This window comes from Mesoplodon mirus (assembly GCF_964341445.2).
Source record: "Mesoplodon mirus genome assembly, chromosome: 17".
NCBI classification, from domain to species: Eukaryota; Metazoa; Chordata; class Mammalia; order Artiodactyla; family Ziphiidae; genus Mesoplodon; species Mesoplodon mirus.
This window is the reverse complement of record NC_138993.1, coordinates 37,641,459-37,785,637: the sequence shown is the minus strand read 5'-3', so window position 1 is coordinate 37,785,637 and position 144,179 is coordinate 37,641,459.

The window sequence follows — 144,179 nt, the reverse complement described above, 5'->3', positions numbered from 1 at the left end:
CCAGTTGGCTGACTTGTCCTGCCTCACATGGAGCCTGTCAAGCAGCTTGTGGGCTGGTGTGGGTCCTTGCATTGCTAGCCAAGTAGCCCAGGGTTTCTGGGGGTTTATGTTGCCTTGGTGGTGAGCAGGGCCGTGTCCTGGGTCCACTAGTGGGTGGGGTCAGATTACTGGGCAGATGACTGTGGGTCTCTGGGAGACCCACATCTGGTGCTTCACAACTGGTGGATGGGACTGTCTCTCCATGTGGCTGGCTGGCTTGTTTTTTGGGTCTTGGGACTGGTGCCAACATGTTGGTGGTTCAATAAGCCTGCAGTGCTAATGGGGTAAAGGTGGGACTCAAAATGGCCTTTTTCAGCACCATAGACCTCGTGGCATAACAACTTTCAAAAATGGCTGCCACCAGCATCCCTATCTCTAAGGTAATCCTAGTTACCTCTTTTCCAGGAGGCATTGACAAGTGAATCTGACCCAGCCTCAAATTGCTGCCTTGAGCTGGGTCTTGGCAAATGTAACATTTTGTGCATGCCCTTTAAGAGGCACATGCACACACACACACACACACACACACACACAAAAGGGACACTTCTTTTTCTATCACAATCTGACACTTTGTATGCAAGTCCTGCTGACCTTCAAAACTAGATATTCTGGGTGCTCCTTTTCCTTCCTTATACTGTGAAGTCTGATGTGGGGTTCGGGTCCCTTACCCCTTAGGAAGAACCTCTGCAATTGTGATTATTCTCCCTTTTATGGGTCATCTACTCAAGAGTGTGGGTCTTGAATATAACATGTCTCCATCCCTTCTACCTATCCCACTGTGGTTCTTTATTTATATCTTTAGTTGTGGAACTTTTCACTAGTTTTCACGTTGCTTATACTGACAGTTGCTCTGTAAATAGTTTTATTTTGGTGTGCCCATGGCAGAGGTGAGCTCAGGGTCTTCCTACTCCACCATCATCAAAAAATTTAAACCTGTTCCATTATTTTTGAGTTGACTGTTTTTAGTCATAGTATGTCTTAATAAGTTCTACTACTATTAAAATTATAGTAACAATAGCAATTAGAATAAAGTTGAATCTCCCCAAAATATTTCACACACACAGAAAACAAATCTTATGAACTACTCAGGAAAGCTATAAGAAGTTTAAGGATAGCTATTCTTTACAGTTTGTGGTCCTTTTTATCTAAGACTGAGCTCTGAGTAAGAATTTCACTCCATGAACAGAATTTAAAGCAAGATAAATTCAGGATTAGAGGTATAGGATCAGAGGATATATCTCCCTATTTTCTTTGTGTTGTTTAATAAAGTACTAATGTAGAGATATTAAATAAAATTTAACATTTTTTGCAGACACAGAGAGTTATTGCCAACATCTTACTTAGACATCATGCATTTCTGTGGGGTTGTCTTGTTTTTGCCAAGAGAAATGAGGAAATGGCATGAAATTAGAATCCTTCTATTATCTAAGGTAGGCAAAAAGCACTTCATAAGCCAGAAGTATTCTTGTTAATTTCATGAGTATTTAATTCTAACACTGAGTCAGAGTCTTTCATATAATTTTTATCCAAATCAAGAATAGCCAGTTTTATTTAGTCAGAGTCCTCTGATCTCTAAACCATAGAAAACTGTTTCAATCTTTTAAACTGCATACATTTCACTATGTTATGGTAGATACGTTCCAGTTAGATAAATCTATAGTCCACACAGTTGAAAGATTCATCTCCAAAATTTTGAAATGGAGCCAATCATAGACACAAAAGGGCTACAGTTAGAAACAAAGTGCTGTAAAACTCAGTTATCTTCTTTTTATTAGGAAAAGTTGCACATACACTCACCACAAAGAAATATAGATAATAAGTAGCCTTAGTTTTTCAACTTTAGCCACTGGTCAAATATAAATACAAAGGACAATTTGCTATATTTCACACAAAATTCAGTAATCAGCTGAATCACTTTCAGGTTGGGATGTTTAGGTAGACCTGAATAATCTCTTTGAGATGTTCCTTGATGCAAAAATTGATTTTATCTCATTGATTTTTTAATTTAAGCTTTTATTGTGATTCAAATACACACAATGTGCAAACAACACAAACTTTAAGGGTTTTATCCAATAATCAGGTTAAATATAATTAATGATTTAACATGTAGTATGAGCACTCTGTTATTCTTTCATTAGATAACAATCACCTACCTTTTAAAATTATATTATTATGTCCATTGGCAGAGAGAATGGCTTCTAAAAATGAAGAGATAGCAGAATCCTAAATACACTTAAACAAAAGGGCTAAAAAGAAAGATATGACTTTCTTTCTAAAAATCTTTAGAAAGATTTCTTTCTAAAAAGAAAGTGTTGTCTGTCATTTGGAGAAGACCATATGTTCAGATAATATAATCAAAACTAGCTTCCAAATGTTGCTGTGAAGAAGGAAACAAAATAATACTCATTTAGAAAATGAAATCAGACTTGGCTGAGGAAGAAAACAAAGTCACAAATAGTCAAGGAGAATAAATGATCTTCCCTGTCCAGTTAGATTTATTATTAAAGCCAAGAAAAGAGAATTAAGGGAAAACTCAGAAGGGAAAATTATTTTAATTTGCAAGTTTTACAGGGGAGTTTAATCTTCTGAAGAAACTTAGATCTATGAAAGAATAAAAAGCAATGGAATGAGTAAACATGTTGTACATATTCTTTCAGTATTAATAACTATTTAAAGGATATTTGATACATGAAAAATAATGAAATGTAGAATTTATAAATTTATAGGTAAAATTTATTACAGCAATTACACAAAGACTGGGTAGGTGTAAAAAGAGTTATACTGTGGTAAAATTCTTACTTAATATGTGAACTGGTACTCTGTTATATGAAGGATACCCTTGAGAAGTTAAGAATCTTTACTGTAGTGTCTTTTTTATAGAGATATTTAAATTAATCCTAAGGTAAATAAGAAACAAAGAACTCCCTCAAAAAATAAAATGAGAAAATGAATGGCATCATGGTAAAGAAATATTTTTTTTAAAAATTATATCTGAAGGTAAAGCATTTTTTCTGTCAAAATGTGCAATGCCCTTAACATTAGTGATTGCAGAAAGTTCCAATTTTGTTTTCTCAATGAGAGGAATATGTGAATTATTGAGTGTCTGCAAAATTCTCATGTCAGATTTATATTTGAATTAAATATAAAATTTGGGGCCCAAAATGATTTTCTTTTGGAAATTTAAAAGGCTTAGTTATATTCTATTTTACAATCATACAAATATTTTCTAATAGACATCTAATATTTGTTATTTTACAACCAAACCACTTTTTCTTTCTGAAGATTTTACAACCTTTTTTTTACATTTAGAAGTCTGATATTTAAGGTACTTTGCTTTTAACTAACTTGGCAGTTCATTAGCCCTTTCAAGCAGAAGACTGATAACTATCATCTGATTAGGAACAGTTACTCCTATCACATTTAATAATGTATATTCTTCTTTTTCTGTTCTATAACTCTACACATTTTATTATGAAAATTTGGAAAAAGTGAACATATTTTCTATGGCTCTTTTCCCTGATATTATTATTTTTTTTGTACATTGTGCTCTACATTATAGAACATTTCCTAAACCTCCAATGTTACATTGCTAAGTAGTTTTAGCTGTGAAAGTTGATTATAATTAGAAAGACCAAGTGGACATTTGTGGAATTACACTTCACTATATAAGCAATAAACCAAAGACCTGTAGGAATAGCAGTATTTATTAACACCTTACCTATTTTTAAGAAAATAAGGTAAAATTTTTCTTTACTTTCTCAATTATTATCATTTGATATTGTTGATAACAGATGTACCTTGAAGGTTTATGGTGGATTATTTTAAACTAAATTAAACAATTCAAATTGCAATTTATGTTTCAAATATAAACCCTTTAATGGGAAAAATCAACACAAACCTGGTATACATTGAATAACCAATAATTTTGTACATAATTTATCTCTATGAATATAACCTGAGAAAAGTAGAAGCCGTTTGCATTCCCATGACAAGGACAATAGAGTGCCTTAATTTAAAGTTCTAGAAACTTTGCTTAGGAGTGTATCAACAATCCAGCTCTACCTCATAATTAATATGCAAAGTTCTTTATTACATTGACCCATATCACTAATGAAAATTTGGCAGCATCCCCATGCTACCTGAGATGTCTGTGTTACAGTGTTAGGGACATTTTAGGACAGCCCCTTAAAATTAATGACAAATTGATTTGCCTTGCAACCTGAACTAATAAGAAAATGATAGAAGATGAGTCTCTTTGGACTTTGGAGATGAGATGCATCACATTTGAGTGTGTTGCTCTTCTCCATTTATATAATGACCAGTAATACTCTCAGCATAAAGAGGTATTCTAACCAAGAAAATATTTTCCACCTATTTTAGAATTCAGTGCAAATGGATTTTTCATTTGGCTTAGATTCAACTGTGCCTGAAGTGCATATTACAGGTAATTATGCTCTATGTATCCTGTGGATGACACTACAGGAGAAACATGAAGTAGACCCTGATAGTTTTGGAGCAAAGCAATATCATCTTAGAGCATAGATATTTTCTTTCAGTCAGGTGGTGATTTCTGGTAATTCAGAAATGCTCTTAGAAGTTAAGCCTAGGAACTTCCAGCTATTCCAATCTTATTTCAATTTGTAAGTCACTTAATACTTACACAAATCTCTGTCTACTGAAATTATCAATTTCTACTAAATGCCATGAAATATAAGCTGATAAACCATATGTTTATGAGGCAGCTCGGATTCCAACTTCTGCAAGGCACACTTGATGTGTCTTAGCTGGAAATAATATCTCCTTTGTCAGCTCTCTTATAGCACCTGAATTTCAACTTTTAAAAAATATTGATCACATTGTCCTTTTATGTGTTATCATTTTTATTATGATGTTGAATACTATTCCTAATGGGATATTGTCAATAGTTATAGTAATATTTTAGGTTAAAATTATAATTAATATCAAAATACTTCTATTTTCATTTATTTGACTTTCAATTTGAGTCAGAAATGCTAGCACCACGAATTAGATACTAAAATTTGTTATGAAGTAAACACATTTTTAAAGAAAGGTTGAAAAAGAACTTGCAATGTTCTTCCCCAAAATATCTATCTCATCAATAAAATTGGATATGGTGAGCCAATTATGCATGCTCAGAATTATACATAATAATTTTTTAAATTAGTAAGGATAAAGGAATGTGGCAAATATTAGATCATATATAGTTTTCTTTTAAAAAAGTCAGTTTATTGATGGTGAAATATATTATCAAAGTATGATATATTTTGAATAAATTACATGGTTTGCTAAAGATTTTATTTTATTTTATTTTATTTATTTATTTATTTTTTTGTGGTACGTGGGCCTCTCACTGTTGTGGTCGCTCCCGTTGCGGAGCACAGGCTCCGGATGCGCAGGCTCAGTGGCCATGGCTCACAGGCCCAGCCGCTCTGCGGCATGTGGGATCTTCCCGGACCAGGGCATGAACCCATGTCCCCTGCATCGGCATGTGGACTCTCAACCACTGCACCACCAGGGAAGCCCACTAAACATTTTATTTTTGTCTGTGAGATTTTTTTGCAAGTAAATATTATAAATAATGGAAGAATCTTTTATGAAATAATCCTAAATCTTGACATAGAGTGATCTGTCTGCACATTTTGCACGTTAAGTCTAACTCTATTTCTCTAGTTCACACATAAAAAGCATTCATTGAAGTGATGAAAGAGTGGATCTGAGGACTACAGCACCAGTGTCCTGAGTAAGGATGATAAAATGGAACAGGAAAGACAAAAAGCTTAGACATTTCACAATGTGTTCCTTCATTTGCAACTCATTCTGCAAAGGAATCCTAGAATATCTTTTAAAACCAAGTGAATCTGAAGTTATTTAAGAGAAAATGTGTAGATCAAAGTCGACCCCACCTGGATTTTTTTGTCCTGTTCTTCTTCCCTCGTCTACCACCTCCTAGATTCTCTAAGCATTGAACAAATCCATTATTTTCTTTATGATCGGATAGTTGTGAGACTGCAGGGGTATTTTTTATTTTACTGTTCTTGTAAATAACAAACAAAATCAGAAACTCTAGAATCAAATAAGTCATTTATTCATATTAACATTGATGAATAATTTTCAAAGGTCCTTAGGACACTGATGACATCCTTTTTTTAAAAGGCTTTTGTGTTTCAAAGGTTGGAGGTTTACTGTTGTCCACTTTGAGGTCCTAATTTCAAAGACACCAGCCCCACTCATTTACCTCAAGTTAAATGGAAAATATTAATTCAAAATTCAAAACAAAATTTTTATACTAACTCTGGAGTATACATACTGAACTAATAAATGGTATAATTTTATATACCATTATCTAAAGAACATTATAAGAAACTTCTTATAAATTGCTACTTTGATTGTTAAGATGTTGTTAAAGATGGGGTAAACTAAAATAAACATTGAAAACTTTATGAGAATTGATGAGAGAAACATAATCCTGGATTTATTTAAAAAATAATAGTGTTTACCAAATAATCTTGCAATCATCATAGTGGTTTCTAGGAAGCTTAAAATCTACTTCTGAGAAGTACATAAAAATTGATTGCATTCATTCTGTGTACTAAACCCTCTTTGCTCAATTTAATATTTACATTTATATTGCAACTTTGAGATTATTTTTTACTTATTCATTATGGATTACTGGATTTAATACTCACTGGATGCTTCTTCAAAATTTTGAGTATCATTGACTGACATATTTACATAATCAAAGAATATAATTAGTGACCACTAAATGGTATAAAGTTTGAAAATATGAAATTGAAGAAAAAGGATGTATAAAATATTACATATGTAAACTGATAGCAACTTTATTTAGATGCATCATGTAGATTTCATCTCATGCCGTTTGTCTGTTGCCCCCATATTAAATGCCTGCAGGAATTAAAATTTAATACGTCTGTAAATTTGAAGTTGGAGAATGTTAATGTTTCATGTGATCACATTTTAATCCTTCATCACCTTAAATTTCCTGCACAAATAATAATTTATTTTAAAGGTGTATGGAGACATCAGGAATGCAAGTTAAAACACTGAGAAAATCTAGGCATTAAATATGTCTATATTATATCATTGTAAAAATTAGAATAGAAGATTTTAAAATGGGTGCTAAGTGGAGTGTGATATTCTGAAACAGGAATTGGACTATATTCAAGAGTAAGAGAATATGATTCAAACACAATATATGAAATATTTAGAGTAAAAATAAGCAAAGAAGAATCTGAGCAACAAAGAACCTTGCATATTTGATGTGAGAGTGTCAGGAAGCAAGTTTGAGTAATATAACAATCCAAGAACACTATGTCAGGCAAAAAAAGTTTTGTGAATATGATATAATCTTTGTTAATAAAGGCACACATCCTTAAAAAAGTCAATTATGGAGTTTGGAAGTAGTGAAAGGTGGCATAATTATTAGTTCCCCCCAGTTTCCTATCACATGCAAATTCTACTCTACTCTCTTAGTTCCAATCTTTAATTACCTTTAAGAGGAAGTATCAAGAACATTTAATCAATTGGAATTCATGTGATAGTTCTCCAGAAGTTAAAAAAAATCTTTGTGACAACATCAAGCATACTAACATTCACATAATGGGGGCCTGATGGGAAATAGAGAGAGAAAGGGACAGAGAACATATTTGAAGACATGATAACTATAAACTTCCTTAACCTGGGAAAGGAAACAGACATCCACATCCAGGAAGCACAGAGTCCCAAACAAGATCAGCCCAAAGAGGTCCATAACAGGAAATATTGTAATTCAAATGGCAAAAATTAAAGATAAAGAAATAATTTTAAAAGAAAAGCAACTAGTTACATAAACAGGAATTCACATAAGGGTATCAGTGGACTTTTCAGCAGAAATTCTGTAGGAGTAGCACAATGTATTTAAAATGATAAAAGGAAAAAAAATATTACAAACAAGAGTAACCTATCCAAGAAGGCTATGAATCAGATTTGAAGAATAAATAAAGAGTTTCACAGACAAGTAAAAGCTAAAAGAGTTCAGCACCACTAAACCAGTTGTACACAGTACTAAAGGGACCTACCTAAGTGGAAAAGAAAAGACCACATCTAGAAATATAAAAAATACACAAGGACAAAATTTCATTGGTAAAGGCAAATGTAAAGTAAAGATATAGATAAATCATTTATAAAACCAGAAGGAAGATTAAAAGACAAAAGTAGCAAAATCATCACAATAAGTAGTTAAGGTAGACATACACACACAAAAAAATGTAAAATATGATGTAAAAAAAGTTAAGCATTGTGGGGAGAAGTAAAAATTCAGAGTCTTTAAAATGCTTTCAAATGTAAGAGAACATAAACTTAAAATAATCATGTTTAAACACAGGTTGCTATATGTAAACCTCATGGTAACCACAAACCAAAACTCTATAGTAGATGCACACACACAAAAGAAAAAGGAATCCAAACATAACTCTAAAGATAGTCATTAAATCACAAGGGAGAGAGTAAAAGAAAGGAACAAAAATAATAACAAAAACAAAAAGAAAATAATTAAAATGGAAATAAGTCTATACCTACTACAATTATTTTAAATGTAAATGGACTAAATGCTCCAATAAAAAGACATAGAATGCCTGAATAGATACAAACGCCAAATCCAAATATATGCTGCCTCACAGAGACTCACATCAGATCTAAAGACACACAGTGATTGAAAGTGAGGAGATGGAAATATGTATTCCATGAAAATGGAAAGTAAAAAAAAAAGCTGTAATAACAATACTTATATCAGATAAAATAGACTTTAAAGCAAAGGCTGTAAGAGGAAACACTGAAGGACATTACATAAGGAATAAATCCAAGAAGAAGATATAAGAATTATAAATATATATAGAACCAACATAGGAGCACCTAAATACATAAAACAAATATTAACAAACATAAAGAAAGAAATTGACAGTAACACAATAATAGTAGAGGACTTTAAAACCCACTTACATCAATGGACAGATTATCAAGACAAAAAAATTAGTAAGAAACAATTAACTTTAAATGACACATTAGATTGATGGACATACTAGATAGAGAATGTTCCATCCAAAAGCAGAATGCACATTCTTTTCAATTCACATGGAACATTCTCAGTATATATCACATGCTAGGGCACAAAAGAAGTCTCAATAAATTTAAGAAGATTAAAATAATGTCAAACATTTTTTCCAACCACAATGCTATGAGACTAGAAATCAACCATAAGGGAAAAAAAAGAACTGTAAAAACACACAAACACGTGGAGGCTAAACAATATACTACTAAACAATCAATGGCTTAGTGAAGAAATTAAAAAGAAAATTAAAAAAAAATAATTGGAGACAAATGAAATTAAAACACTATGATCCAAAATATGGGATGCATCAGAAGTAGTTTTAGAGGGAGTTTATAGCAGTAGAAGCCTACCTCAAGAAACAAAGTAAAGCTCAAATAAACAACATAATGTTAGAACCAAAGGAACTAGAAAAAGAACAACCAAAATAACAACAAAGTTAGTGGAAGGAGAGAAACAGTGCAGATCAGAGCAGAAATAAATTAAACAGAGACAAAGAAACAATTGAAAAGATCAATGGAGCTAAGACATGCTTCTTTGAAAAGATAAACAAAATTGATAAGTCTTTAGCCAGACTATCATGAAAAAATGAAAGAACAACCAAGTAAGTAAATTCAAAAAGAAATGATGAGAAGTTAAAAATGACACCACAGATATACAAAGGATCATAGGAGAATACCATGAACAATTATAAGCCAATAAAAAGGACAACCTAGAAAAAATAGGTAAGTTCTTAGAAAGGTACAATCCCCTAATTCTGAATCAGGAAGAGATAGAAAATATGAACAGAACAATTAGCAGGAATGAAATTGAATCAGTAATAATAATTTTTAAAAACTCCCTCAAAATTAAACTCTAAAAGTAGAATGCTTCACTTGTGATTTCTACCAAACATTTAAAAGAGTTAACATCTATCCTTACCAATCTATTCTAAAAAATTTCAGAGGAAAGGATGCTTCCTCATTGTATGAGGCCAGCATCACTGTGATACTACAACCAGATAAAGACACCACAAAAAAAGAAAATTACTGGTCAATACCACTGATGAATATAGATTCAAAAATCTTTGACAAAAAATTATCAAACCAAATTCAACAATACACTAAAAGGATCAAACAAAATGATATGTGGGATTTATCCCAGTGATGTAAAGATGGTTCAATATCCACAAATCAATCAAAGTGTTACACTAAATTAAAGGGTAAATATCATATGATCATTTCAGTAGATAAAGAAAAGCTTTTGACAAAATTCAACATTCATGATAAGGAAAAAATCTCTCAACAAATTAGGTATAGATGGAATGTACCTCAACATAAAAAGGCCATATATGACAAGCCCACAGTTAACATCACAGCAAACAGTGAAAGCTGAAAGTTCTTTTCTCTAAGAGCAGGAATAAGAAAGGATGTTCCCTCTCACCATATTTAATAAACAGTATAGGAAGTCCTAGCTGCAGCATTAAGACAAGGAAAAGAAATAAAATAAATTCAAACTAAAAACAAATAAGTAAAACTCTCACTGCACATGACATGATACTATATATATAAAATCCTAAATATGTTACCTAAAAGCTGTTAGAACTAATAAATGAATTCAGCAAAGTAGGATACAAAATTAATATAGAGAAATTGATAGCTTTTCTATACACTAACAATGAAGTATCAGAAATAGAAAATAAGAAAACAATCCCATATACAATTGCATCAAAAAGAATAAAACACCTAGGAATAAATCTAAGTAAGCAGGTAAATGGTCTCTACTTACAAATCTATGATGCCCATGAAAGAAATTGAAGATGAAACAAACAAATGTAAAGAGATACTGTGCTCTTAGATTAGAAGAGTTAATATTAAAATAACCATACTACCCTGGAAATCTAGATCCAATGAAATCCCTATCAAAATAACAATGACATTTTTCACAGAACTAGAACAAATAATTCTAAAATTTGTATAGAAACACAAAAGACTCCAACTAGCCAAAACAATCTTGAGAAAGAAGAACAAAGCTGGAGGCTTTATGCTCCCTGATTTCAAGCTATACCATAATGCTACAGCAATCAAAACAGTAAGGTACTGACACAAAACAGATACATATATCAATGGGACATAATAGAGAGCCCAAAAATGAACTCACAATGATATAGTCAATCAATTATGACAAAAGAAATAAGAATATACAGTGCAAATATAGAGCCTCTTCAATAGATGGTGTTGGGGAAACTGGACACATATATGCAAATGGATCAAACTGGACTAATTTCTCATACCATATACAAAAATAAACTCAAGATGGATTAAAGACTTAAATGTAAGACCTGAAACCATAAAACTTTTGGAATAAAACAGACAGTACAGTCTTTGATATCAGTCCCAGCAATATATTTTTGGATATGTCTTCTCAGGAAAGGAAAGCAAAAGCAAAAATAAACAAATGGCACATCAAACTAAAAAGCTTTTGCACAGCCAAGGAAACTATCAACAAAACAAAAAGATTGCCTACTGAATAGCAGAAGATATTAGAAAACAATATATCTGATAAGGGGTTAATATTCAAATATAGAAATAACTCATAAAACTCAACATTGACATACACACACACACACACACACACACACACACATAAACAATGAAAAATTGAGCAGACAACCTAAATAGACATTTTTCCAAAGAAGACATACAGACAGCCAACACACACATGAAATTATATTCAATATCACTAATCATGAAAATGTAAATCAAAGCCACAAAATATCACCTCATACCTGTCAGAATGGCTGTTATCAAAAAGTCAACAAAGACCAAGTGTTAGCAAAGATGTGGAGAAAAGGAAACCCTAGTGCACTGTTGGTAGGAAAGTAAATTGGTGCAGTTACTATGGAATGCATTATGTAGCTTCCTCAAAAAATTAAAAAAAATTATGACTACCATGCAATCTAGCAATTCCACTCCTGGGTATTTATCTGAAGAAATTGAAAACACTAAATCAGAAAGATATATGCCCCCATTTTTCATTTCAGCATTATATTATGTATATATGTTATGTAATATATATATAGTAATACATAATGTTATATATATAATGGAATATTACTCAGCCATAAAAAAGTATGGACATTTTCCATTTGCTACCACAGAGTTGGACCTAGAAAATATGTTAAGTGAAGTAAGTCAGACAGAGAAAGCCAAATATCATATGATTTCTCTTATAGGTGGAATTAAAAGACAAAAGAAACAAACAAAACATAAACAAATTCACAAATACAGTGAACAAACTTGTTGTTGCCAGATAGGATGATGGTGTGGGGATGAGTAAAATAGGTGAAGCATATTAAGAGGTACAAACATCCAGTTATAAAATATATGTCAAAGGATGAAGTACAACATGAGGAATGTAGTTTAGTACTATAATAACTTTTTATGGTGACAGATGGTATCTAGATTTTTTGTGGTGCTTATTTAGAACTGTATAAAAATTTAAAATAACTATATTGTGCACCATGAACTAACATAGTTTTACAGGTCAATCATACTTCAAAAATGAACAAGAAAACAGATAGATTCATAAAAAGAGATCAGATTTGTGGTTACCAGAGGCTTGTGGTGTTGGGAAGGAGAATTGAATGAAGGTAGCCAAAGGTTTAGAAAATGAATAACTACTGGGGATGTAAGGTACAACATGATAAGTATAATTAACACTGCTTTATGTTATATAAGTTAATAAAAGAGTAAATACTCAGTTCTCATCACAGGGAATTTTTTTTCTTTTATTTTGTATCTACATATGTTGGATATTAAATAATTTACTGTGGTAATTATTTCATGATGTATTTAGGTCAAATCATTATACTGTACCCAAACTTATACAATGCTGTATGTGAATTATGTCTCAATAAAACTGGAAAAAAAAAACACACCAATTGTTAAGGTAGAATAAAAATAAATTAGCAATTAAAAAGTAATATAATAAATGCTATGCTAAAGTACTATGAGATCACTTGCCTCAGTTGGAAGCTCTTCTAGGAAAGTTGAAGACCTTTTCATCTGAATTTGATATTCTTCATGATAGAGTCTATCCATATTTAAAATCTGCATGATTGAGTTTTCCAGGAAGCACCAGAGCTACCTCTGAAAAAATTAATTCTTCCAAAATTAACTGAAGTTATTGGTATATTTTCTGCAAAAAAAATAAGATCAGTATGTCTTATTATTGAATTAAGTGATAAGAATTGGTGATTTAACCATATCAAGGGTAGAGACAGAATGAAATGTGAAGAATTATTCTGAGGATAAAATGAGACATTCTGTCTGAAAGTAATTTGGAATGTAATAAAATAAATTTTACATTCTCACTAAATTTCTATAATTAATATTTTAAGGGAGTGGAGATAAATGCTAGTAAATAATTTAATATTTCTGATATTAATTACTCTAAATCAGGTATTCTGCCTAATATATTTTCCTGTGTTCTACTTCTTATTACCTAGAGAAAATAAAATGTAATAAATTGTTCACGTATACTCCCAGCACATGCAAAAATTCTGCCCCCCCAACTAAATTCTTTTTTAAAAAAACCAAAAATAAATATATTTTAAGGAAACGTGGAGAGACATAAAAATATCTTATTACCCATATCACCTTGATAATCTCAGCTATGAATATTTGAGTTAAATAATTTAACAATGCTGGGATCCAGCACTCTAATACTGGTAAATGGCTAACTTGCACTGTTTTTACCAAATGTATTCACAAATAGACCGTGTCACATTACCACACATATTCTGATTTTGCTTCACATTCATTTGGGGATTCTTTTGTTGGCCTGTTTTATAAGAAGATCAAAAACAATAAGATAACCCTGACTGTAAATGTGTTAGTGACCTTGATGGTTATAAAATATCTCTGTGCTTTTGTGTCAAGTGGAAGTCCAAGTTTTTTCCAGTTTCATATACTTCAACAAAAAATAGTGCTAGAGTAATACTGCAGAAGAAAGGTGTAAGTTGTTACACTCCTGCCAGATATTAATGATGTATTAGCAAGAAATAGCACTTTTACTCATGGCAGATGAAAGTACTGGTCTAAGATTACCAGTGAGAAGAAAACAGTTATTAAAAGTTCTATTTCAAAATAAAGTATCTGGACTAGATATCATTTCATTGATAAGTAAGGCTGGTAATATATTAGTAAAATCATGAGTTTTGCTTCTTTCTTTTTTTTTCTTAGAAGTTGGGAGATTTAGTAACTGAATTCACCTTGATAAGATTGGAAATTGGGTAACTGGGAAGATGGCGGAAGAGTAAGATGTGGAGATCACCTTCCTCCCCACAGATACATCAGAAATTCATCTACACGTGGAACAACTCCTACAGAGCACCTACTGAACGCTGACAGAAGACCTCAGACCCCCCAAAAAGGCAAGAAACTCCCCACATACCTGGATAGGGCAAAAGAAAAAAGAATAAACTGAGACAAAAGGATAGGGACGGGACCTGCACCAGTGGGAGGGAGCCGTGAAGGAGGAAAGGTTTCCACACACTACAAGCCCCTTCACGGGCGGAGACTGCAGGTGGCGGAGGGGGAAAGCTTCGGAGTAGCGGAGAGCACAGCAACAGGGGTGCAGAGGGCAAAGTGGAGAGATTCCGGCACAGAGGATCAGTGACCACAGGCACACACCAGGCTGAGAGGCTTGTCTGCTCGGCCGCCGGGGCGGGTGGGGCTGGGAGCTGAGGCTCGGGTATCGGCTTTCAGTCGGAGCTCAGGGAGAGGACTGGGGCTGGCGGCAGGAAGAGAGCGTGAGGGGGTTAGTGCACCACAGCTAGCCCGGAGGGAGTCCGGGGAAAGGGTCTGGAGCTGCCGAAGAGGCAAGCGGCTTTTTCTTCCCTTTTGTTTCCTGGTGCGCGAGGAGAGGGCATTAAGAGGGCTGCTTTGGGAAGCGCTGGAGACAGGCGTGAGCTGAAGCTAAAGGCGCGGACCCCGGAGACAGGCGTGGGACGCTGGGGCTGCTGCTACTGCTGCCACCGCGGGGCCTGTGTGAGAGCGTGGGTCACTGTCCGCCCCACCTTCCGGGGAGCCTGTGCACCCCGCCACTGCCGGGGTCCCGGAACCCGGGGACGGCTTTCCCGGGAAAGCACACGGAGTGCCTTGGTCTGGTGCAACGTCACGGCGGCCTCTGCCACCGCAGGCCCGCCCCACTCTGAGGGCCCCTCCCTCCATTGTGCCTGAGTGAGCCAGATCCCCCGCATCAGCGGCTCCTTTAAACCCGTCCTGTCTGAGCGAAGAACGGACGCCCTCCTGCGACCTACACGCAGAGGAGGGGCCGGTCCAAGGCTGAGACCCGGGAGCTGTGAGAGCAGAGAAGAGAGAGGGAAATCTCTCTGTACAGCCTTGGAGGCAGCGGATTAAAGCTCCACGGTCCACTTGATGTGCCCTGCATCTGTGGAGTGCATGAATGGACAGCGAATCATCCCAAATTGAGGAAGTGGACTTTGAGGACAAGATTTAAGACTTTCCCCCCTTTTCCTCTTTTTACAACGAATTATCCCAAATTAGGGAGGTGGACATAGCAAGATTTCAGACTTCTCGCCCTTTTCCTCTTTTTACAACGAAGTAACCCAAATTGAGGAGGTGGACTTGGAGAGCAAGATTTTTGATTTTTCCCCCTGCTCTCTTTTTGTGAAAGTGTATGTGTATTCTTCTGTGTAAGATTCTTTCTGTATAGCTTTGCTTCCACCATATGTCCCAGGGTTCTATCGGTCCGTTTTTTTTCAATAATTACATTTAAATTTTAATAACGCTACTATATTTCATACTTTATTCTATTTTACTTTACCTGCTATTTCTTTTTTTCCTACTTTCCCTTCCTCCCTTCCTCCCTCCGCCCCTCCTTTCCTTCTTTCTCTCTTTCTTTCCTTCCTCCCTCCCTCCCTTCTTCCATTCACTCTTCCTTTTTCTTTCATTCCTCCCTCTCTCCCTCCTTTCTTTCTTTCTTTCCATCCTTCCTCCCTCCCTCCTTTCTTCCTTCCTTCCTTTCTTTCCTTCTTCCTTTCTTTCTCTCTCTCTTTCTTTCTTCTACTAATTTTTTCTTTCTACTTTTTCTCCCTTTTATTCTGAGCCGAGTAGATGAAAGGCTCTTGGTGCTGCAGCCAGGAGTCAGTGCTGTGCCTCTGAAGTGGGAGAGCCAACTTCAGGACACGGGTCCACAAGAGACCTCCCAGCTCCACATATCAAGCAGAGAAAATATCCCAGAGATCTCCATCTCAACACCAGCACCCAGCTTCAGTCAACGACCAGCAAACTACAGTGCTGGTCACCCTATACCAAGCAACTAGCAAGGCAGGAACACAACACCACCCATTAACAGAGAGGCTGCCTAAAAACATAATAAGGACACAGGCACCCCAAAACACACCACCAGACGTGGACCTGTCCACCAGAAAGACAAGATCGAGCCTCAACCACCAGAACACAGGCTCTAGTCCCCCCCACCAGGAAGCCTACACAACCTACTGAAACAACTTTAGCCACTGGGGACAGACACCATAAACAACAGGAACTACGAATCTGCAGCCTGCAAAAAGGAGACCCCAAACACAGTAACATAAGCAAAATGAGAAGACAGAAAAACACACAGCAGATGAAGGAGCAAGATAAAAACCCACCAGACCTAACAAATGAAGAGGTAACAGACAGTCTACCTGAAAAAGAATTCAGAATAATGATAGTAAAGATGATCCAAGATTCTATTTCCAAGATACAAAATCTTGGAAATAGAATAGACAAAATGCAAGAAACAGTTAACAAAGACCTAGAAGAACTAAAGATGAATCAAGCATCGATTAAAAACACAATAAATGAAATGAAAAATACTCTAGATGGAATCAATAGCAGAATAACTGAGGCAGAAGAACGGATAAGTGAGGTGGAAGATAAAATAGTGGAAATAACTGCTGCAGAGCAAAATAAAGAAAAAAGAATGAAAAGAACAGAGGACAGTCTCAGAGACCTCTGGGACAACATTAAAGGCACCAACATTCGAATTATAGGGGTTCCAGAAGAAGAAGAGAAAAAGAAAGGGACTGAGAAAATATTTGAAGAGATTATAGTTGAAAATTTCCCTAATATAGGAAAGGAAATAGTTAATCAAGTCCAGGAGACACAGAGAGTCCCATACAGAATAAATCCAAGGAGAAATACGCCAAGACACATATTAATCAAACTGTTAAAAATTAAACACAAAGAAATCATATTAAAAGCAGCAAGGGAAAAAAAAAACAAATAACACACAAGGGAATCCCCATCAGGATAACAGCTGATCTCTCAGCAGAAACTCTACAAGCCAGAAGGGAGTGGCAGGACATAATTAGAGTGATGAAGCAGAAAAACCTGCAACCAAGATTACTCTACCCAGCAAGGATCTCATTCAGATTTGATGGAGAAATTAAAACGTTTACAGACAAGCAAAAGCTGAGAGAGTTCAGCACCACCAAACCAGCTTTACAACAAATGCTAAAGGAACTTCTCTAGGCAAGAAACACAACAGAAGGAATATACCTACAATAACGAACCCAAAACAATAAAGGAAATGGGAATAGGAACATACATATCAATAATTACCTTAAATGTAAATGGACTAAATGCTCCCACCAAAAGGCACAGAGTGGCTGAATGGATACAAAAACAAGACCCATATATATGCTGTCTACAAGAGACCCACTTCAGACCTAGAGACACATACAGATTGAAAGTAAGGGGATGGAAAAACATATTCCATGCAACTGGAAATAAAAAGAAAGCTGGAGTAGCAATTCTTATATCAGACAAAATAGACTTTAAAATAAAGACTGTTAGAAGAGACAAAGAAGGACACTACATAATGATCAAGGGATCGATCCAAGAAGAAGATATAACAATTGTAAATATTTATGCACCCAACATAGGAGCACCTCAATACATAAGGCAAATACTAACAGCCATAAAAGGGGAAATCGACAGTAACACACTCATAGTAGGAGACTTTAACACCCCACTTTCACCAATGGACAGATCATCTAAAATGAAAATAAATAAGGAATCACAAGCTTTAAATGATACATTAAACGAGATGGACTTACTTGATATTTATAGGACATTCCATCCAAAAACAACAGAATACAAATTTTTCTCAAGTGCTCATGGAACATTCTCCAGGATACAGCATATTCTGGGGCACAAATCAAGCCTTGGTAAATTTAAGAAAATTGAAATTGTATCAAGTATCTTTTCCGACCACAATTCTATGAGACTAGACATCAATTACAGGAAAAGATCTGTAAAAAATACAAACACATGGAGTCGAAACAATACACTACTCAATAACGAAGTGATCACTGAAGAAATCAAAGAGGAAATTATAAAATACCTAGAAACAAATGACAATGGAGACACGACGACCCAAAACCTATGGGACACAGCAAAAGCAGTTCTAAGAGGGAAGTTTATAGCAGTACAATCCCACCTCAAGAAACAGGAAACATCTCGAGCAAACAACCTGACCCGGCACCTAAAGCAATTAGAGAAAGAAGAACAAAAAAACCCCAAAGCTAACAGAAGGAAAGAAATCATAAAGATCAGATCAGAAATAAATGAAAAAGAAATGAAGGAAAGGAGAGCAAAGATCAATAAAACTAAAAGCTGGTTCTTTGATAAGATAAACAAAATAGACAAACCATTAGACAGACTCCTCAAGAAAAAAAGGGAGAAGACTCAAATCAATAGAATTAGAAATGAAAAAGGGGAAGTAACAGCTGACACTGCAGAAATACAAAAGATCATGAGAGATTACTACAAGAAACTCTATGCCAATAAAATGGACAACCTGGAAGAAATGGACAAATTCTTAGAAATGCACAACCTGCCAAGACTGACTCAGGAAGAAATAGAAAATATGAATAGACCAATCACAAGCACTGAAATTGAAACTGTGATTAAAAATCTTCCAACAAACAAAAGCCCAGAACCAGATGGCTTCACAGGCGAATTCTATCAAACATTTAGAGAAGAGCTAACACGCATCCTTCTCAAACTCTTCCAAAATATAGCAGAGGGAGGAACACTCCCAAACTCATTCTACGAGGCCACCATCACCTTGATACCAAAACCAGACAAGGATGTCACAAAGAAAGAAAACTACAGGCCAATATCACTGATAAACATAGATGCAAAAATCCTCAACAAAATACTAGCAAACAGAATCCAATAGCACATTAAAAGGATCATACACCATGATCAAGTGCGGTTGATTCCAAGAATGCAAGGATTCTTCAATATACGCAAATCAATCAATGTGATACACCATATTAACAAGTTGAAGGAGAAAAACCATATGGTCATCTCAATAGATGCAGAGAAAGCTTTTGACAAAATTCAACACCCATTTATGATAAAAACCCTCCAGAAAGTAGGCATAGAGGGAAGTTTCCTCAACATAATAAAGGCCATATATGACAAACCCACAGCCAGCATCGTCCTCAATGGTGAAAAACTGAAACCATTTCCACTAAGATCAGGAACAAGACAAGGTTGCCCACTCTCACCACTCTTATTCAACCTAGTTTTGGAAGTTTTAGCCACAGCAATCAGAGAAGAAAAGGAAATGAAAGGAATCCAAATTGGAAAAGAAGAAGTAAAGCTGTCACTGTTTGCAGATGACATGATACTATACATAGAGAATCCTAAAGATGCTACCAGGAAACTTCTAGAGCTAATCAATGAATTTGGTAAAGTAGCAGGACACAAAATTAATGCACAGAAATATCTGGCATTCCTGTACACTAATGATGAAAAATCTGAAAATGAAATCAAGAAAACACTCCCATTTACCATTGCAACAAAAAGAATAAAATATCTAGGAATAAACCTACCTAAGGAGACAAAAGACCTGTATGCAGAAAATTATAAGACACTGATGAAAGAAATTAAAGATGATACAAATAGATGGAGAGATATACCATGTTCCTGGATTGGAAGAATCAATATTGTGAAAATGACTCTACTACCCAAAGCAATCTACAGATTCAATGCAATCCCCATCAAGCTACCACTGGCATTTTTCACAGAACTAGAACAAAAAATTTCAAAATTTGTTTGGAGAAGCAAAAGACCCCGAATAGCCAAAGCAATCTTGAGAACGAAAAATGGAGCTTGAGGAATCAGGCTCCCTGACTTCAGACTATACTACAAAGCTACAGTAATCAAGACAGTGTGGTACTGACACAAAAACAGAAAGATAGATCAATGCAACAGGATAGAAAGCCCAGAGATAAACCCACGCACATATGGTCAACTTATCTTTCATAATGGAGGCAGGAATGTACAGTGGAGAAAGGACAGCCTCTTCAATAAGTGGTGCTGGGAAAGCTGGACAGGGACATGTAAAAGTATGAGATTAGATCACTCCCTAACACCGTACACAAAAATAAGCTCAAAATGGATTAAAGACCTAAATGTAAGGCCAGACACTATCAAACTCTTAGAGGAAAACATAGGCAGAACACTCTATGACATAAATTACAGCAAGATCCTTTTGGACCCACCTCCTAGAGAAATGGAAATAAAAACAAAGATAAACAAATGGGACCTAATGAAACTTCAAAGCTTTTGCACAGCAAAGGAAACCATAAACAAGACCAAAAGACAACCCTCAGAATGGGAGAAAATATTTGCAAATGAAGCAACTGACAAAGGATTAATCTCCAAAATTTATAAACAGCTCATGCAGCTCAATAGCAAAAAAAAACAAACAACCCAATCCAAAAATAGGCAGAAGACTTAAATAGGCATTTCTCCAAAGAAGATATACAGACTGCCAACAAACACATGAAAGGATGCTCAAAATCATTAATCATTAGAGAAATGCAAATCAAAACTACAATGAGATATCATCTCACACCAGTCAGAATGGCCATCATCAAGAAATCTAGAAACAATAAATGCTGGAGAGGGTGTGGAGAAAAGGGAACACTCTTGCACTGAAGGTGGGAATGTGAATTGGTAGAACCACTATGGAGAACAGTATGGAGGTTCCTTAAAAAATCTAAAAATAGAACTACCATATGACCCAGCAATCCCACTACTAGGCATATACCCTGAGAAAACCATAATTCAAAAAGAGACATGCACCAAAATGTTCATTGCAGCTCTATTCACAATAGCCCGGAGCTGGAAACAACCTAAGTGTCCATCATCAGATGAATGGATAAAGAAGATTTGGCACATATATACAATGGAATATTACTCAGCCATAAAAAGAAAGGAAACTGAGCTATTTGTAATGAGGTGGATAGACCTAGAGTCTGTCATACAGAGTGAAGTAAGTCAGAAAGAGAAAGACAAATACTGTATGCTAACACATATATATGGAATTAAAAAAAATATATTATGAAGAACCTAGGGGTAAAACGGGAATAAAGACACAGACCTACTTGAGAATGGACTTGAGGATATGGGGAGGGGGAAGGGTAAGCTGTGACAAAGTGAAAGAGCGGCATGGACATATATACACTACCAAATGTAAGGTAGATAGATAGTGGGAAGCAGCCGCAGAGCACAGGGAGATCAGCTCGGTGCTTTGTGACCGCCTGGAGGGGTGGGATGGGGAGGGTGAGAGGGAGGGAGATGCATGAGGGAAGGGATGTGGGAACAGATGTATATGTATGACTGTTTCACTTTGTTATAAAGCAGAAACTAATAAAAAATAAATAAATAAATAAATAAATAAATAAATAAAATAAGTCTTTAAATACAAAAAAAATAGATTGGAAATTGTAGAGAACTGTTGACTTCTCAGAGAATCACAGTCTATCATATAAATGTAATGCACGAAAATTTATAAAGATAAGAGGCAGGTACTTTTATAGTCTTAGTGAAAGAGATACTTCCTAGATAATTGCTAGACGAAATGAGAGTATCTGGAAACTTGATTCTATTTATTGACTCACAGTGGTTATGAAGAATACAAATAAACTTCACTTGGAAATGAAGTAAATAAACCAAAACTAAAGATTTTTCAATAGTGTAGGAAGGGAAAATATTTTCAGATATAAGGGAAAGTGTTCTACAAAAAACAAATGAAATAAAAAGAATAAAATTTTAGATGTTATATGATTTTAAGTTTTTTTCTGTCAGAATAAAATGTAATAAATCAGTCATGCAGAACTGAAACTGTCACTCATCTTTGCATGTTGCCCCTGCCAAGTATTTCTAAATCTATTTTCTAAAATTAGCATCCTCTAATTCTGCAAAATGTATCTCCATTTGAACAATTGAAGCCATGAGATACAATCTAGACATTGTTATCAATCTGAACTGTTCTACTAATATAATATAGAACTACGTACTTCTCTGAACATATTCCTTGGATATCTTTGCATATCTCTGTTTCACTATTATGAGGTATTCCAAATGGTTAGTATTCTTCTTTGACTACCAAACTTACCTGTAAAAATTTATTCTGTGGCTATTGCATTGAAAAAATAGAGATTGTCCCTCATGAAACTAATCAATTATATTTAGCTCAATTATTAAATGGCTTTACATATTTATTTCACCATTATCTGACTTGTTCCTCGGGCAGACAGACTATCTTCATTATTTTTCAAGAACAATTTTCCAGAGATATCTGCAGAACTGTAGGCTTATATATCAAACTGTCTTTTCGATATCTCTACCTGGATGTTAAGACACTTCCAAACTTTCCATGCTCAACAATGAACTTCCAATTTTCTCCACATATAAAACCTGTTCCACCCATAGGTTTCTCATTCTCATCAATGATAACTCTATATTTCCAACTGTTTAGAGCAAAAACATTGGAGTCATTCTTGAATCTTCCTTTTTTATTTATAAACTGCCTTAATTTGGCAAGAAATCTTGTTGGTTCTATCATGAAAATATATGCATATATAAATATAGTACTGTGTCAAATATAATTTCATGATTTCGATTATTGAATTCTGGTTAAAGAAAACATTCTTGTTTTAGGAAAAAAATAAGAAACTAAAATTCGAAAAATAACATATATTATTCTAAAGGAAAATAAAATAGTCCATAATCAACATTTTTCTCGTTCTATTCATTGCTAATTCCCTAGTCTCAGCCACCATCACCTTCACTTCTATCATCTGAATAGCTTTCTCACTAGTCTCCTTGGATCTACCTAATGAGCCTACATAGTTCCCAGACTTTATTATGAAAGCTACCATAAGGATCTTTCAATTTTATAATTCAAAGTATGTTAATCCTCTGCAATAAACTGCAATGGTTCCCCATTTCACTCAGGATAAAAGTCAAAGTCTAAACATGACTTAAAATATCTTGCATATTCTCATTCTTCATTACGTTTCTGATCTCCTATCCTTCTATTCCTTGCCTCTCTCAGTCTATGCTAAGCTCAGAGGCAGTGTGAAGGCAGTGGACAACTGGGGTGGTAAATACCTATGTACCATCAAAAAAAAAAAAAGAATCATCTACATATCTTAACTCTAGAAACATCACATTTTGGTAAAAACTACCTAAAACTATTAGGTAGATGGATACTCAAGACTGATATGGCAAAAAAGAACTCCTTGAATGCCTGTATTTCCATATCAGAATATTTACAACACTTTTGTGTATTTAGAAAAGTGTATTTTATCTGCTCTTAAGTCTTAAACTTTGATCTCAGGGACCTAGGCAAGTATTGTACACTACAGGATTCATAATGTTAGTTTAATTAATATTTACTGCTTTAACAATATTTGAAACAATATTTCAACAAATATTCTCTCTCCTAAACTTCTTTAATTAATGAATGCTTTGAAGGTTTTTGGATTTGGACTGTTCATATATGTATGCCTATACACAAGCACCTACTTACTATAGCCTAAGGGCAAAAAACCTCTCCTTTACCAGAAATAGTACTCTGGATGCCACAGTAAACTAAATTTACATCTTCAGCCTAAGTGATTTAGAAATAAAGATGATATTTATTTGTTTGGATTCCATGCACAAATATCCAACTGTATCTACACATTACACCCAAATTATAAAACAAAAAAAAAATATTCGGATAGGATGATGCTGATGAGATAAAGATCCTTAAAATTTGTTAAGAATTTTAGATATTATTTATTTGCTTATTTATTGACTTTATTTATTTACTTACTTGTATTTGACAATGTACTTCTCTTTTATCATAATTAAAGAGTCTCTTCCCTTTAAGGTCTTGATCAAATATCTCCTCTTATATCAAATATAATTCTCCCTTTATTTCTTACATTACCAATAATATTTCCCAGACATTTCCAAAAGATTTTGCACATATTTTTCATATAAGGCTTACCCTACTAAATTTTACTTAAAACATGAGTGTATCTATCAAATCACTTCAATGCCTGCTACTTGAACAAATGTGATCATTTGACTATTTTATTTTCCAGTAATTATTTTATTTCCTTTTATTTTATGAAATACCTAATACAATTATTTTCATTATTTTTTATTTATTTTTAAATTAAGAAGCACTGTAAGCTCAACCTTACTCTATCCATAGCAAAGAAAGATGCTTTTAAATTGGTAATGGTTTTCTTTTCCAGAAAATTGGTGCCAGCATACTGTTTGTGAAATCGTTTTCCTGCCTATGTTTCTTTCCCAAAATGTTTAGATAGTTAAACAGCCCAGGGTATATCTACACAGGTGGAATAATTACTTCTAAAACCCCATCCAGAAATATATTTGCAGACCCTGAGAAACATGTAGAAAAATGTCAATGTCAACTGTGGAAACTGGAAATTCTTTTTTGTTTTTTTTTGTTTTTTGAAAAAGTCTTTATTTTGCCTTCATTTATAAGAGATGTTTACTAGCAAGGAATTCTAGAATGACAGGTTTTTTTTTTTCATTCAGTACTTTTCAGATGTTGCTACATTGTGTCCTGGCTTATGTGATTTTTTTTAACATTTTTATTGGAGTATAATTGCTTTACAATGGTGTGTTAGTTTCTGCTTTATAACAAAGTGAATCAGTTATACATATACATATGTTCTCATATCTCTTCCCTCTTGTGTCTCCCTCCCTCCCACTCTCCCTATTCTACCCCTCTAGGGGGTCACAAAGCACTGAGCTGATATCCCTGTGCTATGCGGCTGCTTCCCACTAGCTATCTATGTTACGTTTTGTAGTGTATATATGTCCATGCCACTCTCTCACTTTGTCACAGCTTATGCTTCCCATTCCCCATATCCTCAAGTCCATTCTCTAGTAGGTCTGTGTCTTTATGCCCGTCTTACCCCTAGGTTCTTCATGACATTTTTTTTCTTAGATTCCATATATATGTGTTAGTATATGGTATTTGTCTTTCTCTTTCTGACTTACTTCACTCTGTATGACAGACTCTAGGTCCATCCACCTCACTACAAATAATTCAATTTCATTTCTTTTTATGACTGAGTAATATTCCATTGTATATATTTGCCACAGCTTCTTTATCCATTCATTCAATGATGGACACTTAGGTTGCTTCCATGTCCTGGCTATTGTAAATAGAGCTGCAATGAACATTGTGGTACATGATTCTTTTTGAATTATGGTTTTCTCAGGGTATATGCCCAGTAGTGGGATTTCTGGGTCATATGCTAGTTCTATTTGTAGTTTTTCAAGGAATCTCCATACTGGAAATTCTTTAAATGGAAATAAATTTCCTGAGTACAGGAAAAAAATAATATTTCCCATTTGATCTCCATAGAGTTAGGTTTCATAGGGAAAATATTAGTTGAGACATGACCAAAAGGATTTAAAAATCACTAATGGGGCTTCCCTGGTGGCACAGTGGTTAAGAATTTACCTGCCAATGCAGGGGACACGGGTTTGAGCCCTGGTCTGGGAAGATCCCACATGCTGCGGATTGACTGGGCCCATGTGCCACAACTACTGAGCCTGCACTCTAGAGCCTGTGGGCCACAAGTGCTGAAGCCCATGCACCTAGAGCCCATGCTCCACAGGCAGAGAGGCCACCACAATGAGAGGCTCACACACGACAATGAGGAGCAGTCTCCACTCTCAGCAACTAGAGAAAACCCGTGTGTAGCTGTGAAGACCCAATGCAGCCAAAAATTAAATAACTGAAGTTAAAAAAAGGAAAATAAAGAGCCATTAAAAAATACTAATAATTAAAATAATTAAAAAGCATTAATGATAAATGGATTATTCAGATAAATAGAAATTATAAATAATGTGTAATATTTATTGTTAACAAATGTTTCAGAACTTTTAGAAAATAACAATGTCTTGTTTAGCGTGTATTACAAATAATTTATTAAAATTGTGTTTGTATTGATGAATTCACAGGCCATTTTCCACCATGCATCTGTTATTTAACAATACTTATAAATAATCTTATCAGTATTAGAAATAAGTAAACAGAAGTTAAATTAATAATCATTACTTACCCAATTTACCTTGCTTCAATAAAGCCTTTTATTTGACATACAGTAGGTAATTGATAAGTCCATATATATATATATATATATATATATATATATATATATATATATGTCATAGTAAGTTAAACAAATAAGAATCATTGTGTACAACCTTTTCTATGCTTACCCTTATGAAACTGTTCATACTTGGCACTTTGATAAAATCTAGGACAAATCTAACAATTCTTCAATTCCTCTGAGTAATAAAAAGTCCTCTTTTCATTTTAAGGCCCAAAAGTATTGCCATGTAATCAATACAGTTCAGTGTAATGAGCAATCTCTAAACTTCAAGTTATGCCTTCTCACTTTGTCTAGCTCAAGGCTGGGTAAGTCCCTTCTCTCTTTACTTATCTAGTTCTAGTATTTCTCTTTCCTCAATACTTCTTGTGACTCCAGAGTTGAAAAGAGATAGCAAAGCAGGAGAGGTAAAGTGTTTTTTTAGGTCCTCCTTTCCTGGTATCAATGTAATTAGGCTTTGTTACCTCTGGCCTGGGCAGTCACTAAGCTGACATACTCTTGGCTTGGCAAATAATAAAAGCTAGCAGCTTTTTTGGAGTTTATTTGTGAGTTATTTAGAGACATCCAGTGAGGATATTTTACTAGATTTTCTTTGACATGTGTAATTTATTTTCTTTCTGTTGATCACTTACATTTCTTCTCTCAGCACTTAAAACTTTGGCATTTTTGGCTACCTTATTTTTTAAGGGGTGACAGGGAATCCTTTCCTTAAACAAGCTCATGGAAGTGATTTAAAATGCTTATAATTTTTATTCTCTACCGTGTGTTTTATATATATATATATATATATATATATATATAAAACCAAATCAAACCAAACCAAACAAGCAAGCAAGCAAATACCCAGCAATAATAGCAAAAAGAAAATGAAAATAAACTGAATAAAAATCATACTTTCTTTCCTCTGCAGTCAGTGAAGATATAAGCTAGTAAAGGTTGCCTCTAGTGCATAATTTAAATATAAAATCTTTGCTCCAAAGGAAGGAAAAAAGTACTGTTAAAGATACTAATTATAAAAAATATATTTTTTCTTCCATAATTTTTCTGTCTCCTTGTCATGATATTATTTATTTGCTATTAAATGTCAATTTCTTTCAAACACTGGAATACCCAGTGGTTGCATTTAGACCATCACAAGCACCTGGGGATCTGACCCCCAACTCAATGGACAGCCAACTGGTTTCTGGGTTCCCACTCCTATAAGCTGCTAGACTAGACCTGGGTCCATCACACCTACCCATGGCAAACAAGCAGCCACCAAGGGATTGTGATCTCAACACCAAGCTATGCTGAGTTCTTGTATCATGGGTGTATGAGAAGCTCACTCTTTCAAGTCACTAGCTGAATATGCTGTGGCGTTGACAGCCCAGAGCTTGATGACTACAACATGCCCCATCCCAAGATGCCACAGTATGTGTGCTCCAAAACTAGACAATCTTCATGACTAAGTCCACATCCCTATCTCAGGCAGACACCCAAGATAGAACATTGGGTTCCCAAAGGCAATATGATTTGGATGTCACACTGGCCACTGGCAGTGGAAGCTGAACAGGGGCAGTAAGTAGGAGGCTGGGAGGGGCCATGAACACTAGGAGTAAGAAGCTAACTTCCAAGATCCCATCTCAGGGAAGTTTCAAGAGGCAGGGCCACAAGTGAGGATCAAAATCCCTGGGGCAGAGTTAAAAACAATGAACTAGATTGGCATATTGTACTTTTCATAGTTTTTTGACATAGTTAAATGAAAAAATAAAGAACAGAATGAGATTTATAATACAATACAATATATAAAAATTAAACATTAATGGTGAGAAAAACTCTTTCTTATGGATAACTTATAGATAAATGAACGCTGAAGGTGAAAAATAAATCCCTAGGGTATGCTCCATTGTCCTATGGATTACACTTTTAAACACAGATTCAGGATTAACATTATGAGTTTCAGCATGTTGACCACAGAGAATTAAGCCCTATGTGTAAGTCCCTCCTAAATGTGGGGCCCTGTGAAACTCCACTGGTCATTGACCTTGAATCAGTCCCTGACAACAGTTTGGTGAAATTCTCTCACTCTCCCTCTCTTTCTCATGAGCTCACTCAGTTGAGCTTTCTTTTTCTCTCTCTTAGTTTCTTTCACTCATTTTCTCTCTCTCAATTTCTTCTGATACCTCAGGGTGAAGCCTCTTGTCTTTAGATTCTCTAAGAATTGTAAGATTCTAATTCAGTACACATACAGAGTTTTAAAATTTCACTCTGTAAGGCAGAGGTCCCCAACCCTTGGGGCGTGGACCAGTACCAGTCCATGCCCTGTTAAGAACTGGGCCATACAGAAGGAGGTGAGTGGTGAGCGAGCAAGCAACGCTTCATCTGTCACTCTCCATCGCTCCTCATTGCTCACATTACTGCCTGAACAATCCCCCTGTCCCCTGTCCGTGGAAAAATTGTCTTCCATGAAACCGGTCCCTGGTGCCAAAAATGTTTGGGGCCGCTGCTATAAGGGATTCACTTAAGCCTCTCTTAATAGGCTTGGGAAAGGAAGGAAGGAGAGGCAAGACTCACACCACTTCCCTCCTGAGAATGGAGTGAAAGGTAGATAGAGATTTGGACTCACAACACACTGACAAATCTCTCCAAATAAAATTCTCACTTTTAATTTCCAAATTATTCTTTCAATTATAGATCACAAGTGTGTAGTCAAATGAGAATGACCATATCTGCTAAAATTCACCTTCTCTGTAAATGTTTGTTTAGTACTTAATATTGCAATAAGTTAGAGCATTTAGCCTCTATACTCATGGGGTTGCCTCATTCAAAACCAAGATATCCTTTAAATCTGTACATATGTGTATTAACATAAAAGTAAGTGTAGAGAGGTGGAATCAAGATGCTTGAGTAAAAATACCCTGAGCTCATCTTCCCCCCAAAACACAACATAACTACAATTATATATATAGCAACTCTCTCTGAGAATGACCTGAAGACTAACAGAATGGTACTTCTACAACCAAGATGATAAAGAACCACAGAGAGTATAGTAGATATGGTAAAAAGGAAGGAGAAGTGATCAATCAGGACCCACACCCCTGGCAGGTGACCCATAAGAGGAGGTGAATATCGCAGGCTAGGGGATCCTCTCTAAGGAGTGAAAAGTTTGAGCTCTACTTTGAACACTCCAGCCTTGGGGTCTAGCACTGGGAAAATGAGTGGCTAATTTGAAAACCATTGGGACTTACCAGTGGACTGTATGAAACTAAGACTCCACTCTTGAAGAGCACACACAGACTTGCTTGCTCCCAGTGTTAGTGAAGAAGCAGCAGATTGAAAACTGCCTGGTGCTCTGGCTGGTCTGCGAGGATCTCCCCAGGATCCCTCTCACATTGCATGGAGCTCCTTCTCCAGCCCCTCCTACTACAGCACTGCTCCCAATGAATGCAGACACTGAAATTTTTGGGGCTAGCTCAGATTTGTGGCTCCAGACCCTGGGGACCCAGCTTCAACCACAACCAAGTCAGAGGACACCATTTTGTCAGGAAGAAAGAGAGCTGACTTAGATTTGTGACTCCAGCCCATTGGGTTCCATCCCTACTCCTGACCAAAGTGGGAACTGCCATCACACCAGGGAGAAGCAGAGCTAGCTCAGATTTTCAACTCCAGATTCTTGTGTCCTGACTTCATTCTTGACCAAAACAAAGAATCATATCATGCTGAGGAGAAGCAAAGCTACCTCAGATTTGTGGCTCCAGACCATTGAGACCTGTCATGGCCCTGACAAAGGTGGAGACTACCATCTGTGTAGGGGAGAAACAGAGCTAGCTCAAAATTGTGGCTCCAGCCACTTAGACTCCAGCCTCATCCTCAATCATGGTGGTCACAAACACTGCACTGAGGAGAAGCCCACATCTCTCAGGGCTCCTGCTCAAATCCCTTGATACAAAGCTATGCTCCCCACCAGGGAAGTGACTGCCATTGAACCTGAGAGAAGCCCTGGCTCACATCTGATTCCAGCTCTAGCCCTTCTGACACCAGCACTACACCCTACCAAGGTGGTGACTATCAACACACATCAGAAAAAGTTGTGGCCAGTACACAGTTCAGACTCATCTCTCCCACCAAACCCACTCAGCGCACATAGACTATATAGGGATGCTCCTACACAAGAGCATGCTTTCAAGACCAAGATAGAATTGTTTTGCATAATTTCAAGAGCCAAACATAGAAAGGTAAACAAAATGAAAGAACAGAGGAATATGTTCCAAATAAAAGTACAAGATAAAAACTTGGGTGGTTGGGGGGAACTAATTAAATGGAGATAAGCAATTTACCTAACAATTAATTCAAAGCAATAGTAATAAGAGTGCTGATTGAATTTGGGGAAAGAATAGAGAAACACAGTGAGAACTTCAACAAAGTATTACAAAATATAATAAAAGAAACAATCAGTGCTGAAGAATATGATAAATAAAATGAAAAATATATCAGAGGAAATAACAGTAGATTAAGTAATAACAGAAGAATGCATAAGTGAAACAATATATTAACATGTGCATTGTGGGACCCAAGAACATACTAACATACTAACATGTGCATTGTGGGGACCAAGAAGAAAAGGAGAAAAAAATATATTTGATTATATTATGCATTAAAGTTGAAGAAGAAACCAAAGATCCAGGTCCATGAAGCGCAGAGTCCCAAACAAGAAGAACCCAAAGAGACCCACACCAAGATATATCATAATTAAAATGACAAAATTTACAGATAAAGAGAATTTTAAGGCAGCAGGAACAAACAAAGAATCACATACAAGGGAACCCCCATAAGGTTATCAGTTGAATTTGCAACAGAAACCTTGCAAGCCAGAAAAGAGTGGCATGATATATTCAAAGTGCTGAAAAGAAAAAAAAAAAAAAAAAGAAAAAGAAAAAAACAAACTACAGTCAAGGATATTCTACCCAGCAAGTTTATCACTTGAATTGGAGAAGAGATAAAGAGTTTCCCAGACAAGCAAAACTAAAAGAGTTCATCACTACTAAATTGGTCTTACAAGAAATGTTAAAGAGTCTTGTTTAAGTGAAAAAGAAAAGACCATAAAAAGAAATATGAAAATATTAGAAGGAAAATATCTCACTGGTAAAGGTAAATATAAAGTAAAAGCCGCTAATGAACAACCATAATAAGCTAGTACAAATATTAAAAGACGAAAATTGCAAAATCAACTCTAACTACAATAAACAGTTGAGGGATATGCATAAAGATGTAAATATGACACCAAAACATAAAACAGAAGGAGGGAGCAAAAATGTAAAGCTTTATAATGTGTGAACTTAAATGACTACAAGTCAAAGACAAGTAAATATATGTATAGATTGATATAAATGAACCTCATGGTAACCAGTTCCTGGTGGCGCAGTGGTTGAGAGTTCACCTTCCGATTCAGGGGACATGGGTTTGTGCCCCGGTCCGGGAAGATCCCACATGCCACAGAGCAGCTAGGCCCGTGAGCCATAGCCACTAAGCCTGCACGTCTGGAGCCTGTGTTCTGCAATGGGAGAGGCCACAACATTGAGAGACCCACGTACCACAAAAATAATAATAATAATAATAAATTAAATATATATATACATAACCACAAATCAAAAACCTACAATTGATGCACAAAATCAAACATATAGGAACCCAAACATAATATTAAGGAAGATCATCAAACAACAAAGAAAGAGAATTAAAGAAAAATAAAAGAACAGAGAACTACAAAAACAACCAGTAAACAAGTAACAAGATGACAATAAGTATATACCTAACAATGATCAGTTTAATGTAAATAAGTGCTCCAATCAAAAGGCAAATTGTGGCTGATTAGAAAAAAAAAGAAGAAAAAGGAAAAAGACCCATCAATATTATGCATACAAGAGATTCACTTTAGAGCTAAAGACACACACAGCTTGAAAGTAGAAGGATGGAAAAAGATATTTCATGAAAATAAAAATAAACAAAAATAACCAGAGTAGCAATATTCATATAAGACAAAATAGACTTTAAAACAAAATCTTTAACAATAGACAAAGAGGGGCATTTTATAATGATAAAGGGTCAACCCAAGAAAAAGAGATAATAGTTGTAAACATATATGCCCCTAACATAAGAGCACCTAAATTTATAAAACCAATGTGAACAGACATAAGAGGATACATTGTCAGTAATACAATAAGAGTAAGGGACTTTAATATCCCACTAACAGCAATGTCTAGATCATCCAGATGGAAAATCGGTAAGAAAACTGTTGTCTTAAAAGACACTCTACACCAGGTGAACTTAATAAATAGTTACAGAATATTCTAACCATAAAAGCATAATACACATTTTTTTCAATTGCGCAACATGTTCCATGATAGATCACAGACTAGGTCACAAAATAAGTCCCAATATATTTAAGAAAGTTGAAATCATATCAAACATCTTTTCTGACAGCAGTGGTATGAAACTAAAAATCAATATAGGAAGAAAACTGGATAAAAACACAAATGTGGATACTAATCATCATGCTATTAAAAAATAAATGATCAATAAAAAATCAAAGAGGAAATTGAAAAAATACCTTGAGATGAATACAAGCACAATTTTTCAAAATCTATGGGATGCAGGAAAAGCAGTTCTAAGAGGGAAGTTTAGAAAAATACAAGCCTACCTCAAGAAACAAGTAATATCTCAATACAACTTTCCATCTAAAGGAATTAGAAAAAGAACAAAGTTCAAATTCAGCAGAAAGAAGGAAATAATAAAGATGAAAGCAGAAATAAATAACTGAAAGAGATCAAAAAAAAATAGGAAAGATTGATGAAACTAAGAGCAGGTTTTTTGAAAAGCAAAACAAAATTGATAAAACTTTAAACAGACTCATTAAGGAAAATGAGAGCTCCAAAAAATTAAAAATGAAAAAGAAGTTACAACCAACAACACAGAAATACAAAAAATCATAAGAGAATGTTATGAACAGTTTTATGATTGGAACAAATCCAACAAATTGGACAACCTAGAAGAAACTGATACATTTCTAGAAACATATAATCTTCCAAGACTGAATAAGAAAGAAGCAGCATATATGAACAGACCAATTACTAGTATCAAACTTGAGTCAGTATACAAAACAAACAAACAAAACAAACAAGAAACAAAAGTCATAGAGAATTTCTACCAAATATTTAAAGAGATAATACCTATGCTTCTCAAACTATTCAAAAAAAAATGGACATAGACATTACAGAAAATAAAATTACAGGCCAATATCCTTGATGAACATAGAAATTAAAAATCTTCAAAAAATATTAGCAATTCAAATTCAGCAATACATAAAAGGTATCATATATCACAGTTAGGTGGGATACATTCCAGGGACACAAGAATGGTTCAATATCTGCAAATCAATCCATGTGATACATCACATTTACAAAACAAAGGATAAAAAAAACAGGATCATCTAAATAGATGCAAAAAGGAAGCATTTGAAAAAAATCAGTATCTATTCTTTATAAAAACTTTCAATAAAGTACAGAGGGAATACACCTCAACACAATTAAGGCCATTTATCATAAACACACAGTTCACATCGCATTCAATGGTGAAAAGCTAAAAGCTTTTCCTTGAAAGTCAGAAAAAAGACAAGGATTCCCACTGTCACCCTTGAATTCAACATAGTATTGGAAGTCCTAGCCACAGCAAAATAAAGTTAAAAGGCATACACATTGAAAAGGAAGAAGTGAACTGTCACTACTTATAGAGGACATGATACTATATAGAGAAAATCCCAAAGACTCCACCAAAAAACTACTCAGTCTAATAAACAAGTTTATTAAAGTTGAAGAATACAAGATTAACATACAAAAACCTTTTGCATTTCTAAACACTAACAATGGACTATCAGAAAGAAAAAAATCAAGAAAGCAATCACATTTATAATCACATCAAAAAGAATAAAATACATAGGTCTAAATTTAACTAAGAAGGTGAAAGAACTACTCTGAAAATATGACATTGATGAGGGAAATTGAAAATGACACAAATAAATAAAAAGATATCCCATGTTCATGGATTAGAAGAATTAATAGTGTAAATATTTCCATACTACCTAAACAATCAACAGATTTAATACAACCTCTATTAAAATACCCATGGCATTTTTCACAGAACTAGAGAAAATAATTCTAAAATGTGTATAGAACCACAGAAGATCCCAAATAGCCAAAGTAATCTTGAGGAGAAAAAAATATATATATATGGATGTATCACACTCCCTGAATTCAGACTAAACTTCAAAGCCTCAGCAATAAAAACATTATGGTACTGGCACGAGAACAGTTGCATAGATCAATAGAATAGAATAGAGAGTCCAGAAATAAAACCACAAACATATGGTTAATTAATCCATGACAAAGGAGGCAAAAACATACATTGGGGAAATTAGAGTCTCTTCAATAAGTGGTGTTTAGAAAAGTGGATAGGTATATGTAAAAGACTGGAGTTTGAACACTTTCTTATACTATATAAAAAAATAAGCTCAAAGTGGATTACAGACCTAAATGTAAGACCTGAAACCATAAAACTCCTAGAATAAAGCATAGGCAGTAAGTTCTCCACTTCGTAATAATTTTTTTTGGACACATCTCCTCAGGCAAGCAAAACAAAAGCAAAATTTTTAAAAAAGGGGGGGATTACTTCAAAAACGTTTTGCACATTCAAAAAAAGTATCAAGAAAATGAAAAGACTACCTACTGAAGGGGAAAAATATTTGTAAACAATATACCTGATAAGGGATTAATATCCAAAATATACAAAAACTCATGCAACACAACATAAAAAAAAAAATGGGCAGAGAACCTGAACAGACATTTCTCCAAAAAAACTATACAGATGGCCAACAGGTACATGAAAAATGCTCAAAATCATTAATCATCAGGGAAATGGAAATAAAAACCACAGTGAGATATCACCTCACACCTGTCAGAATGGCTATCATAAAACACACAAGCAATAACAAATGCTGGAGAAGATGTGGAGAAAAGGGAACCTTTATGCACTGCTGGTAGGAATATAAATTGGTACAGCCACTATGGAAAAAAATATGGAGATTCATCTAATAAATTAAAATAGAACTACTTATAATTCAGAAATTTCACTCCTGGATATTTATCCAAAGAACACTAAAATGCTAATTCAAAAAACATTTGCAGCTTAATGTTCATAACAGCACAATGAACAATTGCTAAGATATGAAAACAACCTAAGTGTCCATCAACAGATAAATGGATAAAAATTTTAATATTACTCAGCCATGAAAAATAATGAAATTTTGCCATTTGTGACAACATGGATGTACCTAGACAGTATTATGCTTAATGAAATAAGTCAAAGATAAATACTGTAATGTTATTCCTTATATGTGAAATCTAAAAAAAAAAATAAAACACATGAATAAATGTAACAAAACAGAAGCACACTCACAGATACAGATAACAAGCTAGTGGTTACCAGAGGGGAGAGGGATAGTGGGAATGGCAAAATAGGTAAAGGAGATTAAGTGGTACAAACTTAGGTTTAAAATAAATGTTTAGGTAGTAGGTATAAAATAAATGTTACAAGGATACAATGTCCAGAACAATGAGTATGGTCAATATTTTACAACTAATTTGTATGGAGTATATTCTATAAAAAAAATTATTAAATTACTATGTTATACACCTGAAACTAATATAATACTGTAAGTCAACTATAATTTCTACTGTATAAATACTAAACAAAAATAAGTATATAGTGTATGCTATATAACCATAGGCTAAATTTTGCCATAAATAATAATCTCTTAATTATAAAGCACTCAGTTTTGCACACACGTTTTTGAAGATTCAAATAGATTTTAGGGTATAGTCAGAAAACCCAACATATAACTTTGTCCAATTCACCTCAAAATAATCAAATCAATTGACAGTAAGCTAATCTGTGCATTGTCAATGCAGGTCTCTACCTTGGTTAGGGGCAGGTTTAGGGCCCAAGCATTTAGAGCCACACTTCTGAGCTGGCTCTGATTCTCCCCAGCGTATGTGCCTGATGTCTAAGGCAGTCTGTCCTGGTTAGAAGCAGAGTTGGGTCTGAGGGGTTGGAGCTGGACTTCTGAGCTGACTCCAGTTTTTTGCTGGTGCCTGTGCAATGGCAATGTCAGTGTCTGCCTCAGGGATCAGGAACAATGCAGGAGCAAGAAGTTCTGGAACAGGAGCCTGGTGTGGACTGGGGAGACTGCTGAGGTGGTCCTGGCAGTCCTGCAGGAGCCCCATGTGGTTTTCAATCTTTTGCCTCTGCACTGTGGCTGGGATCAAGCAAGTCTTCTTGTGCTCTTCAATAACAGAGTCTTGGTTTCCCTATAACCTCCGGTAAACCCCACTGGTTTTCAACTGGCTAAGGGTGCTCATCTACCTGAAACAGAGAGTAAATATGGGGCTTGAACCCTTTGCTTCTTAGGGAGGATCCCTTAGCCTGTAATATCCTCTCTTCTTCTAAGTCACCAGCTAAGGGTGTGGGTCCCAATTAGATTGCTTCTCCTACCCTGCTAACAGATTCTGTGTGGCTCTTTGTGTACAAGCTTGCTTGTAGAAGAGCCCTTGGGCTAGTCCTCAGGTCATTCTCAGTGAGAACTGCTTTATATGTAGTTGTAGTTTTGATGTATTTGTTGGGGGAGGTGAGCTCAGGGTCTTCCTACTACATTATCTTGATCCTAACTAAAGAAATACTTTAGTATGCATATTTATCCCATTTATTTTGATAATTTTAGAAGGTATTAAATATTTATTTAGTCTGTTTTGAGTTGTTTCAATTTATCTTGATTGGATAGGTTCAACATTTCAATACCTCTATATATGTTATGCAGCTATTTTTCTACTTTACATTTTCCAGATCTACCTCCCTATACTTTATAACTTACTAAAATGTGTTTACGTTCAATAATAAGCTTATATCTCTTATTTTTTCCTAAAATACTTAGTTTACTCTTACTGTTCATTCTGCAGTAATTTCTTCCATAAATACTCCTCAAGACCCCAATATCCAAACTATTCTTAAATAATTATTTAAGAAGTGTATTATGAGTTATCTTGAATTATTTTATTACTTTAATTTGATTTTTTAAAAAATTAGATGCTATAAAATATTTTTTCATTATAGATCATAATGTTATGTTGGTAAGTGCTATATGCAACTATTCTGTGGAGGAAGAAGGGAAATGAGATTAAGAAATGTAAATAAAGGAAAATAAATGATAAATGAACTAAGTGATTAAGTAAATAATTTGAGGGGGTTTACATGGGGCATGATGATAATGTGGCATAAACTGAAAATAAAGATTCACTCAAACTTCTGACCTTAGTTTCAAAAGGCAAAGCAAAGCTTATGAAAAAGTAATAAAAGTTAAATATAAATGGATGTATTTGCTTTCCAAAAAACAGGAGAAGGAATACTGAAAACATAGTTACTTTTTAAGTGTTCTCTTATTCATAAGAATTTTTAAAGCCTAAATATTCAAGCAATGTTTAGGATTTATCTATTTTTCTGTGTTATTTTAAGAAATGTATCACCATTTCTGGCTTGAGAAAAAACACTTGTAGAACATTTCTTACCTTGGTATAGATTAGAATTGCTAGAGCATTGAGAAAGAAGAAAATAAGCCAAGTACTATGTGTGGGACAGGAACTGAGACAAGAGTTCCTGATGCAAGGGAAAATAAGATACAACCTTATACCAAAAATTTATGTCAAGGGGAATATGGATAAATGAACAAACTAGATTCATTAAAAACAATACTACATTGAAATCACAATGGATAAAATGTTGTAAAGAATTGCTTTCTTTGTTTCCTAGAATCTGTATAAAATAAATGTATAAAGATTGAGTGAATAAATTTAGGACTCTGTAAAATTCCCTCTAAGGTTGAGAAACTGTTTTTCTCTTTTACTACTTTAAACCTAGTGCTTAACATATATTATATGTTAACATTATATGTTATATTATATGTTAACATATGTATATGCTGATTAACTAAGTCAAAATTTTCCCAGATAATGAGACACTGAATATACTAGTCAAATTAGTAGCAGTTTAGGTTCTAATTAAAGATAACTTAACTCAATGTGTAATTTTTTTTAGGCATAACATAATTCTAAAATGAGACATAGATTGTCTGAAAAGACCCCAGGGATCAAAGAACACACATCTTTAACCCTCACATGAGGAGGGATTGAAATGTTTAAACAGCTATTTCTAGATCTTATTTCAGAGATTTTCTTTTTCTGTTGGAATATTTTTTTTCCAAATTTTATACAAATTGGACTCATTTTTCTCTATTTCATATGACAGGCACAACTATGAAAACTCTATTCTGGGACAAAGATGAGAGAGTTTTAAAAATGGATCTCCTATAGCCCCAGAGACACAATATAGATAGAGGTAATTCCCAGAAAAAAAAAAATGGCAACCATAGCAACTGTACATAGCACACTAAAGGCAGTACATATCCTTGAAGATCAGAGTTGTTCAAACTAAGCAGTATCTGAAAGGAATTGTGCTAGTTATAGCTACAAAATATAATTTCATAAAACTCTGCCCTTAATGTGTGAATTTGTTAAAAAGATATGATCATAATTAGATTTTAAAACTTTGACACAAGAAGAAATTATATTTTTACATATTTAAACTTATATGAGATTGCTTAAAATTCTATTAGAAAAAACGTAGACATATAAAAGTAATTTAAGGGGCTTCCCTGGTGGCGCAGTGGTTGAGAGTCCACCTGCCGATGCAGGGGACACGGGTTCGTGCCCTGATCCCGGAAGATCCCACATGCCGCGGAGCGGCTGGGCCCGCGAGCCATGGCCGCGGAGCCTGTGTGTCCAGAGCCTGTGCTCCGCAACGGGAGAGGCCACAGCAGTGAGAGGCCCGCGTACAGCAAAAAAAAAAAAAAAAAAAAAAAAGTAATTTAAGATGGTAAAGGAAGACACATTTACACAGCATTTGTCTCATTAAAAAGAACATAAAGTAATTCAAAATGATAAACGTATTATATGCTATTTGTAAATTTAGATGCATATAACTCTATCTAGATTATAACAGAAGGAGGAAATGCTCAATGGGATAATGTAAGGTTTAATTACAATTTTAATATTTACAAAGATGTAGCTTTTAAGGGAAACAACAGGATTACTGCAGTAACTCATGACTGCTAGTAGGAAGTCATTACCATCCTTAGGCCTGGAGGAGATAGAAAGGGAGCTAATCGCATCAGAGACCAGATATCATGACCTAACAAACATACATCATAAAAGTCTGAAGGACAGAACATTGAATAAGGTCAGCAATCTTGAGATCAATATGATTTGAGTCAAGAATTGAATTCAGAAGCTTAAAGCAACTTTGTCGGAAGTTAGACAAAGAAATACTCTCATCTTCTTTCTTTCACAATTTTTTAATGAGGTTTCCCATTGTCTGAACCTAGTTGAAACTCAGTGGTATGGAGCACTGTTGATGAAATAATACAGGTCATCTTCCTTGGCCAAAGAGAAAGGCAGAGACAGATAATTAGGAAAAATAGAAAATATAGTCAGATCAAGCAACCACGCTTAGATTAATTTTTCAGTTAATCTTCACATAGTTTATTTCACAGTATGTGCTTACTTATTCTTTTATTTACAGTTTTCTCTGTTTGTTTAATTGAGGGAGTCATATGTTAAAATATTCCCTCAGGTCCAAATGATGATTGCATTCAGGACACCAGTACTCCTATTAAAAAATTGTATCCAATGTCACTTTTTCTACTCTGGAAATGCTTTTTCTTGGGTTCTCCAGAAGCAGACTCTGAGATGACAATTTGTGGACAAATCATTTACTAAAGAAGTGTACCCACAGAAAAAATGGGGAAGACAGTAGGGGAAGCAGGCAGATTAGGAAAATAACCCAACCCAGGCTGTACTTTCTGCAGAGGTCTCAAGCCTCAGCCTGATCCTGTAGGGAGCTCTAGTGTGTATATATATATATATATATATATATATATATATATATATATATATATATATATACACACACACACACACACAAAACCACATATATAGGTATGGGTGTGTGTTTGTACAGGACAATTATATGCACATATATATAATATATAAATTTTGACCATACTATATAAGATTTGTATAGTGGGCTTTATTCATTTTAAACTAAATGCTATAATTTTATTATAACTTTAATAATTATTTGCTTAAAAAAGGACAACGGTTCAAATATAGGGGCCAAAATTTTGACTATTTACTCTATTTAGGATAGAGTCCTGAACTATCCTTGATCAAAGGAAATATATTTCTAAGGGCTTCTGGTGCTTTATTCACAGAAAGTTTTCTATCCTACCCAACAGTGTATGAGACTCATTCTTCCACTGCAGCTTTTCAGCATTAACTGTTTGTGTTTTTCCTAATATTTCTTTATTTTACATATACAGAAAAAGTGCTATGTCACAATTTAAATATGCAAATCTTTTATTTCTTGGACATTTGAACCATACTTTTGTTATTAGCAATTTGTATTTCTTCTTTTAAGTTCTTAGACAATTTTTCTACTGCTATGTTAGTGTTTTTCCTTCCTTTAGTCATTATGTCTCACATAATAAGGATAATAATACATTAAGCCTGTATCAGTCAAATTTACTACATGCATCTTTTTACAAATATTCCATACTGTTACACTCTATAAATATTGCCACTAATATAAAAGTTATTCTTATTAGTCAAAAGTTTGTAAAATATATATTAACAGTCTCGAGGACTGCTGTAATTTGTTGTGACATCTAGCAGTCCAGGAACCACTTTTAATTCATATTCACTTGAACCATGTACATTCTATCCACAGTTACAAGGCCCAATTTAGGAGTTTGTTCCAAGGCCACTTAATTTCACTCCACATGTATATGCCTACTTTTTTCTTTAAAAAACCTTAAGGACAGTTAGAGTCAGACCAATTAAAAAAGTGTTCTCATGGAACTAGCAAGAGGTTAGGAAGTTTCTCATGGAACTAGCAAGAGATTAGAATGTTTGGTTTGTTGATGACAAAATAGATCGTTTCTTCCTTTAATGAATACAAGTAATGGCAGGTAATTTCATGAATCCTTGTCCTCTAAGAAAAAGCAAGAAACTTGCCTTAGGGAGGTCAATTATTTTAATGTGTTTTTAATATTCATTTTCTGACTCCATATGGCTGGATTAATTTGCCCAAGGGCTATGCAGGAAAATGATACAAAACAGGCTGTTTTATCTAATGTGAGTAAGCATGGAATAAAATAATTAAAATTTAGTAATTTCTTGAATGATTTCAAATTTTATCTCTTTTGAGTGAAAATACTGAAAAGTATAAGATATCATTAATGTACACTGATGAACTTTTGTCTCATTTATTTCTCAAAGCTCAGCATTAAGCTTTCTTTTGCTCTTCTGCTTCTTTCATATTTGTGGTTGTACAAGGATGTTTTGTTCTCCTCGTTTATCTTTCATAGAGGTTAGATGTAATACATTTCTCACTTGTCTTAATTAGAAAACTAAGACTATATATGTCTAAGATATATATATATATATATATATATATATACACACACACAAACACACACACACACATATATATATACATATATACATATATATATATATATATATATATATATATATATATATGCTCTTGTGTGCTAGCACCAATATTTAAAATCCATCAGGTGTATATGATATATGTCACAGAATCACAAGAATTCAACTGGATATAAAGTTATAGCTATTTAGTGCAGCTCACTTCTCTAAAAATGAAAGGTTTCATAAGTCCATTGTATAAATTCTATGAACTATTGCTCTGCTATATAAGAAAACAGTAATCAATGTTCAGTGACCACTTTCTATATCAATGGGTGTTCTTTTTTATCCAGTTTCATTGAGATATAATTGACATAAAACACTGTATAAGTTTAAGGTGTAGGATATAATGATATGACTTACATATATCATGAAATCATTATGACAATAAGTTTAGTAAAAATTGACCATCACTTATAGATACAAAATTAAAGAAATAGAAAAAATGTTTTTACTTGTGATGAGAACTCTTAAAATTTACTCTTAATAACTTCAATATATAACATACAGCAGTGTTCATTATATTTATCATGTTGTACCTTACATCCTTACTACTTATAACTGGAGGTTTATACCTTTTGACAGCTTTCATCTAATTCCCCCTCCCATCAACCCTCTACCCCTGCCTCTGGTAACCACATATCTCATCTCTTTTTCTATGAGTTTGTTTGTTCTCATTTGTGAGAATTTAAAGCAGCTCTTCCTTGGTTAAGCACAATGGAAGATTATTAAGAGCATAATGGGCATTTCATAGAATCATTAGGAAGCCTGGGAACGATGCCAGATACTAAGCAGTAAGAAAAGTACCCCAAACCTTATTTTAATGACCAGTACAAACATATTGGTAGAAATGGTTAAAACCAGGATTTCCCATAAAATACCCCAAACCGTTTTTGATAATGAATCTTCTCCTTTGTTCCAGCTCTTTCTACCAAATATTGCAAAACAGCTCTCCTTGTCTCTTGCCTTTATCTGCTAACATCTTCTGAGCCCACGTTGGCATGATGACTCTGATTGCCAGATCCTGGGTCACATAGTTGTGTCCCACTTGAAATGGAGGCTTGAGAAGAGAGCAACCAACACTCAAACCCTGTAGTGGAGGCAGCATTTGCTGCTAGTTAACAATTATAACATAGAAGAATGCCTAAAACATAAAATGTAGGCCTGACTGGTAAAACAGTATTGATAAAAAGTCAAACATTCATTGAAATGTCCTTGTGCCAGGTATTGTGCTCAGACATTTGTAAGAAAGTCCCAATTTTCTGTTCTGTATGTGAAAAGATTATTTAGCTAGAGAAAAGCTAAATAATTTGTCCAATGTCACAAGGTTAATAACACCACCAATATGCAAACAAAGATTTCCTAAATCATGGGTCATAAAATCTCTCTTTAGCTATGTTCTTGAAAACCAAAAAACAAAACAAACAAAAAAAACACAAAAAGACATCATTAAGTGCCTTATAATTTTTCTTAAGAACAATATTTATTTGAAAAAAATTCAGATTTTGATTGTATCTCCAATCATTTCCACGTTCATTTTGAGCGTTCAAATATATATGGAAATTGTGAGGGTAGCATTCACTTAACCACTATTATTCAACACAGTTTTGGGAGTTTTAGCCACAGAAATCAGAGAAGAAAAAGAAATGAAAGGAATCCAAATCAGAAAAGAATAAGTAAAGCTGTAACTCTTCACAGATGATATGATACTATACAAAGATAATCCTAAAGATGCTACTAGAAAACTACTAGAGCTAACCAATGAATTTGGTAAAGTAGCAGGAATCAAAACTAATGCACAGAAATCTCTTGCATTCCTATACACTAATGATGAAAATTCTGAAAGAGAAATTAAGGAAACACTCCCATTTACCATTGCAACAAAAAGAATAAAATACCTAGGAATAAACCTACCTAAGAGACAAAAGACCTGTATGCAGAAAACTATACAACACTGATGAAAGAAAGTAAAGATGACCCCAACCAATGGAGAGATATACCATGTTCTTGGATTGGAAGAATCAACATTGTGAAAATGACTCTACTACTCAAAGCAATCTACAGATTCAATGCAATCCCTATCAAACTACCAGTGGCATTTTTCACAAAACTAGAACAAAAAATTTTACAATTTCTTTGGAAAAACAAAAGACCCCGAATAGCCAAAGCAATCTTGAGAACGAAAAATGGAGCTGGAGGAATCAGACTCCCTGACTTCAGACTATACTACAAAGCTACAATCATCAAGACAGGATGGTACTGGCCCCAAAACAGAAATATAGATCAGTGGAACAGAATAGAAAGACCATAGATAAACCCAAACACATATGGTCATCTTATTTTTGATAAAGAGGAAGTAATATACAACAGAGAAAAGAAAGCCTCTTCAATAAGTGATGCTGGGAAAACTGGGCAGCTACATGTAAAAGAACGAAATTAGAACATTCCTTAACACCATACATAAAAATATACTCAAAATGGATTAAAGACCTAAATGTAAGGCCAGACGCTATAAAAATCTTATAGGAAAACATAGGCAGAACACTCTATAACATAAACCACAGCAAGATCCTTTTTGACCCACCTCCTAGAGAAATGGAAATAAAAACAAGAATAAACAAATGGGATCTAATGAAATTTAAAAGCTTTTGCAAAGCAAAGGAAACTACTAACAAGATGAAAAGACGACATTCAGATCGGAGAAAATATTTGCAAATGAATCAACTGGCAAAGTATTAATCTCCAAAATTTACAAGCAGCTCATGCAGCTCAATATCAAAAAAACAACCCAATCCAAAAATGAGCAGAAGACCTAAATAGACATTTCTCCAAAGAAGATATACATATTGCCAACAAACACATGAAAGGATGCTTAACATCAATAACCATTAGAGAAATGCAGATCAAAACTACAGTGACTACCCCACACCAGTCAGAATGGCCATCATCAAAAAATCTATAAACAATAAATGCTGGAGAGAGTGTGGAGAAAAGGGAACCCTCTTGCATTCTTGGTGGGAATGTAAATTGATACAGCCACTATGGAGAACAGTATGGAGGCTCCTTAAAAAACTACAAATAGAACTACCATATGACCCATCAATCCCACTACTGGGCATATACCCTGAGAAGACCAAAATTCAAAAAGAATCATGTACCACAATGTTCATTGCAGCTCTATTTACAATAGTCAGGACATGGAAGCAACCTAAGTGTCCAGTGAGAGATGAATGGATAAAGAAGATGTGGCACATATATACAATGGGATGTTAGCCACAAAAAGAAACGAAGTTGAGTTAGTTGTAGTGAGGTGGGTGGACCTAGAGACTGTCATACAGAGTGAAGTAAGTCAGAAAGAGAAAAACAAATACCATATGCTAACACATATATATGGAATCTAAAAAAAAATGACTCTGAAGAACCTAGGGGCAGGACAGGAATAAAGATGAAAATGTAGAGAATGGACTTGAGGACATGGGGAGGGGGTAGAGTAAGCAGGGACGAAGTGAGAGAGTAGCATTGACATATATACACTACCAAATGTAAAATAGATAGCTAGTGGGAAGCAGCTGCATAGCACAGGAGATCAGCTCTGTGTTTTGTGACCACCTACAGGGGTGGGATAGGGAGGATTGGAGGGGGACACAAGAGGGTGGAGATATAGGTATATATGTATATGTATAGCTGATTCACTTTGTTATCAAGCAGAAACTAACAAACCATTGTAAAGCAAATATACCCCAATATTTTTTAATTAAAATAAAGAGTTAAAAAGTGATTGACTTCTTATTGGAAGTTTTTCCTTTAATGAGTGTCATCAGCAGAGATATTTTTTTTTAAATAAAACTTTCAGTTTACTACAAATACAAAAACTTTAGGCTTGTAAAACCATATTCTTCTAGTACAAATGCAGTAAGTTAAATATGTTAAATAATTCCTTTACTAATTACTGTTCAACTCTAAAAGGAAGTTCATCAAATATTAAAACACATTTGCCCCCTCCCGAAATGATTTTAAAAATTATATACCCCAGAAACTATAAGAACAGTGTAATTAAGAGCTCACTTATATTTTAATGACAATGTGTTAGATCTGTAAATACAAGATTAGGGTTAAGTGATGCAAAATTGGCTTAATAAAATGCAGTAATTTTAATGATAAACATGACATTGGTCTATATATTTTTTACAACAATCTCTTTAACTGCATACTCTTCCCTCTCCTCATTATGAGGGAACATAACAAGCAAGTATGCAAGAGATGAAAAGTGAAAATTTATGTTAAAGGTAATGATCTTTGAAATTTTTTTTTCTCTAATGAAAACTTTGTGACTCAGTAGATTTCAAGAGATTATTGGTTTTGGAAATCGATTATATCAACTAAGGAGGTAATGAAAATCATTAGGGCTGAATAAAATAAAACAGCAAATTTATAATGCACACTAGAATTTTCCAAGTCTCTAGCTTGCCACACAAGTTTAAAGCCTTTTTTAAAAATGCAGATATGAAAGTTGCTCTATGTAGGCTAAGATATTTCTGTATAATACAGTGAGTTTACATATCTAGCAAGGAATAATATTATTTTGAATGTATTTTTTGAATACAAATATTTCAAAATATGAAATTTAGGATGATATTATATAATACAAAAGAGAAAGTAATCTCCATCTGCTTGATATACAGTAATTAATTAATTTACATGTTAAATATATTAAAATAATTTGACTCAGGACATGTTTGTATAATATTATATATATATATATATATATATATGTATATATATATATAATATGTATATAAATATAAATATATGTATGTATATAATTATAAATATAAATATATATATATATATATATATTTAAAAAACCTCCCAGTATTATTTCTGGATGATTTGTTTGACATACTAGACCAACAATTCTTTAAAATTTTATTTTTTTCATACACGCTTGTCTGTTTCAGTTTTTGTATTCTCAAGCCTTAGATCTGTTCCATATACACAAGGAACTCAATTAAAATTTGTTAAATAACCATCTCAAGGAATGATATATATTCACAGTTAAAGATGAATTACAGAAGCTTTAATTGTATAAGATTAAATGGTTAACTCCACGAACTTCTTGAAACATGTAAATATGTATTATATGAATTTATTAGAAAATGAATGGATTATACTTATAAAAGTAATATTTTGAAGGCTTAGTTTGGTCATCTTTAACCACTAAGTGGAAACCAGTTATTAATGAAATTCTTGATAAAACTTTACAAAGTATTTTTCTTTGGGGAATGTAAATATATAAAAACAAATCCAATAAACCTTTTGTTTAATAAAAAACGTTGAAATGTCTACTTCATATAGCTCACCTGATCTCAATTATTTTCTTTCCTGACCCTTTCTCATTAATGACCTCTATTTTAAAATACTTTTAAAAGAGCTCATTCATTTTTATTTGGCAATTTCAAGTGCCAATTATAGATGTGTACAGTGTATGAAATTGACTAATACACAGGTGAGTTGTGAATTTGGAAATGCTGATATGATATAGTCCTAGAGTTTTAATTATGTTACTATCATAATTGTCCTACTTGAAATAAGAAAAAATAGTGAGATCACTAAAAATAAATATGACATTACTTAAAATACTGTCTTATTCATCTAAGAGGACATATAAGCATAAGCATAGACATAGTCTTAATTTTATTCATCTATTAGTATAGAAAAATAATGCAAAAATAACATCAAATATTTAATTATTTATGATATTTTTGTAGTGGATTGTAAGTTGCAGGATATAAAATTAATACATAGAAATCTGTTGCATTGTTATACCCTAGCAACAAAAGGTCAGAAAGAGAAACTAAGGAAACAATCCCATTTAACATTGCATCCAAAAGAATAAAATACCTAGGAATAAACCTAACTAAGGAGGTAAAAACCTGTACTCCAAAAACTATTATATAAGACCCTGGTGAAAGAAATTGAAAATGACACAAACAGGTTGGACAGTTATGCTATGATCTTGGATTGTAAGAATCAATATTGTCAAAGTAACTATACTACCCAAGGCAATCTATAGATTCAGTGCAATTCCTATCAAATTACCAATGGCATTTTTCACAGAACTAGAACAAAATAATTTAAATTTGTATGGAATCACAAAATACCTCGAATAGATGAAGCAAACTTGAGAAAGAAAAATGTAGCTGGAGGAATCAGGCTCCCTGACTTCAGACAATACTGCAAAGCTACATTAATGAAAGTAGTACAGGACTGACAGAAAAACAGAAATATAGATCAATGGAATAGGATAGAAGGCCAAGAAATAAACTCACAGATATATGGTCAATTAATCTATGACAAAGGAGTCAAGACTATACAATGGAGAAAAGATAGTCTCTTCAGTAAGTGGTGCTGGGAAGACTGGACAGCTACATGTAAAATAATGAGATTAAAATATTTTCTAACACCATACACAAAATTAAACTCGAAATGGATTAAAGAACTAAATGTAAGACAGAATACTATAAAGGTCCCAGTGGAAAATATAGGCAGAACACGCCTTGACATTAATTGCAGCAAGATCTTTTTGGGTTGCTCTTCTATAGTAATGGAATTAAGAACAAAAATAAACAAATAGGATCTAATTAAACTTAAAACCTTTTTCATAGCAAAGGAAACCATAGACAAAACAAAAAGACAACCTACAGAATGGGAGAAAATATTTGCAAATGATGTGACCAACAAGGGAGTAATTTCCAAAATATACAAACAGCTCATACCGCTTAGTACCAAACAAACAAACAAACAACCCAATCAAAAAGTGTGCAGATGAGCTAAAGGGACATTTCTCCAAAAGGGACATACAGATGGACAAGGGGCACATGAGGAAATGCTCAACATCACTAATTATTAGAGAAATGCTAATCAAAACTACAATGAAGTATCACTTCATAGCAGTCAGAATGACCATCATCAAAAAGTCTACAAGTATTAAATGCTGGAGAGGGCATGGAGAAAAAGGAACCCCCTACACTGTTGGTGGGAATCTAAATTGGTACAGCCACTATGGAGAACCATATAAAGTTTCCTTAAAAATACTAAAAATAGAGCTACCATATGATCCTGCAATCCCACTGCTGGGCAAATATCCAGAGAAAAACATAATTCAAAAAGATACATGCACCCAAATATTCATAGCATCACTATTTATAATAGCCAAGACATGAAAGCAACCTAAGTGTCCTTCAACAGATGAATGGATAAAGAAGATGTGGTATATATATATATATATATATATACACACACACACATACATACACACGCATATATATGTATATATGTTATTTGTTGCTTTTCTCTTGCTGCTTTTAATATTTTTTCTTTGTATTTAATTTTTGATAGGTTGATTAAATGTCTTAGTGTGTTTCTCCTTCAGTTTATTCTGTATGGGACTCTCTGCACTTCCTGTATTTGGTTGACTATTTCTTTTCCCATGTTAGGGAAGTTTTCAACTATAATATCTTCAAATATTTTCTCAGTCCCTTTCTTTTTCTCTTCTTCTGGGACCCCATATAGTTTGAGTGTTGGTGGGTTTAATGTTTCCCCAGAGTTCTCTGAGACTGTCCTCAATTCTTTTCATTCTTTTTTTTCTTTAGTCTGCTCCATGGAAGTAATTTCCACCATTCTATCTTCCAGCTCTCTTATCTATTTTTCTGCCTCAGTTATTCTGCCATTGATCCCTTCTAGAGCATTTTTAATTTCATTTATTGTGCTGTTTATCATTGTTTGTTTGCTCTTTTGTTCTTCTAAGTGCTTGTTAAACGTTTCTTCTATTTTCTCCATTCTATTTCCAAGATTTTGGATCAACTTTATTGTCATTACTCTGAATCCTTTTTCAGGTAGGCTGCCTCTTTCCTCTTCATTTATTTGGTCTGGTGGGTTTTTACCTTGCTCCTTCATCTGCTGCATATTTCTCTGCCTTCTCATTTTGTTTTTCTTATTGTGTTTGGGCTCTCCTTTTCACAGGCTGCATGTTCGTAGTTCCTGTTGTTTTTGGTGTCTGCCCCCAATGGGTGAGGTTGGTTCAGTGACTTTTGTAGGCTTCCTGGTGAAGGGGACTGGTGCATTTGTTCTGGTGGTTGGGGCAGGGCCACATACAGTGGTGTGTTTTGGGGTGTCTGTGAACTTAGTATGATTTTAGGCAGCCTTCTGCTAATGGGTAGGGTTGTGTTCCTGTCTTGCTAGTTGACTGGCATGGAGCATCCAGCACTGGAGCTTGCTGGCCGTTGGGTGGATCTGGGTCTTTGTGTTGAGATGGAGACCTCTGGGAGAGCTCTTGCCAGTTAATACTCCTTAGAACCAGAAGTTTTCTGATAGTCCAATGTCCTGGACTTGGCTCTCCCACCTCAGAAGCTCAGGCCCAACCCCTGTCCAGAGCACCAAGACCCCACAGGCCACACGGCATAGAAGCAAAGGAAAAAAAAAAAAAAAACGAAAAAGGAACAGACACACACAAAGAGACACACACACACAAAAGAAAATGAACAATCGAACTAATCCCCAAGACAAATGGTAAAATCAAAACCAAACAGACAAAAACACACAAAGAATAACACACACACACACACACACACACACACAAATAGAAAACAAAAAAGAAGAGAGCAACCAAACAAATAAATGAACCCCAAATCACAAACAAACACTAAAAACTAAACTAACAAAAAAATAAGAAAGAAAAAATCAAAAGCAGAAAACAAACTCTAGGTAGGTCTCTGGGCCTGCTGTAGGCAGTGTGGGGCTAGCTCAGACTCAGACCAAACCCAACTCCTGCTTGTACTTGCCCCCAAAGTCCACAGTTTTACCCAAAGTACATAGCCTCAGTTGTGGAAACACTCTATGTCTATTCAGATATTCCACAGATGTAGGGTTTCCCAAGCATATTGCAGGCATTTAATCTTCTGTTCCAATTGCTGCATGGAGAGATTTCCATTTCTCTGGTGGCATGGAGTTCAATTTTGGTTTTGGCCCTGCCTTTGCATGCAGACCACCCTCAGGTAACTGTTCCCCACCCAGGCAAGAGAGGGTGAAAGCAGTGGCTGATTAAGGCTCACTTAGTCACTCAGGCCAAGTAAGAGGGAGAGATATGGCAGTCATAGTTGGGATGTATGGGAAGTGCCTTGCAGTGGCACAGGCTAGCAGGAAGTTGCAACAGCCTGAGGCAAGCCATTCACTCTTCTGGGGAAATTGACCCTGGATCATGGGACCCTTGGCCGTGGTGGGCTGCTCATATTCCTGGGAAGGTGTGGACAGTGACCTGCGCTTGCTCATAGGACCCTTGGTGGCAGCAGTGGTAGCTATAGCTGTTGTACCTGCTTCTGGGGTCCAAGATAGCAGCCATGACTTGTGCCCATCCCTGGAGCTTGTGTAGGCAGTGCCCTGTTGTCTGTGAGCACACAGAGAAAAAGCTCCTATGGCGGGCCTGCCCTTCTCCTCGTGCATCCCACAACAATGGTCCCTTGCCTCTTGGACAGCCCCAGGTTTCTTCCTGGACTCCCTCAACTGTGATGCACTAGCCCCCTCAGGCTGTCTTCATTCAGCCAACCCCAATCCTCTCTGTGGAGTCTGATCTCTGAAGCCTGAGCCTCAGCATCCAGCCCCCACCATCACTGGTGGGCAGGCAAGTGTCTCAGGATGGGGAGTGCTGGTCAGCACCAATCCTCTTTGCAGGATTCTCTCTGCTTTGCCCTCAACACCCCTGTTGCTGCAGTCTTCTCTGAGGCTCCAAAGCTCCTCCCTGTCCCCACCAGTTAGGGGGCTTCCAAGTGTGTGGAAACTTTTTCTCCTTCACAGCCCCAGCCCAGAGACATAGGTTCCATTCCAGTCCCTTTGTCTATATTTTTTTTTTCTTTGCCCCACCGAATTACATGGAGATGTTCTTGCCTCTTTGGAAGTCTGAGGTCTTCTGGCAGCCTTCAGTAGGTGTTCTGTAGGAATTGTTCCACATGTAGATATAATTATGATGTATCTGTGGGGAAGAAGGTGATCTCCACATCTTACTCTTCCATCATCTTCCCAAAACTTTCCAATTTCAGCTATTTTGTTAAAGAAACGTTTTCTTCTTATGGAATGGCATACTAGAATCACAGTAGATTACTGAACATATTCTCTTGTCACATCCTAATGATAGTTTCCTTTCTTTGACAGGTTATTTTTTGTTCATCAATTTTGGACTACCAGACATAGTTTCTAACCAAAGCTTCAATTAATGATGATGTGCAGATATTCTATATACCCTTCAAATAATCTATGCAAGATAATTTTCCTGCCACTTTGAGCAGGAAGACAAGAGTACAGCCATTTTGGAAAAGGACCAGGGGATGGCCATGGGCAAAATGGGTCTTCAAAGCTAAAGAACAAAGGCTTTGGGGGCCTGAGTTCTAGAGACAAAAACAAACAAACAAACAAAAGACAGTTTCACAGGAATAAAATGTTAACTTTATCTCTGTTACACTAATGAGTATACTTAATTGTACCACAAAATAAGAAACTCGGCTATAAATTTTAAGTTTATCCATTTCTGTGCTTTCTTTCAGAAAATTCCCATGCATTTCTCTCCCCTCACAGAAATACTCCCTATTCCTGATAGCCACCTGCTGATCAAAGAAGTTTGAGGGGCTTCCCTGGTGGTGCAGTGGTTAAGACTCTGTGCTCCCAATGCAGGTTCAATCCCTGGTCAGAGAACTAGATCCCACATGTATGCCACAACCAAGAGTTCACATGTTGCAACTAATATCCAGCACAACCAAATAAATAAATTAAATATTAAAAACTTTAAAAATTTTTAAAGAAAGAAGATTGAATATTTCTGGAAATTATCAGTGATCATGAGACAAATTATTTTTTGTTATAAAAGTAACTCACCACTTCTACTCGGGTAGCTGGCAAATTTTTTCTGCCTTCTCCCTTGTGCACAAGCTATTTCTTTTAATAAAAATATTTGCTTGCCTTAGAGTCTTGTGTAAGTGCTACTCATTTCAATGATAATGTTGTCCAAGAATCTGGAAAGGGTCAATAAAAACTTCTAGAAAAACTGAGTGATTTCCCAAAAGAGATGCCTCTTAGATGACTAAAAACTGAGTGAGACAATTTAATATTTCATAAATATCTAATGCAGTCTAAGATAACATAGTATAAATAAAAAGCTAAAACAGAACAAAAAATTTAAAACCTCTTAGTGATACTGTAGATGTTAAGTTGATCAGTTTATATTAAATAATATATTCAGTTCTGGGAAACAAAATTCAAAACACAGTTCAAAATGAACCTTATCAAACAGATGTGCATGGGATATCAATAATGCTTCTCTTTCCAAGAGTTGTTCTAAAAGAGCTTTGTAATCAGTGATATAATAAGGATAATTATCTTCAAACTGGGAGAATAAGGCAATCATAAGTAAATAGAAATTGGAGCAGAAAGAAAGTGAGTAGTTACTAAGAGAGTACCTATCTAGCTAAAATATTTCAAATTTTAGGCCTTAATTTGTTAAATGTCAAAAGCATTGGCAAATGCAAGTATAATCCTCAAGCTTCTATCCTTATTCATTAGTGGGTCATAGAGCATAAGAGATGTATACACTAAACAGAAATTAATGTATGTGAGTGTGTATGTTATAAAACTCTTTCTAGAATTATTTAATAAAATAAGCTACCATTACCATCATTTCCTTAAAGGAAGTACTTTTTTTCTGAAATACATGAAAGTTAGAACTTCAAAGTAAGTCTTAAAATAAATATATTTATATTTATCAAAATTAACCATATAGTGCTCATTTTTTCTAATTTTGCTCTGCACATAAGAAAATGTTACTGTTTGGCATTTGGAAACCAGTGACCTACAGTGGTTTCTAAAGTTATTTGACATGCTACTTTGTATAGCTTCTCAAGGGATATGTAATTAAGGAACAATGTCTCATTAAAGTTTGTGATCAATGACTGTTACAAAGATATTGAACACAAGATTTTGCTCTTGAAAATAACACGTCTGGAAGAAATAAAATGATATACACAAAAAAGTTGTTAAATACATATGGTAGAATGGATGAATTAAACAAGGGCAACTCAATAATTACAAATGCAAAATCCTTTCACTAGATGAAAAAGCAATTAAAAAGAGGATGTGAATTATTTATTTAAAAGAATTTAATGTAAAAAGGTTTTCTATAAGAAGTGAAATAGAAATAAACAATGTAGTATATTATTAGGCTTGGACTGGGGTCAGCTCACCATTAGTTTTTTTTTTCTAACTAATCATTCACATTCATTTATATATAATCTATGATTGCTTTCATGCTACAGTGGTAGAGTTGAGTAGTTGCACCATAGACCATATAGTTCACAAAGCTAAAAAGGTTTAGTATCTGTTTTTTAAACAGAAATGTTTACCAATCCCTGGGCTATACCAAGAGAAAAATAATATATTGTCTGAGTCAAAAGAAGTAAAAATGTCTATGTTCTTTATGCTGTTTTAAAAACAATAATAAACCCTATTCATTATTTAGATTTCAGTTTAAAAGTCACTTTGTCAGATAAACATTTATGACCCACACTCACCTAGTCCACATTAGGCCCTTCTCTGTATAAGGTATCAGAGTATTCTCTTCTTTTTTTGTAACAGTAAACATCATAATTATAAACAAATATGTTGGTGTGATTACTTGATTATCCCTTTCTGCCCCATAAGTCAAAAGCTCTATAACAGAAGATACACGTCTATTTTGTTTATCACTCAATAAACAGTTATTGCAGCCATTATGGAGAACAGTATGAAGGTTCCTTAAAAAACTACAAATAGAACTAGCATAAGACCCAGCAATCTCACTACTGGGCATATACCCTGAGAAAACCATAATTCAAAAAGAGTCATGTACCAAAATGTTCATTGCAGTTCTATTTACAATAGCCCAGAGATGGAAACAACCTAAGTGTCCATCATCGGATGAATGGATAAAGAAGATGTGGCACATATATACAATGGAATATTACTCAGCCATAAAAAGAAATGAAATTGAGCTATTTGTAATGAGGTGGATGGACCTAGAGTCTGTCATACAGAGTGAAGTAAGCCAGAAAGAGAAATACAAATACCGTATGCTAACACATATATATGGAATTTAAGAAAAAAAATGTCATGAAGAACCTAGGGGTAAGACAGGAATAAATACACAGACCTACTAGAGAATGGACTTGAGGATATGGGGAGGGGGAAGGGTAAGCTGTGAGAAAGTGAGAGAGTGGCATGGACATACATAAAATACCAAACATAAAATAGATAGCTAGTGGGAAGCAGCTGCATAGCACAGGGAGATCAGCTCAGTGCTTTGTGACCACTTAGAGGGGTGGGATAGGGAGGGTCGGAGGGAGGGAGATGCAAGAGGGAAGAGATATGGGAACATATGTATATATATAACTGATTCACTTTGTTATAAAGCAGAAACTAACACATCATTTTAAAGCAATTATACTCCAATAAAGATGTAAAAAAACAAACAAACAGTTATTGAAAGTATCAATAGAGGGCTTCCGTCGTGGTGCAGTGGTTAAGAATCTGCCTGCCAATGCAGGGTACACAGGTTCGAGCCCTGGTCTGGGAAGATCCCACATGCCATGGAGCAACTAAGCCCATGCACCACAACTACTGAGCCTGTGCTCTAGAGCCCAAGGGCCACAACTACTGAGCCCATATGCCTAGAGCCCATGCTCTGCAACAAGAGAAACCACCACAATGAGAAGCCAGCACACTGCAAAGAAGAGTAGCCCCCACTCACTGCAACTAGAGAAAGCCTGCATGCAGCAACAAAGACCCAAATCAGCCAAAAATAAATTAATTAATTAATTAAAAAAGAAAGAAAGAAAGAATAAGTGGACAACATAGAAACTACAAGGAACATATAAAATAAATTAAGATAAATGTAATAAAAGAAGAAACACTGTATGTCATGTTGTAATTATGAAGGGAGTACTGCAAAATCATCTTTCTTCCCCTCTGTTATTCAGAAGTAAATAGGAGAATAGAGATTAGATAAATGGGCTTAATTGAAAAATGTGTTTTTTACATCTATGACCAAGTAAATTTGCTAATACTTAATCTCTGAAGATAAGTAGACTTCCACATAAGATCACTTGCAGAGTTATACAACTACGGGATTACCAGAAAATAGTAAGTTATTTCTCATACAGAAGCAACAGACCAAAACACAACTGCTCTGTAGAAGGAAAATCTAACAGCAAGTACAACAACAACAGATCTTTCAACTGTCCTTTTCCAAAATGTGCCATTCAGGTAAATCACTCCTGCTTCCCTTAGCAAAGGTAGGAAAACAATGAAAGGCCAATGGTTTTACTATACTAGAAGTCACCTCATATAAAAACATAAAATCACAAAGAAAGGAAGCTCTTTTTACATACTGGAAAATGTACCAGAGTATAATACCTCATATACCTTTTCTCTTTTTTGATTGGAGAGATCATATTTAGTTGTTTTATTAATAGAAATAACATTTGACATAAATGTAGACAACAATATTTAAAAGGTACATTTACAATAACATCAAACATCTACCAACTGGTAATAAATCTATTAGACGTACAATATCTATATGTGAAATATAGAAATATTATTGAGATAATCAAAGGGCATATAATTAAATAAATTAACAAAGCATAGTCACATATTAGAAAGTTAATGCTGTTTCTCCACAATAAACTATTGACTCATAATTGTAATATATTTGTAGAATCTTAAAAACAAAAATTGTTGTTTTTGAAATTTAGAAATGCAAAGGAAGTTGAGTAGTCAAGACACTATTGAACATAATGTTTGGAGGAATTATAGTATTATTTATCAGAACTTACTATAGGGCTTCCCTGGTGGCGCAGCGGTTGGGAGTCCACCTGCCAATGCAGGGGACACGGGTTCATGCCCTGGTCTGGGAGGGTCCCACATGCCATGGAGCAGCTGGACCCGTGAGCCATGGCTGCTGGGCCTGCACATCCAGAGCCTGTGCTCCACAATGGGAGAGGCCACAGTGGTGAGACGCCCGCATACCACAAAAAAAAAAAAACTTACTATAAATTTTCATTGTGCATTTTGATTTTCTATTATATGCATGCATGTTATAAACTTTCCTCTAAGCTCTGCTTCCACTTCATCTGCAAATTTTGACAAATTGTATCCTTTACTCAGAGAGATTTTATTTATTTTTCATATTGAAATATAGTTGGTGTACAACATTACGTTAGTTTTCAGTGTTCTACCTTATGATTTGATATTGGCATACATTAATAAAGTGAACACCACAAGTCTAGTAATCATCTGTTCCTATTGTAATAAGGTTATTATTATAATATTATTGACAATATTCCTTATGCTGTATCCCCATGGCTTATTTATTTTGTAATTGGAAGTTTGTACTTCATAATCCCATTTACCTATTTTAAACAACCCAAATCCCTCCCCTCTGGCATCAACCTGTTTGTTCGCTGTATCTACAAGGCTACTGTTGTTTTGTTTGTTAGGGTTAGGGTGTTTTAGATTCCATGTATAAGTGAGAGCATATGGCATTAGCTTTACCTGTCTGACATATTTCACTTAGCATAATACCCGCTAGATCCATCCATGTTGTTGCAAATGTCAAGATTTCATTTTAAAAAATGGCTGAATAATATTCCATTGTGTGTGTATACCATGATAAATATATATATATATACATATATATATATATGTATATATATATAAATATTTCCTATCCATTCATATATTAATGGTCACTTAATTGCTCCCATATCTTAGCTATTTTAAATAATGCTGCAAAAGACATTGGTGAGCATATATCTTTTTGAATTAGTGTTTTTGTTTTCTCTGGGTAAACACCAAGAAATTTAATTGCTGGATCATATGGCAGTTCTGTTTTCAATTATTTGAGGAACCCCCATATTGTTTACCATAGTAGCTGCACCAGTTTGTAATCATCAATACTGAACAAAGATTCCCTTTTATCCAAATCCTTCCCAACACTTGTTATTTGCTATTTTTTTTTTTTTTTTTTTTTTTTTTTGCGGTACGCGGGCCTCTCACTGTTGTGGCCTCTCCCGTTGCAGAGCACAGGCTCCGGACGCGCAGGCTCAGTGGCCATGGCTCACGAGCCCAGCCGCTCTGCGGCATGTGGGATCTTCCCGGACCGGGGCACGAACCCGTGTCCCCTGCATCGGCAGGCGGACTCTCAACCACTGTGCCACCAGGGAAGCCCTGCTATCTTTTTAATAATGACCATTCTGATAGATGTGAAGTGGTATTTCAATGTGGTTCTAATTTCCCCAGTGATTAGTGATGTTGAACATCTTTTCATGTGTCTTCTGGCGATCTCTATGTCTTTTTCCTAACAATATCTATTCATGTCCTCTGCCCATTTTTTAAATTGGGTTGTTTGTTTTTTGTTGTTGGGTTGTATGCATTCTATGTATATTTTGGATGTTAACCCCTTATCACATATATCATTTGCAAAAATCTCCACCCATTCAATAAGTTGTCTTTTTCTTTTGTTGATAGTTTCCTTCACTGTGCAAACCCTTTTTAACATATGGTAGTCTCAATTGTTGATTTTTGCTTGTTTCCCTTGCCTGAGGACTCAGATCTAAAAAAAAAAAGTATTGTTATGACTGATGTGAAAGAGACTCTGCCTGATTCTTATAAGTGTTTTATGGTTTTAGGCCTTACATTCAAGTCTTTAATCTATTTTGAGTTTATTTTTGTGTATGGTGTGAGAAAGTAGTCCAGGTTGATTCTTTTTCATGCAGGTATTCAATTTTCCCAACACCACTATTGAATAGGATGTCTTTTCAACACTATATTCTTGCCTCTTTGCTGTAGATTAACTGACCATATAAGCATAGGTTTACTTCTGGATTCTCTATTCTGTTCCATTTATCTGAATCTGTTTTAGTGCCAGTGACATACTAGTTTGATAAATTTAGCTTTGTAGTATAGGTTACAATCAGGGATCATGATATCTCCATCTTTGTTCTCCTTTCTCTAGAGTGATTGGCTATTTAGGATCTTTTGTTGTTCCATACAAATTTTAGGATTACTTATTTTATTAATTATAGGGATGAAAAATACCATGAGTATTTCAATAGAGATTACATTGAATCTGTAGATTACCTTGGGGTGTATCATCATTTTAACACTATTGATATCTCCAGTCCATGGGCATGGTATGTCTGTTGATTTGTTTGTGTCATTTACAATTACTTTCATCTATGTCTTATAGTTTCCAGAGTACAGGTCATTCACCTCCTTGGTTATATATAATCCTAGTTATTTTCTTCATTTTTATGCAATTGTAACTGGGATTGTTTTCTTAATTTCTCTTTCTGAAAGTTCATTGTTACTGTATAGAAATGCAACATATATCTGTAAATTAATTTTGTATCCTGTAACTTTACTGAATTCATTTATTAGTTCTGATAGTTTTTTGGTGGCACCTTTAGAATGTTTTATATATAGTATCAAGTCATTTGCAAACACTGACAGTTTTTCTTCTTCCTTTCCAATTTGGATTTCCTTTACCTCTTTTTCTTCTCTAATTGCTGTGCCTGGAAATTCCAATATTATGATGAATAAAATGGCAGGTGTGGGTATCCTTGTTTTGTTCCTCACCTTAGAAGAAAGCTGTCAGCTTTTCATCATTGAGTATGATGTTAGCTGTGGCCTTGTTATATGTGGTCTTTATAAAGTCGAGGTATGTTTCCTCTATACACACTTTTTTGAGGGTTCTTATCATAAATGATATTGAATTTTGTCAAAAGATTATTTTTGGATCTACTGGGATGATTACATGATTATTATTCCTCTTTTTGCTAATGTGGTGTATCTCATTATTTGACTTGTGCATATTGAAAAATCCTTACATCCTTGGGATAAATCCTACTGGATCATGGTGTATGATCCTTTTCAGGTACTTGTTGAATTTAGCTTGCTACTATTTTGTTGAGAATTTTGCATTTATAAATAACTGGTATTCATCATCCTGTAATTTTCTCTTTTTGTGGTATCTTTGTTTTTGGTATCAGGATGAAGATGGCCTTATAGAATGATTTCAGAAGTCTTCCATTCCTGTCAATTTTTTGGAATAGTTAAGAAAGAATAATTAACCCCTTTTTAAATGTTTTATATATTTCACCAATGAAGTTGTCTGGTCATGGAATTTTGTTTGTTGGGAGTTTTTTGTTTTTAATTACTAATTCAATTTCATATTAATCATCTCTCTGTTCATGTTTTTTATTTCTTCCTAATTCAGTCTTAGGAAATTGTACGATTGAGGAAATGTATTCATTTCCTCTAAGATGCCCATTTTTTTTGCATATAAATGAAGTAATCTCTTACAATACTGGGTATTTCTGTGGTGTTTCTAACTTTTATTTCTAAGTTTACTTATGTGGGCTTTCTCTCTTTTCTTCTTTTTTTTTTTAAAGCAGATGTTGGGGGTAGGAGTTTATTAATTAATTCATTCATTTTTTTTGGCTTGTTGGGTCTTCATTTCTGTGCAAGGGCCTTCTCTAGTTGTGGTGAGTGGGGGCCACTCTTCATCGCGGTGCACGGGCCTCTCACCATCGCGGCCTCTCTCGTTGCAGAGCACAGGCTCCAGACGTGCAGGCTCAGTAGTTGTGGCTCACTGGCCTAGTCACTCCGCAGTATGCGGGATCCTCCCAGACCAGGGCTCGAACCTGCGTCCCTGCATTGGCAGGCAGACTCCCAACCACTGCACCACCAGGGAAGCCCCTCTCTTTTCTTCTTGATGAGTCTAGCTAAAGGTCTAAAATTTTGTTTATCTTTTCAAAGAACAAGCTCTTAGTTTTATGTTTTTTCTATCTTGGGGGAGCTGTATTTCATTTATCCTGCATCTTTATTATGTTTTCCTTCTATTGACTTCAGATTTTGTTTGTTTCTTTTTTTATAGTTTCTTCAAGTTTAAAGTTATATTGCTTTTGAGATTTTTCTTGTTTTCTGAGGTAGACTGTATGGTTATAAATTTCCCTCTTAGACCTGTTTTCTCAGTATCTTGTAGTTTTTTCATGGTTACATTTCCATTTTCATTTATCTCCAAGTTTTTTTGTTTGTTTGTTTGTTTTGTTTTGTTTTGTTTTGTTTTTGCAGTACATGGGCCTCTCACTGTTGTGGCCTCTCCCGTTGTGGAGCACAGGCTCCAGACATGCAGGCTCAGTGGCCATGGCTCATGGGCCCAGCCGTACCGCAGCATGTGGGATCCTCCCAGACTGGAGCACGAACCCGTGTCCCCTTCATCAGCAGGCAGACTTTTGACCACTGCACCACCAGGGAAACCCTATCTCCAAGTATTTTTATATTTCTTCCTTGATTTCTTCAATAACCCATTGGTTATTTAGTAGCATGTTGTTTAAACTTCACGTGTTTGTATTTGCAGTCTCATACTTTTGTGGTTGGAAAACATGCTTGATATGATTTCAATCTTAATTTTACTGATACTTGTTTTGTGGCTTCGCATGTGATCTGTCCTAGAGAATGCTCCAGGTCCACCTTAAAAGAATGTATATTCTGCTATTTTTGAATGAAATATTTTGTATAGATCTATTAAATCTATCTGACCTAAGGTGTTCTTTATGGCCATTGTCTCCTTACTGATTTTCTGTAGATGATCCGTCCACTGATGGACAAAAGCCCCTCCTAATTTGTGTTACTGTTAATTTCTCTCTGTAGGGGTTAATATTTGCTTTTTGCATTAAGGTGCTGATATGTTGGGTGCAAATACATTCATAATTGTTATATATTCTTATTGAGTTGAGCCCTTGACCATTATGTAATGTCCTTCTTTGTTTCTTGTTACAGCCTTTATTTTAGTATATTTTGTCTTACATAAGTAATGCTACCCTGGTTTTCTTTTCATTTGCATTTGCATGGAATATACTTTACCATCCCCTCACTTTCAGTTTGTGTGTGTATTTAGATCTGAAGTGAGTCTCTTGTACGTAGCATATATATGGGTCTTGGGATTATTTTTTTAATCCATTCAGCTATTTTATATTTTTTGACTGGAGCATTTAGTCCATTTAAAATAATATTTAAGTAAATTTAAAATAAATTAAAATAACTATTGATAATAAGTATATACTTATTGCCATTTTGTAATTGTTTTCTGGTTACTTTGTTTTGTTCCCCCCCTTTTTCATTTTTTTCCTTTTAATATGTCAGTGCTGTGTTATTAGACACACGCACCTAAAGATTTGCTCTGTGTTCTGGAGACATAATCCATTTATGATTATGTAAGGCCCTCTTTGTCTCTGATAATTTTTCTTCCTCTGAAATCTACTTTCTTTTTAATATAGCTACTCCAAATTTTTTGATTAGTGTTATGTTAGTATATCTTTCTCCATGACTTTACTTTTAATATATCATTTATTTTATATTTAAAGTAGCTTTCTTATAGAAAGTTAGTTTTTTTTTTAAATATACTCTGATAGTTTCTATATTTTATTTGGAGTACTTAGATCATTGACATTCAATCTGATTGTCATTATAGTTGGTTTAAGTGTTTACCAGAATTGTTACTCTATTTTATTTATTATCGTTTCTTTTTGTTTCTTTCTTGCTTTCCACCCTTTCTCTGAAATTTCTGGTTTTAAATAAGCATTTTATATGATTCCATTTTTTTCTCCTCTCTCTTAACATATTAATTATGTTTCTTTTCTTGTTTTCTCTCATGTTCACTCTGGAATTTGCAATGTATATTTGCAACTAATATAATTCCACTTTCAAATAACAATATACCACTTGATAGGTAGTGCAAGTACCTATGAACAATTAACAGTGTTCCTAATTCCTCGTTCCTGTTCTTATAACATTGTTGCCATTTGTTTCACATATCCATAACCTATAATTACCAAATAAAGAGCTGCTATTATTATTGTGACCAAACTGTTATCTGATGATCAATAAAAAATTGTGAAAAATATATTTTATTTTACTTCACTTTTTTTTTTCTCTAACACTCTTCCTTTCTGTTTGCTGATGTAAGTTTCTGACCTATATAATTTTTCTTCTCTCTGAAGAACTTCTTATAACAGTTTTTGCAAAGCAAGTATACTGACAACAAACCATGTCATTATTTTGTTTTCCTGAGAACATCTTTACATCTCTTTCACTTTTGAAGAAGAACTTTTCTGGACACACAAATCTAGATGATAGATTTTTTTTTTCTTTCAATATTTTAACTATTTCACTATACTATCTGTTTGCCTGGATTCTGAAGAGAAGTTCAGTCTAATTCTTATCATTGACCCTCTATAGGTAACATGGAGTATTTTACCCCTCTGGCTTATTTCATATTTTTTCTTTGATTTTCTGCAGTTTGAAGATGTTATGCCTATGTATAGATATTTGGTATTTATCCTACTGGGTGTTCTGAGATGCCTGGATCTGTGTTTTGATGTCTGTCATTAAGTTTGGAAAATCTCAAGAATAATTAGCTAAAATAATTTATTTTACTCCATTCTTACTTCTTCTTCCATTATTACAATTACATATATGTAACACTCTGAGATTGTGTCACCATTCTTGAATACTGTTCTATCTTTTCCATTATTTTTCTCTTTACATTTTTGCATTGTAAATTTCTTTTTACATATTTTCAAGTTCATTGATTCTTTCTTTTGCCTTCTCCAGTCTACTACTGATCCCATAAAAGTTAATCAATTTATGTTACAGTATTTTTCATTTCTAACATTTCCTTTTGATTCATTCTTAGAGTTTCCATCTCTACATTAATCAGCTATTATTTTATGTTGTCTAGTTTTTCCCTTAGAGTCTTTAGCATGCTAATCATAATTGCTTTAAATTCCCACCCTGCAATTCCAAAGTTTAATTCCAATTACATACTTCAAAATATAATCCCAAAATCTGTCATAACTGATTCTAGCCTTGATTAGTGTTCTGTCCCTTCAAGCTGGGGGTGTTTTGGTTTTTTTGTGTGTGTGTGTGTGTCTTTTTTTTTTTTAATGCCTTGTAATTTTTTTTTGCAATCTGAATATGATGTTCTATTCAAAAGAAACTGAGGTGAATAGAATTTTAGTGTAAGATTTTAATATTATCTGATTCAAAATTTGGCTTTTGTTACTTGTAGGTGTCAGAGGATAAAATTTTTTCCTATCTTTTTTTAATTTTCACCTCCTCCATTATCTTTTTTATTTTTTCTACAGACTTATTCTTAAGTAATGTTTAATACTTGCAGTTTTTCTTTTTAAGCCTCTTATTATGCAGGAAGTCTATTGATTTGTTGGAAAGGTGTGTGAGGAGAAGTTTTCTATTGTCCTATGATTATAGGTTCTTAGCTTTTAGTCAGCCTGTTCCCATAAGCTGTGATCTTCACATGTGCTTCTCATTTTTTGTCCCTTCTTTTAGGTGAGACTGGAAAGCTAGAGGAGCTGGAGTCTGATATTTCCCTTACCCTATGGGAAAGCTGAAATTTTGTATTTCCTTTCCTCCACATGGAAGTTTAGAGTGGGTTGGAGTTGGATATTTTATTTCCTCAAGATTGGATAGGCTCTGAAAAAATCTGTCAGTAATTCTCTGATAAATAATTTTCTTTGAAGGCAGGCCTTATTAAGGATAATAGAATGCACAGGGCATATTCCAAAATTACTACCTTCCTCTTCCCCTCTTTAAGTACAAGGGATTTTTCTCTGATACTATCTGTGAGAACCTGGTATGGCTCCTAAAGGTAAAACTCACCAAAGTATTGACTTCTCCTTAAGACTGCAGCCCCCTGATAATTTTAACTTCATACTGTCCACACTGAGGTTTCAGCAATCCATCAGTTACAGTATAATTATCCTACTCCAGTATTGGATCCACTGGTGGTTTTCTGTTCTTGGGCTTCTAATCCAATAAGCTGTGGCTCTCTGTATTGCCTGCTGATCATTCCAGTTTGGGGGGGGGGTTGTTTTTTGCCCTGTGACCTCAATTGTCTGATGGCTCTAAGAAGAGTTGTTGATTTTCTGTTAATTCAGAAGTTTCCTAGTTGGAGGATGAGAATGATGAATTCTAAACTCTTTACATGCTGAAATAAAAATGAGAAGTTCTCCATATATTTTATATTTTGAATTGCTTCTGTTTGGTGCATTCACATTAAGGATTGTTGTCTTATTAGAACACTGACTGTTTATCATTATGTAATGTCTATCTTTATCCATAATAATTTTCCTTGCTCTCAAGTCTGCTATTTCTGAGACTAATAAAGCTACTCTAGCTTTCATTTGTTTAGTGTTAGCATGATATATCATTCTCCATCTCTTTACATTATACATATATTGGGCTGGCCAAAATGTTCATTTGGGGTTTTTCATAACATCTAACTGAAATACCCAAATGAAATTTTTGGCCAACCCAGTATAATTATATTAATATTTTAAGTTAAAATATTATAATAATAGCTTAATATTTTTAGTGTGGTTAAATATATTATAGATGATACATTATATAAGTAGATGTAAATATAATTTATGTCTACAGTGGTGAGCTTTTGTTGTTGTTGTTAGACAAAATGTAATTGGGTCTTTTTTTTTATCGACTCTGGCAATCTCTCTCTTTGAATTGGTGTTTAAAGTGACTATTGATGTACTTTTATTAATATCTCATGTCTGCCATTGTACCTTTTTTACCACCTTCTCTGGCTTAAATTCAGTATTTTATATGATTTTATTTTCTCTCCTATCTTAGCATATTAATACTTCTTTTATTTTTAAATAAGTGTTTGTCCTAGATTTTGTAATATACATTTACACCTAACCTAAGTTCACCTTCAAATAACACCATACCTTTAACAAGCAGTGTAAATATGTTATAACAGAGTATTTCTAGGTTCTCCCCTCTGTCCTTATAAATTTGTTGTCATGAATTGCACTTATACATATACTATAATAACCCAATATATTTTACTATTATTTCTTTGAATAAACAGTTTGCTCTTTGATAAATTTAATATGATTTCCTTTATTTATTTTTCCTCTGATATTTTTCTTCTCTTTTTCTGACAAATATTATTGTCCTTCTCCCTCAGACTTCTTTTAGGATTTATTACATAGTAGGTGTATTGTCAATGAATTCTCTCAGTTTTTTTTTTGTCCAGTAAGTCTTTATTCCACCTTCCATTTTTTAATATACATTTCTAGGTAGTTGATTTCTTTTTTCCTTCCAACATTTAAAAAATTTTACTCCACTCGCTTATTGCTTGCATGGTTCCTGGCAATGAGTCCAATGTAATTATTATCCTTGTCTGCTATATATTGATACCAACCAGCCCCACCTTGGCTGCTTCCTTTAAGATTTTCTCTTTGTGTTTGGTATTTATAGTTTAAAAATAATGTGCCCAGTGGTTGAGAGTCCGCCTGCCGATGCAGGGGACAAGGGTTCGTGCCCCTGTCTGGGAAGATCCCACATGCCGCAGAGCGGCTGGGCCCGTGAGCCATGGCCGCTGAGCCTGCACGTGTGGAGCCTGTGTTCCACAACGGGAGAGGCCACAACAGTGAGATGCCCGCGTACCGCAAAAAAAAAAAAAAAATAATAATAATAATAATAATAATAATGTGCCTAAGTTAATATTATTTTGATTTATTCAGCTTAGTGTTATCTGAGCTTCCTGTACCTGTGCTTGATTACCATCTGTAATTAATATAGGAAAAAAAATAACCATTATTATTTGAAATATTTACTCCCTTCTTCTTCCTTCTTTTCTTCCTTTCATTTTCTTTTATTTATTCCAATTTTGTGAATGTAACATATTTTGTAATTGTCTCTCAGTTCTTGGATATTCTGTATTTTTTTAAAATACATTTATCTGTTTGCATTTCAGTTTGGGAAATTTCTATTGATCTATCTTCAAGCTCACTGATTCTTTTCTTGGACATATCCAGTCTATTGCTGAGACCATCAAAGGCATATTTATTAATGTTACAGTTTGTTAACATTATTTCTAGCATTTATTTTTGATCTTAGATTATTCATTTTTCTGCTTACACTATCTCTCCTTGAATTGTGTCTACTTTTTCCATTACAGTTCTTAACATATTAAACATATTTTAAGGCTCTTTATATTAACTCTTAGTTCTGCAATATGCCTAATTCTTTTTCTCTTAAGATTGTTAATTTTTTGATTATCATCATGAATTGTAATTTTTTGTTGTGAACCAGGCATAATATATCACATTATAGAAACAAAAGTATTATGCTTTTAGTGTGAAATTTTATGTTAAGCATGCTAGGATTTGGGTTGTCTTTAATTTTTGCCATAGTTATAGGTGTCAGAATTTTCAAGTTCTATTGTTTTTATTTTTTCATTCTCTGCTGTTTGGTGGGGTCTCTTAAAATTGCTTCTTAGAGAGTGTGCCTTGCAGGTTTTTCAGCTGCAATCCACTACTGTTGTACTAGAGCACTGTTAACAGTGATAAGTTGGGGTGGAAAATGTCCTATACTCCTATGACTAAATCTTAGTTTTTATTTTTTTAGTAAGTCCTTGTCCTTGGGCTATGACAGTCACAAGTGTTGTTCACTTTTATTTTCCCCCTTAAGTGAGTTAGGAGGCTAGAAGTGTCAGGAGTTGGGTAACTTCCATTCCTCCAGTTCACATCATGAGCTGGTAAAGTCTTTTAAGCTACCTTAGTAGGAGTTGGTTATGAGAATACTCTTGGTGTATTTCCAAATGCTTATTTTTCCCCTCCTCTTGCCAGAAATATGAAGGTTTTTATTTATCTCTCCACCACGAGAACCTGCTATTTTTCCTAGAGGTTAAACCCATAAATGTGTGGTGGCCCCCCTAAGACTAGGCCCCTAGGAATCTCTCACTCCCAAGCTAATCAATATTGTGCTGGCAGTAATTCATCACATTCTTTATTTATGTGATCCTAACAAGTTATGGATTAAGTAGATCCTGCTCTTGACAAATTTACCTTGAATGTGATTCTGTGTTTTTACCTGTTTCTCCAGATTTGAGAATGGCAGTTTTCTCTGTGACTTTAATTCTCTGATGGCTCTAAGAAAAGTCATTGATAATCTAGTTTTCATCTTTTATGTTGTTTTTGTTAAAATGGTTATGATGACTTCTAAGTTCTTCACACATTGTCACTTAACCAGACCATCCTTTCAAAGATATTTGTTTTCTAAACAGCCTTAGCAAGAAATTGCATAGTTGCCTCTTCTGAGATATAAAGCATAAATGTTTATAGTCCAGTAAATAAAAGTAATGTCTTAGAGAGCAGGTGTGTTTACTATCCACAGTAAAATATTTGAATTTCCTATGCTCAGGGTTCTGTAATATATTCCAGCCTATGTGCAGGTGTTAGCTGGCCCTTTTCACATCTTTCTGTGGGAATTGGAGGTAAGGGGGCCAACACAAACAACGTTATTCTCGCTGTTGAAATTGCTGTGAGTAATAAACTGCCCTATGTCTATGACTCAGGAGTTTACGACTTCTAACAACACTAATGAATTTATGAGACACCAATTGTTGGCCTAACATGTTAGGTAAAATCTCAGACCCTTCACATCTCTAGACAGTTTTGTTAGCATGAATGACCCTCTGGAATAGGAATGTTGAGGGAATTTCAGGCAGATTGAAAAGACTTGAAAAAAGAGTTATATAATCCAAGTGTCAGGAATTACATCTAAATACAGCTATTCAAATGGTACCCTAAGTTTGTTTCCTTTCTTGCGGGAAGGGAAACTTCCTTGGCAACCTGGAAGTCAGGTATTTCTTAATTGTAACAGCTAGTACAGGTCTACAAGGACTAATATTCTGTGATTATCCCAGAAAAGCAGTTAAGCTTATGAATATGGTTGCCCCCATAAAGCACTCATCTCCTCTTGACTCCTTCCTGAATTATATTCTAGAAGAAAGATGGGAGCTATTTCAGACTTATTTTGAAAATTTTGACATTTAAGGCTTCCACCCTGATGATTCCTTAGCATACTTCTTTCTTTCTCCTAATGACAATTTCAGGCCTGTATATTTGTTACATCCTATAGATATCACTTTGGCCAAGATGTGTCTAAAGTCTTTAAACTTATTTACAGTTTAGCCATCTTGTTTTTCTTGTTCGAATTTCATGTTTGTATGTAATAATAATAGTAATTATAATAATAACCACTTGTTTGCATTGATTGCTTACTGACTCTCCCAACAGAGGCCCATATGTACCTCTGAAGAAAGATGGGGGCTATTACAGACTTATTCTGAAAATTTTGACAATTAAGGATTCCACCCTGATGATTCCTTAGCATGATACTTCTTTCTTTCTCCTAATGACGATTTCAGGCCTGTATACTTGTTACATCCTATAGATATCACTTTGGCCAAGATGTGTCTAGAGTCTTTAAACTTATTTACGGTTTAGCCATCTTGTTTTTCTTGTTTGAATTTCATGTTTGTATATAATAATAATAATAATAATAACCACTTGTTTGCATTGATTGCTTGCTGACTCTCCCAAGAGAGGCCCATATGTACCAATGTAAGAGACATAGTATGTCTTTGTAAACTGTGTAATATGACAGTGTTTTTATATCTTATCTTTCTAGATAACAGTTCTGTGCACAAGAAAGATATGGTTAGAAGTAAGGTGAATTTACAGCTACTGGAATGTTATACATTGATTTTGTCATGACTGAGGGAGAACATTGGTCCCAGAAAAGATTACTAAACTTAGTTTAACTTTCTGCTGAACCTGACATCTACTGCCAGATATCTCTGACCATGTTCTCTTTGTCTTCATCATTAAACTTTCTTGAGCATCTAACAGAAACAGTAGAGTATACTGCAACTCTTTAACCTCCCTTGGAAAACACCTGAAAAAAATGTTGCGATGTCTTCCTAAATCCTATTGTCACAGTCACTTATCAATCATGGATCAGGTTAATGCTACTCTATTGATACTGTGGACAAACAGGTCAGGTTGGGCCAATTGTTCTCAGATATTTGCCCCCAAAACATACACTAGATTCAGATATCCAAATTCATCCCTAAGACTGTGATCTAAAATAAGGCTATCTCCTATGCACCTAGAGGCTGTGCTCCACAACAAGAGAAGTCACCGCAATGAGAACATGCGCACCACAATGAAGAGAAGCCCCCACTCACCACAAATAGAGAAAGCCTATGAGCAGCAATGAAGACACAACACAGCCAAAAATATATAAATACAATTTTTAATAAATAAATAAATAAATAAATAAATAAATAAATAAATAAAATAAGGCTACCCTTGATTCATTGTGAGAGCCAATGGACTTGTTAGCTTTGTGAGAGTGAGATAATGGACTTGTTATTTATGTTGACACTGCATGCAAAGATCTGTACCATGAGAGTCATTCAGTTAGAAAAGGTGATCAATAATATAACCTCTGCCCTTGAAATCATTTATTCAGTCTCAATGCACTATTGAACATTGATTGTTATGATGCTCCACCTGGGGATAAAGAGAGTTTGCTGTTGTAAACACATTCTACTATATGGTAATTAACATCTCAGGGCAGGCAGAGAGGTCAATACAGAAAACTAGGGAGAAATACACCTGGATTTCTAAGGAAGACCCTTATGGTCCATGGAATTTATGGAGCAGTTTGGGTATAGAACCTTGATGGACACTGTTGAGCCTCTTCTTTATGCTTAGAACTTTATTGATAATAACCTTGAGTAAATTCCAAATGAGACAAGTTGAATGACTTTGGTGACAGCCGATGTCTATCAGATTAATCAGACATCAACAAAGTAACATACTCAGAGAAGTTTACCAGAAGCCATGAAAGTGAATAAATTTTAGGTGGTTATTGTTGGGAGACAATTTTTCATGAGTCTTTCATGTTTCTAAATGATTTATGAGAAGCCATTGATTCTCTTTGTTCAAAACTATATTCTCAAGGATAATTGTATTATAAATAACCTCAGAAGAGAGAGATCATGAGCATCTCCTTCCAGAATGAAGAATAATTTTAAGCATAGTCTTGGAAAAAAGACAGTGTCTTCCTTCACAGAAAACAGCAGGCATGCTCACTGTACATTACTGAAAATTTAAGCTCAAGTTCTCTCTCCTGCAATGCAACCTTCTCCTTATTTATCCTTCTGTATATAACCCTAAAGATACTGTTACTTGTAGAACTGGCAAAAATGCTGATAATATAGCTATTGCTTTTGCTGCAAATAATAAACTTTGTTTCTGAGTCAGAAATCTTGAGTATTTTACCAACATCCATGGATTAATTTGGAGGCAGGCTAATTTATAAACTAGAACTATTAAAAAACATCAGACCACTCTCAGTCTTGACAAACATACACATATATTAAATTGAAGTACTTAATAGAACTAAATATGAAATATTCAACAAATATAAGGAAATACACAAGTGTATTTTCAAGACTTTGAAAAATGTCCAAATGGGACACAAACACAAAATTAACTATTAAACAACAAAATTGATAACTGCAATTCAATTAAAGATAGGAACTTAATTTCTTCAGCAAAATGCAGGGTGGCCTGAGGGAAATTTCATAATTAGTATTGCTAGAGGTACGTGGGGAAACTAAAATTAATTCTTTCAGAATATATCATGGACATTGACAGATGGAGAGAAGCAATATTATCTCCAGGTAGAAACAGATGCAAAATTCATTGGGGGAAAACCAGCACCAAATTAAACCCCAAAATTTTTCACAAAATTATCTCAAGTGATTGTGGGATTCACAATCACAATATTTTTAGTTGCTTTAGTGTAACTTACAGCCATACAGTCCCTATGCATCTAAATATTTCCATTTTGTATTTATTAAGAAAAAGACACTGAGATTACCTATAACAAAGATTACTCTACCCAGCAAGGATCTCATTCAGATTCAACAGAGAAATCAAAAGCTTTACAGACAAGCAAAAGCTAAGAGAATTCAGCACCAGCAAACCAGCATTACAACAAAGGTTAAAGGAACTCCTCTAGGTGGGAACAACAAAAGAAGAAAAAGACCCACAAAAAGAAACTCAAAGCAATTAATAAAATGGTACTAGGAATATACATATTGAAAATTACCTTGAATGTAAATGGATTAAATTCTCCAACCAAAAGATGCAGACTGGCTGAATGGATACAAAAACAAGACCCATATATATGCTGTCTACACGGGACCCATGTCAGACCTAGGGACACATAGAGACTGGAAGTGAGGGGATAGAAATAACATATTCCATGCACAAGGAAGTCAAAAGAAAGATGGAGAAACAATACACATCTAAGATAAAATGGACTTTAAAATAAAGACTGTTACAGGAGATAAGGAAGAATGCTACATAATGGTCAAGAGATCAATCCAAGAAGAAGATATAACAATTATAAATATTTATTCACCCAACATAGGAGCACCTCAATACATAAGGCAAATGCTAACAGCCATAAAAGGGGAAAACAACAGTGACACAATAATAGTAGGGGACATTAACACCCCAATTACACCAATGGACAGATCATTCAGACAGAAAATAAATAAGGAAAGACAAGCTTTAAATGACAGAAAAGACCAGATAGATTTAGTTGATTTTTATAGGACATTCCAGGTGAAAGTGGCAGAATACACTTTCTTCTCAAGTGCACCTGGAAAATTCTCCAGGACAGATCACATCTTGGGTCACAAGTCAAGCCACTGTAAATTTAAGAAAATTGAAATTGTATCAAGTATCTTTGCCTGCCACAACACTATGAGATTAGAAAACAGTTACAGGAAAAAAAACTGTAAAAAAACATGCAAATGGAGGCTAAATAATATGCTACTAAGTAACCAAGAGATCACTGAAGAAATCAGAGAAGAAATAAAAAAAAAAAAACTTAGAAAAAGTGAGAATGAAAACAAAATGACCCAAAACCTATGAGACTCAACAAAAGCCATTCTAAGGGGGAAGTTTATAGCAATTCAATCTCACCTCAATAAAGAAGAAAAATCTCAAATAAACATTCTAACCTTACACTTAAAGCAACTGGAGAAATAAAACAAAGAAAACCCAAAGTTAGTGGAAGGAAAGAAATCATAAGATCAAAGGAGAAATTAATGAAATAAAAATGAAGAAAACAATAGCAAAGATCAATAAGACTAAAAGTTGGTTCTTTGAGAAGATAAACAAAATTGATAAAACTTTAGGCACACTCATCAAGAAAAAAAAGGACAGGACTTAAATCAATAAAATCAGAAATGAAAAAGGACTAAGTACAGCTAAACTGTAGAAATATAAAGGTTCATAAATGACTTTTTTTTTCCTTTCTTTTTTTTAATGTATAAACTTCAATAGTTTTTTTAGTATAGTCACAGAATTGTGCAACCATCACCGTACTAAATTTGAAAACATTTCATCACTACCAAAAGAAATAATACTGTATACATTAGCAGTCAGTCCCCATTCGTCCCAATTACCACCGCCCTAATCTACTGTCTGCCTCTGTAGATTTGCTTATTCTCGACATCTTATTTAAATTAATACAATATATTGCCATTTGTGACTGGCTTCTTTCATTTAATCTAAAGTTTTCAAGGTTTATCTATGTTTTAGGATGTTTCAATACTTAATTCCTTTTCATTGTGAAATAGTATCCACTGTATGAATACACCACATTTTGTTTATCCATTCATCAGTTAATGGACGTTTGGGTTCTTTCTATCTCCTTCATCACTTTAATTGTGTCCTGCCACTCCCTTCGGGCTTGTAGAGTTTCTGCTGAGAGATCAGCTGTTATCCTGATGGGGGTTCCCTTGTGTGTTATTTGTTGTTTTTGCCTTGCTGCTTTTAATATGATTTCTTTGTGTTTAATTTTTGACAGTTTGATTAATATGTGTCTTGGCGTATTTCTCCTTGGATTTATTCTGTATGGGACTCTCTGTGCCTCCTGGACTTGATTAACTATTTCCTTTCCCATATTAGGGAAGTTTTCAACTATAATCTCTTCAAATATTTTCTCAGTCCCTTTCTTTTTCTCTTCTTCTTCTGGAACCCCTATAATTCGAATGTTGGTGCGTTTAATGTTGTCCCAGAGGTCTCTGAGACTGTCCTCTGTTCTTTTCATTCTTTTTTCTTTATTTTGCTCTGCAGCAGTTATTTCCACTATTTTATCTTCCACCTCACTTATCCGTGCTTCTGCCTCAGTTATTCTGCTATTGATCCCATCTAGAGTATTTTTTATTTCATGTATTGTGTTTTTAATCGATGCTTGATTCATCTTTAGTTCTTCTAGGTCCTTGTTAACTGTTTCTTGCATTTTGTCTATTCTAGTTCCAAGATTTTGGATCTGGGAAATAGAATCTTGGATCATCTGTACCATCATTATTCTGAATTCTTTTTCAGGTAGACTGCCTATTACCTCTTCATTTGTTAGATCTGGTGGGTTTTTATCTTGCTCCTTCTCCTGCTGTGTGTTTTTCTCTCTTCTCATTTTGCTTATGTTACTGTGTTAGGTGTCTCCTTTTTGCAAGCTGCACGTTCGTAGTTCCCGTTGTTTTTGGTGTCTGTCCCAAGTGGCTAAGGTTGGTTTAGTGGGTTGTGTAGGCTTCCTGGTGGAGGGGACTAGTGCCTGTGTTCTGGTGGATGAGGCTGGATCTTGTCTTTCTGGTGGGCAGGTCCACGTCTGGTGCTGTGTTTTGTGGTGTCTGCTGACTTTTTATGATTTTAGGCCACCTCTCTGCTAATGGGTGGCGTTGTGTTCCTGTCTTGCTAGTTGTTTGGCTTAGGGTGTCCAGCACTGTAGCTTGCTGGTCGTTGAGTGAAGCTGGGTGCTGGTGTTGAGATGGAGATCTCTGGAAGATTTTTGCCGTTTGATATTATGTGGAGCTGGGAGGTCTCTTGTGGACCAGTGTCCTGAAGTTGGCTCTCCCACCTCAGAGGCACAGCACTGACTCCAGGCTCCTCAATTTGGGATGATGTGTTGTCTATTCATGTATTCCACAGATGCAGGGTACATCAAGTTGATTGTGGAGCTTTAATCCGCTGCTTCTGAGGCTGCTGGGAGAGGTTTCCCTTTCTCTTCTTTGTTCTCACAGCTCCTGGGTCTCAGCTTTGGATTTGGCCCCGCCTCTGCGTGTAGGTCGCCGGAGGGCGTCTGTTCTTCGCTCAGGCAGGACAGGGTTAAAGGAGCAGCCTCTTCGGGGACTCTGGCTCACTCAGGCCGGGCGGGAGGGAGGGGCACGGGGTGCAGGGCGAGCCTGCAGCAGCAGAGTTCGGTGTGACGTTGCACCAGCCCGAGGCGCACCGTGCGTTCTCCCAGGGAAGCCGCCCCTGGATCCCGGGAGCCCGGCAGTGGCGGGCTGCACAGGCTCCCGGAAGGGCGGTGTGGACAGTGACCTGCGCTCGCACACAGGCTTCTTGGCGGTGGCAGCAGCAGCCCCAGCATCCCACGTCCGTCACTGGGCTCCGCGCTTTCAGTCGCGACTCGCACCCGTCTGTGGAGCCTCTTTAAGCAGCGCTCTTAATCCCCTCTCCTCGTGCACCAGGAAACCAAGAGGGAAGAAAAAGTCTCTTGCCTCTTTGGCAGCTCCAGAGTTTTCCCAGACTCCCTCCCGGCTAGCTGTGGCACATTAGCCCCCTTCAGGCTGAGTTCTCGCTGCCAGCCCCAGTCCTCTCCCTGCGCTCTGACTGAAGCCCGAGCCTCAGCTTCCAGCGCTGCGCACCCCGGCGGGCGAGCAGACAAGCCTCTCGGGCTGGTGAGTGCGGCTGGGCACTGATCCTCTGTGTGGGGATCTCTCCGCTTTGCCCTACCCAGGTATGTGGGGGGTTTCTTGCCTTTTGGGAGGTCTGGGGTCTTCTGCCAGCGTTCAGTAGGTGTTCTGTAGGAGTTGTTCCACGTGTAGCTGTATTTCTGGTGTATCCGTGGGGAGGAAGGTGATCTCCGCGTCTTACTCTTCAGCCATCTTCATGTTTTTGAAAAGGACTAAGTACAGCTAAACTGTAGAAATATAAAGGTTCGTAAATGACTTTTAAAAGCAACTATATACCAGTAAAATGGACAAACTGGAAGAAATGGACAAATTCTTGGAAATGTACAATCCTCCAAGACTGAACCAGGAAGAAATGGAAAATATGAACAGACCAAACACAAGTAATGAAATTGAAACTCGAATTTAAAATCTTCTAACAAACAAAAGTCCAGGAGAAGATAGCTTCACAGGTGAATTCTAGCAAACATTGAAATTTATTTTATTTATTTAATTTTGGCTGCTTTTGGTTTTCGTTGCTGCATCAGGCTTTCTCTAGCTGAAGCGAGCAGGGGCTACTCTTTGTTGCAGTGTGTGAGCTTCTCATTGTGGTGGCTTTTCTTGTTGTGGAGCATGGGCTCTAGGCACCTGGGCCTCAGTAATTGTGGTACATGGACCCAGATGCTCCACAGCATGTGGGATCTTCCCAGACCAGGGCATGAACCCATGTCCCCTGCATTGGCAGGTGGATTCTTAACCACTGCACCACCAGGGAAGCCCTAGCAAACATTTAGAGAAGAGCTAACACCCATCCTTCTCAAACTCTTCCAAAAATTTGAAGAGGGAGGAACTGTATGAGACCACAATCAGCCTAATAGCCAAACAAAGATATAACAAAAAAAAAAAGAAAGAAAGAAAACAACAGACCAACATTACTAGGAAACATAGATGCAAAAATCTTCAAGAAAATACTAGCAAATTTCAGAACACATTAAATGGGTTACACCCCATGGTCAAATGTAATTTACACCAGGGATGCAAGGATTCTTCAATATACACAAATCAACAACTTTGATACACCATATTAACAAATTGAAGAATTAAAAAATAATATGATAATCTCAATAGATACAGAAAGTTTTTTTGACAAAATTCAACACCCATTTATGATTAAAAAATCTCAAGAAAGTGGGCTTAGAGGGAAACTACCTCAACATAATTAATGTCATATACAACAACCCCACAGTAAACATCATTCTAAATAGTGAAAAAGTGAAAGCATTTCCTCTAAGATCAGGAACAGACAAGGATGTCTACTCTCACCACTATTATTCAATATAGTTTTGGAAGTTTCAGCCACAGCAATCACAGAAGAAAAAGAAATAAAAGGAACACAAATTGGAAAAGAAGAAGTAAAACTATCACTGTTTGCAAATAACATGATGCTATATGTAGAAAATGCTAAAGATGTCACCAAAAAACTAAAGCAGCTAATCAATGAATTTGGTAAGGTTGTGGGATACAAAATTAATGCATAGAAATCTCTTGCATTCTGATATACTAACAATGATATTTCAGAAAGAAAAATTAAGGAAACAATCCTGTTTACTGCAGCATCAAAAAAATAAAATACCTAGGAATACACCTACCTAAGGAGGCGAAGGAACTGTACTCAGAAAACCATAAAACACTGATGAAAGAAAGCAAAGATGACACAAACAGTTGTATAGATATACCATGTTCTTGGATTGGAAGAATCAATATTGTCAAAATGACTATATTACCCAAAGCAATCTACAGATTCAATGCAATCCCTATCAAATTACCAGTGGTGCTTTTCACAGAATTATAACAAAAACATTTTATAATTTGTGAGGAGACACAAAAGATTCTAAATAACCAAAGCAATGATGAGAAAGAAAAACGAAGCTGGAGGAATCAGGCTCCCTGATTTCAGAATATACTACAAAGTTACCATAATCAAGACAGTATGGTACTGGCACAAAACAGAAATATAGATTAGTGCAACAGGATAGAAAGCCTAGAGATAAATCCATGCACCTGTGGTGACCTAATCTATGACAAAGGAGGTAAGGATTTACAATAGAGAAAAGACAGTCTGTTCAATAAGTGGTGCTGAGAAAGCTGGAGAGCTACATGTAAAAGACTGAAATTAGAACACTCCCTAACTCCATAAACAAAATTAACCTCACAATGGATTAAAGACCAAATATAAGACTGGACACTATAAAACTTTGAGAGAAAAACATAGGAAGACCACACTTTGACATAAATCACAGCAACATCTTTTTTGACCCACTTCCTAGAGTATTGGAAATAAAAACAGAAATAAACAAATGGGACCTAATGAAATTTAAAATCTTTTGCAAAGCAAAGGAAACTACAAACAAGATGAAAAGACAACCCTCTGAATGAGAGAAAATATTTGCAAATGAATCAATGGACAAAGGATTAATCTCCAAAATATATAAACAGCTCATGCAGCTCAGTATTAAAACAATAAAAAACCCAATCAAAAAATGAGAGACTTAAATAGACATTTCTCCAAAGACGACATGCAGATCGCCAAGAAGTACATGAAAAGCTGCTCAACATCACTAATTTTTAGAGAAATGCAAATCAAAACTGCAATGAGATATCACCTTACACCAGAAAATCTATGAACAACAAATGTTTGACGGGGTGTGGAGAAAAGGAAACTCTCTTGCACTGTTGGTGGGAATGGAAATTGATACAGCCATTATGGAGAACAGAATGGAAGTTCCTTAAAAAAACTACAAATAGAACTACCATATGACCTTGCAATTCCACTACTGGACATACTGAGAAAACCATAATTCAAAAAGACACATGCACCCCAATGTTCTTTGCAGCACTATTTACAATAGCCAGGTCATGGAAGCAACCTAAATGCCCATCGACAGACAAATGGATAAAGAAGATGTGGTACATATATACAATGTAGTATTACTCAGCTATAAAAAGGAACAAAATTGGGTCATTTGTAGAGATGTGGATGGACCTGTCTGTTAAACAGGGTGAAGTAAGTAAGAAAAAACAAATATCATATATTAACACATATATGTGGAATCTAGAAAAATGGTACAGATGAACGTATTTGCATGGCAGGAATAGAGATGCACACATAGAGAACTGAAGTGTGGACATGGAGGCAGAAGGGGCAGCTGGTATGAATTGGGAGATATGGATTGACATATATACACTGTCATGTGTTAAATAGCTAGTGTGAACCTGCTGTATAGTACAGGGAGTTCAGCTTGGTGCTCTTGATGACTTAAATGGATCAGCTGAGGAGGTAGCAGGGAGGTCCAAGGGGAAGGGGATATATGTATACATATAGCTTGTTCACTTTGTTGTACAGCAGAAACTAACAGAACTTTGTAAAACAATTATACTCCAATAAAAAATAAAATAAAAAGACGCTAACATAACCATGTTGTAATTAACAAAATAAGGACATTAGCACTCATCTGAAACTATTATGTATTATATAGACATTTAAAAAATAAGTCCTAATTTTCCCATTAATATCAAAAAAGAATGAAAACTATAATACATCCCATAACCAAGAAATCATTTATAACATGTTGCCTCCATTTTTCATGTTTCATCTCTTTATTCTCTTCTAAACTGCACAAGTTAACAGTCTTTTATTGTCTTTACAGACCTTGATCTTTTTTAATAGTTCCAGCCATTATTTTTTAAAGTATTCCACAATGTTGGTCTGTCTGGTATTCCCTCAAGATAATATTAAAATTATGCATTTTTGGCAAGCATGTGACAGATGTGTTGCTTAATTCTTTCCAATGTATTATGTTAGGAAACTCTTGGTGTTGGTTTGACTCGTTTTTGGACATTAACTTTGATTATGTGGTTAAGGTAGTTTATACCAAATTTCTAGAGTTAAATTTTTTCCTCTGTGTAAGTACAAAGTATATTGTGGGTGACATTTTGTGAATATCATGTGTCATTACTCATCAGAATTTTACTCACGACCCTTTACTCATCTATTGATGATTCTGTCTAATTTTTCCAAATACTTGTCTTTTAACTTGATTATTTCTTCTACATTTATCAACTAACATTATGTTATAAAACGTTTCTCCTTAAAATACTCAAGATAACTGATTTTTAAAATGTTTTGTCATATTTATACTGTGTCTTCACATTTTCTTTGACTCATTTCATAATAGCACAGGTCTATTTTAATAATTGGTCTCTCAAATGAAATTAGTTCAAGGAATATATGTTAATGGAACTAAGTTATAAATTAATCAACCCAGCTATGTATCATCTCAAAATATCTGGGTAGTATTATCAAATTTACATTAAACAATAACTGTCTAATGAATAAATAATGTATGACACAAAAGTTGTCATTAACTCTGTCAATGTTCTTCAGGGAAGATCATTACTTTCTTTTACTTCAATGAGACACAATATACTTTACACAGAGATTATTGTTTGAATGCCAAGCTACTATACTTGCTTTGAAATTACAGAAAACTTCTGTGTAGTATTCTAACTTCTTTTTAAGTAAGTATCAATTATATTTTCTCTGCTAAATATTTTAGAGCTCTGCCATGTTATGTATTAGAACTTAATTATATATTTGAAAAGTGAAAATTGGTGAGCAATCATATGTATTGTATTAAATGTATTAATTATCACAAACCTATCATTCCATGTTTACAAAAAAATTCATGTGCAAAAAGTTCTGAATTGTATTTTAATTTAAAGTAATTAAATTAATTACAATAAACAGTAATCAATAATGTTTCATAAGAAATCAACCTGTGATAGAACATTTTGGAAATTGGACTGTTTTGAGGCAGCTCATGTAATGAAAATTTTATAGAAAGAACAATTCAAGAATGCTAGGAACAATTTATTCAGAATAAGTATACTAAATTAGCCACATATCTTCTGAATGATTCATTTTTCTATATTATTGGTTTTGACCTGACATAAATATGACAATTTAGATTTTCTCTTCTTAAAGTAAAATTTCAGTTGAATTCAAACTGTTTAATTCTTACCCTTTTAAAAATTATGCCTCCTTTATTACTTTAATGTGACTTTTTATTACTTTTTCCCCACAATAGAAATGCAAGATATTTTGTATGAAAGTCTCAAGGGGAAAACAGTTAAAACTTTGCAGCCAGGACCAAAAGCATCCATTTGAATTTTAGATTATTACCAAATAATCTAAATTATTTATTACCATCTAGTTTTTTTTAAAAACTATATTAATTAATTTTACTTCCCCACATAATTCTCTTCTTTCTATTCTGATAACACCATGTTTGTTTTAACCCTTTTATCGCCAATTAATAATTACCATTAGTCTATTTTACTAATGTTCTGCATACTTCATAATGCTTTTATATTTGTTAAGAGATTTATTCTTAAATACAAGATGCTCTCTCTAAACTACAGAAAATTATTAAGTATTAAGATTGATAAAATTATCTTATTTAATCTTTTTTACATATTTTGATGTAAAATTTTACAATATAATTGCTTTCATTAGAAAGAACAGAAGTATAATAAAGATAATATTTTAATTTAATAAGTGTAATGTGATCAATTTTATATACAAAAAGTAAATGCACTTCAAGTTTTATAGTTTAATTCATTTATTTGTGGAGTCTTCATTAAAATAATATCACACCAAACAAGAATAAGTCCCATATATCTGTAGCAGTTAGAACCAACTACATATTTTAATTAATGTGTTTTTTCACTCCTTCTTGAAATTAATAATGTTATAGTCTAGAAAAAATATTTAATTTAAATCAGTTTACATTTATATGTGAATATGCTGACAAAACATGATTCTCTCAGAATGATTTCTATTTTTAATATAAAAAGACAGTATTTTGTACTGTGCTACTCAATGTTCTTACTGCAAAACAGAAAAATAATAAATTATTAAAATTGATGAAATATACAAAAATATGACCTGGATGAATGAAGATTTTTATTCATTTTTATTTAACAAAATGAATGTGTGTAATTAACATTATGTATTCTGGATTATAGAAAAAATATGATTTCTTCCTCCCAATTTACTTACCTGTAAAATGGGAAATTGGGAATAAATTTTAAAAAAACATTCAATGTGACATAATTTAATAAAATCTAACTATTAAAATCATTCTCATTATTATGAATATGCCTGAAACACTTCATATTTAATTAGCCTTACAAAAATGTCTATCTCTGTCAATATAAGAAGATATTTGATATAGATGATATGGGAACCATACTGAAAGCAGAAGAGAGAGAACTTTGAATTGAAACTTGGAAAAAATCCAGACCTTTCTCTGCTCCTAAATTTAGTTGCCATTGGAGCAAGTTATGTACCTTCTGCTTAAAGTCCTTCAGCTGTAAAATACATAAGATAGAGACAAAAGTTAGAAAAATGATAACAAAATTATTAATTCTCTAGTTCATCATCACCTGAAGGGGAGACTAAAGCTCATTAAATGTAATTTGATGTGCACCCTTGAAATAAGGCAGAGATCAAAGCGAGGCCTTACTAGGCAATATTTATCAAAGCAGAACTTTGACTTCTCCTAAGGTATTGTTCTCACATTTGCTCTTAGTCAGAAAAGGAACAGTCCCATTTGTCTTTTCTTTTAACTTCTTCATGGTCACTAGTTTGTTAACACTTCACCCTCTAGAGAAATAACTGCCTGCTTTCTGTCCATCTCATTAATACTCCCTTCAATGACTCCTGGCTGGTGCTCAGCTAGAATGTTTTTCTTCTGCAATAATGATAGAGATAAGTGATTAGACTAGAGTTAGATTTTAAACCATCTTGTTTCACAGTGAAGTCAAACATCAAGCCTGAAGGTCGGGTGCTGATAAGTTGCTGTTTTGAAGAAGAGTATAAAACTGGATGAGTAAGATCATTTATTTTATTAACTCTAGTGTAAATTTTTGGAACATAGTCATTAAGTTATGCCTATAGTATTTATTTTTTATATTTTGTACATGTTTTAAACTTATTGGACTTGATTTAAATTTGAAAAGTAATGACTATTTTCTTTTTGAATGCTATTTACCAAATTGATTTTCTAAAAATGCTGTTACTTTACAGTCACGTTTCATAGTAAATCTATAGATAATAAAGAAAGAAACCAATATTGAACAAGATTCATCATAGAAAACTACTCAGGTGAATTCATTCATTTCCAATTTGGTCATGAATCACCATTAAAGAATCATCTTGGGCTTCCCTGGTGGTACAGTGGTTGAGAGTCTGCCTGCCGACACCTGGGCGTCCAGAGCCTGTGCTGTGCAACGGGAGAGGCCACAACAGTGAGAGGCCTGTGTACCGCAAAAAAAAAAAAAATCATATTTACATACTTTGGAAGGTACATAGCTAATGGAGTGGAATGAAATTTCAAGTATATAGTAATAATATACTTCCAGGTAGAAGTAGTAGGAACTATTTTTGTATATACAAGAAGTTTTCTTAATCTTTATTTTTGAAATTTGGCACATGAAATTTTATATAGAACATTTTCTTGATGGATTTCAAAAACAATACTTTCTATTCATTTTCCACAGAAAGCCCAAACTATAGCTTGCTCATTAAGGTTTTAATCAATTTAAATTTCTGATGAGATATGAACATAATTTAACAAAGGTGGTGCCATTTACAACCATCCTTTAAAATACAAACATATCCAAGAGAGCAACAATGTATACCACACTGCTGGAAAATATATTTTAAATGTATTTTTATACTTTACTTTTAATATGCTTTAATATGTAAGAAACTTGCTGTTGTGACCTCAAGTAAATAAAATCTGACATTTTAATAGAATAGGAAAATGTTTTATTTCTATACTGTGAAATATTTCACTAGCCATCAAAAGTATGTTTGCTGGCTATTTCTGCCTTATAAACTGGAATGGAACTTCTGATTGCCAGATGACATTATTTAGCTGATTCATGTATGTATTTTATAGTTTAAAGGTAAATGTTATACATTAAACTTATTAGTATGAAGCAATAGGCTCAATCAAAACTGCTTCATTTTTAAGCTCATTACTTTTTTTAGACTCACACAAGCTTCACTTGGTGATGTGATAATGTCTTTGGGCAAATTAAAAACACATTTACTCTTTCTCCTAACTAACACATGTCAGTATTGTTATGTAGGATATCCTGAGCAAAGAACAGAGTGCATTTGCCTTGTAATTTTGTGCATTGTTATCTGTGCTTTGTGTTTACTTATTCCTTTTAGATACTAATGAATATATGCAGACTATTTTTAATACTAATTAAAAATATATAATACAAAGAATCATATCTGCTTTTGTGATTTCAGAAAACACGTTGGCATTGTGCTCCCCCACAACTCAAATATATGCATTGATATTTACATTTTCTTACTTTCTTTTAAATGTGCAAATGTTTAATACAAAATAACATTTCATGATGTACCATAATAAGTAACTTATTTTTCTTTTGTTAGAAGTTTCATATTATACATATTGAAACTAGCAATGCTTTTATTTCTTTTCTTTTTCTTTTCTTTTGACTGTAGGTTTATTTTTTCCCAAAGGAAGAAAGGTGCATATCAGGGATTTAATTGCAGTTACAAATAATTCTATCATTAGTAGTAAATAGTATAAAAAAATCTCTATTTATATAATGAAAGTACAGAGCAAAGAAAATATTTTCCAAGGAAGTACAGCTAGGAATTTACAATCTTTCCTTCCTGTATTTCCTTTCTCAAAGGACAAGAGTTTTGACTGAATTATGATCAATAGTGATTATAAATAGGTGCAAGTGTATTTGCACTCCCACAATTCTTTTTTAAACATCTTTATTAGAGTATAATTGCTTTACAATGCACATATTCTAAGGTATCATTCAGAAATGAAAGCATTAGTTTCTGCCTTATAACAGAAAAGTTAGTTTCTGCTTTTTTTCTGTTATAAAGCAGAAACTAATGCTTTCACTTCTGAATGACACCTTAGAGTATGTGTTTATTGTTAATATCATGTTATGCATTTACAAAGATTAGGATTAACACAGATGAGATGTAACAAGCTTTAAAATATTAATGCTATATAGAGAAGGCCAACATATTAAAAAAATTGTTTAACAAAAAGTTGCAACAGTTTTCATACTCAGGTTAAGTGAGGGATGTGGTAGCAACATTTTGAATGTCTTTAATTACTCTTACTTCTCTTTTAGATTTGGGGAGTTATTGGGCTTGAAAAAAATAGAATTCGTCTCATTCCCAAATGTTCTGTTTCAGGAGTTCAAATTTAATTATTCTTTCAGCTGTTTAGATTTCAAATTATATTTAGTTTCATTTAAACCTTTTATTATCACACATTTCTCTTGAAAAATATTCTTGAATAAGATTCAAATAAGGCAAACTAAACATATGAATTATAAGATAATTTATGCATAAGTGAACCCTGGGACAATTTTTAAAAAAATAATTTATGCATAAGTGAACCCTGGAACAATTTTTAAAAAGCAAATCAAAATTGAGATGTAGACAAAGAAGTTTTATTGCAAATTCTGAAAAAAAGAATAATGGCCCACATCTGAAAAAGACTTAGAACCCAGTTTTCTGTACTTTTATGTTACCAATATTCTATAATTTAAAGAAATTCAGTACATTAGAAATACTTTGATCCCACTTTTCTTCCTTGAAATTATTAAACAAACCAAACTAAGATTTGGAACTATAATTAAATATGATAATATTTTGAGTGATTTTTAGAATTCTCTGAGATTTTCTAACATAAATTGAGCCTACTGTGTTAAAAAATCTAATGTTATATATATACATATAATGTGTATAATTATAAAAATAATATATATAATTGTATTATATATAATATATAAAACATATGTCATAAATGCCAACATATTTATTATTTCTCATGAAAATATATTCTTGAATATGTTTTCAAATATGTCTGTTACAGAAATATATACATATATATAGCATAAATCTATACTTGCATTTTCAATCATAAATGACTTTACTGCAAAATATATCTACATATAAAGATAGAATTTGAGGAGAATTTTTAATGCAGCTATTTGAAATATATACAACCTACATGTATGGTAATGAGAACATTAGTTCCTTGGTGGAACATTAACAAATATAGGTGAGAGAGTGTTAAATGCTCTTACAGTAAAAGCAAAGATAAATTAAATTTGAATAAATTAATTTTTGGAAAAAATGATGATTTTTAAAAAATTTTTATTGAAGTATATTTGATTTAAAATACTGTGTTAATTTCAGGGTAGAGCAAACTGAGTCTGTTATACATATACATATACCCACTCTTTTTTAGATTCTTTTCCCATATAGACCGTTACAGAGTATTGAGTAGAGTTCACTGTGTTATACAGTAGGTCCTTTTTAGTTATCTATTTTATATACAGTAGTGTGTATGTGTCAATCCGAATCTTCCAATTTATCCCTCCTCCCCCTACCCCTGGAAACCATATGTTAATTTTCTACATCTGTAAATCTATTTGTTTTGTAGATAAGTTCATTTGTACCCTGCTTTTAGATTCCACATATAAATCACATCATATAATATTTGACTTACTCAGTATGAAAATCTCTAGGTCCATTCATGTTGCTGCAAATGGCATTACTTGCTCTTTTTTATGTCTGATTAATATTCCATTGTGTATATGTACCACATCTTTATCCATTCCTCTGTTGATGGACATTTAGGTGGCTTCATGTCCTGGCTATGATAAATAGTGCTGCAATGAACAGTGAGGTTCATGTATCTTTTTGAATTATGGTTTTCTCTGGATATATGCCCAGGAGTGGGATTGCTGGATTATATGGTAGCTCTATTTATTTATTTAAGGAAACTCCATACTGTTTCCATAGTGGATGTACCAGTTTACATTACCACCAACAGTGTAAGACGGTTGTCTTTTCTCCACACTCTCTCCAGCATTTATTGTTTGTAGATTTTTTGATGATGGCCATTCTGTGCAGTCTGAGGTGATACTACATTGTAGTTTTGATTTGAATTTCTTTAATACTTAGTTAAGTTGAGCATCTTTTCATGTGCTTTTTAGCCAACTGTGTGCCTTCTTTGGGAAATGTCTATTTATATCTCTCCCCATTTTTTGATTGTGTTGTTTGTTTTTTTATTGATATTGAGCTGCATGAACTGTTTGTATATTTTGGAAATAATTCCCTTGTCAGTTGTTTCATTTGCAAATATTTTCTTTCATTCTGAGGGTTGTCTTTTAGTTTTGTTTATGGTTTCCTTTGCTGTGCAAAAGCTTTTATGTATAATTAGGTCCAATTTGTTTATTTTTGTCTTTATTTTTATTATACTATGAGGTGGATTGAAAAATACCTTGCAGCAATTTATGCCAGAGAGGGTTCTGCCTATGTTTTCCTCTAAGAGTTTTATAGCATCTAGCCTTACATATGATCTCTAATCAATATTGAGTTTACTTTTGTGTATGGTTATAGGAAGTTTTATAATTTCATTCTTTTACATGAAATTGTCCAATTTTCCTAGCACCACTTACTGAAGAGACTTATTTCCATTGTATATTCATGTCTCCTTTGTCATAGATTAGGTGCACGGGTACCTCTAGATTTTCTATCCTGTCCCATTGATCTATATTTCTGATATCATGCCAGTACCATACTGTATTGATGACTGTAGCTTTGCAGTATTGTCTGAAGTCAGGGAGCCTGATTCCTTCAGATCCGTTTTTCTTTTCCAAGATTGTTTTGGCTATTTGGGGTCTTATTGTTTCCATCCAAATTGTAAAATTTTTTGTTCTAGTTCTGTAAAAACGTCACAGGTAATTTGATAGGGATTGTATTGAATCTGTATATTGTTGGGTAGTATAGTCATTTTCACAATATTGATTCTTCCAATCCAAGAACGTGATATATTTCTCCATCTGTTTGTATCATCTTTGATTTCTTTCATCAGTATTTTATACTTCTCTGAGTACAGGTTTTTTACCTCCTTATGTAGCTTTATTCCTAGGTATTTTATTCTTTTTGATGCTATGGTAAATGGGATTGTTTCCTTGATTTCTATTTCTGATATTTAGTTGTTAGTGTATAGGAATGCAAGAGATTTCTGTATTAATTTTAAATCCTGAAACTTTAACAAATTATTTGATGATCTCTAGTAGTTTTCTGGTAGCATCTTTAGGGTTTTCTATGTATAGTATGATATCATCTGCAAGCAGTGACAGTTTTACTTCTTTTCCAATTTGGATTCTTTTTATTTATTTTTCTCAGATTGCCATAGCCAGGACTTCCACAAATAAGTTGAATAATAGTGTTGAGAGAGGACATCCTTGTCATGTTTCTGATCTTAGAGGAAATGTTTTCAGTTTTTCACTGTTGAGAATGATGTTTGCTGTGGGCTTGTTATATGTGGTCTTTACTATGTTGAGGTAGGTTCCCTCTATGCCCACTTTCTGGTGAGTTTTTGTCATAAATGGATGTTGAATTTGTCAAAAGCTTTTTCTGCACCTATTGAGATGATCATATGGTTTTTATTCTTCAATTTATAGATGTAGTGTATCACACTGACTGATTTGTGAATATTGAAGAATTCTTGCAACACTGAGATAAATCCCACGTGATAATGTTGCATGATCCTTTTAAGGTGCTGTTGGATTTGGTATGCTAGTATTTTATTGAGGATATTTGTGTCTATATTTATCTGTGATATTGGCTTATAATTTACTTTTTTTATTATATTTTTGTCAAGTTTTGGTATCCGGGTGATGGTGGCCTCATAGAATGATCTTGGGAGTATTCCTTCCTCTGCAATTCTTTGGAAGAGTTTCAGCAGGGTAGGTGCTAACTCTTCTGTAAATGTTTGATAGATTTCACCTGGGAAGCCACCTGGTCCTGACTTTTATTTGTTGGATGATTTTTTTTAATTATTACAAAAACACTTCAAGAATTTAATGCATTAATTACACACTCTCAGAGTTTGAACACTTCATGTTGTGGGCTACCACATCTATTTGTTTAACTTTAAGCCCTCTCTCACCCAAGTGACAGTCCTATATTTCTACTACATATCTCACCTCCTCAAATTCAACCTATCCAAATCCAAACTGACTTTCTATCAGAACTTCCATCCATCTACAGATGGAAGATCCTATGAATTATAATTGCCTGTGGGCCATTTGATCATGCCACCGGTTTTAAACAGGCTAGTGTGATTTCTCCACCACTGGCCAATGCTATCTAATTATTTATTTATTTGATTATTTGTTAATTTATTTAAACATCTTTATTGGAATGTAATTGCTTTACAATGGTGTATTAGTTTCTGCTTTATAACAAAGTGAATCAGCTATACATATACATATATCTCCATATCACCTCCTCCTTGTGTCTCCCTCCTACATTTCCTATCCCACCCATCTAGGTGGTCACAAATCACTGAGCTGATGTCCCTGTACTATGTGGCTGCTTCCCACTAGCTATTTATTTTACATTTGGTAGTATATATAAGTCCATGCCACAAACTCACTTCGTCTCATCTTACCGTTCCCCATCCCCATGTCCTCAAGTCCATTTGCTACGTCTGCATATTTATTCCTGTCCTGCCCCCAGGTTTCAGAACCCCTTTTTTTCTTTCTTGTTTAGATTCCATATATATGTGTTAGCATATGGTATTTCTTTTTTTCTTTGTGACTTACTTCACTCTGTATGACAGACTCTAGGTCCATCTACCTCACTACAAATAACTCAATTTCGTTTCTTTTTTTGGCTAACATTCCATTGTATATATGTGCCACATTGTCTTTATCCATTCATCTCTCACTGGACACTTAGGTTGCTTCCATGTCCTGGCTATTGTAAATAGAGAAATGAACATTGTGGTACATGATTCTTTTTGAATTATGGTTTATTAAGGTATATTCTCAGTAGTGGGATTGCTGGGTCGTATGGTAGTTCTATCTTTAGTTTTCTAAGGAACTTCCATATTGTTTCACATACTGGTTGTATCAATTTACATTCCCACCAACAGTGCAAGAGGGGTCCCTTTTCTCCACACCCTCTCTAGCATTTATTGTTTGTAGATTTTTTTAATGATGGTCATTCTGACTGGTCTAAGGTGATACCTTATTGTAGTTTTGATTTTCATTTCTCTAATGATTTTGATGTTGAGCATTGTTTCATATGTTTGTTGACAATCTGTATATCTTATAGAAGAAATGTCTACTTAGGTCTTCTGCCCAATTTTGGATTGGTTTGTTTGTTTTTGATATTGAGCTGCATGAACTGCTTGTAAATTTTGGAGATTAATTGTTTGTCAGTTGCTTCATTTGCAAATATTTTCTCCCATTCTGTGGGTTGTCTTTTTGTCTTGTATATGGTTACGTTTGCTGTGCAAAAGCTTTTAAGTTTCATTAGGTCCCATTTGTTTATTTTTGTTTTTATTTCCATTTCTCTAGGAGGTGGGTCAAAAAGGATCTTGCTGTGGTTTATGTCACAGAGTGCTCTGCTTATATTTTCCTCGAAGAGTTTTACAGTGTCTGGCTTTATATTTATGTCTTTAATCCATTTTGAGTGCATTTTTGTTCGTGGTGTTAGGAAGTGTTCTAATTTCACTCTTTTACATGTAGTTGTCCAGTTTTTCCAGCACCACTTATTGAAGAGACTGTCTTTTCTCCATTGTATAGTCTCGCCTCCATTATCAAATATAAGTTGATCATATGTGCATGGGTTTATCTCTGGGCTTTCAATCCTGTTTCATTGATCTATATTTCTGTCTTTGCACCAGTACCATACTGTCTTGATTACTGTAGATTTGTAGTATATTCTGAAGTCAGGGAGCCTGATTCCTCCAGCTCCATTTTTCTTTCTCAAGATTGCTTTGGCTATTCGGGGTCTTTTGTGTTTCCATACAAATTGTGAAATTTTTGTTGTAGTTCTATGAAAAATGCCAGTGGTAGTTTGATAGGGATTGCATTGAATCTGTAGATTGCTTTGTGTAGTATAGTCATTTTCACAATGTTGATTCTCCCAATCCAAGAACATGGTATATCTCTCCATCTGTTTTTATCATCTTTAATTTCTTTCATCAGTGTCTTATAGTTTTCGGCATACAGGTCTATTTTCTCCTTAGGTAGGTTTATTCCTAGGTATTTAGTTCTTTTTGTTGCAGTGGTTAATTTCTCTTTCAGATTTCTCATCACTAGTGTATAGGAATGAAAGAGATTTCTGTGCATTTGTTTGTATCCTGCTATTTTACCAAATTCATTGATTAGCTCTGGTAGTTTTCTGGTAACATCTTTAGGATTCTCTATGTATAGTATCATGTCATCTGCAAACAGTGACAGTTTTACTTCTTTTCCAATTTGTATTTTTTTTATTTCTTTTTCTTCTCTTATTGCTGTGGCTAAAACTGTGTTGAATAATAGTGGTGAGAGTGGACATCCTTGTCTTGTTCCTGATCTTAGAGGAAATGATTTCAGTTTTTCACCATTGAGAAAGATGTTGACTGTGGGTTTGTCACATATGGTCTTTATTATGTTGAGGTAAGTTCCCTTTATGCCTATTTTCTGCAGGGTTTTTATCATAAATGGGTGTTGAATTTTGTTGAAAGCTTTTTCTGCATCTATTGAGATGATTATATGGTATTTTTCTCCATCTGTTTGTTAATATGCTTTATCACATTGATTGATTTGCATATATTGAAGAATCCTTGCATTGCTGGGATAAATCCAACTTGATCATGGTGTATGATCCTTTTAATATGCTGTTGGATTCTCTTTGCTAGTATTTTATTGAGGATTTTTGTTTCTACACTCATCAGTGATATTGGCCTGTAGTTTTCTTTCTTTGTGACATCTTTGTTTGCTTTTGGTATCAGTGGGATGTTGGCCTCATAGAATGTGTTTGGAAGTGTTCCTCCCTCTGCTGTATTTTGGAAGAATTTGAGAAAGATAGGTGTTATCTCTTCTCCAAATGTTTGTTAGAATTCACCTGTGATGCCATCTGGTCCTAGGCTTTTGTTTCTTGGAAGATTTTTAATCACATTCTCAATTTCTGTGCTTGTGAGTGGTCAGTTATATTTTCTATTTCTTCCTGGTTCAGTCTCAGAAGGTTGTGCTTTCCAAGAATTTGTCCATTTCTTCTAGGTTGTCCATTATATTGGCATATAGTTGCTTGTAGTAATCTCTCATGATCTGCAGTGTCAGTTGTTACTTCTCCTTTTTCATTTTTAATTCTATTGATTTGAGTTTTCTCCCTTTTTTTCTTGATGAGTCTGGCTAATGGTTTATCAATTCTTTTTATCTTCTCAAAGAACCAGCTTTTAGTTTTATTGATCTTTACTATTGTTTCCTTCATTTCTTTTTCATTTATTTCTGATCTGATCTTTATGATTTCTTTCCTTCTGCTAACTTCGGGATTTTTGTTGTTGTTGTTCTTCTTCTTCTTTCTCTAATTTCTTAAGATGTAAAGTTAGGTGTTTTATTTTGAGATTTTTCTGTTTCTTGAGGTAGGATTGTATTGTTATAAATTTCACTCTTAGAACTGCTTTTGCAGCATCCCATAGTTTTTAGGTCATTGTATATTCACTGTCATTTTTTTAAGGTGTTTTCTGATTTCCTCTTTGACTTCTTCAGTGACTTCTTGGTTATTAAGTAGTGTATGGTTTAGCCACCATGTGTATGTATTTATTAAACATATATCCCTGTAATTGATATCTAGTCTCATAGCATGATCAGAAAAGATTCTTGATATGATTTCTATTTTCTTAAATTTACCAAGGCTTGATTTGTGACCCAAGATTTGATCTATCCTAGAGAATGTTCCATAAGCACTTGAGAAGAATGTGCACTCTGTTGTTTTTGGATGGAATGTCCTATAACTATCAATTAAGTCCATCTTTTTAATGTATCATTTAAGTGTGTGTTTCCTTATTTATTTTCATTTTGGATGATCTGTCCAGTGGTGAAAGTGGGGTGTTAAAGGCCTCTACTATGATTTTGTTACTGATGATTCCCCCTTTTATGGCTTCTAGCTTTGCCTTATGTATTGAGCTGCTCCTATGTTGGGAGTGTAAGTTTTATATCTTCTTCTTGGATTCATCCCTTGATCATTATGTAGTGTCCTTCTTTGTCTCTTGTAGTAGTCTTTGTTTTAAATTCTATTTAGTCTGATATGAGAATTTCTACACCAGGTCTCTTTTGATTTCCATTTGCATGGAATATCTTTTTCCCTCCCCTCAGTTTCAGTCTGTATGTTTCCCTAGGTTTGAAGTGGGTGTCTTGTCAACAGCTATATATATGGGTGTTGGTTTTTTATCCATTCAGCTCATCTATATCTTTTGGTTGGAGTATTTAATCCATTTACATTTAAGGTCATTATTAATATGTATGTTCCTATTACCAATTTCTGAATTGTTTTGGGTTTGTTATTGTAGTCTTTTCCTTCTCTTGTGTTTCCTGCCTAGAGAAGTTCCTTTAGCATTTGTTGTAAAGCTGGTTTGGTGATGCTGAATTCACTAAGCTTTTGCTTGCCTGTAAAGGTTTTAATTTCTCTGTTGAATCTGAATGAGATCCCTACTGGGTAGAGTAATCTTGGTTGTAGATTTTTCCCTTTCATCAATTTAAATATATCCTGCCACTCCCTTCTGGCTTGCAGAGGTTCTGCTTAAAGATCAGCTGTTAACCTTATGAGGATTCCCTTGTATGTTATTTGTTGTGTTTCCCTCACTGCTTTTAATATTTTTCTTTGAATTTAATTTTTGATAGTTTGATTAATATGTGTCTTGGTGTGTTTCTCCTTGGATTTATCCTGCATGGGACTCTCTGTGCCTCCTGGACTTGATTAACTATTTCCTTTCCTATATTAGGGAAGTTATCAACTATAATCTCTTCAACTATTTTCTCAGTCCCTTTTTTTTCTCTTCTTCTTCTGAGGCCCCTATAATTCGAATGTTGGTGCATTTAGTGTTGTACCAGAGGTCTCTAAAACTGTCCTCAATTCTTTTCCTTCTTTTTTTCTTTATTCTGCTCTGCAGTAGTTATTTCCACTATTTTATCTTCCAGGTCACTTATCCATTTGTCTGCCTCATTTATTCTGCTATTGATTCCTTGTAGACATTTTTAAATTTCATTTATTGTGTGTTTCTCATCATTCTTTGTTTGCTACTTAGCTCTTCTAGGTGTCTGTTAAACGTTTCTTGTATTTTTTCCATTCTATTTACAAGATTTGGATCATCTTTACTATCATTACTCTGAATTCTTTTTCAGCTGGACTGCCTATTCCCTCTTCATTTGTTTGGTCTGGTGGGTTTTTACTTTGCTCCTTCATCTGCTGTGTGTTTCTCGGTCTTCTCATTTTGCTTAACTTATTGTGTTTCAGGTCTCCTTTTCGCAGGTTGTAGGTTCTTATTTCCCATTAGTTTTGGTGTCTGCCCCCTTTGGCTAAGGTTGGTTCAGTGTGTTGTGTAGGCTTCCTGGTGGAGGGGACTAGTGCCTGCGTTCTGGTTGATGAGGCTGGATCTTGTCTTTCTGTTGGGCAGGTCTGCCTCCTGTAGTGTGTTTTGGTGTTTCAGTCACTTTATTATTTTAGGCAGCCTCTCTGCTCATTGGTGGGGTTGTGTTCCTGTTTTGCTAGTTGTTTGACATAGGGTGTCCAACACTGTAGCTTGCTGGTCATTGACTGGAGCTGGATTTTAGCACTGAGATGGAGATCTCTGGGAGAGTTTTCACTATTTGATATTACTTGGAGCTAGGAGGTGTCTTGTTTACCAATGTCCTCAACTCGGCTCTCCCACCTCAGAGGCACAGGCCTGACACCTTCCCAGAACACCAAGACCCTGTCAGTCACGTGGCTGCTAGAGTTGGAGGGTCTCCTGCAGAGGTGGGGGAATGGCTGTAGCTCACTTTGAGGACAAGGATACTGGCAGAACAAGTTCTGGGAAGTACTCTTTGGCATGATCCTTCCCAGAGTCTGCCATTACCCCACCAAATAGAATGTAGGCTCCAGTGCTGTGGATCCTCAGGCCAAACAACCTGTTGGAAAAGTTTTAAACAAAGTTTCAATTTCAGTACTTGTGTTTGGTCTGTTAATATTTTCTATTTCTTCCTGGTTCAGTGTTGGAAGGTTGTATGTTAATAAGAATTTGTCCATTTCTTGTATTTTCTTCCATTTTATTGGCATCTAGTTGCTTGTAGTAGTCTCTTATGATTTTTTGTATTTCTGTGGTGTCAGTTGTAACTTCGTCTTTTTTGTTTCTAATTTTATTGATTTGAGTCCTCTCCCTTTTTTTCTTGTTGGGTCTGAGTTTTCTTGTTGAGTTAACCGTTTATCAATTTTGTTTATCTTGTCAAAGAACCGGCTTTAATTTCATTGATATTTGCTATTGTTTTCCCCATTTCTATTTTATTTATTTCTGTTCTGATCTCTATGATTTCATTCCTTCTACTAACTTTGGTTTTGTTTGTTCTTCTTTCTCTACTTTCTTTAGGTGTAAGGATAGGTTGTTCATTTGAGAATTTTCTTGTTTCTTCAATTAAGATTGTATTGATATAAACCTGCCTCTTAGAACTGTTTTTGTTGTGTTCCATATGTTTTGGACCGTCGTGTTTTCATTGTCACTTTTATCTAGGGTTTTTTGATTTCCCCTTTGGTTTCTTCAGTGATCCATTGATTATTTATTAACATATTGCTTAACCTTCCTCTGTTTGTGTATTTTCCATTTTTTCCTCTAATTTATTTCTAATCTCACAGTGTTGTGGTCAGAGAAGATACTTGATATGACTTCAATATTCTTAAATTTACTGAGACTTGATTTGTGACACAAGATGTGATCTATTCTCAAGAATGTTCCATGTGCACTTGAGAAGAAGGTGCATTCTGATGCTTTCAGATGGAATGCTCTGTAAATATCAAGTATGTTCATCTACTCTAATGTGTCTTTAAGGGTTGTGTTGTCTTATTGATTTTCTGTCTGGCTGATTTATTCATGTTAGTGGGATGTTCAAGTCTCCTACTATTAAAGGATTACGGTCAATTTCTCCTTTCTGGTTGTTAGCATTTGCATTATAAATTGAGATGCTTCTATTTTGCATGCATATATATTTAAAATTGTTATATCTTCTTCTTTGATTTATCACTTGATCATTATGCAGTGTCCTTCCTTGCCTCTTGTAACACTCTTTCTTTTAAAGTCTATTTTCCTGATATTAGTAGTGTTACTCCAGCTTTCTTTTGATTTCAAATTGAATGGAGTTTCCTTTTCTATTCCCTCACTTTCAGTCTGTATGTGTGCCAGGTCTGAAGTGGGTCTCTTGTGGAGAGCATATATATGAGTCTTGTTTTTGTATGCATTCAGCCCATCTGTGCCTTTTGGTTGGAGCATTTAATCCATTTACATTTAAGGTAATTATCCATAAGGATGTTTCTATTGTCATTTTCCTAATTATTTTGGGTCTGTTTTATGGGTCTTTTTTCTTCCCTTTATTTTTTGTTCTCTTCTCTTTTATTTTCTGCCTCGAGAAGCTCCTTTAGCATTTATTGTAAAGTTGGTTTTGTGGTGCTGAATTCTCTTAGCTTTTGCTTGTCTTTAAAGGTTTTGATTTCTCCTTTGAATCTGAGTGAGAGCCCTGCTGAGTGGAGTATTCTTGGTTGCAGGCATTTCCCTTTCATCTCTTTAAATATATCATGCTTCTCCCTTTGGGCTTAAGAGTTTCTGTTGAAAAATTAGCTGATAACCTTATGCAGACTCCCTTTATGCTATTTGTTGTTTTTCCCTTGCTGATTTTAATATTTTTCTTTGTATTTAATTTTTGTTATTTTGATTAATATGTGTCTTGGTGTGTTTCTCCTTTGGTTTATCCTGTATAGGACTCTCTGAAAATCCTGGACTTAGGTGACTATTTCCTTTGCCATATTATAGAAGTTTTTGACTGTAATCTCTTCAAATATTTTCTCAGTCCCTTTCTCTTTCCCTTCTTCTTCTGGGATCCCTATAATTTGAATGTTGGTGAGTTTTATGTTGCCCCAGAGGTGTCTGATACTGTCCTCATTTAATTCTTTTATTCTTTATTCTGTTCCACAGCAGTGATTTATCCCATTCTATCTTCCGGCTCACTACTCCATTCTTCTGCCTCAGTTATTCTGTCAAAGATTCCTTCTAGTATATTTTTCATTTCAGTAATTGTATTGTTCATCACTCTTTATTTTTTCTTTAGTCCTTCTAGATCCTCATTGAATATTCCTGTGTCTTATTGATCTGTGTCTCCATTCTTTTTTCCACGATCTTGGATCATCTTTACTTTTATTACTCTGAATTGTTTTTCAGGTAGATTGCCTATCTCTTCTTCATTTATTTGATCTTATTGGTTTTTACCTTGCCCCTTCATCTGCAACATATTTTTCTTGCATCTAATTTTCTCTAACTTAGTGTGTTTGTGGTCTCCTTTCTGCAGCTGCAATGTTGTAGTTCCTCTTGCTCTGGTGTCTGCCTCCTGGTGGGTGAGATTGGTTCAAGGGCTTTGTAGCCTTCCTGGTGGGAGGGACTGGTGAATGTCCTCTCTTTGGTGGAGCTGGATCTTTTCCCTCTGGTGGGCAGGACCATGTCAAGGGGTGTGCTTTGGGGTGTCTTTGAGCTTGGTATGACTTTCAGCAGCCTGTCTCCTGATGGGTGTGGCTGTGTTATTTTCTTGCTGGTTGTTTGGCCTGAAGCATTCAAGGACTGGAGCTTTCAGGCTTTTGCATAGTGCCAGGTCTTGGTGCCAAGATGGGGACCTCCAGGAGAGCTCACACCAATTAATATTCCCTGAGTCTTGGAATTTCCTGGTGGTCCACTGGTCAAGACTCAGTGCTCCCACTGCTGGGGTTCAGCTTTGACTGCCAACCAGGGAACCAAGACTCTGCAAGCCATGCACTGCACTCAAAAAACAAAATGGAACAAAACAAAACAAAACAAAACAAGACTGACTGACAAAAATATAAGAAAAAAAGGCAAATAATAAAAGAAAACCAAACAAAATAAAACCAAAGAAAACAAAAAGAACCAAGAAAACAACTAAGCAAACAAAAAAACAATAACCAAAATAAACAGTAAAAAATGAACTAACAAAAACAAAAAAACAAAAATTAAATTAAAAAAATAAAAGTAGGGTCTTCCTTGGTGGCACAGTGGTTGAGAGTCTGCCTGCTGATGCAGGGGACATGGGTTCGTGCCCTGGTCCAGAAGGATCCCACATGCCGTGGAGCGGCTAGGCCCGTGAGCCTTGGCCACTGAGCCTGCGTGTCCGGAGTCTGTGCTCCGCAACGGGAGAGGCCACAACAGTGAGAGGCCCATGTACCACAAAAAAAAATAAAAATAAAAATAAAAACATAAAAGTAAAAAAGTAAATATATATATATATACTAAATTACCTTTAAAAATTAAAAATTTTAAAAACAGCAGCAACAACTCATTAACAACAATTATTCCCTGATGCCTCTTCTACCAGTGTCCTTGTCCCCACCTTGAGCTACAGCTGACCCTTGACTCCCCAGGAGGCCCTCTAAGGCCTCTAAGTAAGTCTCTGGGCCCTCTGTATGCACTGTGTGGGCAGATCAGAGTCTGACCTGACCCAACTCCCATGTGTATGTGCCCACAATGTCCACAGCTCCTAAAGCTAGATCTATCTCAGTTTCAGGAGCACTTATTGTCTATTCAGATGTTCCACACTCACTGGGTTTACCAAGCTTATTGTAGGGGTTTAATCTATGGCTTGTTCAACTGCAATTGGAGATTTCAGTTCTTTTTCCTTAGTTATGCAGTCCCTGAGGCTCAGCTTTGGTTTCATCCCTACCTCTGCATGTGGGCCACCCTCAAGAATCTGCTTCCCACCCAGGTGAGAGGGGGCAAGGGTAGCTACTGGAAGTCCATTGCTGGCTCATTTTGGTGGGAGGGGAGAGGGCAGTGACTGACTGGGGCACACATGCTCAATCAGGTGGGTGAGGGATAAGTCAGCAATGACTGGGGCAAACACACTTGTTCTGGTGGGACCCCCTCCCAGTGCCCACAGAGGCAGGGAATGGCGTGTGGGGAGAGAGGCTGTGATGATGGCCCTGCCTTTCATGTGTCACCCAATAATGGATCCTCGTTTCTATGGTGGTCCAGGCTTCTTTCAGGTGCATTTCGAGTTTCAGAGCTGCTCAGTCCCATCCCCTCAAGCTGTCTCTGCACAGCCAACCACAGTCCTCTCTTCAGGTCCACTCTCCAAACCCGATGTTCCAACACCCAGCTTCTGTCAGCACTGGCAGACATACATTTCAGGCTAGGGCATGCAGGGCTGTGGCACGGACTGTCTTTGTAAGCCTTGCTGTGTCCTGCCTGCCATACACCGGCTGCTGCACTTTCCTCTGATAGCCCCTGAAGATGCCCTTCTATCTCAGCTGATCTCCCTGCTGGTGAGGAAGCTTCCTTGGATGTGGGAACCTCTCCTCTCCTTCACCTCTCCCACTAAGGGGTTCAGGTCTTGTCCTGTTTCCTCTTTTTCTTCCGTTTCTCCTGTTCATACTATTAGGTTATATGGGGATATTTTCCTGTCCTTTTAGGTATCCAAGGTCCTCTGCTAGTGTTCAGCAGGTGTTCTGTGCGAATTATTCCATCTGTAGATGTATTTTTGTGTGTGTGTGGTATGCGGGCCTCTCCTGTTGCAGAGCACAGGCTCCAGACACACAGGCTCATGGGCCCAGCCGCTCTGTAGCATGTGAGATCTTCCTGGACTGAGGCACAAACCCATGTCCCCTGCATCAGCAGGCGGACTATCAACCACTGCACCACAAGGGAAGCCCTGTAGATGTATTCTTGATGTACTTGTATGGAGAGGTAAAGTCCAGGTCCTCCTCTTCTGCAATCTTGACCTCTCTGATGACTTTTGTATTATCACTGCTACTGTTATATTTTCCCCAGTGAATTTTATAATCTGTATTATCATGAAAATTTCCTTATGGATTTTTTTTAAATTAACAGGTTTCCATCCAGTAATTCAGTGCATTAGAATCAATAGTCTCACATGAAAGAATGAAATATGTTTAATGTCACCTTCATTCATTTACTTGGCTATGCAGAAAATTTAAAACTCCTTCCAGTTTTTGTCACTGATCAAAGAAATATATATTGGCAGATCATGAAGCAGCTTATGCACTTTTATGGGTGTATCAAACTAGATTAGGCACATATGAAGAATAGACAGGGCCTTGATTTTATAGGGGAAAAGACAAGTTGAGAAGGGTTGTCCCTTCTCAACTTCAGAGAGTCCAGTGTAGTTATGGCTCCTCATCTAATGGACTGATTCTAGGCAATAAAAAATTCTCCCTTCCTCCTGATGAGATATGAGTGGCTGTGCATGAAAGTGCCATTTTCAGGGCTTTCTGACTCCACTTAAAATGAGGTTTCCTTTATTTATTTTCATATAGATAAAAAGGTAGAAAATAAATTAGATAATTCACTTTATGATCTTTAAGAAAGAGAATGGCAAAGTCTTACTTGTGTTTTAGAGACACAGCTGTATAAGTAACTGCTGATACAGATTTACTGGTGCAGTGAAATAAAATTCTGTTCCTTTAAAAAACAATTTCCCCCTGTTGATTTTGCCTCCTTCACTTTGACGTCCACTGCACTCCAAAGGAAGGATAATATGCTAATCTAAATGTCTCAATCTTATTCTCACTCTGTTGGCTGACTAATTCAGAATACTGAAATAAATCCACAACCCAAGTGTATTTAGTTAGCATTTGTAGTGATTAACATGGGAAGACACAACTAAACAAGACAAAAGCACCTTATAAGGAAACTCTCGTGAGCTTTCGATATCAGTTTTTAAGTCACATTTTAAGTCACACAATTATAAGACAAAATGTGATGGGTTGCATTGCTGGCTCTTTGTTATACACAAGGAAGGAATTCATTCAGATCATAAAAGGCTAATAATGAAGGGCCTCAAACTATAAGCCACTGGTGCACCCCAGGAGGCTTTGATATCAGAGAAACCACAATAAGATGTAAGAGTTCCACATATGAAAAGAGAAAGACAGAAAGAAAGAAGACTCAATTCTTACAGATCATGAAAGTTGGGACTTGCACTAGCAAATGGATTTTCTGTTCTTCCCTCTTGTCACAAAAAAATTCTGTTCCTACTACCAAAAATAATCATTTTACATTTGCTCTGTATATACCACATGTTTCCTTTTCATGGACTTTAGTGTTTTTATCAGTTTCTCCACTACTCCCACCCTGTGAAATTGTGATTTGTAATAAGAAATATATATTTGGTCTTCATCCCACTTTCTGGCACAGAAGTCCTAAAACCCTTGGAATTTCCTAAGTGAGGAGAGCTTAAAGGTGTCTCTTGTCATGTTAATGAGATTTTTGGGCCTCACTTAAGGATAAGGGATGGTAGCCAGGAGAAACAACCAAGTGATTAGAGGTGTGAAACTTTCAGTCTCACTCTCATGACCTCCAGGGCAGGTCAGGGGAGAGGGGTTGGATGTTAAATCAGTTGTCAATGGCCAATGATTAACTTAATCACTCCTGTGTAATGAAGCCTCCATAAAAACCCAGAAGGCTTCCAGGTTGGTGAACACGTGGAGACTGGGGGAGAAACATGGAAGAAGCTCCATATCCCTTTCCCATGCCTTGCCTTATATATGTCTTCCATCTGACTATTCCTGAATTACATCCTTCTGTAATAAACTGGTGATCTAGTAAGTAAAATGTTTCTCTGAATTATGTGAGCTTCTCTAGAAAATTAATTGAACCTGAGGTGGTGGTTGTGTGAACCTCCAACTTATAGCTAGTTAGTCAGAAGTACAAGTGACAACATGGGCTCAAGTTTGGTATATTAAGTGTTAGGGGAGGGGGAGCAGAATTGGAGGATTAGTGCTTACTCTGTGAGATCTGACACTATCTCTAGGTAGATAGTGTCAGAATACAGTTGAACTGTAGGACACCAGCTAGTGTTGGAGAATTGCTTGGATGTATGAAGAAAACCACCACCACCACACATTGTAATTGGGTACTAGAATCTATACAGCCTTTCTTCTGAATTGTTCCTAATTTCATACAAATATTGCTTAGTATTCTCTGTCAGACAGCCCTCCTTCAGCATATTTATTTAGTCGATTTTGCCTTTTCTTCCTAGTGGATTATAAATCCCACTAGGGCAAGGGTTATCACTATTTGTTAAACTCTCTGTATCTAGCACATAGTTCAGTTCTAGAGACAAAAAAAAAATGCATCCAGAAATGAATGAGGGGTCATTAGATATTTAAGCAAGGGAAATGACATGATTAAATTTGCATTATGTATTGTTCATAGGCTTGTTGGAAAGATCTATAGAATAACATCTTGTGAGAACAATAATTTTTCATTTGGCTTCTCAATCTCCTGCATCTTTAATTTCCTCCTCTATGCTACATTATGTGCATGAGGATGAAAACATGCTACCACACTCATAGAAATCTTCAATGAACCCATCTCCCTTCCAGCAACATCCAATTTTGCACACAGACCTCTAGAATAAAAAAAAAAAAAAACTCTTCAAATATTAAAGGTATTCCCTTCTTTATTTCTATTACATTCTTAACATTTCACATCTCATTCTTTCCAATATTTAAGGAAAAATATTTATTAAAATATACCAAATTCTTGGAAAGGAACACAATCATAAGTCTACATGTTGATAAGTTTTTCACAGAAGGAAAATAAGTGTGTAGTCATCAACATTATCATGTGTTGACCTGAAATAAATAGATGCCAAATATTCTCCAGTGAAGATGGGTTTATCTGGGATCAGCAGAAAATTGCAATTTGGGGTCTGTGACCATTGCCAGCCATGAGCAAGTTCTTACATGACAGGAACATGAAAGAGAACACTTTCCTACATGAAAGAGAACACTTTTATAGAGGGGGAAAGGAAATCAGTGGGGCTATAATTATAAAGCATCCGTGTCTTTTCATTTGCTAAGTCCATGCCAGGAAAAAAGAGGAGTCTTTCTTCTTCCTTTTGGACTCTGCTATCATTGTAGGGTTTGAGAGCTCCCCTTTCTGGTCTCCTGATTATTTAATTGAAGATTCAGTTTATTATTTTTTTTTACATTTCCCCCTTTTGAGCAAGATCATCTTCTGAAAACTTTGTTGATAAGGAGTCAGGTTTTCTAGTTTCAGTGTTTTTTGTCCACTGATGGCAGAAAGGACCTTCATGGATGTAGTGTCTCACAGTGGAAGGAAAGTGCACAGATTGGAAAGTTCTTGAGGTCACATTTGTGTAACACTGAGGAGTAGGAGTTAAACTCTTAGACAATTTTTTATCTAAAGTTCATGTGTTATCAAGATCATTTGAAATGCTTTACTATCATTAAAGTATTGGTGACAAACTTTGGACAGTCCTGGACTGGGTAACTTGGAAAATCTGTCTCATCAGTTTTTGTCTACATCAATTCTGGGAAATCTTTAAGTCACCATTTGGTGTGAAGGTTCAGTAAGAGTTCTATGCTTTCTTTAGATGTTTCATGTGAATCTCAGAGTCCCTTCCTTGGAGTTTCATCGCACAAGTTTTCAAGCCATACCTGATAGGTTGAAGAGAGGTCTCCAAAAGTATATTTTCTAACAAACAAAATCTCTAGTTTTCAAGGTGTGATGCTTAAGGTCTTCATCTCCCAAAATCACGCTATGAAAAGATTAACCTACCAAAGCTTGGTTATTTTTAATAGAAGCAATTAGGCCTTTGGAATATTGGAGTATCTCTCCTTTTATCTGTGGTGGGTCAAAAGAAGCAGGAGACAAGTGTATTGGATACCTGTGACTACTTCAAAAATAAGTTTCAAAAGGGGTGAATCTAAGATTTAGAAAGACCAATGTAAATGCTTTTGGCCAAGATATTCAGAGGGCTTCCACAAATTTTGCCAACTGAGTCCTTGATTATGAAATAAGTTTCTTGATTACTTTGAAATTTGAGAGGAGTTATGCAGGTAGAGATAATCTTCTCCAAAAGGACATTAGCCACAGAAGATTCAGTAACCTGTCTGTAAAGGAATGTTTCAGTCCAGTGTGAAAACATACAGACCAGGACTAAAACATATTTATATCCCTTAGATGAATAAAGTTGTATGAGATCCATTTGCAAGACCTTGAATGGTCCATTAGGCAGTTTACTGTCCAGGAGCAGTAAAAAGAGACTTTTCTGGGTTGTACTTTGTATGAGAGGGACAAGTGAGATATGCATTTTGTGCAGCCTTTAAATGTTTCACCACCAGTGTTAAATCATAAATGCTATCATTTTGTTAGACCAATGATTTAATGCCTGTATAGTAGTGAGGAGTAGGAATTTTAGAATCTCTGGTAGCACTGTGTTGTTATTTAGTCCAAACCAGAGCCTTCTCTTTTTCATCCAACCAACAAGTATTGTTGAATTGGCAATCTTTTATTTTTTCCTTTTTTCTGAGGCCAATTGTTGGGCTTCTCTAGCCACATCTTCTGAATTATCATTTGGAGAAATAACCCTTTGGATCATGACAGATTTGGCTTCATATTGATCCCTTTAAGGGCAAATTTTCTTGTGGACATATCAATAAGGTGATTTCCATTATCTTCCATATAATCAAGTAGAGAATGACCCGAATCCTAATAATAGCTAAAGTGGTAGGTAAAAGTATTTCATCTAATAATTTATGAGCATAGAGGTCATTTACAATTTTATTTCTGTAAGTAAGGAAGCCATATTGCATCCATAGCATTCAATAAATATAAAGACATATCTATTATCAGTATAAATATTGGCAGTTTTGTCCTTGGCTGAAGTACAAACCCATGTAAGAGTGCATAGTTCAGCCTATTGGACTAAAGTAGCCTTAGGTAAAGATACTGCCTCAACTGCATCAAAAGGAGTTGCAGTAGCATGCCTAGCACAATTTTTATCATTGTCACTTTTTTAAATAAGTGCCATCAGTGAATCATGAGAAGTCTGCACTCCTAAGAAGGTTTCTCATAGATCATTACAAGGAGTCAGGAGGATGTCTGTCAGCATTAAGCAGTCATGAGGGACTTCATCAGTGATGGAAAGGAAAAGGGTAGCAGGGTTAAGGTTATCATAAAGTAAGAGTTGTGTGTGAAGCAGTTAACAAAAGACTTCATAGGTGGTGAGGGAGCTGAGAAATGTTGAGTGTGTTGATAATTCAGGAGAGATGCTTTGGCAAGAGGTAAAAAAATGGTTAAAGGTGATCCCATAACAATTTCCTCAGTGGTCTAACCAAAGGGTAGCGGTCATAATGGCTCTAAGGCAAAGGGATATCTCTGTTCCACAAGGGCCAATTGTTGATTATAATACCATATGGGTCGATCGTTGTCCCCCATATTTTTGGGGTAGTACCTAAAGGACATTTTCTTCTTTTCATATAGAAAAATAAAAAACGGAATCTGTTAATTGGGATGCTCAAGGGCTTGTGGGTTTATCAACTCTCCTTTATGGCCTCAAAATATATGTTGACTAGTTCTCACAAAACTGGCTCATAATTTGGCTATAAGAAAAAATATTGGAATCCAATTTTGGCAATAACCATGTAGCCTGAGAAAACCTCACATTTGGCACTTTATTTGGGGTTTGGAGAAACTTAGGACACCATAAATTCTATCTGGATCTAAGTGTAGCCCTTGTTCAAATATCAGATCCCATATATATCAAGCTTGAATTTGGGCACTGCAATTTCACTTTGGTTGGATTGTGTGTCTCTCAGGATAAAGGCTTTTGCAAGTGGATGCTGTCTTCCTATAAGGAGGCTTAAGAAAGAGCAAAAAAAAACCAAATCATTCACATATTGCAACAAAGTAGAGCCTGTAAATAAATCTATATCAATAGATCAGCCTTCAGGATTGTGAGGAATAAGAAGATCTTTGAGTAAAACCCTGAGGCATTAGTATCCAGGTGAATTGCTTTTCTTCCCAAGTGAATACAAAAATTATTGACTATCTTCATCAACTGGAATACTAAAGAATGCACTGCATAAATCAATTACAGTAACAAATTTACTTCCAGTGGGAATGGATTTTAGTAACATATGAGGCTTAGGAACAACAGAGTGTCAAGGAATAATATTGCATATTGCTCAGAGGTCTTGGATAAGCCTCCACACTGAGGACTTATGTTTTCTCACCTGTAAAATGTGAGTGGTATAAGGGTTTCTACAAGGAGTAGTGAGCCCTTGCCCCTTGTAATCTTTTAATATGGGATTTATGTTTCAAAGTGCTTCCTTACTTACAGTGTATTGATTAACTCTGAGAAGAGTTTTTAAGGGATATATTTGAATCTCATGGGAGGTGCACTGTGAATTTTGCCAATATCAGTCAGAGGTTTTGCCTATAAAGAAATTTGGAGCTGATTCAGTAGGAACAAATGATCAGTTTTCCCCTATTCAGCTCTAGTGCCATCAGAGATGGAACAAGTAAAAGATGTCAAAGTGTTAGTTAATTCACCTGATTGGTTACTCTGATAGCTAATGCCAAATCCTTGAATTATTTTCCCCCTTAGGAGAAAGAAATTTTGGCATGATACTTCTGTAGGAGGTCTTGGCCTAACAAATGGGTAGGAATGGAGGAAGTAGGGAGAAAAGGGTCTGCATCTCTCAAAAAGCTTAAACAAAAGGAATAGGTTTAGAGACAGGGAACTCTTTAGGTTCATTAGACATCCCCACTGTTTAAATTGTTTTAGTTCTGAGGCAGGGGCTCTTTTATAATATTTGAGCTAAGCACTGAGAATGTGGTACCAGTGTCAATTAGGACTGGAGAAATGTTTCTCCAAACAATTAAGAGGAGGATTGTAAAGAGCCTCTGTAGTTCTTTGGATCCCCATCATTGAGCATCGGGAGGATTTTGGAAAGGCTGTTAGAGAGCTGTAGGTACCTAAAGCACTTAAATTTGTAACAATCTGATTTTCAGCTTCTTGACTTTTTGTAAGAATAGCATAAACTAGGAGGATTTTAGTTTCATTTAGGAGCCTTCATTTGCTGGAGTTGAAGACTAACAGTTTTGGTGACTCATCTAGGGTACAAGAGAGCTGGTTTACCAGATTAACTAAATCTAGAATAGACATAGTTTCCTATTCTTCCTGGTCCTTTTTACTAGAAGTTCCAGTTCAGTCCATTAATAATCATATAGTAAAGAGTTACCTGGGTAATCAGTGTCTGGAAGGAAGACCAGAAGTTTCTTTAAAAAGAATCTGAAGTTGATCATAACATTCATGAACAATGTCATCAGATTTTTTGTGTGTGCATGCCTGAGTTTTGCTCCAATCAACAGGTTTTGGAAAAGTCCTAGGAACTGCTTGATAAATTTGACAAGCAATTGCTCAAGCCTGATTACATAATAAGTTGGTGGGTTTGTCTCCTTGTTGTATTTCTAAAGACTTTTCAGGATTTTCCCAATCAGCAGTTTTCACCCAATGCTAAGTCTGGCCTTCACTGACAAACCTATGAACAAGATGATGTAAGTCAGAGAAACCAGGTTGATAAGTATGAATGATTATTTTAAGTTCTTCAGAAAATCTGTGAGGATCTTCAGATGCTTTGGGAAAATTTTTGAGCATGGCCTGAAATTAAGCATTAGGGAAAAAAATAAGAAAATTAAGAAAATTAAAAAATTAAGAAATTAAAGGTTTAGCCTCTGGATCCTCAGAAGGTTTAATTTTACAGCAACAAGTTCTGATAAATTCAGAGGAAAAGGAAGTGGAGAGAGTTTTAGAGAAAACGTAAAGTTTGGTGAGAGACTTAATATAGAAGAGTTGAGTAGAGGTGGAGTAGGCATCACAGAAAGAAATGAGGAAGATGGCATCAGAGGCAGAGTCTGACCATGAAGAACCAAGGAAATGAAACAAGTTGGTACCAGAGGCAGAGCCCGAGACAAAAAAGTAAAGGAAGAAGAACCTGGGGCTTTGGGAAACATTTTATCTTTCTTTAATCATTTTTTTGTCTCAGTTAATCTTAAAATCTTACTTTGCGGAGAGGCAATTTTAACTTTTGATAAAGTTTGGAAGCCTCAAGATACCAATTGAAATAGGCATATAATTTAGTTCTGAAACTTTTGAGCTATTGTGGTCCAGTTCAGTGTATAAGAAAATTATTTAGGGATTTCAAAAATTCCCCATAATGGCCATTGACATTCTAAATTGTCTTTGATCAAGTCAGTCCATTTATTTAGAAACATGCAAAAGGAAGAACTACAGTTTTTAACCATAAGATTGACCAGAGTTGCAGTAGGGGGCATGCCCTCACAATATTTAGATAACTGGGAGCCCATTTATCAGAGTAAAAGTTTCCCATTTTCTCTAGAGTGAAAGAAAAATTTTCAAAGCTCAAGCAGCTTACATCACGAACAGCTCAATTCATACTGTTTGCAAACCTAAATACCAGCCAGGTCTAAGGAAACAGCTTAGTCCCAGAGAAGCCAAGCCAAGGGCTTTTTCAGCCAGTTTCCAGCAAAGACCCTTTTTAAAGAAGTAAGCTAAAGGATGGGAAAAACAAACAAACAAAAAACAGTTTCAGTGAAGCAGCCCCTGTTCCTGAAGCAACTCAGTTTGAAACCATGGCAAGCCACGTGCAAATTCCCACATGACAAGGGAAAAAGAACACTTTTATAGAGGGAAAAGGAAGTGGGAGGGCTATAGTAAACATAGTACATGGATTTTTATTGGCAGAGAACATGCCAGGAAAGAAGAGAAGGCTTTCTTATTCATGTTGTGCTCTGGTATTATTGCAGGGCCTCCAAAATCTATTTAAATGAGGTTTCTGTTTATTAATTATTACACATAATTTTGAAATTTCCCAGAACCTCAAAAACTTTCCTGTGTACTTTCCTAGACACGATACATCAAAGCTGAACAATATCAATATTTCTATTACAGTAGAATAATTTTACTGCTTTTAAATATGTTTTCATGATTCTGTAATTGTTCATTTTTCATTTCTGTATAAAATTAAACAGTATGAATGAGCCTCCATTTATTTTTTCTACTATTACTGATTGATATTTTGTTTGTTTCAAGTTTTTTTAAGTAGAAAAATCTTTCTATGTATATTTTTGCACGTGTTGTTTGGTACACATATATAACATTACTATTGGGAGTGGAATCCCACATAATTATAGAATTACTAGAGCATAGTATACGTACACATTAGGATTTAACAAATACTGGACAAAATTTTTATGAAACATTTGTACCAATTTATAGCTTCATGGGAAAATTGTAATGAAATCAGTTGTTTCAAATTATCATCAATACCATATACTTATTGACATATATACACTACCAAATGTAAAATAGATAGCTAGTGGGAAGCAGATGCATCACACAGGGAGATCAGCTAAGTGCTTTATGACCACCTAGAGGAGTGAGATAGGGAGGGTAGGAAGGAGGGAGATGCAAGAGGGAAGAAAAATGGGGATATATGCATATGTATAACTGATTCACTTTGTTATAAAGCAGAAACTAACACACCATTGTAAAACAATTATACTTCAATAAAGATGTTTAAAAATATATATACTTATTCTTTATAATATTGAATATTGAGGTGGATATAAGATGAAATTTTGCTGCTGTTTAACTTACATTTCTGTTAACAAGCTATTGTAAATTTTTTAACATGCATTTTAAACATTTTTGCTTTCCTCTTTTAAGAATTACCAGACAACTTTCATCTATTTTACATTGAGTTTTCAGTCTTCTTTTAGTTTTAGAAATTCTTATATTCTATTTAAATATTTTTATCTGTAAATATCTTGCTGTTTTCAGCTTCCTCTATCATTTGATCTTCTGAGATTTTTGAATAGATGGTATTAATTTTTGAGATGAATTTGGAGATAGATATGTGTACAATATTGAGTCCTCTGAGACATTAAAACAACTTGACCGTGATATTTTATACATTATATTTGTTTATGTATCACTGGACTCTTTTAGTTAATATTCTTTTAGGTTCATGTTTAATCAATAAAACTTTTTATTAAGATTTTATGATCTTGGACAATTTCCTGAAACACTCTGACACGTCACTGAATTTTTTAAAATTTCTTTACCATTTTCATTTAAGGTTTTATTAATCTGAAACTGGTTTTACTGTGATGGTATGAGATATACATGCATTTTTTCTTCTTTCCCCCAAGGATAATATTTTTTCTAGCATCATTAGTAAAACATGTGGCTTTCTACAATGATATGCAAAGACACAAATATTTTATATGAAGTGTTATATACCAAGTTATATTTTAGAGTTAGGTTGAAAGTACACACAGACACACACACACACACACACACACACACCAATTTTATTTGGATTTTGAACGAATTGCATTGAATCTACAAAGCAATATGGAAAGAATGGACATATTTATAAAATTGAGTTCTTTAATTACATTATTTTTTCTCAGGAAGTCTTGCACACATTTTTTAGATTACTTACAGATTATCATTTTGTAGCTATAGTAAACAAGATTTTAAAGGTTAAGTTACTGAGCCTGTCTCAATGTAATGAAATGAAAAATTGTTTCTCTATTGATATGTTTAATCCAAAACATATAAAATGACTAACCTGTCTTATTAATTCATTTATTTTATCTGTAGATTCTCTAATGTTTCTCAAGGGGGGAAGTTATATAATTATTTAATATTAGCAATTCCTTTCTAATTAAAAAAATGATAACCCTTTTTAACTTTCTCAGTGCATTATTGAGTAGGAGTTATAATAATCAGTATTTTTACTTTCTTATTTTTGATTTTTAAATAAATTAACATTCTCCAATGTCTTATGTAATACAGGGTTTCTGATGCTGTTCTCATCAGGTTAAGGGAACTTGCCTCTATTTTTACATTTTTCAAGTGTTTTATCATGAAATGATACTAAATTTTACCAATGCTTATTTTTTCTGTATTTATTGATACAATATATTAAACCATTTATTTTCCTTTTGAACTCAATATGATCTTAATATTACTTTATTTTCTAGCATTAATTAATCTATTTGTGATTATTTTTGTTAATCCATTATTTGGTTTTGTTAACTCTTTTAAAGAGGAGATATCACTGTCTCCAAGTTTTTCAGTTAAATATCTTATAAAATTTATTTCTTGTGCTTACCAGTTGGATTTTGTTTGACATAAAATAAAGAATGTTGGTGTAATATCCATATAAATGCACTGATGAAATCTTCTAGTGCATGGAGGAAAATAATACTAGCTAAATGCCACTGGATACATCACAGTGTACACACAAAGAACACATGCTCCCAGAAAAACAAACAAACAAACAAAAAACCTGAGCACAAAGTATCTTTTTGTTCAAACAGGAACTGCTCTAATGGGAGAATTTAGCCCTGATCTTGTCTGAAGGTTACTTAGAACTGCATTGTCATTTAAGATTTTCCCAAACGTCCTTCCTTGTCCTTTCACAGGTTTTAGGCCAGCATCATAGTCTGAAGGCTTTCCCTAGCTATTTCCCTTCCACCTCTTTAATATTCCCTGGTATTTCATCCTATAAATCCCTCACATGTGTAATGATCCCTTAGAATCTGCTTCTTGAAGAACACAAACTAACACTGGTGACAATTTTTTTTTCATTACAAACAAAAAACAGATTAGAGACAAACTTTTCAAGTACCATACAGTAAAAATTTAACAAAACTCATCAACATCTCATGGAGCCAAGAAACTTGCTGAGAAAATGTGATTTAACCAGGATTTTTGTCTGATGGTTCCAGATATACTGAAATTAACTCATAAAGTTACAGACAAGAAAGAGTGATAAGCTAATGATGAATAAATTTAGCAAGGGGGGTGGAGTCAAAATGACAAACTAGGAGGATGTGGAGTTCATGTCTCCACACAACTAAGGCACCTACTGGGTGCTAGAGGGGGACCATGGACACCTAAGGGGATGGGAGAAACCCCCAAGTGACTGGGTAGGATGTGAAGGGACTAAGGGAGGAAGAGAACCAGGGAGGCCATCAGGAGGGCAGAGGATCAGAACAGAACATGGGTAACATTTCCCCTGCTCACTTGGGCACCAGGGAGCCTGCTGAGGTCCTTGGCCTATTCCTCTGCCCACTGAGACACCCTCCAGACACGTGGGTCCTGAGGGAGTGAGGGGGAGGAAAAGTAAAAGCCCAATGGATGGGACTAGTGCCCCTGAGGGGCGGCTGGGAAAGGGGAGGGGTTCCCACACCTTGTGGGCCCCACCTACTGTTAAGGGATCAATGGGTATAGGAGAGACCCTCAGGATATTGCAGGAATTGCAGGGAACATGAGTAGCACTTCCCTTGTCCACTTGGGCACCGGGGAGTCTGTTGGACTCCCAGGTCAGATCATCCACCTTTGGAGACTCCTACTGGATGCACTGAGCATAAGCCCTGCCCCGCACCCTCACCCAGGGCCTTACCAGTACCTGCCACACTCTGGGACCCCCTCCAACTGTGCTGGGCTTAAACTCCACCCACACACCCCCACCCAGGGCCTTACCTCCAAACTCCCAAACTCCACACCCACTCCAAGGCACTCAGAGGCTTCCCTCAGGCCGTGCTGCCTTTCCCTGTTGCTCTGTGATGACCTAGATGGGTGGACAGGAGAGGAGGGATATCCAAGTGAGAGGAGATATGTTTATAAATATAGCTGATTCACTTCACTGTACAGCATAAACTAACACAACCTTGTAAAGCAATTATACTCCAAATAAAAACATTTTTTAAATTTAGCACTTCATATCTTTTTCTGTGTGTATATATGTGTGTTTGTGTGTAAAATCTGCATATATTTAATAGAAAATCTAACAAGCCCTTATATGCGAGCCTTGCTAGGTTTAGTTGTTCAAGCTTTACAATGACATGTTTTGATTAATATTTATAAAACATTACATTTTTTCTGATAAAGAATCTATGGCACACAGAGTAAATAATTTGCACCTGGTTATGATGTTTTTCAATGGTAAAAGAGATTTTCCCTGGCTTGTCTGCCTCCAGAGCTTATCCTATTTAACAAGGTAATGTAGTGTTTCCACTGAATTAAATATAAATAAGGACAATTTTTGTCAAGAAGAATATTCCACATTATTTTATTTTGACACTTTAGCAATTTCCATTCCAGAAAAATACTCAAAATTAAGATCAAAGCTTTACACCATGAAATGTAAATCAAGCTTATTAATATTAATTATACCTCAACATATTTGAATGAATGTTACTTATATAATTGTTTACAAATAAGAAGCATTTCATATAATTTTAAATAAATATTCTTTTTAGGTTTCTTACAACATGATTACAATTTTATCTAAGTACTGATTCAGTAGCCTTCAAGCAATAGCAATATAGGATGAATATCTTCAAATATACTGCATTATATTAGGTCAGATTGTATTTATAAACATCTTAAAGTTAGTTTTAAATATGAAACAGGATAGTAAGCACAAAAAAGAAAAATCTTCTTCTATATTAAATATTCTGATCCAAAGTTAGAACTATAGTTGAGGACTATTGTCTTTATTCCTTCACCACATTTTCAATTTTGATTGAGTTAATCAATATATTGTAAATAATGAAATGGTAACTATTATAAACTCTGTAAATGTGAAAAAAACATTATTAAACAGTTTATTGGAAACAATTTTTAAATGGTAATTATCTTATCACAAACTTTTTAAAACTTGCCTTTGTCTACAGAAAGTTTATGATGTTTCTTTCAGTTTGCCTCAATCTTCCTTTATGGGCTTGCTTTGTATATATATGTGTGTGTATATGTATATATATATTTTTTTCTGAATATATCTATTGTGGTCCAGTAGTTTCAGCTTAGCCCAAGCTATAAACACAAATTTAAAAATTACAAAAGGGAATATATCTTAATCTTCAACAAGAAGACTTGAACAATAAAGAATATCCCTAACTGTAAAATAAGTCATTAAAAAATACAATAAAGACTCTTTTTACAAAGTATTTTATGAATTTAGAAGATGTCAAATTCAACACCAAAAGGTAAATAAATTAAAAGTAACAGTATGTTACATGAATGGACGTGGGAGGGATTATAATATTTTAATTTCATCAAAGGATTATCAGGCTATATCTCTGAGAGTACACAGCATCAGCAGAGTTATTTCTATGGGAGTGGTTATTGTATATAAAAAATATGTAAGTTGCTCACTGCATACAAGAATGTGTGTGTGTGTGTGTGTGTTAAGGTTTTTGAAGTAAATTTAAATTGGAACAATGCAAGTGTGCAACATAGGATATTGAGTATGTAAATTACTTATTATTGTTTATTAGAAATAGTATTTTACAATTTGCTCATAATTGCACTCTATAATTTAATCAATGTTGTTATATTTATCCATGTAGATTTCTTGCACATATTTATTTTATTTCCTTAAAATTAAATCATAAATATGCTATATTTAGGTACAATTTTATTTTTTCTTATGTTAACTGTGTTACATCCTATATTTTAATTAACACCATGTAAAGTGTATTTTTTCATTTTACTTCACTTTGTTTCCCTGACCTCTAAAACACTCATATATTTTTTCCTTATTACGGTATTTTTCTTGCTCATACTATTGTGTGTGTTATAAAAATAATGTAATCTAATTGTATAACTCAAAGGTAACAAACAATAAAGATTTGTTTAAAACTTGCTTTCCCACTTATTGCTATATCATGAAAACACAGCTCCTTGAGTTAAAAATTAAATAACTCAATCCTTTGTACAATGGCTTAGTACTCAATAGTACTCTATAATAATTTCAGTCTTTTCACTAATGCTTGGCATTTAGTTAAATTTTAAGTTTATTTTTCTCCCTCAAAAGTGCTGTAATGAATTTTATTGTAGTATGCCCTGGGTATATGGATGCGTTTGTGATGTCTCTCTGTGTATATCTGGTTTCCAGAGATGAGAGAAGTAGGTCAAAGGGTATGTATTATTTGTTACTTTATAAATATTAAAAAGATACACTCCAACATATTTGTTGAAGTTCACATTTCTGGGGCAGTCAGTGAGAGTGGACTTTAGCATACATTCATGATAGCACTTAATTTTTCAGCCATCGGCTTATTCTACTTTGAGAGTTAAGTAGTTATGGCTCAGTTATTTTAGTTTGCATTTTCCTGAACACTAAAAAAAAATGAGTGAGTTTTCATGTACTCTGGACATTTAAATTTCCACTTCTGAGTATTACTTATCAATAACTCTGCATATGTTTTAATTAAGTTCTCACCATTTATAATTAAATTTAGGAACTATGTAAGTTTTAGAAACTACTCATTATGCTACCATTTGATTTTCATATATCTTTAATAAAATGATTTTCTCTTGTTTTTAGAGATCAAAGGTGGCAATACTCAACAAAAGACAGATAAGGGCATTGGATAATAATAAAGAGATCAATAAAAGAAGAGGATATTACACTCATTAACATATGTGCACCCAATACAAGATCACCTATATATATAAAGCAAATACAGATATAAAGGGAGAAATTGACAATAATATAATAATAGTAGGGGATTTTAACACTCCACTACATCAATGGGCATATCGTCTATACAGAAAATCAATAAGGCAACAGTGGTCCTAAATGATACATTAGACCAGTTGGACCTAATAGATATCTACAGGACATTATATCCAAAAACAGCAGAATACACATTTTTTTAAGTTCACATTGAATGTTCTCCAGAAAACATCACATGCTAGGCCACAAAACAAGTCTCAACAAATTTAAGAGGACAGAAATTATATTAAGCATTTTTTCTGACCACAAGAGTATGAAACTACAGAAAAAATTTGAAAAGGACAAACATGTGGAGACTAAATAACATGCTACTAAAAAAGAAAAATCAATCGGTCCATACATAAATCAAAGAAAAATCATAAAATAACTCAAGGCAAATGAAAGTGGAAACACAGTACTCCAAAATCTATAGGATGCAGCAAAAGCAGTTTTAAGAGGGAAGTTTATAGCAACAGTCTTCCTCAAGAAATAAGAAAAATCTCAAATAAACAACCTAATCTATCAACCAAAGGAATTAAAAGAAGAACAAACAAAGTCCAAAGTCAGCAGAAGGAGGATCAGAGAGAAAATAACTAACATAGAGATCAGAAACACAATAGAAAAATAATCAATAAAACTAAGATCAGGGTTTTTGAAAAGATAAGCAAAATTCATAAACTTTAGCAAGGTTCACCAAGATGAAAAGAGAGAGTACCCAAGTAAACAAAATAAGAAATGAAGAAGAGAAATAATAACTAATACCACAGAGCTACAAAAAAATCTTAAGAGAATACTATGAATAATTATATGACAACAAATTGGACAACCTACAAGAAATTGACAAATTTCTACAAACATCCTATCTGCCAAGACTGGACCAAAAAGAAACAGATGATTTGAACAGACTGATAACTAATAACAAAATTTAACTTGTAATAAAAAGAAAAAATCTCCCAGTAAAGTCCAAGAATGAATGGCTTCACAGGGGAGATTTGCCAAACAAATAAAGGGACAATACCTATTTTATGCAAACTATTGTAAAAAATTCAAGAGGATGGAACACTCCCAAATTCATTGTACAAAGTCACCATTACCTTGATATCAAAACAAGGCAAAAATACTACCAAAAAAAAAAAAATTACAGGCTAATGCTTTTGATGAATGTAGATGCAAAAATGCTCAACAATATATTTGCAAACCGAATCCAAAAGTATATAAAAAGGGCTATACACCATGGTATTGTTGGATTTATTCCAAGGCCACAAAGATAGCTTGTTTTTTTTTGTGTGTGTGCTGAATAATATTTCCTTATCTGGATGTACCACAGGTTTGTCTATTTACATACTAAAGGGCATATTGTTTGCTTTTTTGGCAATTATGAATAAAGTTGTTATAAACATCCATGTGCAAGGTTTTGTGTGGGCATAAAATTTTAACCCATTTGTGTTGCTATGAAGGAGCATGATTCCTGGATCATATGGTAAGAGTATGTTCAGTTTTCTAAGAAACTGCTAAACTGTCTTCCAAAGTGGCTGTAACATTTTACATTGCCATCAATGAATGAGAATTCCTATTGCTGCATACTCTTATCAGCATTTGGTGTTGTCAATGCTCCAGGTTTTGGCCATTATAAAAGGTGTGTAAAGTATTTCATTATTGTTTTAATTTGCATTTCCCTGATGATACGCTGTGATACATCATTCTCTATGCTTATTCGCACATATACATGTGTATATATATATTATTTTGTAAAGGTACATGTTTTAATTAGGTTGCTTTCTTATTGTTGCTTTTAAGATTCCTTAGCATATTTTGGATAACAGTCCTCTATCAGAAGTGCTTTTTTCATACATTTTCTCCCAGCCTGTGACTTTTCTTCTCATTCTTTTCACACTGTTTTTCACAGAGAAGAAATTTCTAATTTTAATTATCTCCAGTTTATCAGTTATTTTATTCATGGACTGTGGCATTGGTGCTTTATCTAAAATGTTAACATCTGCTGCTGGCTGGACATCCAGTCCACGTGCGTGTGCTCCTGAGGCCTCGCCTGCCCTCCGGGGTCCACCCAGTGAGTGCCTCTGAGACGGAGTGAGCCGCGGCGGCCAAGGTCGGGTCAGAGGCCCTGGGTAGTAGTGCGCTGCATGGGCAAGTGGGAGCTGCCGGGCCTGGGGGAGGGAACAGCCCAGGCGGCGGCTCCCAGGGTTGCATTTCTCTCTTGGGCTCCCAGACCACCCCGCCTGGAGAGCTAGGTCCACCCCGGAGGTATTGTGTCCCGGTGCCAGACTCTGGGCACACCAGTCATGCTGCGTGGTGTAGCGTAGAGTACGCACCTTTCTTTCAAGCCTTGGTTACAGTTTATTGAGCACATACTATTTTACCTCCATGGCTCATTGTCTTGAGAGCAACCCTACTAAGTAAGGTGATGTTTTCCGTGTTTTACAGCTGTGGAAACCGAGAAAGGTTTACAACTAGAAGGCAGCAGAAATTGAATTCAAACTCTGATTCAGTCCAAAGCTACTGCACTTCAGACCTTTGTGCTCAAATATACGTTTGATTTTTGAATCCAGCCTCTGCTACTTCTAGTTGTGTGATCTTGGGTACCTTTCTGATTCTGTTTGCTCATATAAAAAATTTGAGGCATGGAGTTCCCACTCATGCATTGATGAAGAGGGAAGCATGACCCCCTGCTTTGGTCCACCTCCCAGTTTCCCAAACGGAGGTGTTGGTGCCTCTGGAGCTGAGTTTGTTTACGAAGATTTCAAAGATGTTTCTCTCCCAGTTATGGGGAAATTGTCACCCGAATGAACTTTGACGTTAAGTCCTAGTTTTAAAGTTGAGGAAATGGAAGCCTTTGCATATGGTTTCTTTGGGGGCTAGCTGTGCAGAATTTGCCTAAATAAATAAGATGGATTTGGTAGGGTGCAGACAGGCATGGGGACATGATGAAATGTTAGAGATCTGGCTGATGATATAAAGTGGACAGGCCAGTTGGGGTGGTTCTTCCTTAGAGACCCAAATTCCCACCAGGTCCTCTTCTGTCTTTTGAGCAAGGTCTGAATGTGTCCTCCTGAGTAATCTGGCTAAAGGGTTCAGAAACTCACTTAGTACCTGTGCCTTTAGGGCTGAAGGCAGGCCAGCAGTAGCAGTGAGCTTAGCTTTGTTTTGAAAACTACCCACTCTCCCATTTTTAGATTGCTAAATTTTTCTCTGAAAGTTTCAAAGGATATGATTTCTGGTTAATTGTAAATATTGACGTTTAAAAAATAAAACTGTTGCATCAGGCACTTAAATCTGCAGTGGAATCTAAATACCATAGTGATTTGATTTCCCTCATCCTTTGAAAATAATACATGAACCAGTATTTTTTTATATATAGGTTTTTTTAAAATATAAATTTATTTATTTATTTTTGGCTTCACTGGGTCTTTGTTGCTGCGTGGGGGGTTTTCTCTGGTTGTGGCGAATGGAGGCTACTCTTCATTGCAGTGTGCGGGCTTCTCATTTTGGTGTGCACACTTCAGTAGTTGTGACTCGTGAGCTCTAGAGTTCAGCCTCAGTAGTTGTGGTGCTCAGGCTCAGTAGTTGTGGCACATAGGCTTAGTTGCTCCACAGCAAGTGGGATTTTCCTAGACCAGGGACCAGTGCTTGAACCTGTGCCCCCTGCATGGGCAGGTGTATTATTTATTTTTATTTATTTTTATTTTTTTGGCTGTGTTAGGTCTTTGTTGCTGTGCATGGGCTTTCTCTAGTTGTGGTGAGCCAGGGTTACTCTTTGTTGCAGTGTGTGGTCTTCTTATTGTCGTGGCTTCTCTTGTTGTACAGCATGGGCTCTAGGCACGCAGGCTTCAGTAGATGTGGCATGTAGGCTCATTATTTGTGGCACACCAGCTTCAGTAGTTGTGGCTTGCATGCTCTAGAACACCGGCTCATTAGTTGTGGCACATGGGGCTTAGTTGCTCCACGGCATGTGGGATCTTCTTGGACCAGGGATTGAACCGTGTCCCTTGCATTGTCAGGCAGATTCTTAACCACCAGGGAAGTCCATCAGTTTTCATTTAACAGTTGAAATTTTACATTGTTCTTTTTTCCTCCTTGAACTCGTATTTCCACTTTATTTCCTCCACAGGATTTTTTTCTAGTAAAATCGATTTTATGCTCAAAAAAAAAAAAAAGTTAACATCACACTCAAGTTCATCTAGGATTTCTCCTGTTTTATCTTCTAAGGGTTTTGCATTTTACATTTAGTCCTGTAAACTATTTTTAGTTTATTTTTGTGAAGGGTGTAATGTCTGTGTCTAGAGTCTTTTTTTTTTTTTTTTTTTTTGGCATGTGGATGTCAGGTTGTTCCAACATTTGTTGAAGAGGCTGCCTTTGCTCCATTTTATTGCTTTTGTTCCTTTGTCAAAGATCTGTTGAAAACATATTATTTAGGTCTATTTCAGGGCTTTTGAATTTTGTTCCACTGATCTATTTGCATATTCTTCTACCAATACTACACAACCTTGATTACTATAGCTTTATATTAAGTTTTGAAGTTGGGTAGTGGCAGTCCTCTAAGTTTTTTCTTGCCCTTAAATAACAATATTTAACAAAATATTATTGGTTATTCTTGGTCTTTTGCCTCTCCATATAAACTTTAACATCACTTTGTTGATATGCACAAAATAACTTGACATTCTGACTGGTATTGCACTGAATCTGCAGTTCAGTTTAGGAACTGATCTTTTGACAATATTGAGACTTCCTATCAATGAATATGGAATATCTCCCCATTTATTTAGATCTTTGATTTCATTCATTAGAGTTTTGTAGTTCCTCAAACATATCTTGTCTATATTTTAGTATATTTTTCCTAAGTATTTCATTTTCAGGTGATAATACACATGGTACTGTGATTTTAATTTCAATTTTACTTTGTTCATTGTTGCTGTATAAGAAAGTTATTAACTTTTGTATGTGAACCTTGTGTACTATAACCATGCTATAATTGTTTTTCACTTCCATAAGGATTTAGTCGATATACATATATATATATATATATATATATATATATATATATATATATATAATCATGTCATCTGCAAACAAAGACAGTTTTATTTCTCCCCTCCCAATCTGTATGCCTTTTATTTCCATTTCTTGCCATACTGTATTAGTTAGGTCTGAGAACACAATGTTGAACAGCAGTTGTAAAAGGGACACACTTATCTTGTACCTGATCTTAGTGGGAACACATTTAGTTTCTCATCATTAGATATGATGTTAGCTGTAGTTATTTTGTAGATATTCTTTATCAAACTGAGTAAGTTTCCCTCAGTTCCTAGATTATGGTTACTTTTTATGATGAATGTGCGTTGGACTTTGACAAATGCTTTTTCTTCACCTATTGATATGACCATATGATTTTTTTCTTTAGTCTGTTGATGTGATAGATTACATTAATTTATTTTTTAATATTGAACCAGCCTTATGTACCTGGGATAAATTCCACTTTGTTGCAGTATATAATTATTTTTTATAAATTATTGGATTCAATTTGCCAATTCTTTACTGAGGATTTTGACACCTATGTTAATAAGAGATATTGGTCTGTATAATTTTTTTCTTGTAACATTTTTGTCTGTATTTGGTATAAATATTATGTGAACATCCGAAAATGAGTTATGAAGTATTGTCTCTGCTTCAGTATTCTGAAAGAGATTATTTGGAATTGACATAATTTCTTCCTTAAATGTTTGATAGAATTCACCACTGAACCAATCTCGGCCTGATGCTTTTAGTTTGAAAGGTTATTATTTGTTGATTCTATTTATTAAATAGATATAGGTCAATATAACTTTTCTATTCTTGTTGTATGAGCTTTGACAGATAGTGTCTTTGAAGAAACTAGTTGATTTCACTAGGATATCAAATTAAGGGCACAGAATTATTCTAGTATTCCTATATTATCCTTTTAATGTCCATGGGATATGCATTTATTTTGGATATTAATAATTTGTATTCTCCCTTTTTTCTTGATTAGCCTGACATCAATTATATTAATCTTTTCAAAGAAGCAATTTTGGTTTTATTATATTTCTTTATAAATTTATTTTTTCCAATTTCATTGATTTATGCTCTTTTTTTTATTATTCCTTTTCTTCTGTTTACTTTGGATTTAATTTGCTCTTTATTTTCCAGTTTCCTAAAGTGGTAGCTTAGATTATTGACTTATAATTTGCTTCTTTTCTAATACACATATTCACTGCTATAAATTTCATTCTAAGCATTGCTTTCATTGCATCTTCCAAATGTTGATATGCTGTGTTTAATTCCTTTAGTTCAAAATATTTAAAAATTTCACTTGACATTTCTTCTTTGACTGTTATGTTATTTAGAAGTGTATTGTGTAATATAGAAGTATTTTAGTGTTTTCTAGCTATCTTTCTGTTATTGTTTTTTGGTTTAATTTAATTGTGGTTTGAAAGCAAACATTGTTTTATTTTAATTATTTTTAATTTCTTAAGGTATTTTGTTTGGCCAACAATATGCTCTACTGTGTTCTTGTGAATGTTCCTGGTAAATTGGATAAAAGTGTGTATTCTGTTGCTGTTGGATAAAGAAGTATAGAGATGTCAATTATATCCAATTGATTGATGGTACTGTTGATTTCAACTATGTCTTTACTTATTCTTTGCTTGCTGTTTCTGTCCATTTCTGACAGAATGGTGTTGAAGCATCCAACTATAATGGTAGATTTATGTATTTCTCCTTGAAGTTCTATCATTTATTCCTCACATACTTTGGTACTTTTTTTAGGCACATACACATTAAGGATTGTTATGTCTTTCTAGAGAATTAATTTCTTTATCATTATGTAAGGGTACCCTTTATCTTTGATAACTTTCCTTACTTTGAAGTCTGCTGCATGAAATTAATATAACTCTTTCTAATTTCTTTTGATTAGTGTTACTGTGATATATGTTTCTCCATTTATTCACTTTTAATCTATGCTTAAAATATCATTAACCTTAAAGCAGGTTTGTATCCTTATGCTAAAACTAGGTTTGTAAACAACATATATTGAGTCCTGTTTTTGATCAACTCTGATAATCTCTGCTTTTAATTTGTGCATTTAAAAAATTAATGTTCACAGTGATAATTGATATGGTTGGATTGATATCTACCATATTTTTTACTCTTCTCTGATTATTGCCCTTAATAATTGTTTTTATTCTTATCTTCCATTTATTTTTGACTTCTGTAGTTTTAATTGAGCATTTTTATGACTCCATATTCTTAGCAAATCATTTATATATATATATATATATATATATACATACATATATATATATATATATATATTAGACATTTTAGTGGTAGTGCTAGAGCATGCAACATGCATTTACAACTAATCCAAGTATACTTTCAAATAACAGTATACTTTTTTTTAACATTTATTGGAGTATAATTGTTTTACAATGGTGTGTTAATTTCGACAGTCTAACAAAGTGAATCAGCTATACATATACATATATCCCCATATATCCTCCCTCTTACGTCTCCCTCCCACCCTCCTTATCCCACGCCCCTTAGTGGACACAAAGTACCAAGCTGATCTCCCTGTGCTATGTGGCTGCTTCCCACTAGCTATCTATTTTACATTTAGTAGTGTATATATGTCCACGCCACTCTCTCACTTCGTCCCACCTTACCCTTCCCCTCCACATCCTCATGTCCATTCTCTACATCTGCATCTTTTTTTTTTTTTTTTTTTTCCGTACGCGGGCCTCTCACTGTTGTGGCCTCTCCCGTTGTGGAGCACAGGCTCCGGACGCGCAGGCTCAGCGGCCATGGCTCACGGGCCCAGCCGCTCCGCGGCATATGGGATCCTCCCAGACCGGGGCACGAACCCGTATCCCCTGCATCGGCAGGCGGACTCTCAACCACTGCGCCACCAGGGAGGCCCTACATCTGCATCTTTATTCATGTCCTACCCTAGGTTCTTCAGAACCATTTTTTTTTTAGATTCCATATATATGTGTTACCATACGGTGTTTTTTTTTTCTCTTTCTGACTTACTTCACTCTGTCTCTAGGTCCATCCACCTCACTACAAATAACTCAATTTCGTTTCTTTTTATGGCTGAGTAATATTCCATTGTATATATGTGCCACATCTTCTTTATCCATTCATCTATTGATGAACATTTCAACTCAATGCTTTGTGATGACATATAGGGATGGGATAGGGAGGGTGGGAGGGAGGCTCAAGAGGGAGGAGATATGGGGATATATGTACACACATAGCTGATTCACTTTGTTGTACAGCAGAAACTAACACAACATTGTAAAGCATTTATACTCCAATAAAGATGTGAAAAATAAAATATATATATATATTAGCTATATATATATACTTTATATATATATATTATATATATAGCTAATATATATATATATATATATTAGCTAAATGTCTAATTTTACACACACACACAAATATAAAACATGAAAAGAATCAGGGAGATATAATTCATACACAAGTGAGAAAAAGAAAGCAACATAAACTGGCTTTGACAGGGCTTAGTGAAAAAACATTTCAAAATTACTATTATAAATGTGGTCAAAGAAAATGAAAAGTCTGCTTAAAGAATTAGATGAAGGTGTGATAACAGTGTCTTATCAAAAAGAGAAGATAAATATGAGAAAGAAATTACTTTAAAAATATTGTGTGCATATACATATAGTATGTATATATGATTTCTAAAATTTTGATAAGTAAGTTTCTTTTTGTATGGGAAAATATTTTTAAAACAACAGTTGTTCATCAAACTTTGTGGTCATATCAACAATGACAATATAAATTTATTTTATCTTAAGTGTTGAACTTTTTAACTGAATTTATAGTAGAGGGCACAAGAATGTTAATTATTTCACTTTTGGTAAAATGTAACTCTAAAAGTTTTACTTTGATTATTTAAATTGGATTTTTAAATGAATATTTTTATTATTGCAATTAGCAGATTTTCTATTTGAAGAAACAGGCAACAGTAAGATGGGCGTGAAAGGAAAGAGAGAAATTCTAAGCCTAGGTATACAGGCAATTCTCAAAAGGTTAATAATTAAGAATAACAATATCCTGCATCATTTCATAGCACTAGGGCCACAAGAAACATGTACACATAAAAATCAGTCCTTGCAATGAAAGCTCCTTATCAATGAATTTGTGTAGACTAATTATCCAAGAAACCCTATTCTGTTGTGTGTTGTACATGCCAAACAACTTACAAGAGCAGCAATGGTTGCAAAAAAAATTGAGCAAGCACAGCTAAAAAGCACTGCATTTTTCTATTTTTTCTTTTTTTTTCTTTTTTTTTTTTTTGTGTGTGTGTGTGTGTGGTACATGGGCCTCTCACTGTTGTGGCCTCTCCCGTTGTGGAGCACAGGCTCTGGACACGCAGGCTCAGCAACCATGGCTCATGGGTCTAGCCACTCCATGTCATGTGCAATCTTCCCAGATTGGGGCATGAACCTTTGTCCCCAGCATCGTCAGGTGGACTCTCAACCACTGCATCACCAGGGAAGCCCAAAAGCACTGCATTTTGCAAATAAAAGTTATTGCTTCATACAGTCATTAGAGACTCTCAAAAGCAACAGAGTAGCTTTTGTTTTAAAAAAGGGACATTTAGTAAATAGGCTCAAAAGCAAAATTTTTAGATTCTTTTTTATCTAAACTTATCTGAACTTAATGGCCAGAAAAGGAAAAGTCACACAGCTAGTGAGAATCATAATTCTAGCATAGAAAATTATAAGGAATGAATTCTGACACAAGATACAAAATGAGAAATTGAAGAGTTACAAATATTTACAACAATTATAAATAGTCCTATACATCAGTGTATTGATGACATGTTACCCAAGGTGGAAGAGGTTTTATGTGATCAAATGACAACAACATCTTAATCCAGGTTAATAAGTCAAGAGGTTTCATCAGTAAATACCATGCTATAGTATTTGTCAAATTTGTAAGTGGTGGTGAAATTCAGTACAACACAGAATGCCACAAATATTGTCTGAAACAAGCAAATACCAAGATATATTTAATGGTTTGTCCTTCTCTTTGGAAACAAAATGTCAATCTTGGAATTGCTGTATTTGTATCTGTAAGGATGTTTGATTACATGAAAGTTTTGTCTGTCACATAAGAAAAGAAACTCCTGGCTTTTATTATAATATACTGCTTTTTTTTTTTAAAGTGAGATAATTGGTGTCAAAAATTCATGTAGTTAAAAAGAGAAGAAATAGTTCTAGATAATGCCAAGAAAGGGATAATTTTATTTTTTAAAAAATATTCCACTCAAGAATGTTTAAAAGACTGTGAAAATCTGAACAAAGAGAATCTAAGTCTCCAGCTACATGTAGACATCTGTGGCTCATCAGAGGATAAGAATTCAGGAAGCTCTTAAAGTTTTGAGTTGAAAGATAAATTTCAGGAATAATTTCACAAAAATAATAGGCCATATTTTCCAAAGTACTTTGAAGATGACAGATAGCTGGTGAAACTAGCCTAATTAGCAGATATTTCATATCACTTGAACTATTTGTATAAGTCTCTGTGAGACCCTAGAGAAATGTCTTTATTTCAAGTGAAAGATTCTTGTATTTAAAAAAGAGAGGATATTTGGAAAAATCATCTTATAGACTTAAATCTTGATATGTTTCCACTGATGTTTGGGTTTGAGAGTGCAAAGCATATCAAGAAATCTCAAATTGTGTTGAGACTTGTCTAGAAGAACTTAAGAACAAGACAGAACATTTTTTTCCCTTCCTTTTAACACAAGTGCATGACTAGAAACATTTTCTCTGAATCTTCTGTAAGTTTGAGAATGTCCCTCTGTGAGAAGAAGGATAAGTTTGTGAATGCAGGCTATTGTACACTATGGATGGTATACTGGTCTGTCCCTAGATAAGTATGAGATGTCCGTAAAAGAAGAAAATTTACTAAAAAAAAACCCACCAAATAAAACTAAAGAAACAAACAAACAAAAAAAATATTTTGCCACAGTTTCCAACTTCTATGTTTGGGAAAACATTTTTCTTCTTTATCGGGTACCAAAAGCAAGAATATAAATTAACTCATTTAAATTAAAAATGAATGTGTTTGTGTTTATTTAAGTCAAGACTCAGAACCCAGTGTTATGTATCAAAAGAAACACATTTCCCATTAAAGAAGTAAATTTCATTGTTAATTTTTGGTTACATGAATACCACATTTTTTAACATATATAGGCTCTTAAAAATGTCAAGAAACCAATACATTTTCAACTTTGTCATACTGATTTGTAGTTTTACTTAATAAAGAAAACAATATGATTAACAATCATAGCTGAGATAAAATTTTGGAGCTGGGCAGACCTAGTTAATTTGTATAGTGATGGTAGTGTCAGGATTGTCTATTAATAAATATCTGAATACTAATTCTTAAAATTATTTGTTGATTAGAAGATTCTTGAACAAACTTTATTTTAGTAGCATTAATGTCATTTATTTCCATTATTTGAATTATTTCAAGTTTGCATGTGGTAATGTATCCTATAATTCTTTAAATTGGCTGCACCAATGACAACTTGAGAAAGATAAATTATAGAGTGAGAGTAAATTTTTACTAGCAAAAATTTCCTAGTAAAGCACAGACCCCAGGACATTATTATTATCAGTAAGGAGAACATGATAATGCCAAAAGTGTATAAGTACAAACCATAAAAATAAAAAAAGAATAAAATTCAATTAGTGAAAATTAGGGTTTTAGACATCTAAGATAATTACTTTTCCTTTTGTGATTTGGGTCAGCAGACGATATCTAAGATTGTCTACTCATGAAGATTTTCTGAAGAACCTTGGTTTAATATCTTTTAATAGATATAATTATCCAATCCTTGTCATTTCAAAATGAGTCATCTTTTTGTTGGCAAATAGGTATCCAAAGATTAATTTCTTTTAATTTTACTTTTGCACAGGAATATCAAGAGTACCTAATAAGTTCTTTTTTGGTGAAGTTAAAAGGCTCAGATTTTTCTTGTTATGTTTTCTAGAACACAAAATTACCCAGCTTTAGTTTATGTAGAGGTGGATTGGTTGGTTGGTGAGGATAGGCAGTCTGCAGTTGATGATAAAATGGAAAGTTCTGAGTATTCGTATAGTGTCCAGAAAAATAATCATGGACAAGTTGTATGGATAGAAATATTCTTTGTGACCTGTTGTCAATCACCCTCCTGCCCCCAAGAACAGTGGTCTGTGACTTCCTGAAGAGGGAAAGTGCAGGTCCGTTAATGATAAAGATAGAAGTGCTGGCCATAAGAATTGCAGGAAGCTTTTTAGTTTACATTTACTCTTAGTGTTCTTTTCATTTGTTTAACTTTTCCAAAAGACCACAGGTAATAAGGCAAGTCTTCACTGCCTTGTCATGTGTGATTTTAGACTTATAAACTCTACTTAGAATTTTTTTTCCTTCCTTCCTCTGTTCATCCCTTTCTTAATTGGGTGTTTCTTAATGAAGTTAAATACATTCTGCCCATACAGCTCAGCAATTCGTGCCCAGGTAAGTGATGTGAGTAACTGACTGGGAAAGGGCATGAGGGAAGATTTTGGAGTGCTTTTATATTTTGATTATGGTGATAAATACGTTAGTACATACAAAGATGTATAAACGTGTAAAAACAGAGAATTTGCACTTAAAATAATTTGATTTATTGTCTATAAATTATATATCGATAAAGTTTTTTTAAAAAATGATGTTTTGAAAATCAACTAAAACTACTTTCATCTAATTCCAGTGATCTATAAAATAAAATGGAGAACCCAGAAGCAGGCATATTTTGGTCTAAGCTATATTGTTTCCCAGAAGATTCTCTTGATCATTAGAATCTAAACTAATGCAACTTTTGCTAGGTCAAATTTATTATTTTAAAGTGATTTGCATTATAGAATGATAAGTATTGTCAAAACATTTGTTAGCTCCAAAAAATGTACAACTTTTTGAGAAGGATCTTCTTTTACTGTTTAAAAACCTTTTAGTCATATCAGAATTAAACACTTTTATTAATCCTTTCTTTCATTTATATATTCAGCAAATACTTTGGGCAGACATGGGTCCTGTACTTATAAAGCAGGCACTCTAATGGGAGGCAGATATTAAGTTAATAATGCTATAATTAAAATTTGTGATTAATGCTGATAAAAATAAATTGCCAAGAGAACATAATACAGGAAATTTTAATACAGATTGAGAAGCTTTGCTGAAGAAGTGACTTTTAAGTTAAGCCACAAATAATATGTATGGATGCATAAACTGCTTTTTAGCACACAATATGAACTAAAAAAGTGTCAATTTTGTAAAAAGATAATTTCTTTTGAGAATAGTGTATGCTAATTTTTTAAATACTTTGTACATATTATTATGTTAATAGGAATTTTTTACATTTCACTGAATTTTAAAATGGCTTCTTTGGCTGAATCACACTTACTAATGTGAACTAATGATGCCATAGTTAGTGTTACTTTTTGAAAGTGGTGACACCAGATTGCTGTTTGAAAACCTCATTCTAAAAAAAACAGACATTATGGAGAGCAGTCAAGATGGCAGAATAGGAGGACATGGGGTTCAGGTCTCCCTGCCAATACATTAAGAATACATCTGCAAGTGGAACAATTTGCACAGAGCACCTGCTGAACTCTAGCAGAGGACCTTGGACACCTAGAAGGACAAGAATGGATTTCTATGTAACTGGATAGGATGAAAAAGAGAAAGGGAAGAAAAAGAAAAGAGGAAATGAGATGAGGTCTGCACCCTTGGGGAGGAGTTGGAGAGGAGATATTACTACACCCAGGGAGGCCTAGCACTGAAATACACTGAAATATGGGGGTGCTTAGGGGGCTATCAGAAGACAGTGCCCTGGCCGGTCTGGGGCTGGCAGGAGAGAGCAAGACTTGCATGGATGGTTTTACCACAGCCTTGCATGCCCCAGCCTGAGATGAGTGTCTGCTAGTGTGGGCAGGGGCTGGGACTGGGTGCTGAAATGCAGGGTTAGGATAATGAAGCTGGGGAGAGGACTGCTGTTTGCTGCATGGAGATGGCCCAAAGGGACAGGAGTGAGGAGCTCAGCTGTGTGGAGACAGCCTGAGCGGAGGGGAGTGAGGAGCTCCATAGCCAGGAATGACCCTGGAGGAAGCACTGACTTGGAAGTGAGGCCTCATTGTTGAGTGGCACACAAGGGGTGGGGCCACCATCACGTCCTCCCTCCCCATATGCCAGACCCTGCCTCCACAGGCACTGGGAGGATTCCCAACAAAGTGAGCACAGTGCCTCAGTCATTGCTGCCTTGTCCCACTCCTGCCTGAGCAAGCATGAATGACCCAATTGGTCACCACTTCTGGCCCCTCCCACCTAAGCAAGCAAGCATGTCCCACTCAGTTGCTGCCCTCAACCCCTCTTGCCTTTGTGGGAAGCAGATGCCTGAGGGTGGCCCACATGCAGAGGTGGGGCCAAAATCAAAGCTGAGCTCCAGAGTCTGTGTGACAAAGGAAGAGGAACTAAAATCTCTCCAGGCACCTGCACAAACCATGGATAAAACCTCTATGAATGACCTGGTATATCCAATGACTGCAGAATATCTGAATAGTCGACTGTTCCCACAACTGAGACCAGTCTAGCTTAGCAGCTGTGGATTTTGGGGGCAGGTACATGTGGGAGTTGGGCCAGGTCAGAGTCTGAGCTGCCACCAGAGTGCCCATAGTGGATCCAGAGACCTACCACAAGGTCTTGGTGGGCCCCCTGGGGAGATGAGAGTTGGCTGTGTCCTTGGGGACAAGGACACTGATAGCAAATGCCGCAGGGAATTTTTTGTTGTTGTTGTTTTTCTGTTGTTGTTTTCATTTATTTGATTTTTATTTACTTATTTATTTTGGATTAATGTTAAATATATTTTATTTATCTATTTATATTTTGTTTTTTGTTTCTTTGTTATTGTTGTCTTTGGGATTTTTTGATATTTGATTCTTTCCATTTTTTTGTTTTTGTTTGTATTGTTTTGTTGTCATTTTGTGTGCTTATTTTTTTGTTTTCTGGAGGGGTTGGCTTTATTTTTCTTTCTTTTTCTTTTCTCTTTTTTGTTTTTGTTAGTTTTGCTTTTATTGTTTGTTTTGGTTTTGGGGTATTTTTGCTTGGTTATTTTCTTTGTTTTTGTTTTCTCTGTATTTTTATTTTTTTGCTTTTTGCTTTGGTTTTTGGGTATTTTTGTTTGGCTTTGTTTTTATTGTTTGTCTTGGTTTATGTTTGTTTTCTCATCCTTTTTTTCTTTTGTTGTTGTCATTTTTGTGGTTTATTTTTTCTTTGCTTTGCATTTTTGTGTTTTTTTGTTAGTTTTGTTTTTATTGTTTGTTTTGTTTTGGGGTTTTTTGTTTGTTTGTTTGGTTGTTTTCTTCTTTTTTTGTCTTTTACCTTTTTTTGTTTGTTGTTTGTTTTTTCTGGTTTGTTTTAGCTTTTATGTTTGTCTTGGTTTTTGTATTTCTGTCTGCTTGTTTTCTTTTCCTTTTATTTATTCTGGCTATGCCACACAGTTTGCAGGGTCTTGGTTCCCCAGCCAGGGTTCAAACCTGAGCCCCCATGGTGGGAGCACAAAGTCCTGGCCACTGGACAGCCAGAGAATTACTGACCCGAGGAAATACTAATCAGTGTGAGCTCTCCTGTTGGTCCCCATCTCAGCACAAAGAATTGGCTCCACCCAACAGCCTGCAAGCTCCAGTGATGGATACCTCAGGGCAAACAACCAGCAAGACAAGAACACAGTCTCATGCATCAGCAGACAGGCTGGCTAAAGTCCTACTAAACTCACAGACACCCCACAACACACAACTTGACATGGCCCTGCCCACCAGAAGGAAAAGACCCAGCCCATACACCAGAGTACAGGCAACAATCCCTTCCAACAAGAAGCCTACACAAGCCCCCTGGGCCAAACTCACTCACCAGGAGGCAGACACCAGAAGCAAGAGGAATTATGACACTGCAGCCTGCAGAAAGAAGAACACAAACACATTGGGTTAGACAAAATGAGACAACAGAGGAATACATAGCAGATGAAGTAACAAGGTAAACACCTACAAGATGAACTAAATGAAGAGGAGATAGGCAATCTACTGAAAAAGAATTCAGAGTAATGATAGTAAAGATGACCCATGATCTTGAAAATAGAAAGGAGGCACAGATTGAGAAAATACAAGAAATGTTTAACAAGGAAGTAGAAGAACTAAAGAATGAAAAAAACTGTGATTAACAATACAATAAATGAAATGAAAAATACACTAGAAGGAATCAATGGGAGAATAACTGAGACAGAAGAATGGAAAAGTGAGCTGGAAGATAGAATGGTGGAAATCACTGCCCTGGAACAGAATAAAGAAAAAAAGGAAGAAAATAAATGAGGACAGTCTCAGAGTCCTCTGGGATAACATTAAACACACCAATATTCAAATTATAAGAGTCCCAGAAGAGAAAGAGAAAGTGTCTGAGAAAATATTTGAAGAGGATTATACTTGAAAACTTCCTTAACATTGGAAAAGAAATAGTCACCCAAGTTCAGGAAGTGCAGAGAGTCCCATACAGCTTAAACATAAGAAGAAACACACCAAGACACATATTAATCAAACTAACAAAAAATAAATACAAAGAAAAAAATATTAGAAGCAGCAAGGGAAAAGCAACAAGTAACATGCAAGGAAATCCCCATAAGGTTATCAGCTGATTTTTTCAGCAGTAATTCTGCAGGCCAGAAGGGAGTGGCATGATATATTTCAACTGATGAAAGGGAAAAACTTACAACTAAGAATACTCTATGAAGCAAGACTCTCATCATATTCAATGGAGAAATCAAAAACTTTACAGGCAAGCAAAAGCTACAAGAATCCAGCACCAACAAACTAGCTTTCCAACAAATGCTAGATGAACTTCTCTAGGCAGCAAACACAAGAGAAGAAAAAGACCTACAAAAACAATCAAGAAAATGGCAATAGAAACATACATATCAATAATTACTTAAAAGTAAATGGATTAAATCCTCCAACCAAAAGACACAGACTGGATGAATGGATACAAAACAAGACCTGTACATGTGCTGTCTGCAAGAGACCCACTTCAAACCTAGGGACACATACAGACTGAGGGCATGGAAAAAGATATTCCATACAAATGGAAATCAAAAGAAAATTGGAGTAACAATACTCATATCTGACAAAATAGACTTTATGATAAAAGCTGTTACAAGAGACAAGGAAGGACACTATGGAATGACCAAGGGATCAATCCAAGAATAAGACATAATAATTGTAAATACATACGCACCAAAAACAGGGACACCTCAAAATATAAGGCAAATGCTAACAACAGTAAGAGGGGAAATCAACAGTAACACAATGATAGTGGAGACTTCAACACCCCAATTATACCAATGGATAGATCATCCAGACAGCAAATTAATACAGAAACACAAGCCTCAAACGACACATTAGACCAGATAGAATTTGGGTTTGGGTCATAAACAGAAAAGAAACATTAGTATGAAAACTTGAAATCAGTATTAAAATTAATAATTTAGTTAATAGTAATGTACTAATTTTTTTGTTGTTATGAAAAAATTATTGTGTAATATAAAATTTTTGCAATTAGGGGAAATTGGTTGAGTTACTTTTGTAAGTTTCTATAAACATAACATTATTCCAAAGTTAAAATGTTATTAAAAATGTTAAGAAAAACAAAACTTATATATAGCAACACACATTTCTTTGTTAAATAACAAGAATTAGCAGCAAAAATATTAAACACTAATGTCTGAATAATAATATCTGTGTGAAAATAATATGTCTCAATATCTGGATCAACTATAACATTATTTTTAAATGACTGTGATTTCTATAGTTGATAAAATAACAGATATGACATTGTTTGAATTTTTCCTCTACATTAATAATTAAAGAAATGGTAAATTTGATTAGAACTTAGTGAAAATAAGCATGTACATTTTCCCCATTTAGTTCCATAAAACTTATGAATTCTATCCACATACCTTATATTAAGAACACTGCTCAACTCCGCAACTGGAGAGGCCACGACAGTGAGAGGCCCGTGTACCACTAAAAACAAACAAACAAACAAACAAAAAGAACACTGCTCAAGTGTTTACCAACCTTAAAAATAAAGTCCTATCTCTATTTCTGGCCATATCCAATTTATCAGTTTTTTATTTCATCTAAACTTCCTAAAAGAAATATTTATTCTGGGTTTACTTCTCAACTACCATCAGGAGTTCTAATTCTGACTTTTTCTTGAAATTGTTCTTGTCAAGATTAGTGACAAATTTTATGTGCCAAACTCACTTATTTGTCTGTCCTTATTTAAATTTTTAGCAATATTTCATCCATTTCATCATTCTGTCTTTGAATCACTTTCTTGTTACAGCTTCTCTGATACTCAAGCACTTAGCTCTCCTACTATCACACTGGTTACTCATCTCAAATTCTCTGACTGTTTCTCAGGATTTTTGTTTGTTTGTTTGTTTTTGAATTTTTGGCCTCTCCTCATACACTACTAGATAACACTAGAAAGTCAATAGAAATTTGTGTCTTTTTGTTCACTTAACATGAGAAAAAACATGAGAAACAGGGAGAGACAAAATTGTGGAGATCAATAAATATTTGTTACATAAAATATTGTTTTATAAATATGGATAGAAGCCTAAATTGTGAAAGTATTGCTTTGTAAAATGCAATGTTATGTCTTGAGAAATTATAAAGCTTAGATGGCTAGAATTTGAATGTGTAAACATTTTGTTGAATTAATAAATAAATTCATGAGCAGGCACTATCTTTCCTTACTTCATGTTCTCAGATTACAGAAACATGAGCTCTTAAGTGACAGTTTAGGAAGAGAGAAGGGAGGGACTAGTATAATGTATGTACTGAGGCAATACCTTTTGCAAGTCACTAAACCATTAACCCTATTATTTGTCTGTATAATATTAAAATGCTACTGGCATTTCTTTAAATTTTATTACATCAGTTTTAGTTGAATTAAATGCATTAGTTTTCAATGCTTCTTAGGTGACATTTAATAGCCTGTATTAGTATTTTGTTAAATAAATTTTATTTTAATAATCTGAAAGAGAGAATGTGTGCAACCTTATTTGAGAGTTGTTAAGGGATAAATTAGTACAGATGAGTCTATTACCTACTTTGACAAAATATATTCTAAATCTCTCCTAAATGTGTCAAAAATAAATTGTTTTTAAGAATTATCCCCACAAATAACTTTCAAGATACTTTTGAAAGAAAATATTGCTTTAGGTATCTGAATATATTTTCTGCAATGTCACAGGATGCAATTTAGTGCTTCTACTTAATAACTTTATTCATTGGACAGCAGTGGTAAATATTAGATATTATAAAAATTGTTTACCATTTTCAAATTAAGGAATTTAGCAAGTAAAACTAGAGACAAAAATTGTTTGTTCTTGTATTTGCCTATGTTTCATCAAATCAATAACCCAGATTCCCTAACATTTAACTATTATTGAATGTAGTAATGAAAGAAGCTGTAGAGATACTTAACTATCCACACAGTGAATGTTCAGTGGAGAAGCTTCTTTTGACCTTTTCCCCTGTGATAAGATAATTGCTGTCTGGTGCAATTGCTAATATAAATATTCACTGATTGCAAACTGTGGCCTAAAGGCTGTTACTGGTAAAAGCTTCTCTGTGACCCTGTGGGGTTGTCATTGCTCATTTCTAAACAAAAAATGCCTCTTCAAACAAATAACCATCATTGTTTCCATATCTAGAAAATTTAAATAAAATTAGAAGATAATTTTTGGTGAATCATTAGGAATCCACTTTACTAAATCAAATATTCTGTAACATTTATTACTTTTTATTTAAAATAAAGCTGAATCATCATCCATAAGAATATGTATCAGTGTCACAATGTTTAATCTATCACATTTTCAAAAGTATTTTGAAAATTCAATGCAGATTCTTCTGTTGGCAGTATTTCTACCCACCTATATTGTGTAGGGGAATGTTTCCTTATTCAGACTAGTGGAATCGATTAGTGTTTTCTTAACATACTAAATACTCAACAATTATACTAAATAATATATTAAATATTATACTCAATAATATACTAAATATCAACAAAATATTGAACAGATGGTACTTGTATGTGTCTTCATTTCAGTACTGAGAAGTGTTAAAGATTTTGACCCTTAGAGTATTCACAATTCTTTTGAATCAACAAAGATAAAAGTTTGCCCAATTTGTACAAATAGGTAATAAGGGCTTAATATGGTATAAATATATGAAAATATTAAAATGTCCTTATCTCTCATATCTTTTTAGTGTGACTTCCACAACTGTTACCTCAAATTTACCAAACTCACTATTTCTACATGCTTCTACTAACTGAAAAGAAATTTTGGCCCTATTCAGAAGGCACTACTTTTCTTGATATTTTCTTGAGTTGGTGTTTTTTTTCTCACAACTCAGTGTGGAGAGAGATTGGGTCACAGTTTTTGTTGTTCACTGCTCCTTTAAAAAATTCATCCCTTTATCTTCCTGTAAAAATATCGAGCAAAACAAAAACTCTGTCTTTGGGATAGCATCCATATCATTCATGTATACTTTTTTTCCCCACATATCAATAACTTTTACCTGCTGATTTCCAAAAAAAATATTTAAAAATTTATAATTTGATACAGTTTTGCACTCTGTCTAATCTTGGTCATCACCAAGAAAAAAACTCAACATCATAGACTCTCAGTTCCTTGACCAACTCTTTCCTTATTATCTTCCCTTTCATTACACATCTACCACTCCCCTTTCTGAAAAAACAAACAAACATGGATTTTAACATCATCAGAATTCATAATTGTTTCATTGTAAATCCAATAACTCAAGTGTTTCATTCCTTCACTACTTTCACTCCTTTTAGATTGCTTATTCAACTAATTCCATTATGGCCACAACTAAATCTCATTAGGCTTTTATTTTTTAATTTTTATTGGAGTATAGTTGCTTTACAATATTGTGTTAGTTTCTACTGTGCAGCAAAGTGAATCATCTATATGTATACATGTACCCCCTTTTTTTTGGATTTCCTTCCCATTTAGGTCACCACAGAGCACTGAGTAGAGTTCCCTGTGTTATATGTAGGTTCTCATTAGTTATCTATTTTATAGATAGTATCAATAACATATATATATGTCATTCCTAATCTCCCAATTCATGCTTCCCCCCTTTTCTCCTTGGTATCCATGCATATTTCCTCTATGTCTGTGTCTCTATTTCTGCTCTGGGAATAAGATCATCTATACCATTATTTTTTCAAATTTCATGTATATGTATTAATATACAATATTGTTTTTTCTCTTTCGGACTTACTTCACTCTGTATATCAGTCTCTGTTTCCATCCACATCTCTACAGATGACCCAATTTCATTCCTTTTTATGGCTGAGTAATATTCCATTGTATATATGCACCACATCTTCTTCATCCATTCCTCTGTTGATGGACATTTAGGTTGCTTCCACATCCTGGCTATTGTAGTGTTGCTGTGAACATTGCAGTGTATGTTTCCTTTTGAATTATGGTTTTCTCTGGGTATATGCCCAGTAGTGGAATTACTGGGTCATAGGGTAGTCCTATTTTTAGACTTTTAAGGAACCTCCATAATGGCTGTATCAATTTACATTCCCACCAACAATGCAGGAGGGTTCCCTTTTTTCCACACCCTCTCCAGCATTTATTGTTTGTAGATTTTTTGATGATGGTCATTCTGACTGGTGTGAGGTGATGCTTCACTGTAGTTTTGATTTGCATTTCTCTAATAATTAGTGATGTTGAGCAACTTTTCATGTGTATGTTGGCCATCTGTTTGTCTTTGGAGAAATGTCTATTTAGGTCTTCAGCTACATGTAAAAGAATGAAATTAAAACACTCCCTAACAACATACACAAAAATAAACTCAAAATTGATTAACAAAAATAAACTCCAAATGGATTAAAGACCTAAATGTAAGTCCAGACACTATAAAACTCTTAGAGGAAAACATAGGCAGAACACTTTATGACATAAATCACAGCAAGATCCTTTTTGACCCACCTCCTAGAGTAATGGAAATAAAAACAAAAATAAATAAGTGGGGCCTATTTAAACTTAAAAGCTTTTGCACAGCACAGGAAACCATGAACAAGAAAAAAAGACAACCCTCAGAATCAGAGAAAATATTTGCAAACAAAGCAACAGACAAAAGATTAATCTCCAAAATATACAAATAGTTCATGCAGCTCAATACTGAAAAACCAAAATAATCATTAGACTTTTTTATCATTGACAGGAGTAAATAGTCCCATTAGTGAGCTCTCTCTTTTTTTCATGTCTTATCTATACCAGTTTTCACAGTACTTTCAATATTACCTTAGATTCTGTTTGCTTCTCTAACATGTTATTACACCAATCTTGTGTAAACCCAACCCAAGTTTAACTAAGTAATTTATTTGTCTGTGCCTAGACTCAACTGTTACCTATTCTTGGGGAAAGCCATGTAAAAGGATATATCAGTTTTATATAAACTCAAGACAATAAGCACTAAACACTGAAAAATTAGTCTACATTTTTTTTTCACTCAACCACATTTCTCAGAAATATACCTTAAAATTCCCCAACCCCACCCATTCTTCAAACCTCTCTTTCCCCATATCTACTATGTCATCTGTTTCCTACTTTCTCACTCTTCAATGACTTTAGTCCATAACTAACAGATTAAAAAAAGGGAAAAAACTCACCGATGATCAAAAACATAAAATTAAATACATCTGTCACCATTTTTTCCTTCCTCTGCAATGCTGTTGGTACAATTTTTGATAATGCATTTAAGTAGAAGAATACATTGACTTCTTCAAATGGCATGAGTAACTTACACATATTCTTTTAAATGGATAAAATGTTTCTTCATATGTGTCTCCATACCCTTCTTTCTCAGGCATTTTCTAATATTAATATATTTTTTCTTTCTTATATTCTCAATTTTTCCCTGTATATTATTACAACTTTTATGCATTTTCAGGAAGTTTTCCCTAAAAACTAAAATTGAGAATAGTAATATTACTGATAATGGAGATGATAATGAAAAATATATTAAACCTCAGCTTCACATTCCTTGCCAACAACTAGTCATACAGTAAGTCCCTATATGTGAACCTTCAAGTTGTGAACTTTCAAAGATGTGAACATGTGTTTCATCAATGTCAGGTGCGAGTGAAATTGCAGCCTGCCCTCCGTCTCCTATTGCTGAGGATGTTTCAGCTCTACCATCTCCCACCACCTCTCCCACCTCCAGTCAGTAAATTTTCTTGCCTGTTCACTCAATGCCAGCCCCTATATGCCAGCTGTTGTACTGTACTACTGTACTTTTCTAGGTACTGTACTGTAAAAATGTTTTCCTTATGTTTTGTGTGTTTGTTTTTTATGTATTATTTGTGTGGAAAATATTACAAACCTATTACAGTACAGTACTATATAGCTGACCGTTAGTTGGGTACCTAGGCTAACTTTGTTTGACTTAAGAACAAATTGGACTTACAAACACGCTCTCAGAACAGAGCTCATTCTTATGTAGGGGACTTACTGCACTCTGCTTCTCTTCACACACAGATTTGGAAGGTCATCTATACATACTCCCTTGATTTTATTTTCTTCCATTTCTCAATCCACTCCAATCTCACTCCTATCACTCCTTTAAAAAAGCTTTAATGAGAATGATACCTCTAAATCCAACAGACATTTGCTATAAAGCCTCCAACTCATCACCAAAATTCATGCTTTTTATTTCTTTTTGAGAACATAGCTTCTGTCTTATAATTTAGATGTGAGCAAATAATAGTTCTTGTTTATTATTGATAGATTTAAGTTGAAATAATGTGTATTATTTCTGAGCCAATGATTTTAAGAAGAAGGTGGATTTATACATGCTCTTTTATTCCCTTTCTGCTGCCTGGTATAAAAAATTAATAAATAGAACTCTCAGTTAAATAGGATACATCAACCACATGACGACATGTAGATGTGCGTGGCTCATCGTGGGCATTTGTTATTTGTGAACAACCAAAGGTGAAGTTGCTGGTCCAAATACAATCTCTGATCACAATGACCCTGTGTCATTCATCATTCTTGTCACCCTTGGGTAATCTTGCTCTGCAACAATCATCTCAGCATTTTTGTGACCCCTTTCTTTCCTGATAAGTAAGAAGTGATATAATATACTTCTATTTCCCTGCATCCTTGATAGCCCATAGCAGTCCTTCCACTCAGAGATTTCCAAATTTACCTGTAGCTTCTTTAATACCCACCCGGGCTCCCACCACACATGAATGTGAATGTGGGCACACACAGACACACAACACTCACAGCTAAGCCTGGGGACTGTAAGGGGAGAGATACAGGAGCTTTTTCTCAGGCATCCACTGCTCTATAAATTCTAAATATGTTCCTACTGATATGGCATAACTTCCCCATGTTTTCTTGAACTGTACTTGAAAGTTCTGAAAGAGGATAAAGCAAAAGCATATTTTGTTATTTTCATTTAATATTTAGAAACTGGGTATTTTCAGTTGTGTGATTAAATTTATACTTACCTCTGCTTGAATGAATATAAAATATTATAGTGTTGACTGTTACTTACAATCTATTAAGTCTCTCTTTCTCTATATATATGTATATGTATATGTATATCTACATCTATATCTGTACCTCTACATTGTCTGAAACTTGCATTCAGTGTTTTTATCTTCCTAAAGAGTAAATATTCAGCAATATCAATATAACACATTTCATTGCACTCATATCTCACTCTTTCATAAATTTCCTGACTTTGAAGAAGCACATTATATTTGTGGCCCATCTAATTATATATGCAGCTTCCAGCTGTGCAGATTACTAATATAATGTTAAATAAGAATTAGGGTGTTTGTTTATGTGTGTGCATTTATGTACTTAATTCTGAATTGAAAAAAAGTATTTTTATTTCTTAAATTCTAATTATGCAAAATTCTTTAAGATTGTTGAAACCAAAAATGTTAATTTTAATAAAAATTAAAAAAAATTTCCTCAAAATAAATAGAGAAATCAATTTGGTTCCTTTGATAAAATCTGGTTGTACTTTAGGTTTTCCTATTCTATTGCATGTTTTCATGTCAGGGAATAATTAATATGAATCTTAAATGCAAAACTGTATATTAAAATTAAGATTTTTTATTCTTGGAACTTTATTGGTTATTTGTCTTCATAACACCTATTTTTGTTTAACTTATGCCTGAGTTGTTCTTTTCAAAGAGATAAAGTCAAGTGCCATTTTTCCTCAGAGAAATATGTCTTAATATAAGAAAAACAGCAGTACCATCTAAGTACCTAGCCCTTGTTCCAGCCTTGTATTTTCCTTCCCTTAACTTTGCTTAAAACAACTTTTCCGGGACTTCCCTCATGGTCCAGTGGTTGGGACTTCACCATCCAATGCAGGGGGTGCAGGTTCAGTCCCTGGTTGGGGAGCTGGGATCCCACATGACTCGAGGCCAAGGAACCAACATAAAGCAGAAGCAATAGTGTAACAGATTCAATAAAGATTTTTAAAAACAAACAAACAACAAAAAGAAAACCAACTTTTTCTCATTATCTTGACTGACTATACATAGAGGTCATATTTATATTAATATTGAACAACTTCAGTTCCTCCTGTAATTTAGCCTCTCCACCTCTTGAATTTAATAAAGAAACTGTCTGCTATTATTCCTGGATAAACTAGAATATCATGGATAAACAAATATATTTATATAGTAGTTCTTGATGACAGGGTAGGTAAAAAACAAGAAGATGGACTATGGGCAATGCAGGCAGAAAACATGATTTCATCAGGATGTCTTATGGTTGACAAAAGAGATGCTGCCAACAATCTCCCTAATTTGAAGCTGATTATAGACTTTAATCACATATGCAAAAAAAACTCTTTATAGTTACACCTACATTAGTGTTTGATAAATATATGGGCACTGTAGCAGAGCCAAACTGACACAAAGAAAGGTCACAAAACTTTCTGTGTATTGTGGTTAAACAAACAGATGAACCAGTGGTTTAATTACCAAATTATCTAATTTGCAATTGACAAAAAGGAATTCACTACCAACCAGGATCAAAACTTTTAATACTTGAAACAAAAGAACTTGGATTATTTCCAGATTTGTTATCTCTTACCTGGGTCTGGTGTGGCAGATGATTAAGAATTCTTTATTTTATTAGGACAGACATCCATAAAGGGCTGTCAAGTCTAGCGAGAGAACCCAAGACTACTGAGGATCATAAATATGACTGCTGTGGCCATTTTAGTCACACAGGAGAAACCAGTTTGTACATGTTTACCTGCCATGGCAACAATGAACTCTGGATTTTAGTCAGTTGTAGACATAATATCAATATCACATAACTAGAATGATACAAGTCTGAAAGTCTTATTTAAGGATTATAAACTACAGATTGAAAGACTGATCAATAATGTCCCACAAATGTGAATATGCCATTTTATATAAACATCTTAGTTTAGATCTAGGTAGACAAAATCATGGTGTCCAATGTAATGACAAGTTAAACAGAAAGTCACCCAGTTTACAAATCTAGTGGCAAAATCTTAAGGAAAATTTAACAGTGCACACACTTCTCAACAAAAAGAGTAGCTTATTATTAAGATAAATGATGTAATATAGGGGGTATGACATTAACATCTTCTTATATCAGCTGAAATAGTAATTCTTTCTGGAAGCCAAACATTATCTTTATTTGAGTAGGTGTGAACTATGCTGAATTCTATTTACCTTATTATTTGATAGCTTAAGAGCAGAGATATGTTTTTTAATTACTTTTTACTGTAGTATAGTTGATTTACAATGTTGTGTTTCTTTCTGCTGTACAGCAAAGTGAATCAGTTATACATACACATATATCCACTCTTTTTTAGATTTTTTTCCCATATAGGATATTACTGAGTATTGAGTAGAGTTCTCTGTGCTGTAAAGTAGGTTCTTATTTGTTATTTATTTTATATATAGTAGTGTGTATATATCAATCCCAATATCTCAATTTATCCCTCCCCCCTTCTTTCCCCGTTGGTAACCATAAATTTGTTTTCTGCATCTGTGACTCTATTTCTGGTTTGTGAATGAGTTCATTTATAATTTTTTTTTAAGATTCCACATATAAGCAATATCATGTATCTATCTTTCTCTGTCTGACTTAATTTACTCAGTATGAATTTCTAAATTCATCCTTGCACTGCAAATGGCATTATTTCATTCTTTTTTATGGCTGAGTAATATTCCATTGTATATATATATATACCACTACTTTTTCATCCATTCATCTTTTTTTTTTTTTTTTTTTTTGCGGTACGCGGGCCTCTCACTGTTGCGGCCTCTCCTATTGCGGAGCACAGGCTCTGGACACACAGGCCCAGCGGCCATGGCTCATGGGCCCAGCTGCTCCATGGCATGTGGGACCTTCCCAGACCGGGGCATGAACCCACATCCCCTGTATCAGCAGGTGGACCCCAACCACTGCACCACCAGGGAAGCCCCATTCATCTTTTGATTGACACTTAGGTTGTTTCCAAATCTTGGCTATTGTAAATAGTGCTGCAATGAACACTGGGGTACATGTGTCTTTTTGAATTATGATTTTCTCAGGGTATATACCCAGAAGTGTGGTTGTTGGATCATATGATATCTCTATTTTTAGTTGTTTAAGGGACCTCCATACTTTTCTCCATAGTGACTGCATCAATTTACATTCTCACTGAAGTGTAGGAGGGTTCCCTTTTCTCCACACTCTCTCCAGCATTTATTGTTTTTACATTTTTTGATGATGGAAATTCTGACTGGTGTGAGGTGATACTTCATTGTAGTTTTGATTTACATTCCTCTAATAATTAGTGATGTTGAGAGTATTTTCATGTGTTTGTTGGCCATCTGTAGGTCTTCTTTGGAGAAATGTTTATTTAGATCTTCCACTCATTTTTTGATTGGGTTGTTTTTTAGATATTGAACAACATAAGCTGTTTGTATTTTTGGAGATTAATCCCTTGTCAGTCACTTCATTTACAAATGTTTTCTCCCATTCTCTGGTTTGTCTTTGGTTTGGTTTATGGTTTCCTTCACTGTGCAAAAGCTTTTAAGGTTAATTAGGTCTGCTTTGTTTATTTTTGTTTTTATGTTCATTCTCTAAGAGGTGGATCAAAAAAGATCTTGCTGCGATTTATGTCAGAGAGTGTTTCGCCTATGTTTTCCTCTAAGAGTTGTACAGTATCTGG